Source organism: Prionailurus viverrinus, chromosome A3 (genome assembly GCF_022837055.1).
Source record: "Prionailurus viverrinus isolate Anna chromosome A3, UM_Priviv_1.0, whole genome shotgun sequence".
Taxonomy (NCBI): Eukaryota; Metazoa; Chordata; class Mammalia; order Carnivora; family Felidae; genus Prionailurus; species Prionailurus viverrinus.
Genome location: NC_062563.1, coordinates 54,576,190 through 54,720,368, shown reverse-complemented (window position 1 = coordinate 54,720,368; position 144,179 = coordinate 54,576,190). Strand labels below are relative to the sequence as shown.

The 144,179-nt window shown below is 45.8% G+C and overlaps 2 protein-coding genes across 3 annotated transcripts in view; one reads left to right on the top strand and one right to left on the bottom strand.

Annotated features, from left to right (window-relative positions):
- Window positions 1-11,844, top strand: part of ECRG4 (ECRG4 augurin precursor) — a 12,060-nt gene extending 216 nt beyond the window's left edge. Inside the window, exons 1-4 of the mRNA XM_047853578.1 lie at window positions 1-134; window positions 4,927-4,974; window positions 7,233-7,390; window positions 11,520-11,844. The exon at window positions 1-134 is cut by the window's left edge and continues 216 nt beyond it. Of these exons, the coding sequence (XP_047709534.1) occupies window positions 56-134; window positions 4,927-4,974; window positions 7,233-7,390; window positions 11,520-11,663 (429 nt within the window). The 5' untranslated portion in view covers window positions 1-55 and the 3' untranslated portion in view covers window positions 11,664-11,844. The remainder of the gene's footprint in view (window positions 135-4,926; window positions 4,975-7,232; window positions 7,391-11,519) is intronic.
- A 16,587-nt stretch (window positions 11,845-28,431) lies between these two features.
- UXS1 (UDP-glucuronate decarboxylase 1) lies at window positions 28,432-125,186 on the bottom strand. 2 transcript variants are annotated; one of them, XM_047852846.1, is made up of 15 exons: window positions 124,960-125,186; window positions 95,308-95,335; window positions 93,975-94,038; window positions 92,601-92,644; window positions 87,553-87,613; window positions 76,154-76,334; window positions 62,525-62,629; window positions 59,447-59,506; window positions 56,513-56,634; window positions 45,793-45,912; window positions 38,390-38,433; window positions 34,781-34,841; window positions 31,370-31,427; window positions 29,358-29,461; window positions 28,432-29,000 (listed from the first exon to the last, which is right to left on the bottom strand). In XM_047852846.1, the coding sequence occupies exons 1-15, from the start codon at window positions 125,051-125,053 to the stop codon at window positions 28,869-28,871; spliced, it is 1,278 nt and encodes a 425-aa protein (XP_047708802.1). In that variant the 5' UTR covers window positions 125,054-125,186; the 3' UTR covers window positions 28,432-28,868. The 2 variants fall into 2 exon arrangements, with proteins under 2 accessions (XP_047708802.1, XP_047708803.1); XM_047852847.1 differs by having other exon boundaries at window positions 93,975-94,023.
- Window positions 125,187-144,179: the final 18,993 nt, after the last annotated feature.

The window sequence follows — 144,179 nt, the reverse complement described above, 5'->3', positions numbered from 1 at the left end:
CTCTCGTGCGACGGCTCTCCGGTGCGCGTCTCTCTCTTGCCCTCCCGCCGCAGCCATGGCCGCCTCCTCCGCGCGGCTCACTGTCCTGGCCATGACCGCGCTGGTGCTACTCCTGCTGCTGTGCCTGGGCCCAGGTATGTCGGCAGCGCCAGGGCGCCAGGGAGGGAGATGGGTGATGGGGTGAGGACCGAGGGACCGTGAGTCCCAGCAAGTACCAATGGGTAATAGGGTTTTGCTCTGGCAGAAGTGGGAGTGGCGCGCTTCGGCAGGCGGATGGAGTACCAGGGCCAAGGGCAGGTTTCGGACAAGGGTGGTCACCTTGGGAAAGAGTGAGGGCCAAGGTCCCATGGAGGGGCAAGAAGTGATTTGACCCTAACTTAAGGGGCAGAGGGGTACTGAGAACTTTAAGCAGTGGGGCCTTCTAGGACTGAGGGGAGCCAGAATGCATCATTATGGAGATGCCTTTCCAGGCAATTCCCTAAGGAGGGCGGGGGAGGGGGGGGCACGCTTGGCATCCCAGTGAAGTTTCAGGTCTGCACAACTGCAGGCAGGCCTCACAACCCAGACAGGGAAAATGCTCTTAAAGGAGAAATGCTTAACCTTCTGTGCTTCAGGGAGCCCTTAGGGAATCAGTTGAAAATTCCAGGTTCCTTGCCTATAAAAGGAGCATGTTCATACATACCCCCCAAGATGAAGCAGTTTGGAGGATGTGCAGGCATCTGAACCTTGGGAATCCACAGACCCCACCTTAGGGTTTTGTCCTGACAATACTACCTTCCACGTGAGGATCCTTTATGCATCACTAGGGACCTCGCGCATGCGTGAGCCCTTTTGACACTCACATGTCTGCGAGGCATATTGTGATCCCAGATCTGCTCAGGGTACTGGGGCTGGAAGGCATGAAGTGCTGGCCCAAGACCCTGAGATGGGTGCTCTTCCCACCACAGAGTGGCCGGGCCCTGGCAATGACAATGGAAGACACCCTTGATGGCTCAGCTTCTGTGCTTTGCTTTTTCAGAACAGATGTGGAAAACCAAACTCCTGGTTGGGGGGGGTGGGGCGGGGGAAGGGAAGCCTGCTGCAGGAGCCCTGAGGTCAGACAGAGTCCCTGGTCGCCAGAACAGCAGGGGACCTGTTCAAGTCAGGAGAACTGCTTCTAAGTTACAACCACAGGGGAGGCTCATCAATAATTTCTCATTACATGACTGATCCGCCCCGCCTCCTCTGTGCCTTCCATTTTCAGAAGCACATCTGAATAAAGCAAGTGAGCACCTGCTATAAACCTTCCCTCTTCAGACCTGTATTTTATTTCATTCATACCAAGAACGTAGTGAAAAGTGTCAGTTAAAATATTATCATCATTGAGCTGGAATGTGAAAGTTTTCATGACATAAAATGAAAATCCTCACATACGTCAAGTCCCCAAGGTGGCTCCTTATGACACCCGAAAACGTTAAATGGAGAAAATGATCATTGCTCCTTCTTGAGCAATTTATTAATAGCACCTTCAAAGGGACATCCTGCAATTCTGCATCTGCTGGGAGATCTAATGTCAGGCTGAATAAATTCAGGAGTGCCTATTATCACCATCTAGATACAGTGACTGATGATGTAGGAGTAAAAAAAAAAATTCCATACTATTGGAAAAAATTCACAGCTATTCGGTTATTCTTTATTTTTTTCTTCAAACAAATTTAATGTGGTGTCCAATTATATGTATTAATATTTGTAGTTCAGGGTGTAGTAATTGGCACAGTGGCAACTATTAATAATTCATAATTTAGGATTTTTCCATGCCTTTCTGTTGTAGAGCTGAGGTCTGGTGAGGCTCTCATTTCTGGAACAGTAGTGACACACATTTGCTGCAAGAAATCGCAGCAGCAGGGCAGATGCCAACATCCAATGTCTATTTCAACATCAGGCCACATTTCACTCATTTATTGTCAAGTGCTTTTACAGAAGGCAAACAGATGGAGGGGCGATAATTCTGTGTGTGCCACGCTGTTGTTAGAGATGGACGAATGTTAAGATATTAATGAATGCTAATAATGGTGCCAAGAAACAGACCTGTGTGCTTTGACAAATGTGTTCATAGATTTCTCTATTGACTGTTAAGGTTGGATGATTCTTAAGGTACAGCCTTTAAAAGTAGCCTCATTCCAATCTCATTAAATAATCCCCTCTATAGGAGCACCGTCAAGTGCTCATCTCTGCTTATTTACTCTTGATGGGGAACCTCTTGGGGGCGACTCATCCCATCTCTGGGGGGCTGCCTAGGTATTGGAAACTTTATGACTTAATCTGTGTCCCACAGGTGTTTCTGGAAATCATTTGCTGACTCCTTTTCTCAAATCATATTCCACTGTATCAGTTAACGTACCATATTAAATGTACACATTATAAGGGGTGCTTGGGTGGCTCAGTTGGTTAAGCTTCCGACTTCAGCTCAGGTCATGATCTCCCAGTCCGTGAGTTCAAACCCTGCGTTGGGCTCTGTGCTGATAGCTCAGAGCCCGGAGCCTGCTTTGGATTCTGTGTCTTCCTCTCTCTCTGCCCCTCCCCGACTCATGCTCTGTCTCTCAAAAATGATAAATAAACGTTAAAAAAAGTTATTAAATGTACACATTGTAAATATCTGTAACCAAATCATTTGAAGGTTTGGGAAAATTTTCACAAAGTTTGTATGTTTTTAGTGAAAGTTACCAGTAAGTCTTTATTAAGTAGTGCAACGAATTTTTTAATTTCTTTATTTATTTTGAGAGAGATAGAGGAAGCACACAGGGAGGGGCAGAGAGAAAATACCAAGCAGCCTCCCTGCTGTTAGCGCAGAGAGTGATATGGGGCTCACACCCACAAAACGTGAGATCATGACCTGAGCCAAAATCAAGAGTCGGTCACTTAACTGACAGAACCAGGCAGGTGCTCCTAGCAGTGCAATTAATTTTTATTTTTAATCCCTGTGCCCAATTTTGGAGTCGAGAGGATTGTTGGTGATAAATGTATGATGTAAAAAAAAAAATTCCCTGGTTCCTAGAGATTCTTCCCAACCACGCTCCCTGGCTGGCATACCTATTCTTTTTTAAAAAAAATTTTTTTTCCAAGGTTTCTTTATTTTTTGGGGGACAGAGAGAGACAGAGCATGAACGGGGGAGGGGCAGAGAGAGAGGGAGACACAGAATCGGAAACAGGCTCCAGGCTCTGAGCCATCAGCCCAGAGCCCGACGCGGGGCTCGAACTCACGGACCACGAGATCGTGACCTGAGCTGAAGTCGGACGCTTAACCAACTGTGCCACCCAGGCGCCCCTGGCATACCTATTCTAAGGGCACTTGGGTAGCGCTTAAATTCAGATGCCTACAGAGGGCTAGCTGACAGGTGAAATGGCTCTTTATGGCCATGGGGTGGGCTGAGTGACTTGGGCCCAGAGATGTTCCAATTCAAATTTTGCAAACACTGCGTGCACTCATAAAACACGTCTGCAGGAAAAGCTCAGCTGTGGGCAGCCAATTGGTCACGGATGTGTTTTCTCCGCCCCACCCCCCCCCCCCCCGCCGCCCCGATTACAAAGTAAATACTTTAAGCAGGGGTTCTTAGTCTTATTTGGGTCCCAGACACTTTGGAGAGTCTGGTAAAAGACATCACTCCTATTCCCAGAAAACTGTACCTTCGCAGATGCAAACACGGGCCTTGGGGCCTGTCCATGGATGGGGCGGTTAAGGGCCTGCCTAGAAAGGTGGACATCACCACCTTCATCCTGGGGCCAGATCAGCTCCTTACACCTGAACATGCTATGTTCTGTTCCCTACTTCTGAGGCTGGGTTTTTCTTCCAGGGGCTTTGGATATCCCTTCCAGGGACAAGCTTCGTACCTACGTGTAGCACTTAAAGATCAGAGATGTCTATGGGTCCTCACACCTGCTCACCAAGCAGAGGAGAGTGTCCTACCAGACCAGTCATGTGATTTTCTGTTAGAATGTTTAGGCTGGTTAGAAATACTTTTAGAACTGAATAAAAATGTCAGAAAATGGTATAGATAATGCCTAATTGGAAGAGGGTCCGGGCAACCTTACAAAACTGGGCTGGATTAAAAAAATTTTTTTGTTTAATGTTTATCTTTGAGAGAGAGAGAGACATAGAGTGTGAGCGGATGAGGCTCAGAGGGAGATACAGAATCTGTAGCAGGCTCCGGGCTCTGAGCTGTCAGTACAGAGCCTGGCTCGGGGCTCGAACCCACGAATTGTGAGATCATGACCTGAGCCAATGTCAGACACTTAACTGACTGAGCCACACAGGTGCCCCTGGACTGGATGTTTAAAGAGCTAAAGTGCCTTCCTCGGCTTATGACAGTGAAACTTCATGGTGCTTGCCCGCCTTTGTCCTCACACGGCTGCCTTCTTTGTACCCCCTCCCCCTCCTCCAAAGATTCCAGCCATTGGACTTTAGGTTCCATCCATCCGACATGATATCACCTCCTTCACAGTTAACTGAGATCCTTGATTACATCTGCAAAATGCCCTATTTCCAAATAAGTAAACATTCAGTAGTTCTGGGTGGATATGAATTAGAGGGTGGGAGGCATTATTCCATTTACCATACCATGAAAAGGGAAAGTCTGCAGAAAGGTACATATGACAGACAACCGGCCCTCATAATAAGACGCAAGGAGCTTGAAAGAACGATGTCACTTCTCCTAGGGAATATCTCAAATCGTTATGCCCTCGGTCAGCCATGGTCATTGTCACCAGTTTGAGCCTGAATTGTTTTTCCTTCATGACAGGGAAGGCAGCAAACATCAAATACTGTGATACCTCCAAGTTCCCAAGACAAGATAGGGGCACGCGGTGCTTTATTCCAACTCAGATTTTTGCACTTGAGAATGTAAAGGGTACAGTGCAACTCTAACATGATTTCTGTTTTCATTCCATTAGGTGGCGTAAGTGGGAATAAACTCAAGCTGATGCTTCAAAAGCAGGAAGGTAAGTATACCCCCCATGGATAATGGCTGCCTTCTTAATGGGGTGCAGTGAAAGGCAATGTTGAGTGTGCTCACTGGGGTCTTGTATTTGGAAAATCAGAAGTGTTTACTCCTTAAAAGGTTGGCAGATCTGAAGGTCTTACTGTGTGTGTGTGTGTGTGTGTGTGTGTGTGTGTGTGTGGTATTTCATTGGATAAATATTATTGCCAGTAAATGTTTGAAAATTATTTTTTTTCTGAAAGCTGTCGGTGTGGACTCAAAGATAAAAGAAACAGTGCTACTGTGTTAATTGAATGCTTTTTAGAACCATGATACCCTGTAGAGCACGTATCTAAATTTAGAGCATATCTTTTAGAGCACATAAAACCTCCATTGGTGGAATAGACACAGAATGGTACTGTTGTAGTATTCTATATGCAATCAGCCCCCGGGGGCAGGGTTGAACAGAAAAACTGTTTGTCACTAACACCTGTTGTGAAAAATACTCCTCCAAGGAATGTGATAGATGGCCCCAAAATGTTGTCGAACCACAACAGGTTGGGAGCCATACAATAGGAGTTCCAGGCCCACCATAATCAGGTAGATCAGTTGGACCAATCATGTGGTCTTACGAAGGCCATCTTCCCTTGGAACTGTCATCTTTGCCTGTAAAATGAAGAATTTGTACATCTCTTAGAAATTTAGAAGTGTGATATTTCTTTTTTTTTTTTTTTAAATTTTTTTTTTTTCAACGTTTATTTATTTTTGGGACAGAGAGAGACAGAGAATGAATGGGGGAGGGGCAGAGAGAGAGGGAGACACAGAATTGGAAACAGGCTCCAGCCTCTGAGCCATCAGCCCAGAGCCTGACGCGGGGCTCAAACTCACGGACTGCGAGATCGTGACCTGGCTGAAGTCGGACGCTTAACCGACTGCGCCACCCAGGCGCCCCAGAAGTGTGACATTTCTGATGCGAACCTTTAATCCCTTATATTCCTTCCCCGCCCCAACTCTGCCCCAGCTAACGGGAGAGTCTGGCAGGCTGAGGCCTGCTCCCTGACAATGTGGGGCTCCCTGATGCTATTCATATGCTTCCCAGTCAGCCCCCCAGAGATCCCCTGGATGCTGAGCCCTGGGGGTTCCCCTCAGGGGCAGGGGGCTTCTGAAGGGGCTCCCAGCATCTTCCCCAGCATTTCGAGCTGCTCGTGAGGCCCTGGCCCATCCCCGATCTCTGTGCTGGGCAGCCCGCTCCTCCAGGACACCAGGGGTGACGGAAGCTCTTGAAAGGCCACCCTGTCAGAGGTGGGAGCAAGCAGACCGCTAAGATAATCACGAGTCCTGATGTACATCCTCAGCTTTTATTCAAGTCAAACCTAGAAACACATATTGAGCCCCTGCTGTGTACAAAAGGGTGCAACAGGCCCTGAAGGAAACAGGGATGAGCAGGAAGTTGAGGAAACAAATCCACTGATACTTATCCATGTGACCAAAGAACACATAGAACACTTCACTCCCATTATCCTGTGCAGCCTTCGTAACACCACCAAAATGGGGACTGTCAGCCCAGTTTTGTAGATGAGGGGACAGACAGCAGGGGAAGACCCAGTGGCAGAACTGTGTTCCCTGAGCACGTCCTGCAGAAGGGGAGCCTTCTGAACCATTAAGACCACAATGGGAAGATGTTGGGAGAAGCCACATGCTAAAGCAAGGGCCAGTACCTTTCGAGACTCGGTTGAACCGTCGATGATCTGTGAGGCCCGCAGATGGTGACCCCAGGTGGCCCTGTGTGCTCCAGCTCTCCGGGGTGAGAGCATGCCGTGGTGCCAGGCTGGGCCACTCCGAGCTCATTGTTCTAGTTCTTTTTCTTTCCTGGTCACCTAATCAGGCACAGCGCTCTCTTGTTTGCACGTGCAAGGAACATACACCTTTATGGCCCTAGACATCTACTTGTTTCCTAAATGCCTAAGGGGTGGGCCACCAGCCCCTGCAAGTGGCTGGGGTCTAGGCCCGGTGAGTGGCTGCAGGGAATGGGCTGCATTTCTTCTCTCCCCTGTGTGCCTTTATGTGACTGCACCCAAATGGAGAGCTTACTACCAAGGGGTGTGGAGACAGATGACGGGCAGCTGTATTTCATCACATGTGATGTAAGAATGCAGTTGAAAATCAAAACCATCTAATGCGGGGTGGGCTTGGGGTGTGGGATGTTCATTAGCGATTCACCCACGCTAAGAAGAGAAATCAATTTTTGTACTTTGGGGGGGTGGGGTATTGATATTTCAGCACCTGCTTCACCTAAGACGAAAGTGGCGGTGGACGAGAACAAGGCCAAAGAATTCTTAAACAGCCTGAAACGCCAGAAACGGCAGCTGTGGGACCGGACTCGGCCAGAGGTTCAGCAGTGGTACCAGCAGTTCCTCTATATGGGTTTCGATGAAGCGGTGGGTATTCCCGGCCCCTGGAGGACTGGCTCCCTGCAGAGCAGCACCATGGGGACAGATGCTTGGCTTGGGCAAATGGCACAGAAAAGTAGTCTTCATAGTTCACTCCAAAAAGTAGGAGACCCCATCATCTGTCAAGTGCTACCCAGGCATTGGATAACATTACCATTGAGATGTAGGGACACCAGCTAGAATTTTCCATCACACTACGCCCAAAAGGGAGTCTCTCCCAACATGGTTGGGAAGTGGGGTTCCAGAGAAGCCACTGCCCAAAATGGCTGGGACCTAAATTCATCCAGAATTCGATTTCACTTATCTGTACAGTTTTGCCCGGGAGGTGTTTTTTTTTTTTTAATTTTTTTTTTTTAACATTTATTTACTTTTGAGAGACCCAGCACAAGCAGGGGAGGGGCAGAGAGAGAGGAAGACACAGAATCTGAAGCAGGCTCCAGGCTCTGAGCTGTCAGCACAGAGCCTAATGCAGGGCTCAAACCCATAAGCCATGAGATCGTGATCCAAACCGAAATCGGATGCTTAACCGACTGAGGCACTCAAGTGTTTTTGAGTGCCTGGGTGTTTTTAAGATAATTTACAACCTCCCCAAAACATTTGCAGCTTTACCTCCAAAAAATGTCAGAGACAACAAGATTGATGCAAAGACCCATGAAGATAATGGAAAGAGATGAAAAGTAACTTTTTATTGTATTTTTTATTTTTTAATGTTTATTTATATTTGAGAGAGAGAAAGAGAGAGAGAGCACAAGGAGGGGAGGAGCAGAGAGAGAAGGAAACAGAATCTGAAGGAGGCCCCAGGCTCTGAGCTGTCAGTGCAGAGCCAGACAGGGGGCTCAAACTCACAAACTATGAGATCATGACCTGAGCCAAAGGTGGACACTTAACCGACTGAACCACTCAGGCACCCCAAAAGTGAGTTTTAAAAAAATGTCTATTGGGGCGCCTGGGTGGCGCAGTCGGTTAAGCATCTGACTTCAGCCAGGTCACGATCTCGCAGTCCGTGAGTTCGAGCCCCGCGTCGGGCTCTGGGCTGATGGCTCAGAGCCTGGAGCCTGTTTCAGATTCTGTGTCTCCCTCTCTCTCTGCCCCTCCCCCGTTCATGCTCTGTCTCTCTCTGTCCCAACGTTGAAAAAAAAATTAAAAAAAAATGTCTATTTATTTTGAGGAAGAAAGCATGAGGAGGGGAGGGGCACAGAGAGGGAGAGAGAGAAAGAATCCCTAGCAGGTTCCATGCTCAGCCCAGCTGGGGGCTCGATCCCATGACCGTGAGATCATGACCTGAGCCTAAATCAAGACTCGGACACTTAACCACCCAGGGGCCCCTGAAAAGTGGCTGTTAAAGAGAGGTGGTCTTTGCATGTGCTTTCAGGGAAATTTAGCAATGCATTTGCAGGAAAAGATGGCTCCGTTCCTGCGTCCAGGAGGTAGGTAGGTAAGTGGATGTATTCACAAAATCCAAGGAAAAGAATGTTGACAATCAGAGACTCCCAGAAGGAAACAGGTACAGGTGAGGTGGCAAGGGAGTTAAGGTCACGAATTCCACAGAAGCAAGTGTGCAGAGTGGCCAGCAGGAGCGCTGGACTGGAGGCTCTGCGGCGACATCGAGAACACTCGCCCTGCCCCCCAGCCAGAAAGCGTGCCCAGAAAGATGAAGGGTGATGCCTCCAAGCCGGGGGTGCTGGAAGGGCTTTTCCAAATGGACCCAAGATTCGTACTGTGCACAGAGGGTGTCTGTATACAAAGCACCACAAATTGATGAAAAAAAAATGAAACTCTTTAGAAGCCTTATTTTTAAAGGTTTCTTAAAAGGCAGCCATGTAATTGTATTACAATGTCTTTTCCATTCATATATATATATATATATATGTCCTCCGTGTGCAAAATGCTGAACACATACATCCAGACTCTGTGCCAGGCAGGGGTCTAAGCACTTAATATGAATGAACTTACGATCGCAACAACCCAAAAGACAGGTACTGTTACTTGCGTCCTTGTGTTTGGTTTGTTCCTTCCTTGGTATTCCATTTTCCAGTGGAGTTACTGGGGCTGAAGGCAGAATCAGGTAAGGGTCTGTAAGCACTGTCAAAGTGCACATTCCCGTGAGTCACGTGGGAGAGCACCAGTCTACCCGCATCCTCAGGAACACCTGGAATTTTCACTGAAAATTAAAAAAAAAAAAAAAGTACTTATTTGAACATGAAAATGGCATGCCAGTTGTAGCAACTTGCATTTCTTTGCTGCAGTCCATGAAAAAGGCTACTAAGCGTTTACCATGGAGAGGGGCGCCTTGGTGGCTCAGTTGGTCGAGCGTCCGACTTCGGCTCAGGTCGTGATCTCACAGCTCGTGAGTTCAAGCCCCACGTCGGGCTCTGTGCTGACAGCTCAGAGCCTGGAGCCTGCTTCGGATTCTGTGTCTCCCTCTCTCTCTGCCCCTCCCCTGCTCGTCCTCTGTCTCTCTCTCAAAAATAATAAATATTAAAAAAAAATTAAAAAAAAGAGTTTAACCTGGAGAAATGGCTAAAATAATGACTGATGACAGAACCAGAATAAGGGTGAGGATCCATAAGATTATAACTAGCCACAGAAAAGACTGGAAGGCAATAACGTCAAAATGTCAGCCATGCTTGTCTTTGGCAATGGAGTTGTAATCCCCCTTTTTCTCTGCCCCACTCCCACATACCCATTTGTAAATATGAGTGTGCGTTATTCCTGTATTCATAAAATATTTTTTTTTTTACTTTCTTGAAAACATCTTTTAAGCCAAAACCTTAAAGAAGATTATAAAAACTGGGGAAAAACTGGGGAACAAGATTATTACACTATGGGAAAAGCTGTAGTATTGTACAATTGTCTCAATTGTATTGAGAGCAAATGTTCTCATTCTCATGCTAGAGCCCCCGGGGCTCAGCAAACAGAGGGGCGGAGTGGTGCCCATCAGCGTGGCACAGGCTGACCCACTGCTCACCCCAGTGGGTGGCCACAGAGAACACCATCGTGGCCGAGGCCGGGCCTTCCAGCCTCAGGAGCGCTCAGATACACATGTTCACTGGCAGTCTTATGGAATAGATGCCTGCAACCCAGCCACCGGAAAATTCCACCCATGAGGTGCAGAAGGGTGCCTGAGAACTTGCACTTTATAGCATCCCTAGAGGTTGGGTGCACTGGCCACACTTTGAGAAAAATTGTACCCAAACTTCTGGATAGACTGCAACCTCCCTAGGTCAGCCTTCCCTTGTCCCTGCCTTTTCGATCTCACACCAAGTATCTCTCCGAGTCGTCACCATCCACACCTGTAAGCTTGCATCTACATTCACCTTGTACCTTCATGAGCAACAAAGAATCTCTCTTTCCTCTAAGAGAGGCAATGGTGTCAAAGACCAGCTACCCCAGTTATAAACCTGAAAGTTGTTCTACGCTTCTCAATCACTTCAGTTCTTCTTCCCCTTCTTCCTGCTAATTGCAGCTGCCTATTTTCATGTGTATCTCAGTAACTGTAGGCTTCGTGAAGGCAGGGAATCTGTCCTAACTTGCTTTGGGTGGCTCTCCGGTGCCGTGCATAGGGCTGACAAGCTGCGCCCAGTTAAGAAGTGTTCGTGGAACGAAGAAGGACAGCCGTGCAAGCTCTAACCTACACCACGGGTATAAAACGGTCACCGTTGCTACTGCGCACGGCTATCACATGCCCCGGTGGTGGTTGATTTAATTTACCAAGCGTCTACTCTGTGCACTCGAGTGGGCCAGGCACAGGACAGGACAGGGAGAGGAGGCAGTGTCTGTAAGATGAGTACAATCAGATGTGCACAGTGCCCGCGGGTCAGGCCAAGTTATTGCCGTCTTTGGGAGACGTCCATTTTATCTACTAGAAAAGAGAAAAATGTTTAAGTGTTGGGTACATTTAGAACTCACAGGACGGAGGTTTTCAAGGGCTTGGATCAGTACTCTTTAGCTGGCTGTACTCACCTCTGAGTACAGAGTACGATAATGAAGGGTGATTGTCAGTTGGAGCTGTTAATCATTGAAGAAAAGCCACTACGGAGAAAAGGCAGAGGGAAGATGTGGTCTAGGGGCAGTGGGTGTCCTTCAATCCGTTCTCTGTTGTGCTCTTTTTCTCCAGAAATTTGAAGATGACGTCACCTACTGGCTAAACAGAGGTCGGAATGGGGACGACTACTATGATTCCTACCAGCGTCACTATGACGAGGACTCTGCGATGAGCCCCTACGACTCCAGGCCCATCGGCAACTACCATGACTACTAACACCCCGTGCATGCGAACCGGCGCCGAAAGTGCCCCCCACCCCACCCCCTTCACTGCCTCGCACCACGTGGCTTCTGCTGGGCTTTATTCCAGCAGATCTTTTCTACCCCCTTTCTGCGACCAGGAAGGGTGAATTAAAACAAACAATATTAATGCTTTTTGATATTTCATGCAAGTACCTAACAACGCATTTCATTAAAAAATAGAAATAAAAGCATTTTGTTAAAAATGGAAGTCTCCGAATTCATTCGGGGTGGATTTCAGTCCCTGGATTTTCCCTAAATTGAAGCCTCATCTGAGAGACAGCTCTCTGTTACCATCACCCTGCCAGGAATCCTCGCCACCAGCGGGGCAGACCAGGCCACTGAGCAGGGCGGTCTTCCGTTTGTTAACATTTCTGCCCACGCTAAACCCAAGATATGGAACCAACAAGAAAATTTGGTCGACAATTATTTAAGGCTACAGAACACGGCTTGGACTAATCATTCCACATGTGTGTGAGACCTTTCTGGGCCCCCAGGCCCTGAGCTAGAGCTGGGCCTGTTTAATATCACACAGGAAATGAAGGGTAATAGAAAAAAGGCTGAAGTTTGGGTGAAGTCATGGCCTCATTTCTCTTAAAAGAATTAAAGCTTAGCCAATGAATTCAAGAACTATTTAAGAATATACTTCACTTCATATTTAAGCAACCAGAGTGAATGAGGGGTGCTTGGGTGGCTCAGTCCGTTAAGCCTCCGAGTCAGGCTCAGGTCATGATCTCTTGGTTAGTTGGTTCAAGGCCCCTGCAGGGCTCTGCACTGACAGCTCAGAGCCTGGAGCCTGCTTCAGATTCTGTGTCTCCCTCTCTCTCTCTCTCTCTCTGCCCCTCCCCTGCTTGTGCTCTCTCTCTCTCTCATTAAAAATAAGTAAATAAACAACCAGAGTGTGAATAAAAGAGAAAAGTGCTGTGGAGGTGAGGAGAGGGAAGAAGGAGGGAGATGGGGGCAGGATGGTGAGGTGAGGGGGTGCTGTCTGGAGACATTACTGATGGAGGGAATCTGGTCACAGCCTGTGTGATGACCTCTGTGCTGCGGCGGGCACTCAGAATGGCTCTTAGACTTTTGTGGGTCACAGACCCCTCTGACAGTCTAATGGAAGCTTTTCGTTCTTTCTCAGAAAAATGATAATTTTGTATATAGTCCCTGGACTACATCTCCATTCACAAACCATAACTAAAGATAAACAAACAACGGGCTTCAGGAGAGTGGTATATATGGGCACTCATAACACCCACATATACATTTTGTTTTCATAACTTTATGTCTTCCTTTGGCATCCTTACAATTTTTTAAAAATTTGGTAAACTATTCATAACATAAAATTTACCGTTTTTACCATTTTTAGGTGTATAGCTCAGGGGCATTAAGTGCTTTCACATTATTGGGCAACCATCACCACACCCATCTCCAGAACAGGTCCATCTTCCCGAACTGAAATTCTGTCCCCATTGAGCACTAACTCCCCATCCCCCACTCCACTCCCCCCACCTCCGCCGCCAGCTCCTGGCAACCCCCATTGTCTTTTCTGTCTCCGAATATGGTGACTTTGGTACTTCACTGACATGGAATCATACAGTGTTCTTCTGTGTCTGGCTTATTTCACTTAGCATAATGTCATCAAAATTCATCCATGTTGTATCATGTGTCAGAATTTCCCTCCTATTTAAGGATAAACGATGTTCCAATGTATGTTTGTGCCCCATTTGATTTATCCATTCGTTAGTGGACAGATGCCTGGGTTGCTCCCCTCTTTTGTCCGCTGTGCATGATGCCCATGCACATAGCTCTCGTGTGCCTGCTTTCAATTCTTTTGGGTGTATGCCCGGAAGTGGAATTATTGGATCATATGGTAATTGTTTAATTTTTTGAGGGACTGCCATACATATTTTTCACAGTGGCTGTCCTGTTTTACATTCTCACCCTTTAAGCGTGTTTCTTCTTCTTGTCTACTATTAGGCTGGTTCACACCCAGCACAATTAAAGAGGAGGGAGGGAAGGGTGATGGAGAGGCCATCTCAGCTTCGTTCCTGACCTTGCCACGCTTCTCCATGATGATTTTGGTAGATGTCTATAAAATTAAGGAAATTTAAGGAAATGGAGTTTCCTATTTATCGTGCTGGCTTTAAAAGTATCCTAAGAAAAGTTCTAAATGTCACGAATGGATGTCAAATTCTATTTTCCTTATCTGTTGAGATGATACCACTTTTCCTTTTTAATCTATTAATTAGTGTGGTGCATTCTGTTAACAAAATCTAATATTAATCAATTGAATCCCTGGGGTGAAACCTAACTTAATTGTGATTTCTTTTTACTTATTGTTGAATTCTGGTTGGATATATGTTCAGAATTCTTATATCCATGTTCATGAGGAAGGTTGGCCTTAGTGTTTTCTTCTGGATGTTTTTGTCAGTTTAGGTATCAAGGTTATTCTGCCCTCTTAAAATGAGCTGATTTCTTTCTTATTCTGTGTAGGAATGGAATGATTTGTTTCCTGAATGGTAGCATTCAGATAAAGCCATTTGAATTTGGTGTTTTCTTCATGGCAAAATTGCTTCCTATTGATTGCATTTTTTTTTTCTTTACAGGTAAAACATTATTCTGACTTTATGTTTCTCCTTGGATCTGTTTTGTTAAATTCCATCTTTCTAGGTAGTCACCCATTATATCAAAGTTCTGAAGTATTGAGAGTTGTTCTTAATATCCTTTTACTGCTTTTCTCTGTAGTATCTGTGGTTTTGTTATTTTTTTTTCATTTCCATTCCATTTGTGCCTTTTTAAAAAATGAACCGTCTTTTCAAGCATAAAGATTTTGCTTTGTTGATCTGTTCTTTTGTATGTTTCTCTACTTTGTGAATTTCTGTTCTCTTAATTTCCTTCCTTCTACATCTGTGGGATTTTGATTTATATTAGATCTCAGCTCTATTTTCAGCCTTATTTTTTTTGAAGGCATTTAATAGTTTCCTTCCAAGAACTGTATCCCATGAGTTTGATGTGAAAACTTAAGAAAAGATGACATCATCTCATTTCAATTATATTTTCTCCTTTGACCCTTAAGTTGATTACAAGTGTTATTAAATTTCCAAGTGAATGGATTTTTCTAATTATCGTATTGACTTTGTTTTCTAACTTAATTGCATTGTGGTAAACAATTGGAAAACAAAACAAAACAAAACAAAACAAAACAAAACAACTATGGTCAGATCCTGATCCTTGGAACTATACTGAGGCCAGCTGTATGGTCCAGTGTGTCAACCCCAGCAAGTGTTCTATGTGTGTCTTTTCCAGACATCAGATGAAATCAAGTCCGTTAGCTCAAGCTGGGTAGTTGTACTCTTCACATTTTCTATTTTCTTACTGACTTTTTTTTTTTTTTTTGGTCTGTTTGATCTACTGATTACTGCCAAATGTGTTAATGTGTACTATGATGATGGATTCAAAAGAGTTTTCCTTTAATTCTGTCATTCTGGCTTCATAGGAGGCTATACACAAATTTGCATGGTATCCACACATTTCAATGCATTTTCCTAGTGAATGGAATCATTGCTCATTATGCAGCAAACTTCTTATTTCTAGTAGTGCTTTTTGCCTGAATTCTCCTTTGATATTAGGATAACTATATTTGCCTCCCTTTGGTTACTAACTGCCTGGTATATCCTTTCCATAGTTCAGCCTTTTTGTGTGTGTGCTTTATGTGTGTCTTGTAAAGAATAAATAGCAGCCATTTGTTTTGTTTTTAAAATATGGTGTGACTATTAAGGCCTTAACAGGAGAATGTAGTCCACATACTCTATTTTTAAGTTCATTCATTTATTCTGAGAGGGGGGAGGAGCAGAGTATGAGAGAGGCAGCATTGGGGGGGGGGGGTGCCAGAGAGAGAGAGAGAGTGAGAGAGAATCCCAAGCAGGCTCCAAGCTATCAGAGCAGAGCTTGCTGCAGGGCTCGATCCTACAGACTCTGAGATGATAACCTGAGCTGAGCTAAGAGTCGGACACTTAACCAACTGAATCACCTGGGCGCCCCTATTTCACTTACTCTTAATGTGATGAGCAATTTGGTTTTATTTCTAACATCACAGTTTGGACTTCTGACTCATTCCATTTCATCTGTTCCTGCATTCTTATTCCTCTTTTCTTGCCTTCCTTTGGACTGTTTTGTTTTCCTTGGTAGAGTCTTTTCCTTGTATTTCTTTTGAAGGTATGCACTGGCTCTGTTCTATTCGTGTTTGCTCTATTTAATGCATATTTGACAACACGACAGGCACTCGGTAGCCATATAGCCTTCTCCTGGACAATACAAGGAACTTGCAAAACCTTATTCTCCAATCTCCTCTCCCAACTTCTGAGCGGCTGTGACTTGGCATTTTAAATTTAGCCTTCTTTATTTTCCCCACGGATTATCTTTGTTTCATATGTAGTCATTAATTTGTTTAGACTGTCACATAGTTATCTTGGTTCATTATTTCTCCTTGCAACTCAGACCATGTACCTGAGGTCATTTTCCTTCGATTTGAATTAAATCTTTCAGGATCCATTTAGTGAGGGTCATTGGGTGGTAAACTCTCAAGTTTGGCATTTTCCCCCGTTTCACTTGGTACAGAATTTTTGGTTATTTAATTAGTACTTTGAGATGATTCTTACTGTCTTATGGTTTCTACTGTTGACGTTACAAATTTTGCTACTTACCTATCACTTCTCTCTGAGTGACACTGTCCCTCCAAGGGTCTTTTATAGCTTACTTGTCTGCTATCTCCCACAGCTAGGTCTATATATATTTACACTGCTTAGGATGTGTTGGGTTTTTTAATCTGACGGTCAGCATCTTTAAACAAATATGGAAAATTCTCGCAATACTTCTTTGAATGCCACTTCTTCCCCATTCTATGATTTCTTCCCAAAACGCTACTCAAGTATATAAACTTCACTTACATCTTCCCTTTCTGTTTCAAATATGCTTAGTTATGTCTCTTGTTATCTGCTCAGATTTTCAAGTTTCTCTTTTATTTCCTTAAATGTATGAAACTTCTTTTTATATTGTTTGTTCTCTCCAGTATCTGAAGAAGCCTTTGTGGATCTGTTACGACCCTGCCATCTATCCATTGTTTTTCACCCATAATGTCATCTTGATGCCTAATTCCATGTAATGCCTAATTCCTGCTCATTTTATTTAGAGCTTTGTCTGGTTGGGAAATATTTGATGCCTGATTTAAGCTGAATTCGTCCATGTGGCCCTTGCGTCTCCCTTTACGAGTGGCCTTGGGTGCAGAGGCAGGGACGGGTGGAGTCTTACCAAACAGGGACCACTGTAGATTAAATTCTCCACTTGTGGATTTATAGACCACATGGGGACACCTTGGGGTTAAGATTTTCATGGATGCTCTCTCCCAACCTACCCATCCACCCCTACCCAGCTCTCTGAAAGAAAGTATCTTCACTGCCCGCTTCAGTGTGATGGGTTTATTTGTTTATCCATCCAGGTGGATTCCTTACTATTGTATCATTAGGAGATAACACCTAGAAAGATTGTTTTTTATTATGATATTCAGCACTTTATTTGCCCTTATCGGAGATATATTTAGGTTATCTAATCTGTCATACTACTAGAAACAGAACTCCTATTTGGTCATTCACTTCATTTATATACATATATTACTTTTTAAGTTTTTATTTATATTTGGGGGGGGGAGAGAGAGAGGGGGACAGAGGATCTGAAGCAGGCTTCACACTGACAGCAGAGAGCTGATGTGGGGCTCAAACTCACAAACAGTGAGATCATGACCTGAGCCAAAGGGAGACACTTAACCGACTGAGCCACCCAGGTGTCCCCTATTTGGTCATTTACTTCATATCAGACGTTCCTCACTTTTTTGTGTATGTCTAGGAATCTCTGAAGCATAATGCTTTTAGTAAGTAAAATATATAGGATTAAAAATGAAACCAATGATATTAAAAAAGTTACCAACACTTTAAGTATTTATTTTGGGGAGAAAACACAGCAGGGGAGGGGGACAGAGGACCTGAAGTGGGCCGTACAATGACAGGCTGACAGTAGTGAGTCTGATGTGGGGCTCGAACTCACGAACCATGAGATCATGACCAGAGCTGAAGTCAGATGCTCAACCAACCAAGCCAGCCAGGTGCACCAAAATTTACCAACATTTTAAAAGACAAATTTGTGATATAGTAATAAGGGTGCTTCCTTTTGCTATGAGTAAGAAGATCTGGTGCCAGGTAGACAATCCAATTCCGAGTAGTGAAATTATTCTGAGATATTCATAACTAGTATAATGTGATGCATATCTGACTTGTACACACGACAAAGTCCCAGGTAAGAGCAAAGACTATTGCAGTTTTCTGCCTATACTTATAATTAAAGAAAAGTCTACATTTGAGTTGGGGAGAGTAAAAACAAAGAACGTAAGATCTTCCCCCATTCAAATTCATGAAACTGTTTATTAAAAGGTATTTCCAGGGGTGCCTGGGTTGCTCAGTCGGTTGGGCATCTGACTCTTGATTTCGGCTCAGGTCATGATCCCGGGGTCATGGCATCAAGCCCCACATTGGGGTCCACACTGAGTGTGGGGCCTGCTTAGGATTATCTCTCTCACTCCCTCTGCCCCTCTCCCCTGCTGGCATGTGCTATCTCAAAAAAAAAAAAAAAAATTAAAAAAAGGGGGTTTCCAGTCCAATTCCTGTAGTATATCCAGAGTGAAAGTTCCCAATTGTTCTTAGGTTAAAGGTGAAAATACATGAGTCATCCTAGGAGGTCTGGTCCCCGCCTCTCCCTTTAGCCTCCTCCTGTCACTCCCTCTTGCTCTGATTCAGCCACTCCAGCCTTTCCATCCTTTGAATGTGCCATCGACTCCCTCCTTCTGGAAGGTTCCCTCTCCCTCTTTTGCCTGGGTAACTCCCAGACTTCCTTCAGTGTTCACTGTTGTCCTCTCCCCTCCCCAGTTCTTCCGGGTCAGCTTCCTCTCACAGGCTCTGCTACAGTGCTGAGATATAGCACCTTCCTAGAGAATATTGTCACATGGGACATTATCTGATAAACCTCTTGGTCTCTGCTGGACTGGAAATGCCAGGACACATGGCATAACTATCTCTTGCTCACTCAAAGCCTAGCACAGAGCCCATCAGAGTAACTGTTCTTTAGTATGGGTTGGATTGAGCCTGACTGCATTTGGGAAGGGAAAAGTTGATCTAGTCTCATTTCTACAAATGGGGAAAATGGCCAGAAGGGCTGAAGGACAGACACCTCCTAAGATACAAAGTGAAACAGGAACAGAACAGGAATACAACTCAGATTTGGGGGTCCTTCCCATATCAGATGATCTCTCTCCTTCCTCCTCAGGACATGCACCACCCTACATTTGCTTATCCCCATGTCCCTACCCTCAATTTCCCCCATGGCAATGTCCACCTCCTTTCTCCAAGGTGTGCCTCATGGGCCTTTGGTTTTCTGAACCTGTTCTCAGACCGGAAATGGCGAACTAACTTTTTTCCCACTCGTCCAGTGCCGGCTGCCTTCTGAGCAGAAGCTCACATGATCAAGGATGAGAACTTGAGGGCAGGCTGGGTGGGAAGCTTTTTCAAGCTTGGCCAGAGGCCCTTGGCCATGTGCTTTCCAAATCATACCGCATAATTCTTTTCAAATCAAGAAATACGGTCTTCTTTTATGGATCAGAATTACTCTCCAGGATTTAAAATTTTTTTTTTCAACGTTTTTTATTTATTTTTGGGACAGAGAGAGACAGAGCATGAATGGGGGAGGGGCAGAGAGAGAGGGAGACGCAGAATCGGAAACAGGCTCCAGGCTCCGAGCCATCAGCCCAGAGCCTGACGCGGGGCTCGAACTCACGGACCGCGAGATTGTGACCTGGCTGAAGTCGGACACTTAACCGACTGCGCCACCCAGGCGCCACGAGGATTTTATAAACCAATTATTTTCATATACAGCTTCAACAAAGGGGGATGGGGAATGCCATTGTAAAAAGATACAAAGATTGGAAATGGAAGGATGACACATGCACAGACATTGCTCTCCCCCTCTTCCTCTGCCCCATGTTTTTAAACATTGAGTAGACAGCATCTGGGGGAATATGACCAGATTATCCCAGGAATCTATGCTAGGGATAAAATGCCCGGAGTGACTGGACTGCTCATTTTCAAACATCTGAAGAGCTGTCAAAAGAAACAAGTCTTTGTCTCGTCCTGGGAGAGCCCAAAGGGCACAACCAGAACCCAATTTCAGCTCAAAATTCCAAATGTAGAATGGGATGCTTCACGAGGTTAAGTGCTTCCAGCAGGGTGAGTGAACATTTTGCCAAGATTGTTTACTGCAAATTCTGCGTTCGAAGATTAAATTTCCTTGAAGTCTGAGATCCTGAAATACTCAGTGGTGATTCTCATACAACGGCAACTCACTTCTCCATCCCTGTTGAGCCTCTGTGAAGAGATCTAGCACCTGATTCCTCTGAAACCCTGACTAAACCTTTTTCTCTGATAAAACTAATAGTACATACACCTAAGGCGCATAGGCAAGACTAGATAATGGCAGACATGTTACAGCTCAAAGATTCACTCCATTCAGGCTACAGGCCACTCAATAAAGGCTCTAGTAGTCTGTGATCTACCCTGCCTCTACATCACAGTGTAGCAATGAGGGAAAAACAGGAAGATACCTCCAGGGAATCGGGATTTACAAAGAGCTGCGTCTTTCCCTTGAAAGTTCATTTCTTTTCTTGTAAATAAATACCTAGCTTCGCTAATGTAAGATGGCCTGGGGAGAGGGCAGACAAAAACAACAAGCGGCGCCACTGCTGTGACCACCGGCATTATGAAAAAGCAGAGAAGCAGCCCAAGAGGCAGATGTAGTTGCTCCGGGGGAAAAAAACCGTGTAGAGTGGACTCTGTTATAAAGGATGTGTGGTGGGCGCTGCCTGTAATTCATGGCTAGTTTTTTGTTGCTTTTAATTGAGCTCTTTCTCATCCTATTCCTTTCTGATTTCCAGTTTCTTTTCTCTTTTTGCTGAGAAACAAATCTTGTGAAAACAGACCAGCAAATGTGAAATAGAACATGGTAAGCATCTAACATTAAAGAAGCCCAAATGCTGATAAGAACGCTGATGAGTGGGTCTTTATTGCACTGACGACAGATGAATTTTACCTCCTGCCATTTGACCTGTGGAGTTAGGAATGATGATTTTGACTAATTGTCCATCTATGATCTTTCCAGCTGGCCGCTGACTCAGACACGGTTCTGTTGTGGGAAGTATAAACACAATCATCATCATTTCCTCCTCCCATCTGTATATTACATCACTGCAACCTCACTATCACCTTTAAAGTAGGAAAATCGGGTGTTATCACCTTCACTTATTTTTTTTTAGTATCTTCAACGAGTTTTATTTCATTAATACTTGATTACTGAAATTCCCTTTTTAGCTACTGATTCCTATTTAATCCTTTTCAATGCCTATCACATTTTCCTCCCTTTATTTAAAAGTAATCTTTCAGGGTGCCTGGGTGGCTCAGTCGGTTAAGTGTCTGACTTCAGCTCAGGTCATGATCTCGTGGTTTGAGCCCCGCGTCGGACTCTGGGCTGAGAGCTCGGAGTCTGGAGCCTGCTTTGGATTCTGTCTGTCTGTCACTCTCTCTCTGCCCCTCGCCTGCTCACTCTCTCTCTCTCAAAAATTGGGGCACCTAGGTGGCTCAGTCGGTTGGGCGTCCGACTTCAGCTCAGGTCACGATCTCGCGGTCCGTGAGTTCAAGCCCCGCGTTGGGCTCTGGGCTGATGGCTCAGAGCCTGGAGCCTGCTTCCGATTCTGTGTCTCCCTCTCTCTCTGCCCCTCCCCTGTTCATGCTCTGTCTCTCTCTGTCTCAAAAATAAATAAACGTTAAAAAAAATAAAATAAAAAAAAGATCACTGTCTTCATAAAACAAATTGGGAAGTGTTCCTTCCTCTTCTAGTTGCTGAAAAAGATTGTGTCGAATCGATGTGACTTAAGTATTTGGTAGAATTCTCCAGTGAATCCTTCTGGGCCTGGAGATTTTTCAGGAGGCTAATTATGAATTCTATCTTATACGACTATTCAAGTAACAGATTCCATATTGGGTAAGTTGTGTTAGTTTGTGCTTTTCCAGGAATTGGTCTATTTCATCTAAGTTGTCAAATTTACATACTGAGTTGTACCTAGTATTCCCATATATTCTCTTGATGTCTCCTAATTGGTGTGATTGGCCATTTTCGTTTAATGTAATTATCATATTAAGGCTTAAATCTGCCTTTTTTTGTTTTGTTTTCTACTTGTTTCTTTCCTTTTTCCCATCTTCCTGTGGGTCATTTTTTTTTTTTTTTTTTTTTTTTTACAACTCTGTTTTTTCATTTGAGTATATCTCTTTCAGGAGTTGCTCTAGATATTACATAGTATGTACACACGACTTCCCAAAATCTACTGGCATCAACTTTCACCAGTTTGAGTAAAATATGGAAGCTTTTTACCTTCCAGCATTTATACACAATTGCCTTATTTCCTTTAAATTAATTGAAAACCACAAGAGTGTTATAATTTTTCCTTCAACCATCAAACATAATTTAGAAAACGTTAAGAGAAGGAAAACCTATTACATTTTCTCTTATTTTTGCTCTTTTCATGTTCTTCCCTCCTGCCTGATATCCCAAGTTTCCATCTTTTGTCATTTCCTTTTTGTTTAAAGAATTCTACTTTAGTCATGCTTTTAGGGTGGGTCTGCTGTGAAAACGTCTCATAGTTTTCCTTGAATGTCTTACTTTCCCGTCCATTTCTGGAGGGCATTTTCACTGGATTGACAGATCTTTTCTCCCAACACTTAGAAAATGTGCCACTTATTCATGGGCTCATGGTTTCTGATGAGAAATTCCCCGGTCATCCTGTTTTGCCCCCAGAGGCAATGTGTCTTGTCCCTTTGGCTGCCTTTGAGATTGTTTTACTTTGGCTATAGGTTTTCAGTTTGGCTATTACGTGTCTTGGCATGGACTTCTTTGGGTTTTCTTATTTGGGGTTCGCTTAGCATTTTGAATCTGTTGGCTTATGTTGCTTTGCCAACTTTAGGAAATTGTCAGTTCTTTTTCTTGGAGTATTTTTTTTGGTTCCATCTTCCTCTCCTCTCCTGGGACTCCAATGACATGACCGATTTTTTGTGATACTTCCATACATCTTTTTTTTTTTTTTTTTTTTTGGTCTATTCTCTTTTTCAGACTGGGTAATTTCTACCGTTTCATCTTCAAGTTCATGGCGTCTTCCCTTTGTCCTCTCCACTCTGCTCTTGAATCCATCCACAGAGCTTTTTATTTTCATTATTTTATTTTTCACTTCTACAAGTTCCATTTCATTCTTCATATCTCCTCTTTGCTGAGATTTTCCATTTTTCATGTTCCAAGCATGTTTGTAATTGCTTGCTGAAGTATTTTCTTGATGCCTGCTTTAAAATATTTATCAGATGGGGATGAGAGAGGTACAGCATCAGTAATATAGTCAATGGCATTGAAGTAGTGTCCATTGTACGGTGGCAGATGGTAGCTACACTTGTGAGCATAGTGCGACATACAGAATTGCCAAATCACTATTTTGTACACTTCAAACTATGTGGCATTGTGTCGACTACAATTCAAAATAATTCACAGTAAACAAAAACTAAAGATACATAGAAGTTAAATATTTGTCAGATAACGCTAACATCTGTTGTCTTCTCTTATTCAGTATGATCTTGGTTCTTGGGGTGACATGATTTTCCATGGACACCTGGTCAATATTCTAAGAGAAAACTCTGGGCCTTGGCAGGTTTCCTCTGATACTGCTCCTGTGAGTAAGAGGGAGCACTGCTCTTTACTACCTGGTGGGGGTGGAGGTCCAGGCTCCTCACTGGGTCTCCACGGATGACATTCAGGCCAGAAGGGGAAGGGGCACTTCATTACTGCTGCCCAAGTGGTCCCCACTGGGGTTGCTTTGTAACTACTGATCAAAGAGCTGAAAGTCCTGACTCACCACAAGGCCTCTGATACCACCCCAGTGGCAAATGAAAGGGACACATTAATACTGCTGGGTGGAGGTGGAAGTCCATGACCCCCACGTGGTCTTACATCATACAGATGGGGTCATTACCAGCCATCAGAGATGTGAGTCCCATATCAGGCTGTCTAGTCCCTAGCTCCCACGAGGTCTTCCAGGATACCACCAGGGAGAGGTGTGGGGGTGGGGGACTGGCTGAGGCATCTTGTCACAGCCAGACAAGGGAAACTCCAGGCCCAACTTGGCCTTTAATGGCAGAAACAGGATTGAGCTACAATTTTCTCACGTGGTATTTGGCTGGAGTAGACCTATCATTGTTTGAAAGTTTTCTGCCTTACTAGGCTGCCCCTTTCCTGGTACATTTGTTACAGCGAACAGGTTTGAGGGGCTTTGACTGTGTCCACTGGCATTTCTGGCTTGTGGCTTCTCCGTCCGGGGATGTATGAGGCAAGAAGAAAATCCAGGGAGCTCCCTACTTGTATTAGTTTCCTAGGGTCGCCATAACAAACACTGGACACTGGGGGCTTAAACAGCAGACACTTATTTTCTCACAGTTCTGGAGGCTGCAAGCCCAAGGCTAAGGTGTTAGTAGATTTGGTTTCTCATGAGGCCTCTCTCCTTAGCTTGCAGATGACTGCCTTCTGGCTGTGTCCTCATACGGTCTTTCCTGTGCACGTGCACACGGATGTCTAAATTTCCTCCTCACAAGGTCATCAATCAGACTGGATTAGGGTCCATCCTAGAGATCTCCTTTTTAACATAATAATCTCTTTAAAGACTTTATCTCCTGCATTCTGAGCTCCAGGGGATTAGGGATTCAACATGTAAATTTTTGAAGGGACACAAGTCCACGCATAACACCACTGTGACCTTCCTCAGGTCCTGAGGTATGCAGTTGTCTGCTTTCTTCTATCCATTTCCTAGCCTTCCTATGTTTGATTTATATATAATGTCCAGAATTTTAAATTGTGCTTCCTGGGAAGAAAAGGGAAAGTCTTATCTACTCCATTCTTGGAAACAGAAGTCTCTTCCTTGCATTCTTTATCTTCTTTTCTTTAAAAACTCACCTTCTGTGGCTGGTAAATGGTAAAGCCAGTGAATCTTCCGCCTCCTGCATCCCGGGTCTTTAGATCACATCACATTAGTTTCATTCCAAACGAAATATATCATAACAAACACAGAAACACAAAATTCAAAGTGTACCCAGATAGTAAGACTTTCAAACACCGTTAAAAGTTCTTGCACGCGCCCGCCGTGGAAGGAGCTTGCAAGTCACTCCTCCGTCCCAACTGCTGAGAAGCAAAACTGGAACCACCGCCAATTCTTCTTAACATTCAACAGAGTAGTGAGGTCACAGGGCAAAGTGCTTTCCTCCAAACTGGAGACTGGAGAATATACAGAATCACAACTTTGCAGGAAAGCAAGCTCTGAGCGAACAAGGACCATGGGAGTGAAGTCTGAACTGTGATGCACAAACTACTGGAGGCTCAGTGTGGACAAGGCTTGGTTAAGAAGTCCAGGGGGAGCTGGTCACAGGGGGACCCGCGGTTTTGTGTTTTTTTCTCTAGCTCCACCTGGTTCTCTCGGTGAAGAGCGGAGAAACACTTCATGCTCCTGGTGTGCTCAGGAGAGAGGAAGGAACTGTTTGTGAAGTAGACCAGAGTACCCAGTTGTCCCTAACAAGACCTGCCCTTGAGAGACACTAGTCAACCAGGGTAACCTGCTGGGGTTATCTCAGAGCCTAACTGACCTGGAGAACGGGAAATCATGCCGGCCCCCACTAGACACCTTCCCACCTAAAAGGAGAAAAAAAAAAAAAAGATTTTTGATAGTAAAACCTTCTTTTTTCCTTCCTTCAGCACAGCTGTAGATAAAAAAATGACCCTGATTCCTAATGTGCCTGCCTAAGGTACAAATAGGACACAGTCAAGAATTTTTAAAACAGAGGAAACAGGTGGGTCAATCTTGGTAATTAGAACAAAGCCCTACTAGTCTTTGAAGCAGTGTGCGTCCCTTCCTCCATATAGTAAACAGTTCTCAGGGCGATGCAGTTTTTCAACTCCCTATCAGATATAACGATCAACCACAGAAAGTCTAGGGAATACACAGAAATCACCTGTATATGCAAATTGAAACTCACAGCTCCTCTGCCCCAGGAAATCACTGAAAAGCTCCCAAATCTTCCGTCTCCCTTATGAGGCTAAATGGTAAGTCACTCCATGGCCAGACCAGCATTTCACTCAATACAACTTTGGAATTGAGGATGAAGTCAAGCTCACAGTCCAGCCCAGAACCCTCAGAGAGGCAGCCCATGCAGCACCAATGTCGTGACTGAAGATGCCACCAGGGCTCACGGAGTGGTAACCAGGCTGCTGTGAGAGTCTAACTGGGGACAGTGGGCCAGAATCAGTATCTAAGAGTGTATAGCTGAAAACCAGTAAGTTTTGATTCTGTGATGTGCACCTTGCTTGAGCCCATTGTCACGGAAGGAAGAGGAGTTGTGCCCCAGCACTGATGCCCAGGTCAGGAGCTGATCCTGACACGTAGGGGCATCATCACTACCCCCCCCCCCCCCCCCCCCCCGTCCCTCTCCAGGCTCCCTCAATACCGCTTTCTTCTCTCTCTGGGACCTTCATATGCTCAATCCAAAGCTTACATTATTTCCCTTGACCCTTTTGCTTAGGGAGAATCAGACATGGTCCTTCATCCCCTTCTTTCTCATTTCCTGAAAATTTTTATGAAAATCATGGGGACAGAAATCAAAAGAATTCCAGAATTCTAGACACAAGCAAATAACAAGGTAAGAGAATTGTGCACCCGAGGCTTTTGGCTACCCCAAACTGTACTGCCCAGCTTAGGTCTACAGAAGTTCACTCCAGGTCTCTGTTTGCTCTTCATGTCTGCGATCACCGTTAGCGGCTCTCAAACCTCTCAGCTGTTCACCTCTGCCCAGGAAAAGGCGTATCGCACATTTCAGGCCAAAATAATGACAACTGAAATAAGAAACCTTCCCTGAATCCTCTCTTTCTCCTTGACACAGGGTCCATTCTAGCAATGATCCTCAGCTCCAGGAGTCTTCTGGGGATTAGCATGACAAATGAAACAGAACCACAGCTTCCTTAGCCTGGCCTCCAAGATTCGGTGGGAAAAACATGTCCAATTAAGAAAAAAAAAATCCCTAAGTGCTTTTGAAGGGCAGGAGAGTCTGGCTTTCCAGGGTTAGCTGTGGAAACAAGCATTCTGCCTGCTCATGTAGAGCCACCTGGCTTGGAAAGTGCAGTCGCTCTAACTTCCCGCATTGTTCTTCCATTTGTTTTAAAAGGAATAACAACAAAAAAATCCTAATGCTAAACCTTGAAAGAATTCTTTAAAAAAAAATTTTTTTTATGTTTATTTTTGATAGAGCACAAGTGGGGGAGGGGCGGAGACAGAAGGAGACACAGAATCCAAAGCAGGCTCCAGGCTCTGAGCTGTCAGCACAGAGCCCGACGCGGGGCTTGAACCCACAAACCGCAAGATCATGACCTGAGCAGAAGCCAGATGCCCAAGTGACTGAGCCACTCAGGCACCCCCCACCCCAAATTTTTTTTAACGTTTATTTTTTGAGAGAGTGAGACACAGTGTGAGCAGGGGAGGGGCAGAGAGAGACAGAGACACAGAATCCAAAGCAGGCTCGAGGCTCTGAGCTGTCAGCACAGAGCCTGACGTGGGGATTGAACTCATGAACCGTGAGATCATGACCTGAGCCAAAGTCGGTTGCTTAACCGACTGAGCCACCCAGGTCCCCCAAACCTTGAAAGAATTCTTAACAAAAGCAAAAGCTCTCAAAGTTTTCACTCAATGAGCCTCGCTTGCAGATCATACAACAAAGAGCACTGCTTTTTCTCCATCTGGTCTGTGCTGCCCAGAGAGGGACACGTGCAGACTCAGATCCTGGGTGAACGCTGAGAGATCTCTCCACGCTGCAGTTAGCATGCTACACACATTCAGCCCTGCTAGCTTAGCAGTTCTTAATAGCCACTCATCAAATTACATGTACCAACCTGGTTGTTTTCAGATTTTTCCTCTGAATTCTGCAGTATTTTTCTTCTTCTTTTACTTTGAGAGAGACAGACAGACAGACAGACAGACAGAGAGAGAGAGGAAGGCCGAGTCGGGGAGGGGCATAGAGGGAGAGAGAGAATCCTGAGCAGACTCCTTGCTGTCCGCACCGATCCCAACTTGGGGCTTGAACCCATGAACTGTGAGATCATGACCTGAGCTGAAATCAAGAGTCGGATGCTTAACCGACTGAGCCACCCAGGTGCCCCCCTACAGTATTTTTCTTAGCAATTCAATAATACACATGGAAAGCAGAAAACCAATCTTTAGAACTACAAGTGGGTTTCAATATTTTATTAAAATAGCATATATTTAACCACCGTTAACCAAGAATACGTTAACTTTGTCCCCCCCACCCCCACCCCAAATACGCAGCACAACACAGTAGTGATTTCGAATATCCTTGATCGTGATAACCAACAGAAGTATTTCAAAGTCCAGTTTGCAACTAAAAACGAGACCTTGGAAAAATTCTGAATTAAAAGAAACATAAAGCCCTCAAACAGAAATCTTTTATCTGCCTGAGGAATAAATGCCGGTGTGCCACCCAACTGACAACACTGCTTAAGTTTGCTTTTTTTTTTTCTTTATGCATAGTACAACGTCTCATTTATAAGTACCCACTTTTATAAATAAAATTGGCATTTTCACCCCATTTAATGTTCCTTTTCAGCTTCACAAAGAAACCAGTAAATAAAACTGTCAACGACAGTCACAACATATGCTCTCGTAGCAAGATAAAAAACGTGAAAATACGCAAAGATGCATCTACGCTATTTTACATAAAAAGACAGATTTTAAAAAGTGCAAGGCAAAATTTGCAGTTTTTGGAGGGGAGTTTTTAGGCACATCCATTTCTTTAAAGCAAGCTTCAGAATGAAATTCCAGTTTGTTCTTCATGACACCTGTTTTAAGTCTTTCCTTTAAAAAAAAAAAAAAAAAAAGAAGAAGAAGAAGAAAAGAAAAAAAATACATCCCATCAAGTGTGAAACATGGAGTCTCCCATCCCGAGAAGTGAGGTTTTCAGTTATGGCGTGTCCGTCCTTTTTTTATCCTTGCGGGCTTTGGTTTGGGGATGTATTGATTATTTGCCTGGTACTCAAGTTCTTTGCGGAAGTAGTGGATAGCTTTGTTTAAACCTTCCTCCAGCGGGACCTGTTTAAAGAGAAAGAGAACAGGAGACAAGGTCACTGTCAAGAAACAGCCTACCTTCCTGGGGAAGCAGGAAGGAAGTGCTGACATGGGGTCTGCCCTCTGGAGGCACACTCACAGCACCGTGCCACCACCCCGGATGCTGCTTTCACGGATTCAGCCACGTGCGTGTGCAAGTTTACAAGAGCAGGCTGCATCGTGGGCTCCCATTTCCCCCCGTAACAGAAGACAACATATGAAAGGAGAAGCCATGTAATAGCCTGGAGAAAACTCTACATCTTGTCTGCCCAACCACGCCAGCGCCCAAGAAAACCACCACGGGCCTTTGTCAACAGGGCAGCGTCGGGCCCGTGCACTCACCACGGGCTCCCATGCCAGCATCATCTTCGCTTTTCTGATGTCAGGTTTTCTTTTCTGTGGGTCATCCTGGGCTTCGGAGAGAAACTGAATCTCACTTCCACTTCCTGAATTGTTGCAGAAAAAAGAAAGGTAAGAGAATCACAAACCACTCTGGGTGTGACTTCTGCTATATGCCTCAAAGCAAAATCCCATCTGTGCAGTGAACAAGGGAGCACATCGCAGAACACATTTCTCACGGAGTCACTGAGCCACGTGAGGAACTGTACCTCTGGTCCTATGAGAGCTTGGTGAGAGGTGGTTACTCTGCCTCCACAGGCCTGAGAGGAAGGACAGGGCCTGTTCTAGCTGCCAGATCCAGGGCAGACCAGCCACCATCAGCGAACATAGCAGGCATGCCCACAGGGTCCGACTCCGAAGTAAGTAAAAATGGTGAATGGGGAGTGTGGTCATCTGTGATGCCGATGGCGCCAGTGAGCCACATCTGAGGCGTTCATGTGCCTCAGGAGTGCCTCACTGGAATTGGGCCGGCTGTCAACTCGTTTAACCAAGTAGAGTACAGGAGGAATGACCGTGGGCCAGTCCCGGGCTGATGCCTTATGGAAGACCTGACCATTTATTCACCTGCAGGTGTGAGCTCTGAGCCAACACATAAGCTGTCCAGCTGCCCTGCTGGGGAGATCACATGCAGAAGGACAGAGAACCTGGCTTGTCCCGCATCCTAGCAGGGCCCCTTCCCTGCTGGCCAGCAGAATGAAGCCACACCAGGGGCCATCAGCAAGACCTGCAGAAGAAATCCCCAGCGGAGGCCAGCCCCGATCACAGATTTGTGAACAAATAGGATGGTTGTTGTTTTAAGCCTCTGCAGTTTGGGCTGGTGTACTTACTACTCAGCCTTTCACAGAACCACAGAGGATCTTGTCAAAATGCAGATTCTTATCCAGAAGACATGGGTGGTGTGTGTGATTCTCCACTTCTAACAAGTATCCCATGGGCCCCACTTGGGGTAGAGGTTCTGAATGGTCTAGATCCCAGACAAGCTGTTATCTGAGTACATCCCTTCCCTACTTGGGTAGAGATGGGCAGACCCAGAGTGGGAAGGCAGGGGGAATAGAGCTAGGGGAGGCAACTGGGGCTGTGAGATCCTGCAATTTACGTCTGAGAAAGGTCAGCTCCCGTCCTGTACAACTGTCTGGAGCTGATTAGAACATGCTGGTAGATGACAGCCCCATGCCAGGAAGGACAGCCCTGAAGAATCAGCACACCTAAGTGTGGGGTCTGAACAGGCAAGGCACTTCAGAACATCCTATGTTAGGCTTACCCCAGGTCTAACCACTCCAGTCTAGTTGTGTCTTGACTCAAATTTCTCGATCAACCATGGAAAACAGACACCCCCTACGAGCCAGACTTCCCAGAGCTCCAGTAAGTGTGCCGAAGTGAGGACAGGCTTGCCCAGTGCACACTTGCAGCCCAAGGGCTGGCTGAAGATACACGAGCTTCTTACAGCTTTTAGAGTACGCCCTTGACTGGGGCTACTCCCAGTGTCTACGCTGCCTCCAGTGGGTGATGGCCAAGTTGGCCAGAGCTGTAAAGAGCTTGAAATCGCCAACAGGTTCTGTCAGAAACATGCAAGCTGGTGTCGCTCCCTCTTGGACCTCCAAAATACCCTTCTCATCACTGTCAGTGATGACTGTTTGGACACCAAACAATCGTCACCTGGGCAGCGCTCCACCAGAACCGTGTCTTGAGCCCTGGGAACAAGCGCTTCCTCCTGCTCCACCGCGACCTGCTGACGCAGCTGTGACCACAACCCATCTCCTTTCCCACGCCCCTTCGTCTTTATCTTCCCATTACTTAATTAAAGAATCAGAAAACAATTAAGTGTTCCTGATAAAGTTCTGCTTTTTATCCAATTCAATTAGCTTGTATTAATTACACATTTTTTAGTCAAGGTGTTATTAACTGATAGCGTGAGCGCTGCCAATTTCACTCAGCACGGTGTTTGTCCTACTTACCAACAAGGTTTTTAATTAACTGAGCAAATTCTAGGATTGTGTGTTCTTCTGGGTTCCCCTAAGGAAGAAACGGTTGCTGATTAGAAGTGTAATCCCAACAGCAGAGATCTCTACCACTCAAACTGCATGTAGATCTTCAAAGCATCCACAGGCTAACTCTGGCATCTTAGAAAGTCACCAGGCTCCTGCCTCTTCCTGTTTCATCAGGTGCTTAACTGATCGGGATGCTGACTAATCCCTCCAGCAAAGTACGAAATTGTACCGAGTACTGCTTTTGTCCTCCAGACTTTCTGTTAACAAGAACACCCATCAGCTAGGTCAAGAGCATCTAATAAGGACATGCACGTTACCTGGCCTAGAAGACCAGGACAATTTCCGTATCTAACGTTACTATAACTGCGTTGTCACTTTGCATAAAAGTTTGGTGCTGCAAATTAGCTCTCCTAAGACAATATATTTCCCTCTGGATGCACTGTGTTAACAACTTCAGTAATAATGAATTTGCAAACTTGCACAAGGAAGCTGTAACAGAAATGAAATGCACTCATGGATGAGGGCTCTGGGCAAGCCAGAGGGAAAGACTCGATGTGGTTTATAAAGTGAGCTTGCTTTTGGGGTCTTTAAGGAAAATCATTTTCTCCTTTTTCTTCCCTCACACATGACAGCAGCCACTGTCCTTCTTCCTTTCCTATTCCTGCTACTATCTATCTATCTATCTAGAGTGCACACGCACAAGCAGGGATGGGGGGTGGAGAGAGAGAGAGAGAGAGAGGGAGAGAGGGAGAGAGGGAGAGAGAGAATTCTAAGCAGGCTCTGTGCTGTCAGCGCAGAGTCTGACCCAGGGCTCGAACCCACAAACCATGAAATCATGACCTGAGCTGAAAGAGTTGGACGCTTAACCAACTGAGCCACCCAGGTGCCCCCCAATTCTGCTACTTTTATTTGCCACCTCCTCTCCATCACAAAGAGGCCACCATCAAGTTTGGCAATTTCATATCCTAAATACGCTGCACTCCCAACTTCCTGGTCTGGTCGAAGCTAGAAGGAAAGAGAAGCAGGAAGGGACCCTGGTCTTATATATGAGCACAAAGGAAGGACTAATTAGCAGAGTGGAGTGATAGGAACTTGGGAGGGAGGGGCCCTGTCTATGTCAGGACTACTGGCAGACATTTTTCAGACTTCAGGGAAGACAGGTTTCTATAAGAGATGGGAGTTCCCAAATGGCCCTGTGCAAAGCCACATAACCCCAGAAACAAAGAAGGAAGGAGCCGGGTATCTAAGACAAGATCGGTTACTTTAGGAGGGCGATAACTGACAACATGCACATTTTAAAGGGTCTGGAGCAAAAACCCAGGATGAGGGTGGCATGGCCTTTAAAGTATCAGGTAAGCAAACGCTCAAAAGACACTGAGGCTCACAAGACGTGTCTCATTCTATTTTTAACTTCACGTTTCTTCAAAAGTGCATGAAGGTAGCCCTACGTAGGCCCTTGCAGCAACTGGCCCCCATGATCGGTCAACAGCCAGACAAGGGAGTGATGACTCCATGTCTCCTATTTGGTCAGAATTCCCTCCAAACTCAGGGAGACAGGAAGTCTACAGCTTGACTGCTGGTTACAAAGAAAAGTACAAGGAAAGGTTTTTGAGGGAAGTGGTTTCAAGAAATAAGCAGGCATGACCATTCCTGTGCAGGAAGCAGGAAGAGGTGGTTTGGGAGAAGCACCTGAAACAGACTCCAAGTCTTGTCAAGGTGAGGCCATGGCTCCAAAGAAGCTACTGTCAGGGGCCATAGGCAGAATATCTTGAATGATGGACAGTATACACTGGACAAGATGGAACGAGGGTGCCTGGGGGTGGTCAGTTGGTTAAAGTGTCCAACTTCGGCTCAGGTCATGATTTGACGGTTTATGGGTTCGAGCCCCATGTTGGGCTCTGTGCTGACAGCTCAGAGCCTGGAGCCTGCTTCAGATTTTGTATCTCCCTCTCTGCCCCTCCCCTGTGCGCGCGCTCGCTCTCTCTCTCTCTCTCTCTCAAAAATAAATATTGAAAAAAAATTAAACAAGATGGAATGAAGCCATTCAGAAGACAGTAAGCAAGAGGATAGGGGGACTCCAGACATGAATATGAACTCTGGCTGAGAGCTGGGGAGGAGACTCAGAGGGTCTGACCTTGCCCTCCAAATCCTTGGAAAGCTACCACACTATAGAGCCATTAGACTAGCTGTGAATGGCCCCCATGCTGGGAAGTAAGGCCAGTGGTTAGCTCACAGATACCAAGATTATAGTTCCAAATATAAGGAAACTCTTCCTGCCAGTGAGAACTGGCCAGAGACAGAATGAAGTGCTCTGAAGGGAAGCACGTTCACCAAGCAGAAAACCATGGGGCAAAACCACCTTCTGATCCCTCCAACAGAGAGACTCTGGGACCATGGGAAGCAATGAAGGAAGAAGCAACAAAGGTGCTCGGGGCAGTCAGTTGAACTACAGATGTGATCAGAAACTGGGAAACTTTAACAACTTCTGTGATCTCTCACTTAAAAATGTCTTACAGAGAGTAGATTTATTATGTCAAACAACGGAGAAAGGAATGCACACAAAAAAATGTCCATCTACAGCCACAAAGGCTGTCACACATTTTTATTTTATTTTTATTTATTTATTTATTTAAAAAAAAATTTTTTTTTTCAATGTTTATTTATTTTTGGGACAGAGAGAGACAGAGCATGAATGGGGGAGGGGCAGAGAGAGAGAGGGAGACACAGAATCGGAAACAGGCTCCAGGCTCTGAGCCATCAGCCCAGAGCCTGACGCGGGGCTCGAACTCACGGACCGCGAGATCGTGACCTGGCTGAAGTCGGACGCTTAATCGACTGCGCCACCCAGGCGCCCCTGTCACACATTTTTAGACCCAGGCCATTCAGGATGACAGAGGTGGGTGAGTGTTGTTGTTGTTGTTTTATTAAAAAAAAATTTTTTTTAACATTTATTTTTGAGAAATAGAGTGTGAGCGGGGGAGGAGCAGACAGAGAGGGAGACACAGAATCTGAAGCAGGCTCTAGGCTCTGAGCTGTCATGACAGCACACAGCACGCCTCTGGGCTCGAACCCATAAACTGTCAGATCATGACCTGAGCCGAAGGCAGACGCTTAACTGACTGAGCCACCCAGGCGCCCCACGAAGGTGGGTGAGCGTTTATCATGCCATTCATCCATGCCTTGCAGACATTTTACTCCTTTGCAAACTCTTATTTTGTTTTGTGTTTATTTTTTCCTCTGTTATTCAGCAGGCAATACACACGTATGGCCTACGTGTGCTGCTGGGAAATATAGCACAGCCTGCTGCCCTGCATGGTTTTATAAAAGCACGGAACTCTAACATGACCTGGGGGGCATGGAAGGGGCGGACGTACTCACCAGGTTGACGGGGCTGCTGACGTTGCTGTTCATGAGAGCCACGAGGCCATTCACCAGATCGCTGGAAAAGACGGGAAGGCAGGGTCAGGCGTCACCTGCTATAGTGCCCAGGTGCCCTGCAGACCCACCCCATCTCCCGGAAGAAAACCAAAACCCAAATGGAAAACCAACAGTCAAAAGCAAAATCCTGCAAATCAGCAGCGTTGAGAATGCTGTACTCATGGATGATGACATGATGTCTGGGATTCGCTGTCAGTGTGTGGGGGACAGACGGCTAAACAGGATGGAAGCTGACTGATGGGCCTACGTGCTCTACTTCTGTGTATTTCTGGAACACTTCAATGATTAAGCGATAAAAATAAAATAGGCGTACACCCCAAAAGATGGTGTTTCTACAGCTTCTGATGAAAAGTCCATGTTTAATGTGAACCATGTAGCTGGTCCATGTGAAAAAGCAATGATTCAAAAAAAAAAAAATAAAAGACCCACTGAAATGAGAGCACTCCAGTATGTAATTCTCATACTGGCAAATCACAGATAAAGCCAAACAATGCAGGTTGAAATAAACCGGACCACTGCTGCCGCCCCTCAAACTTCACTTTGCCACCTCCCCCCGCCCCACCCCCCCAGACTCCTCGCATGGAACGGTCAGGGGATCTGGATGTTTCAGATGGATCGTGACCGACTGGGCCATGAAGGTGAAGAGAAGTAAGCAAACTTTCGCTTACCAAGGTTTGGTTCTTATTTTCAGAGGCTTTAAAGTGTGGCTCTGTTAAAAAAAAGTTACTTCGTAAAAATGACACCTCACTGTGGCACACAAGCACTTGTTCTACGTCTATTTTCATCGGCTGTGCTGCTCAGGAGATGTTTAAAGTTCTGCTCTGGTGATCCAAAGGCAGTCTATGTTGAAACCTTCCCCTCCTCCTCTGTCATTACCAGCAAGGAGCAGGTTGCCAGGGTCAATTTCCAAAAGAAAACCTGTTTTTGCTTTCCTTTTCATTGGGGGGAAAAAAAAATCTGGGGGGTGGGATATTTAGCAAACTATTTTCTGAATTTTTGTCTCTGACGATTGAGTATTTTATGTGAACATGCCTCAAGTCCGTTCCGCTCTCATAGGTCAAGCACAAATACAAGTAACTGCTGACTTTGGATGACTTTTCTAGAAACTGACAAAAAGTCACTTCATCACGATGGCAGTAATTATTATATTACATCACAACACGTCTCTCATGGCATCGGCCACTACATAACTCGTAAAAAGACGTTAAAAGCTGCCATTCCGTAGCATCCACAATCATTTTTTGAACTGAAGTGGGGTGGGGGAGGGAGGGCCCGCATTAAACTGGAAGGCAACGGACTCGTGCAGTCATCCTCGTGGCAGGGACACGCATCTTTTATGTAATAAGCTGGCAACTTTTAAGGTCAAAATTGCATAGATCACACTTTTAACCTGAAGCTCTTTGAAAGTGTCATTTTGACAAAGTGACTTAAAAAAAAAAAAAAAAAAAAAGCATGACTTTCTTGTGTGAATGAGGCTGTAACCTGACCGTGAAAACATCAGACCCAGTCATGCCAAGATGTGAATGTGTATGGTATGATCACCTGGACCTCAGAAACCATGAAATGTCGCTTCAGGGCAACTGTGGATTTTGGAAATTTAACTTAGTACAGTAAGCACAGACTCAGACGTTGCACATTTTTAACTGCAAAGTAAACAAATTCTCAGTTTCTAAAAAACAGCTTGGTAAAAATAGCAAAACTGTAAGTTATCTGCCTCAGCGGGGTCTTGAATAACAAAAATTGGAAGTCAGGAGCGCGGTCTGCCCGAGCTTGCTACAGCCATCGGAGCACACACCGTGGGCACGTTTGGTCCTGAGCTGGCATGGTGTCGGTATGTGCACCAATGAATTCTTAAAATATTTTAATCACTGGCAGAAGAAGTATGAGGCTATTTTAAATGAATTTTGTATCTGCTGCCTTTGAAATAATGAGCACGGCGAAAAAGATCCAGTTCTAACTGCTCTGTTACTGCACAGTCTCAATGACAGTTCACGAGCTGTCACAGCTGGAGACGTTTGGGGGCCACCGGTGAGGTGGCTCCAGGAAATGCCAGGAACTGCAGGACTCCCTCACAATGTGCACAGACTGGGGGTGGGCGAAGGCAGGTGGGATGAAAGTGTGTTATTAGGAAAGATGGTGCTCGATACCCAGAGGTCCAATTAAGATGGTCCGGATACAGAAATGTAGCATGATGAATTTTCTCTGAGCGCATGGTTCCTGGGGTAAGTGCTTTGAAATGAAAACAATCCTGAAGGAGTGGCTGCTGCAAATTTCCTGGTTAAATCCCTTCTTAAGAGTATCTGGGCAACAAAATGTACCAGTTATATTTTACTCCCAGGCTTTGTGTCCTGCTCGGCAAGACACTCAAGGCCAGGGAGCTTAAAAAAACAAAACAAAACAAAACAAAAAAAACAACCACTGACCATGATGTATGTTTATTCATAGCTTTCTTTTAGACTAAATGTGAAAATTAACAAATACTTTTGGGGGAAAAAAAAATCTATGGTAGTTGTTTTTATTTTTGTTTAAAAGACTTTTTTTTTTTTCCTAGAAGTTCTATTTTTCAAAGAGACTTCCACCCAGGACTCTCACATAATCAGACAAAAGTCTATGTGGTTGCTCTGGCCAAGATGGCCCAGACCTGTGCCCACCCCCCACCACCCCATCACCGCTGTAGCACCCCTGGGATGGCCTCGGGACACAACAGGAATAGCATTTTCCGAATGACAGGCATCCCAGGGTATTTGCATTGAAAAGTGAAAAATACAGGGTACCCAGATGCAGAGCTGGATTTTACGAGGATTTAGGATATCAGAAACTAATAAAGAACTCATAGTAACCATGTCATGTGGGAAAATATTTTGGTATATCCAACTGTTTATAAAGTACTCTCTTCCCAGAACCCAAGCTGCATTTTAAAATGTCACCAACTGAACTGACAAGAAAACTAGACATATGAGGATTAACAAGAAAACGATAAAAATTACCACGTGAGACTATTCAACAAAGTTCTCAAATGTGTTTTTTTCCGTTCCAGCATAAAATCTGACATGAGGACAGTCTACCTTATCTTTCCCTTAATGAGGACAGTCTCACCCGCCCCAGAAAGCCACATTTCAAATGGGTCTGATTTCAGCACCTGTAGGTTTGCTGGATGATTAAGGCCATCTCTCCAATTGGTGTGAACCGGAAATCAAGTCGCCCTCAGAACTGGGCAAGTTTCCCTATGAAACACTAGGTGGCAGTAAAAGATTAGCACATGAGTCATAAAAGTCTGGGACTTACTTGCAAAAAAAAAATTAAAGATTTTAAACGTGGGGCTTGAACTCGCAACGCCGAGGTCAAGAGTCACATGCTCCACCAACAGAGCCAGGCAGGCGCCCCTAGAATTTTAGCTTTTAAACAGAGAACCCCAAGGGCTTTCCATCTGAAAATTAAAATGGACTTTTAACCGAGCCACGACAGAGATGTGAAAATAATTAATGTATAAAACAGACACAGGCTGTTTGGGCCGCACCACCTCTGCCGGAAGCGGCCCAGCTGCCTTACCTGACGTACTGGAACGCTCTCGTCTGCGACCCGGATCCGTACACCTAGGAGGAAAGCAACAGTCAGGCTGCCCGAGAAAACCACACTGCAATGGGAAAACGGGGTTCCTGAGAACTCCAGGGGCACAGACTGACCTCAGAACTGACAGCGGAGGGGCAGTGATGCAACAACTCACTCTGTACTTCAAAATAATGCCCCAACACGAGAATGTGCACATACACACGTGTCAAGTCTGTCCTCCAGAGTCAGCAGCAGAAGGAGTTGCTTCTACTGCGGTCTTGTGATGGGTCATGGATTACGTTGGGTTCTGGGGCCTCTGCGTCCAGCAGGGTGACGGACACGCATAAGCAGTGAGCAGTACATGTAACAGTCCACCCCGACTGCCCATCAGAACAGCTGGTGCTCAGTCAGACCAGTCACAGAATCTCTGGGGAGGAGGCGGCAGGCACCTCGGTATGTTTACCACCAGTTCCCCAGGCGATCCTAATGTGCAGCCAAGTTTGAGAACCACCCAGGAAACTCTGGATAGGAGACGGAGGTGGAGGGAGAGAGGAAGGGGAGGGCTTTAACGCTCCATTTGTGTCCCCTGCATATCGTCATGTCTCCGGGCCTCCACTCGGTTCCTTTCCTCCACCGCTACAGACCCCCTTGTCTAAACGTCCCCTCCTTGTGACACTTCTCTGGCTCGTTCTCCAGGCCAGAATGAACGACTCTGCCCTTGATGCTCAGCCATTCACACCGTTCCTCTAGACTCTCTCTGCCACTCACACCAGCTTCCTAGGCTGTGGGCTCCTGGGCACAGGCGCCATGTCTGACTCACCCGTTCCCTGCTGTAGCACACACCACCCGTGCTCCACGAACATGTGCTGAACAGTAACCTTGTAATAAGCTCTGCAGTTTACAACCGCTTAGAATGAAGAGATGGACACAGAAGGCTCTTTGAAGCACCCCCTACAGTCACAGAGAAGGAAGGAGCCACAGGGCTTTTGTTTGCCTGCTTGCGGTGGGACGGTGGCAGTGGGGAGGACGAACCGCCTTCTGGGACAGCCTGATTTCCAAGCCGGAACAGAACAACACCGGCGCCTCCTGCCACAGGCCGCCTGATGCCAAAGAGGAACCGGAGGCCAAGAGCCCCACAGTCCACACCAGCCTCCTGGCCTTGCTTCCCAACAGGGCTATGCAGGGCTCGGGCCGCCGGACTGGAGAAGCAAATGGGAAGGGACAGGTAAAGGGAGAAAAGCATGCCTCACAGGCACCTGCCTTTTTCTTTCTTTAAAAGGTTTATAGAAGGCTGCTTGTCTTACCTGAATAAACATTTGCATATACCAACGTCAAAGGGGCATCAGATTGACCTACTGGGGCGAAGGCCCTCCCAGTGAGAAAAGCCCAGGGAACTGATTTAGGGAGCCTTCTGTCTACAAGACACAAAACATCGAAGAAAGAGGAGTGCACCTCTCCGAAGCAGACCCACCCTTTCCGGGCAGTTCTGCCTGAACCCAAAGCCTTGGTCTTGCTGGCCCTTCTGCTACATTTGGGCAAGTCAGAAAGGAAGCCTCGGGCCCAGTAAGTAGGAAGTAGAATTGGGAGTGGGGGAGGGCCATCCACTACTGCAATGCTGGCTCGTCCCCTTGGAAATCCACCTCCATCCGAGGGGTCCTGCAGGTGTGACGCCCATAGTATTTTTCGTACAACCTCATTACAGATGGGGTCATGGAAGCTCAGAGCGCTGCAGTGACCGGGATCCAGGAGAGCAAAGTCTACCCTGACTCCAAGTCCGGGGATCTTTTTCCTGCCCCATCGCATCAGTAATTTCAGAACGGCCTGTAGCTTCAGCTGTCAGCGATGGCCTACCAGTTGGCACTGAGCCATTCTCCCATGTCATTATAATGTGATCCGATTTAGACGACCCCCCTCAACCCGAGTGACCGCATCCTCGATGCATAGGTTTGTGGATGTGAAAGCTGTACTGTTGGTTGTCGGCCATGTACCTGCCGCTCCCGGCTTGCGGAGTCAACACGGAGGGTGCAGACACTCCTCTCTGCCTGCACCTTCCTGCCGCCCCTGGTCAGGTCCCTGCGACAGCGGGTCAGGTGGTCTGCTGCCACGTGCCGGCAACACGCACAGAAGCCCACTGCACGTGCAGAGCGGCAACGGCCTTCAACGTGCCTGGCTGCAGGCGTGGTCTCTACTCCCACGAGCCCTCCGTCCCCGTGACGGGACCCAGTGCCGCGGGCTGGCTAAGCCAGAGCCAGGGGCAGGTTAAGTGGGCTGCCAGCGTTAGGACTCTGAAGAATCACACCACACGCCTTCTCAACAACAGGAGTTAAGAGAATCGTGATGGCGACGCTCACAAAACGTAAACCCAGAGGGAAAACTCAAGCAAGCTGCGTCTGTTGAGTGTTTCGCACAGTGGCCTTGTTCAGAGGGCCCTCTCAGACGGGGCAGGGATGACCAGAGGCCAGGATGTCCTCAGGCACACCTCCCCAGCTGTAGGCACCTGAGTCGGCAGAGGCGGGGCTCAGTCTGTCTCCTTGAGACCCAGAGACTCAGCAGCACCCCCACCGCAGACACCTTCCACTGAGGTCCCACATGATGTCCAAGTGGGGTAGCAACTGGCCCTCGGAAAAGTCCCTGTTACAGAAGGAGGCAATGGGAGGACCCCTATGCCCAGGCTGTGGCAGGAATGCAAGGATCCCGGGGATCCCCCGTGCACAACTCTCCTGGATCCTGTCGATGATCGACTTTGAAGATGTGCTCCAGTGTGTGCACTTAGTTCAACTGCACTGTGAGCGGTGCCCCCGGACCCTTCTTCCCTTGCATCCTTATATAGTCCTATTGGATTTAAGTTTCTGTAGAGTATCGTATCCTTCATCTCTGCTTTGGTTTAAATCCGTCTCCCTATATACATCCCCAGTATTTATTAATACGATGACCTTGAATTCCTGTGTGTACAATTCACTGTGTGCAATGTGAAGAAATAAAGAAAGGGTGCACGTGTGAGAGAGAAGATGCTATGTGCTCCTCTCCCCAGCAAATACACCCACCCTGACCTCAGAGCACCCGGAGCCCTGCACACCCCCCGGCCCAACCATAAGGCACACCAGGGCAGGCACCGAATCTCACCCGCAGTCCTGACAACAAGCAGATAAGCAACAAATGCTACAACATGAACAACCCAGGGCCTGGTGAGTATGGCACAGCTCCCACGTCTGCCTAGTTTTCCTCTACGAGAAGACAGCAGGGCTTTTAGCAGCTCTGGCTTCGTTTCATGGAACGAGAGAAGAGCAAGGAGATTCAGGGTCCTGCTCAGTCTGGTAACGAGGGCTACGTGCAGGTCAAAGCAGAATGGAGATTCAGGAATTCCCAAAAGGGAGAGGTAAGCCAGTGGGCAGGGAGGCAGCCAAGAGCACAAGGAGCAGCACTACCAGGGAGCATCACAGGGGAGGGGGAGGAGCATACTGAACACTGCAGGGGAGCACCACAGGGGAGCACTTTGGGGGAACGCAGCAAACGTGGGGGGCATGAGGAGCACTGTGGGGCGATGGGGGTCATGGGGAGGACAGCCAGGGAGCATGGGGAGCACTAGGTAGCGAGCAAAGAGAGTAGCACAGGAAGCACTGCAGGGGAGCACAGAGAGCATGGGGGGAACACGCGGGAGTATAGCGAGCTCTGCAGGGGAGCACTAGGGGGAGCATGAAGAGCACCACAAGGAGCTTGTCAGAGAGGATAAGGAACACGGGGGGTGGTGGGCGAGGTATGAGGAGCCCTGCGGGGCAGCATGGGGCGCATGCATCAGCCCAAACCCCACTGCTGTGCCTCGTGCCTCTGTCAACGAAGGCCCCAAATCAGAGAGCACTTCCGATACTACACTGTGGATACAAACAGTGTATAAATAAAATGCAGACTTTGGTCTCAGAAGTAGGGTTTCTCCAAAATTTCCCTTAGGAAAACAGCAAGAGTTTTTAAAAGATACAGACTGTGACTCAAACCCCAATTCTTACACATCCAGAAAAAATCAATGTCATCTGCAAGTTGGAATAAATCACAGGAAGGTGGCAAGACAGAATTAAACCCCACTGTGAACGTGTGTATAGGTCACATGTGAGCAAGCAAGTGCTTAAACTGAATGAACTCAAGTCTCTTCAAAATAAACTTAATAAGCTAGCCCTCCTCAAGCCATACTCAACTATTTTCTAAACTTTCTGAACTGGACTGCAGGATTTTCTGAGCTTCTGTGTGCTCAAGCTAGACAGAACAGAGCTTCTGTGCGTGACTCACAGAACTCAGCAAAATATTCCGAGTCACCCTAACAGAGGTCTAGGACTCAAGGCGGGGACAGGTCCAAAGAATGGTATTTGCCCAGAGATAAGATAACAAAAGACTTCAGGGAAATAGCAGCTGGAAGGCGGGTGACCACAGTAACCCAGCTTGGAAAAGGGAAGGCAAGATACTAAGCTGCTACAAATGAGATCTTTAGTCTTACAAAGAACTTGCTGGCAATGAACAGGAAGGGAAAGGATGGTTGTACCTCCTCATCAACCAAAGTGTTCCCCAAGATGGGCTGGACAGAGAGTCATGACACATGACCTCCTCCTCCAAGACTTCTCCACAGAGCCATCTGACGAAAGAAGAGAGGCTATCTCAACGGGGCAGCAAAGGACGAAAAGTTTAGCGACTCCATCAAATCACTAAAGGGAAATAGAATGCTGTGTGACAGGAGGGACCAGACACTTCTGAAAAGCCTCCCTGAGGACTCCTGCCACCAGAGGCGCCTAGAAAAGATGGAACGCGGCGTGTTTTGGACTCGTCGCAGTCCTGCTCGGCACCAGTTGTCCTGCTGCCGGGTCCCTGGCACAGAAGCTCTGGTGGCGAGGAGACAACACATGAGTTACCACCATCTGCCCACAATAGGTGCTTTCTTGGGCAGGCGAGGACTAGCTTCCCACCTGACACTTGGAGCACTGGCTGCAGCCCAGAAGGCAATCAGTCAAGAAGCTGTTTCTCAGAAAGCTTTTAACAGTTTACTCTGCAAACAAAGCAGCTCTGATCTCGGGTGTGAAGATAGTCAGGCAGGGCAGTGGCTAAAAAAGCTCCGGGAGTGTCCCTGAGGGTGAGGAATTCTCAACCAAGCAGCTGGACTTGAGGGGTCCCCGTGCAGGAACCTGGGGGGCCCAAACAGCAGGCAGAAGAAGAACACGGAGGAGAGGCAGCTTAGCTTTCAGTAACACTGAGACCACTACTTCCAGAACAAGCCCCAGAGCCCTTGTGCTCATCACAAAGGCAAGCAGCCACTATAAACCCAATCGTTAGCTTGACCAGCACTCATCACACGCCTCCTGGGCACCAGGCACTCTTCTGGCAGCTGGGGACTCGGCCATGAATGAAACTAGTTCCTGATTCCAGAGCTGACACTCGAGAGGGGATTGGTGGCTGGAAAAATAATACTTCAGTCAGTGACCAGTGCAAGGAAAACAACAGAAAACATGGTTAGGAGGAAAGAGTGGCAGGTGGGTGTCATTCCATATAGAATGGTCCAGATGAGAGGATGATTGAACAGGGAGATGCCTGGAAGGAACATGCTCCCTGGAAAGGTAGAAGCAAAAAGCTGGGGTTGCAGAGCAGCGGGGCAAAAAGCTGGGGTATGCAGGGAGGCCCGTGAATCACGCTCTCAGCAGGTGAAAGCTCTCGAGCTTCTACTTATCTTTAAAGGCTCCCCTGGCTGCTGGGCAGAGAGCCCCCGACAGGGAGAATGAGCGGCTGGAAGGCCAGGGCAATAAACTGGGAGTGTGTGGCATGAGGGCCAGGGGCACTGACAGAAGAGGCAGACGGGGCCGGATTCTGGATCTCTCTAGGGCAAGACCACCAGGCTGTGCCAATGGAGTAAGAAGGAGAGGAGCCAGGGTGTCCGCGGCGTGGCCATCTGCAGGCCCCGAGGCTTGGAGCCAGCAGCTGGTAAGTGGGAGGGGGGAGCAGGTGTGTGGCACCCTGAGAAAGGGTTTGGATTCACCTCTCTCCCGCATATGTGCAGCAAAAGTCACCCACAACATGTGTCTTGCCCTGGATCAGGGGGCACATCATCTTGTAACAGGCTCAGCATTTTGTTCTGAATAGGCAGTGGTGTAGCCAACCTAGCCAAGAAGAAATAGGAGCACCACAGGGAACAGCGATCGAGAGCAGAGGCTCCGGCTCAGACTGGCAGCCGCTGTCCAGCCACATAAGCTTGGGCAATTCCTCTAACCTCCATGCTTCGGTCTTCCCAGCTGGACAGTGGACTAATAGAACCTGCACCCCATACATCTGTCGTGAGCACTGAGTGACTTAATGGAGCTTCAGTCTCCTCATCTGGACAACAGGCTAATAGAATCTGCGTCCCCCACATCTGTCGTGAGCACTGAGTGACTTAATAGATGCAAACGTCACTGAATAGGAGACGGTAAATTTACTCTATTGAGAGACAGATGGATGGATACGTATGTACACAGAGCTGTAACGTTCCCCCCGGAATCCACTCAGCTGATAAGCAAACCATCCTGCAGTTTTCAGAGTAACCAGACCCTTATCTACCCTGGATGTCCACCAAACACTGAGCATGAAAGGACGCAGAGGCTACAGGGCTGGAAGATGTGAGGCAGACAGGAGGAGGAGGAGGAGGAGGAGGAGGAGGAGGAGGAGGAGGAGGAGGGATAAAGGAGGCAGGAGGGCAGAGGAGCAGGAAGAGGAGAGGAAGAGAGAACTGAGGATTGAGCAAAACCAAAGAAAACCATCTGAACTGAATCAGCAAACCCCACATAGAGCAGGCGAGAGCCACTCCTCCCTGAGGTGGTGACAGGGGGTGGTGGAGATTAGCTACCCATCCTGATGCCACAGGGGTGTCAGAGGGCATCAGGCCGCTGGTGCTCACCTGTACTCTACCCTTGAACCACTGACCCCAAACCACCAGGGTCCTGAAGCCTCCCAGGTTGAGTGCAACCAGCAGAGGGAGTATGGGCGTCACCATGACAACTGCCAAGACTTGCCCCAGGCACCTCACTTAGCAACCTGAGGGTCACTGAGGACACACACAGCCCTGGCTACAGCCGGAGGGCCAGAACAATGTCCAGAAAGGTGGTTGCTGGCAGGCTGGTGCGGCCAGACATACCCCAGGGCCCGAGCAGCATGGACCAGGCTGTAGCCCGCACACTAGACTATCTGTGCGCCTGGAGAACAAGCCCACCAGGTTCTGCTGCTCCTCTTCTAGGTTCTAGCTCCGCGCCTTCCCTCCTCTTCACTAAGGGCAGCAGGATGTGCCCCGCGCAAAGGGACAACTGCGGGAAAGTTATTCCCTGAACCAAGAGGCACTGCTCCTTTGTCACTTGCTGGCAGACTGCCAACTTTTTCTGCCCCCACCCGAGGCCCGCACAAACCGTGAGCGGCTCGCCCTGTAGCGCCTGCAGGATGAAGTTGCTGACCACCCGGCCGTCGTTCATGTGCATGCGTGGCCCAAAGGTGTTGAAGATCCTGGCCACCCGCACTTCCACGCCTTCCTGGAACAGCAGAAGAGGACGTGAGATGCAGTTCACTTCGTGCTTCTGGAGCCCAGCCCGTAAAGGAAGTCTGAAAATGTCTGGCTTTTTGCTCCCAGATGAGAGTGGTTTTCTGGTTCGGTCTACAATATGCATTCGTTAACAAATATGAGGACTACACACAGTTATACCAAACTCAAACGTGTCCCCGATCCCACTATCAGGCCACTGGCATCAACCCTCTGCCAGAAAACCTGTGAGGTAGCTGAACAGTACATGGGGAAAACATGTTTGGAGAAAAAATTTTTCCCAGCAAATAAATATCTATTTCCCAAATAGGACCATGCCATGCATAGTCCTTTATAATCTTCATCACACAGTATTTCCAGAAGGTTTACTAGTCAATAGTGATTTAAATGTCAATGAATGTTTAATAGCTGATTTGAAGAAAAACAAGCAAATACTTTATCCTGGAAAAGAAGGGACATACGGGTATTCTTTTGAAGAGCCATGCTGTCTTACACTCCCAATCTGGTCCACTGGAAAACTTGTTTTAGTGAAAACCTAAAGACAATCTGGCACCCCCCGTAGGTTGGTATCTAAAAGACCTGGAAAGATACATGCCAATATTATTTAGAATGGCTGTCTCTACATGGTCGGATTACAGGTGCTCACTTTCCTCTACGTGTTTTTTAAATCTTTCTATTTTTGTTCCAATAAATATGTATTACTTCTTTTTTATAGTAAGAGAAATTTTTTTAATTTTATTTTTTATTTTTTAAAACGTACATCCAAATTAGTTACCATATAGTGAACCAATGATTTCATGAGTAGATTCCTTAGTGCCCCTTACCCATTTAGCCCATCCCCCTCCCACAACCCTTCTCATAACCCTCAGTTTGTTCTCCATATTTATGAGTCTCTTCTGTTTTGTTCCCCTCCCTGTATTTATTATTATTTTTGTTTCCCTTCCCTTACGTTCAACTGTTTTGTCTCTTAAAGTCCTCATATGAGCGAAGTCATATGATTTTTGTCTTTCTCTGATTAATTTCACTTAGCATAATACCCTCCAGTTCCATCCACGTAATTGCAAATGGCAAGATTTCATTCTTTTTGATTGCCGAGTAATACTCCATTGTCTATAACATACCACATTTTTTAAACCATTCATCCATCAACGGACATTTGGGCTCTTTCCATACTTTGGCTATTGTTGATAGTGCTGCTATAATCATGGGAAATATGTAGTACTTTTGTAATCAAGAAAAGTATATTTTCAAATCTATAATCAGGAAAGTTTTTTTTTTAATGTTTTTATTGACTTTTGAGAGAGAGAGAAAGAGAGAGAGACAGAGAGAGAGAGAGAGAGCAAGCGCATGAATGGGGGAGGGGCACAGAGAGAGGGAGACACAGAATCTGAAGCAGGCTCCAGGCTCTGAGCTGTCAGCACAGAGTCTGATGCAGGGCTTGAACTCACAAGCGGTGAGATCATTACCTGAGCCGAAGTCGGATGCTTAACCAACTGAGCCACCCGGGTGCCCCTAGGAAAGTACATTTTTAAACCCCAAAAGGCTTCTCTAAACTATCTCACGCAATTCTTAATTTCACAGGCTACTTTTTCATGAATCAAAAAGTTAAATGTTTTGGGGCACCTGAGGGGCTCAGTTGTTTAAGTGTCTGACTCGATTTCTGCTCAGGTTATGCTCTCATGGTCAGTAGATCGAGCCCCATATCAGGCTCTGCGCTGGATGTACAGCCTGCTTGAGATTTTCCCTCTGGCCCTCCCCTGTGCATGTGCTCATGTGTGCTCTCGCTCTCTCTCAAAAAAAAGTTAAATGTTTGCATTACACCCTGAATTAGTGAACTTCCACAGCATCTGTGTCTCTAATTTGTTTCACCCATTAGACTACAGACACGTATTTTCCAGGCGTCTGACGACAGGCAGGATGGCAGCGTGAGGCCCAGGGGCTCATGTGCCCTCCAACTCCACTTGTTCTCACTGAGCTGCACTATATACTTTGCAGAGAACAGTACGTACCTCACAGGGGGATCATAAAAAGGAAGCCGGTCCTGCATAACCCTTGGCACGGGCCTGGCAGCCAAAAGCAGTAGCTGCTATTGTGTTTACTTGACCAGAAAGTTCTTATCTTTTCTAATTCTACTGCCTCAGATCTGGCACAGGCTAGGAGCCAATGGACCCTCAGCTAACCAGGCTGATTATGCACAGACTTCACCACCACTGGAATGACTGAGAGGTGATGAGCTACAGTGAGCCAAGGGCCCATGAGGTCTCCCTGTGGCTGGAACCACCTGGCTGGCCACCTCTGCTCACAGCAGCCTTATCTCTGTCCCAGTCGCTAGACAAACATTAGCAATTTTATGGTCACCAAGATGTGAAATTGTTGGGAAGCATGGATCCAGCAAACAGCTCACTTCTAGAAACCAGAAGGCTACATTTTTGCTAGGGCCTCCCAGCAATACATTATAATGCTCACATGAGCTACTCAGAGTTTTAGGATTAAGGTATGAGCTCTAATTCTAGGTCCATGAATAAATCATTCTTTTCTGTACTGAACTAACCAGAGAATATTTCCAAAATGGGGTGAGGGGGAGAAAGAAGCAGAGATGTTGACCTCAGTAGAAAAGAACTCAAAAAGTAGCCACTTGCATTTAATTGTTAAGATGAGGAAAGATCAGAAGTGGATGAATATGACATTATTCTAGAAAAAGACTGGAAAAGCCTCAGCAAATTTACAAGAGCCAAACCCACGTGCCCAGCAGGGGGAAGCTCATGGGCTATGTAAGGTTTGCAACAAATCAGATGCTTTCATCCTCTGGACTTTATCCTCTGGAACAACCTTCCAGAACAAGGCCTTATAAAAGCCGCGTTCTGAAGACATGAACTGACCAGGATGTAAAGGAGCCTGTTTTTATGGTTTTCCCATTTGGGTTATAAACTTAGGTGCTACAGGACAATGCCTCTGGATAGGTGTGGTTACCAGGATAGCCACCTCACCTTTCTGAGAATTCCAGCTCTCAAACATGAAATCAATAGCTCTCAAATGAAATCAACATAAACCCAAGGCTCATGCAACATAAGACTCGCTCTCCTCTCATGCAGTGGCTCTGAAGTTTGTGTCCTCAGGACACAAAGGCCACCCCCATTCTGCACGCACAGTCTAACAGCCCTCATCCTCTGCGATCCTGCAGGGCCCTTGCATGACAGGGTGGACAGTCAACAAATACTGACACGGCTGCTTATGGTGGCAGCTTGGTGGGTGGACACGTACGCACCTTGGAGGAAGGTATAATTACTCCCCATCTCACACCTGAGGAAAGGGCCAGTGTCTGACACAAAGCCTACTTCCCTGGGTGAAACCCCAGAAGGTGCCTACAGGCTGCAATGCCTCTTTGGGGAGACCCTCCTCTGAAGGACCAATGAGCAAACGCATGCACAAACTCCTAACTCATATTCAACCTTCCGTCTGCCAGGGACAGAGTCGTGGTGACTACCGTGCTGGTGCGTGACTTTCCACCATGGCATGTTGCAGGATCTCTGCACACGCACACGCGTGCATGCACACACACACCAGGGACCCGGAAAAGGAACTGCCGAGTCTTTCAGAATGGCTGGGTTTCACTGTGTCCGTGGTTTTGTCCTGGGTGGGGATCAGGAGTCATTCACTTAGGACTTCGAGCATCAGGAAGTTTTTATCAAGCATTAGGGTGACTCCTCCAAGTTTGAGACACAGCAACACAAAACCAGTGGAAACCTAAGAGAAGACAATGCTCGGGGTGCCACCCGAGTGAGCATATGTAAGCACACGCAGGTAAAGAACACGTGGCTTGCTTCGATAACTGGGCTTTGGAAACCGTGGCCAGGCTGCAGTAATACACAACCCCAGATGGTAAGCTGGCATCAGAAGGTCTCTTCCCCTATTTCTAGGGCCCAAGAAGGGTGAAGGGTTTGGTAGGCAAGCCTGACTGATCAACCAGTGGTAACTCAAGAGATACAGTGAGGGAACAAAGACTCCTTCCTCCCCAAATATCTCCAGAGGACAGAAATGCTGCCAGCAGGGATTAAATGAGCTCTCCCTCAAACGCTCTCTTTTAAAATGCAATCATTGCTTGGCAACTACTGTCGCCAGCTACTGAACAACACAGCATGATCACAGTCACTGTCTTCGCCGATGGCAGGTGCCGGAGGACAGAACACAGAAGCCCTGCTTCGGGAGAGCAGGTGCCGACCAAGAGCTGACCATCTGCCACCCACTCCGCGGTTGTGGGCAGACTGCTCGGAAGGCAGGGATGGGGACAGAAGAAACAAGAAGTGCTCCTGGGTACGACGGGCCTGACTCTGTGATGCTTCCATAATCCTCCTGACACCGCTGGGAGAAGTGCACTCACATCCCCAAAGCAATAGGATCATGAGGCCCTGAATAGTGACCTGGGTAATTCCCATACGACCTCTCCTAAATGCATCCTGATGAGGTCTGCAGGCTGTTACAAAACACAGAGCAGTCTTGCCGTGCAGGGTTCTCCAAAGTGCTAAAAAGTTCCAATTCGCTCTCAGTGGTGGCGGAGGGAGGAGGACACACAAGGTCAGGGGCCGCTAGCTACGTGTCTGCCTGGCAATCACCCTCAACAGCCCTGCTTTGGTCTTAACAATCAGCCCAGAGTGTTCGCTGTGCAGCGCAAGGTGAAGCCAGGAGGGGTAAGTACTACTCTGCCAGTTTCCGGCTGGGACTTGTGGGGTGTGGAGGGCCAGGTGCTCAGCGAGTAAGCCACGGAGCCAGGAGACAGGACAAGGCTGGCACTAGGCAACTCCAGGCCACGAGTCTTAACCCCTACGGATGAATACTACCTTCAAATATTTGACTTAGAAGCTGCTTGCTGAATATATATTTTTCAAACTAAAACATATATACCAACTATGTAATTTTTAAAATTTTTTTTTTCAACGTTTATTTATTTTTTTGGGGGGACAGAGAGAGACAGAGCATGAACGGGGGAGGGGCAGAGAGAGAGGGAGACACAGAATCGGAAACAGGCTCCAGGCTCTGAGCCATCAGCCCAGAGCCCAACGCGGGGCTCGAACTCACGGGGTGCAAGATCGTGACCTGGCTGAAGTCGGACGCTCAACCGACTGCGCCACCCAGGCGCCCCTGTAACTTTTTAAAAGTACCCTGGGGTGCCTCAGTGGCTCAGTCGGTTAAGTGTCCGGTTTCAGCTCAGGTCATGATCTCACAGTTCACGAGTTCAAGCCCCACGTCAGACTCTGTGCTGACAGCTCAGAGCCTGGAGCCTGCTTCAGATTCTGTGTCTCCCTCTCTTTCTGCCCCTCCCCCGCTCACATTCTGTGTGTGTCTCTCTCTCAAGAATAAATAAATATTAAAAAAAATTAAAACAAAAAGGTACCCTGATGTCAGAAAATAAAACAAAACCCAAAAGGCCACTGGACTAGATGATTTCTGAGTTTTCAGTCTTTCTGCTTGGCCAATCTATGGTTTTATGAATGGTGGCTTGTTTTGCAGACCCAGTCCTGTAGGTGGGCCACAGACCCCAGAGAGTCAGACTCACGTGGGGCCGTGAGCTCAAATGCGCACCAACCACTGACCACAGCGAGTGGACAAATCCCCACATTTGAAGTCCCCAGATTCATCCAAGTGCACAAAGAACACAGACCTTAATTCTTCCCTGACAAGTTCAAAGGACAGGTTTCCCCTGGGATCCAGAAGTAGAGCGTTTCTATGAAACCCTTCATAAGCTTGGATGACATAAAACAAAGAAGCAATTACCATGAATTTATATGGGAAAATTTTTGAGCGTTCCCGGACTCCAAAAGTAACCTCTCTTCGCCTTTTCTGATACCCAAGGACACACCTTGCTAACATGAACAGAATAAACCGAGACAAAGCCCAGATGGTCCCAAACACAGGTCAAGGCTCTGGCACCTGGCGCGATGCTGAGATGCTGTGTGTGGCTTCTGGGTAAGGCGCTCGGGGAGGGTGGGGGGGGGGGTGGGGGGAGGGCTCACAGCCTCTGTAACGGCTCGCTGAAAAACCAACCCTGAATGCTACTTTTGCCTTTCACGTGTTTTTGTAAAGGTGACGATCCTGTTTGGGTTCCATCTCATTCCACCCCCTGGAAGAAGACGCACGGGAGCTTCTCCTTCTGTAAAGGATGTGTTCTGAAACGTGTACGTGCGATAGATTTTTCTGGGAAGTCAGGTTCTATTTAGAATATGTTAGCATATTTCCATACATGAAAACAAACTCAGGATTCTGAGAATCTTTTGGAAAAGGGAAAATCGTCCTTTAGATCTTTAGAAAAAGATCTCTAAAATCTTTAGACCAAGATTATTCATGCCTCTTTTCATCTTGATTATATTCTCCATCCTTATCCATTGGATTTATTCAGAGTAAGATACAACCACATACCATATGGGGTCTTCCCAATGAAGTGACAACTGACACTTCAGAGGAGATGTGTCATGTAAAAAAAAAAAAAAAAAAAAGAGTTTAAGTTATTGAAATAACTAAGTAAAAATATGCCGAAGGATGATGGTTTATCCTTCTCTCTGGTCATTCTTTTTTCATCTGTTTCCAGACAGCGTAAATTGTACACCTGACGCTTTGAATGTATCTTGCTATCTTGAAAGGCTGAATTTATAACTATAAACTGGCACAGTTCCTTGGTGGTTAACCTCACCGCTCTATCAGCAGCTGGTCATTCCAGAGCAATGCCGTGTGGACTGCCGGCCTGGGTGTCCTCACTGAGTGCGTGTGCTTCAGGGCAGCGCCGACGCCCGTGGACTCAGAGCTGCACCTCCTCTCGCCCAGCCAAGCTTCCTCACCCGCAATGCCCCACCGGGACCACCAGGAAAGGGCCAAGGAGCACGCGCTGCCGCCAGTGTGGGTCCTGACTCCACTTACAGGCGGGGGAGCTAAGAACAAGTTTTGTAGCCCACCTTCCCATCTGGAAAATGGGCCACCCACCCCTACCTCCAAGGCGTCATGAGAATGAGGGGATATTAAACAGACTACGCCCTACAGGCAGAGCCCTAACAGAGGCCAGCACACCGCAGGCCCTCACAGCCCACAGGGTCCGGCTGCTCTGCGCCACCCAGAACAGGACTGCAGGGCAGCACCCCCAGAACTGTGGGGCACTGAACTGAGCACTTAGGGTCCACACGGCTACATCCACTAAGGAAGCACAAGCAGCAGCAAAGTCAGAGTTCTGAAAATCAGTCACTTGGGAGTGAGAACCCCAAAGATGGTCTGATTTGCCCCAGACCAGGCCACACCCCAAGGGGCCAACATTGGTTCCCTCAGACCAGGCCACACCCAGAGGAGCCAACCCCATATGGACAGGAAGTGTCCGACCTACTCTTTCTGGGAGCTAATATAATAATGCCGAGTAAAAGATTTTACTTGGGTCCTAAACGTTTACATCCTTCACAGTCTTCACATGGCGGCGTTTATTTTATTTGTTTTGTCCTTATTTTTATCTCTGGATGGGACTACGGGTAACAATTTTTCTTCCTTCCTGCTCATCTGTGTTTTCTTATTTTCTATTCCTGGCCCTGCATCCTGCCAGAGCAGGAACACAAAACACTTTTCGACTGCAGGAAATGCACCAATGTTTCTCTCCTCCTCCTCAGCATGGATTCAGACTAAGGAGGGAGAGAGAAGCCGCAGGGGGCCCAGTTGTGGACCCATGGCTCTCCCTGCAAGGAAGCAGAGTTATTTGTAAGGCAAATAGTAGTGGGGTGAAGGTGGGAAGCCCATGCTGTGCCTTCTTCACAGGCCTCTCAGAACTCGGGCAAGGCCAGTGACCTCCGCCCCAGTGCACGGCCCCTGGCTGTGCTGTCCACACATCAAGAGGCGTGACCTCTACTTGTCTGCTGTGCGGCCACCAGAACCAGACATGACCCTGCCACCCAGAGGCACGGCCACTCCCTGACCTAATGGCTACCCCACAGGAGCAGGAGCAGTGCTACGGAGGAAGGCGGTGGCATCACATCTGCTTACGAGTCCCAACTCGCCACAAGGGGCATGTGCTATTTCCAGATGACAGTGACTGTAACACTCACCCCAACACGAGTCCTTGGACAGGTGTGCCAAACAATGTGATGAGTCTGGACAAGTCTACAGGCCACTAGGTGCTGTCAGCCGAGACCCCAAGCTTCTCAAAAGCACAGAGCCTTTCTTCCACAAGGCATTCTCAGACCTAGTACCAGGACACAGTTCCCACAGGTAGAGCCCCTGGTGTTCCAGTGAGAAGCACATGATTAACTTGACCATGGATGTGACTCTTCCATCCACACAACACTCGTCTGCTGGGGCCTTCGGTGTGTGAAGCACATCCTAGACATTCCACAGTAAAGGCATCATTCAAGTGAGGGACTGTCCTTCACCAGGACAGCCCCTGCAATGCAGGGACACCCTCTTGACAGGGCTCTTATCAGGGACACTTAGGCACAGACCAACTGTACACACAAGGGGCTTCTAATGGGAACATGAGTTTACAGTTTTCAGAGTAATGCTACTTGTGCCATTAACCTCCCAAGACCTCCGTGAGCAGAAACATAAATGCTGACAGATCCAGATTTATCTAGATGCTACATTCCCGATATCATGAGCCAGATGAATCGGATGCAATGGTAGTTTGTGTTTGAAATGAGTACCCTAGCTAGTGTGTGGATGTGTATCACAGTTCCTGTCATACAGTCGGTGCTCAATAAATGCTGGCTATATTATTACTATTACAATTACCATGAGCTCATACCTTGAGGAGATAGCTATTCCCTATAGACACTCCTTAGACTCACTGAATAAAAGTTCAATTAAAATGACCTATTTGCCCACCAGCTTTAACCTATCTAAAAATTCACTAAGAAACACCACAAGAATGAAAGCAAAAGAAAACAGTTGAGAAACACAAGTCTTCAAACTCTTTATACAATAAAATCGCAACACGTGCCCCTTAAGAACACAGGTTAGTTTTCTCAAGTACCAACATATCCAGACATTGTTCTCTGTACCTGGGAGGCCATCTTATGTACATTTTATTTTAATATTTATTTATTTTTGCGAGAGAGAGAGCCAGACTGAGAGCAGGGGAGGGGCAGAGAGAGAGGGAGACACAGAATCTGAAAGACTCCAGGCTCTGAGCTGTCAGCACAGAGCCCGATGTGGGGCTCAAACTCACAGACTGCGAGATCATGACCTGAGCCGAAGTCGGACACTTAACTGACTTAGCCACCCAGATGCCCTGGGAGGCAATCTTAAATTGCGGGGTCAAGGTATTCTGGACTCAAGAATGAGAAAGTTATGCCCTTTCTATAACTGATTAATGCTTCTCCTTTTTTAAAATAATTTTTTTAATGTTTATTTATTTTTGAGAGAGAGAGCATGAGCAGGGGAGGGACAGAGACGGTGGGAGACAGAAGATCTGATAGAACAGAGCCCAGTGCAGGGCTTGAACTCACAAACTGTTGAGATCATGACCTGAGCCAAAGTCTGACGCTTCTGAAGACTGAGCCACCCAGGTGTCCACTGATTAATGTTTCTTAAAATAAATAGATAATACAAGCCGATTGCCCAAAGTAGCTTAGAAAGCAATTAGTTTTGCTTCTGGCTGAGAAAAAAGACAGAATAAATAAGCGCCCACATAGGCAGAGGTTATTTTATGGGTCTTTAATGTTGGTATTTCACTAAAAATATAAGGGAAAAAACCCCTCCTGAGAACTCTCCTCTGAAAAAAAGAAAGATGTCAGGGACACTCAGTGACGGTCACATTGACAACGCCTCTCCCCTCACTGCCATCTGAGGTCGCCTGCTGCTCCCAGGGACAGGCAATCAAGTCTCTAAGTCCTAGGAGTATGGGCCACACCATCTGACTGCAGCCCACAATGATTTATGCCCATATCCCTCCCTCTACTAGAGGGCATGTCTGGGGGGACCTCAGAAAGCTGGTCCAAGCTCAGGGACAGTGACCAAGGAAAGGATGGACTAGCCTGGGTCCTTGCCTGGAGGCAGAGCTGGGGTGGGAACCGAGGCCCTCCACCTCTTGGTCAGTGGGCTCTTTTGGCTACAGCATGTGGGTGACCAGATCTGCCCCATGACACCATCCATGGGAGAAACCTCCAGTACAGCAATGAATAATTAAGAAGGCAGGAAACAGTATGAAATAAATATAAACAACAATTCCTAAGAAAGTTCAAATTAAAGCAATAATGAATTCATTTGTAGACCTATTAAATAACTCAGAAGAAAAGTAAACAACAACAAAAATAAACTTCGCTAATTTGAAGGCTTCGGGAAAAACACGGGCACTTACTAACTGCTGATGGGCAATTAGGCAATAAAGAAATGTACCATTCATAGTCATGTAACAGCATTCCAAACCAAAGAATGTATCTCCAGGAAACTGTTTTTTAAAACGGACATACACAGGAAAAGCTGCTGATAATACTATTAATTTACAGTAGTGGGAAACTAAACTCTCCCAGTAGCCACTTAAACACGGCATTTCATTCCTGTATGGCGCTTTGCATTTGATGGGACAGGTGCTCCATGTGTCTACACCCCAAGCCCCCCAGGATGCGGTTCGATACCTGCTTCATGTAGGCATAGCACATGGTCTCAGCAACGCGCTTCCCTTCATCGTAGCAGGCTCGGGGTCCTATTGGATTCACGTGGCCCCAGTAATCTTCACTCTGAGGGTGGACTTCAGGATCTGTGAGTGCAGGAAAGTGAGACCATGTGTTCATCAAGCTTGTATGCATCGTGAACAATGAATATTTACGATGCAAGAGACTGCTCTAGAAAGACCAGGGTAAACATTTACAAATGGAGAGACCCTGATCAATGCTGCACTGCCCATTCTCTAAGTTCCAGTGGGACAGGCTGGACAGTACTTTTACAGGGGAAGAAATAAAGTAAAAGACCAGGGTTCTCTCAACTGCAAGCCCCTCTCCCGTAAACTGTTCTTAACACTTAATTATACAAGCTATAATTAAATGTAATCTACGTGAAGGGATGTATGTTTCAACTTTATACTTATAAAATATGTAACTACAGCAAAGCCTGTACTTCTTAAAATAACTTCAGGAGCACCTCTGTGGAACACAAGGACTTCCCCACGTGCCAACAACCCTAGAACAAACTCGAGAGCCTCAATGAGACATTAGTACCCTGGTCTGTGTAGGTGGAAGGATGGAGCGTCCCTGAGGCAAATGACCGCTTGTTCCCTTAGCACACATTTTATATTTCCCAACTTTTGTTTTTCTGGTGTGTAAATCAATCACATTTTAAGATGTGCCAAAGGCACAGACCATTTAAAGAAACCTAGTAACAAATTCTTTTTTAACACAAGTGTATTTTGGGAATGTGGATACCTAATTTATATGGCACACTAGGAATTTTATACAGCCATAGCCAAAAAACCTGGACAGTGCACAGGAGCTCTGTGTTATAAATTCATCTCGTGCTTATCTTATAGCCAAAATCTGACTGCAGCTCATGGATACAGAGTCACGAATACACAGGTGCCCGAGTCGGCCGGCCCCCCTCGGAGACTGGTGCCCCCCACCCCTGCAGCGTGGCCGAATCCAGGGGCAGGTTCAGACCTCTCTATCCAGTGCTGTGGTTTAAAGTTCTCGTAAGAAGGGGGCATGTTTCTACTACAGGATGAGAGAAGAGGTCTATGGCAAATACCCCCTGAGAGGAGAAAACCAGCAACTTAATTTCACACAGATGTTAACAGATGATGGACATTAGGCCTTTTCTGGGAATTTCTGACAAGGGCCAGGCAAGCTAGACTCCAAAGAGACCATCATAAATTTGGCAAATGGTAAGAAAGAAGACCAGGCACACGCATGCATCTGTCCCTCAATCGGCACCCCTGGGCTGAAGTGTCCAGGGTGCCCAAGGTTCAAGACACCACTTTAAAAGTGCCCACTCTCTGTGATAAAAGTAAAGGTCTAGAGTCACAATTGATTTCCAATTAGTCTCCCCTTCTCAGCATTTTGTGAGGCTAACACACTAAGCACCCACTCCACAAAATGCCAGTTTCCTGCACTATTCAAACATCAGAGCAGACCAGTTACACCCTGATGTTACTTAAGAACCCTAAAAACTGATGACAAACTGTCATCAAATGTGCAGATAATAAATGAAGTGAGAGGAGGAAGAAGGCTGGACAGGGAAAAGATGTCACTCACTGTGCCCTTTTGGCCAATATGAGGAGTACCTTTATATTTGAGACATTTAAAAAGATTCAGCCCTTTGAGGTGCACCTGGGTGGCTCAGTTGGTTAAGTGTCCTACTCTCGATCTTGCTCAGGTCATGATCTCACGGTTCATGGAATCAAGCCCCGCGTCAGATGCTGCGCTGACAGTGTGGAGCCTCCTTGGGATTCTCTCTCTCCCCCTCTCTCTGACCCTCCCCTGCGTGCTCTCTCTCCAAATTAAAAAAAAAAAAAAAAAAAAAAAAAAATCCAGCCCTCTCAACTGTGATATATAAAGCTCATCAGAGGAAGAGAAGGGGAATCATCCAATGACTTATAAAGGGAAACTGACCCCTTGTGAAGTCTTGCTATGGAAAGAAACAGGGAGGTGGAATGCAAACCTACTCAGCTGTCTGTTCTAAAAGCAATGAGGGGAACAGGTAGGGGGTGGACGCTTTTAACTGCCAAGATTTCATTTTCACAGGGATTACAAAGAATAGAACTGCATTTAGTAGAACTCCTCTTTTTCTAGATTTTTTTTTCACTCAGTTCCCTTATTTAAAGAAAAAAAAAAAAAGCATCTCTTCCTATTTTGCCCCTTCACTTCATTTCTCTGTCCAAAACAGTAATGTGAAGTAGATAAGTTGCACGTCAGGGTCTAGCTTCTGCTGCTTCAACAATGCCATCCTCCACAACCCTGCACCCGTTGGTTTGGGGCTGAACCCGCACCCCTCATTCTGCTCCTATCCCAGGCTGGCTTAATGGGCCTGGAGGGGAGGTAAAGTTCTGCAGGTTGGCAAAACAGGCTCGTGGTTTTCTGGCATTCCCTACTTCAGGTTCTTCCAGATGTCGTTATACAACAGGTGAGGCAATCAGTACATATCTCTTTGCCAAGCAAGCAAAAGCCAACCCCTGAGCTCTCGGTGGGTCAGGCTCACAGCACCCACTGCTCATACTGAAGAATAACGTGCTCCAGCTAACCTGGCCAAAAAATCCCTACTGCATGATTTCTGGGGTCCTTTCAGAGCCGAATGGGAAACACCCCTCTGTGGCTTTGTAAATGGCGGGGCCTCCTGGGCAAGGTGACATGAAGCAGTCGTCCAAGGGTGTTCTTCGGGGGGAGGAAAAGGGGTTCGTGCCTTTTCCGAGAGCAGACCACGGGTGGCTGACAGGTGGCCTCGCTGCTGGCTCGCGCACAAGCAGGGAGAGTGGGCTGGGCCGTCTTACACACGGAATCCTGCACTCATTTTTGATTCCTTCTTCACCTGAGACAGTCCCATGGGCCCAGAGCAAGCACGACTGGGGGAGCCCCACCACTCACCTCCATACACCTCCGAGGTGGAGGCCAGGAGCAGGCGAGCGCCGACTCGTTTTGCCAGCCCTACGGAAAGCAAAGATACGATCAGAGAAGCTGACAACCTCAGGGAAACGAGGAAGTTACAGAAGCGCATGCATGTTTTTGTGGCCAGTTGATGCAGTTTTTTAGTATTAATTGTATCTGATCATCTGTGCCCTGTGCACCATCCACTCATATTGCATCTACCTTGAAGCAAACAAACAAAAAACCAAAATAGAAGAACACAAACGAAACCTCAGAGGCACAGTATTTAGTTGGACACTTGTAGGTGCAGGTGCAGGCAGGGCCAAATGGAGAATCTGTTAGTTTGGTGAGGTGTGGGTTCGGGGTTACCACCAGTAGGCAGAAGGCAAGGCCATTCGCACCTTCCCTTCCACCGTCCCTGTGACGCGGCCCACCTGCCACTTCCTCGACGTGCCCCCTGGCATTCTGACTGTGCCGGAGCCAGCCCCCGCCGGCTGGGCCCCTCCACACCGCACCCCCCCCCCCCCGCCGCCACCTCCTTCAAGGCTCGGCTGCAACAGCCCCTTCTCCAAAACGAGTCATGACATCCCTGTGTCGGGCTCTAAACGCTTTCCTGCACAGACCCCTTGCAGGCAGAATGGACTAGAACACTGTGCTCGGTGGTTGTCAGGTAGGTATGGAAAGTCTCCAGGCACTCACAAAGTCCCAATGTTCATCAGAGGCTCACGGCAGCTGTGTGCCAAAGAGGCCCATCGCCCTTCACTTAACCCAATGGCTCCCGAACGTACTCCCCCTCTGAGCCTTTGTGGACAGATGCCACCAGGTCGACAGGCCGGGGATGCCACACACCCAGTGCTGCACGCATGCCCGCCCACGGGGCAGAGGTCCAGCGAGGTGTCTGTGAAGTGCTAGGGCTGGGAGCTGGGTGTATGCACACAGCCTGCGGGCACTTCTGGAGGTAGCCAGGCGACACAGAAGGGCCCTGGCATGAGGGGCCCTGGGGTGTGGGCGTGGGAGCACCCAGGGGAGGAAAGCAGGGAGCCATGAAGACGCCCAAGAACAAGAGAGCAGGGCTGCCAAATAGGAAGGATCTGGAGATCATCTGTGCAAATGCCACAACGTGCTGGAACAAATAAATGCTAAAAAGGGACGTAGCAGCATCTGGAATTTATAGGCTAAGGCTACCAACACCACAGGTCTGTCTCTTTCACTATTTCAGACCTCGGAAGTCTGCCGAGTGATCACTATACCACATCACTGCATAGACGCAATGGTGGCAGTTTCAAAAGGAAGGACCCCAGGGTGTTGGGTGTTTTTTTTTTGTTTTGTTTTGTTTGTAATACACTTTTGAGGTAACTGTAGAGTCAAATGTGGTCATACAGAGTCAACAGAGAGAGACCCTGCATAGCCTCTACTGAATTCTCCCCAACAGTAAAAGGCTGCAAAACCAGAGTACAATGTCCCAAGCAGGACACTGACATGGATACACTCAGGACCCAGAGCATCTCCATCATCATGAGGACCCTTGGCGGGGAGCCAGGGGAGCCCCACCTGTGTTGTTCTAGTGCCCAGATGTTTATGCAGAGACTGGACAAAGGGGTCTCATCTTGAAGAAACCGAGCACGGGCCCAGAGAAGTGGGGAGCCACAGAGAGGGAAGGGCCCCACCAGGAAGAGGCCGGGGGGGTTCACTGCATCTTGTCTCAAGTGCAAAGTGATTAATGACAGCACCTCTCTCCGTCTGGAATATGAAGCCTTTGTGGCCGAGCGACTGTCCCCCACCTTCAGCTTTTGTCCCTGTCATTCCTGAAAGGAGTTTATCATTCCTTCAGGACTTCCAGGTCTAATCTCACCCATGGCCCACGAGTCCCTTCTGCCTGGAACTCTAACAGCATTTCACTGGCACCTCCCTTTGGGAACATTCCCTACCTCCTTGGTGTCACTGGTGCCTGGGCCCATATATCGCCTTCTCCAGGAAACACCAAGTTCCCTGGCAAAAGACAGGATGGTGCCTGGGCACAGTGACTGCACAATGGATGCTATCTTCTTAAACATCACGTGCTTGGTGGCTCCTCTGTTGTATCTCACTTGGGTAAGAAGGAGGCGGCTGGGGCGGCAGAGGGAGTGTGGGGAGGGGTGGGAGCAGCAGGCAACTCTACCAGTGTCTTACCTCTGAGCAGAAGGGAGACCCTGTTCTGTCTGGTGACCGGGGCAGGGGTTGTAACCAAGGGAACATAGCCCCTTCTACACTAGGAGAATGAATCATCTATTTCTTGCAGAGCTGGACCCCTCAAACTGTTTAGTCTACGAGGACTGAAAACCAGTCTCCGGCATCCCTTTCGGTCCCTTGTCTCCATCCTTCCCTCGAATTACAATTTAGTGCTGCATTTCCCAAACCCATTTATAGAAGCTGTCTTAAATGTTACCATAATTAAATCCATTTTTCACTTGACATTTTAAAAAGTGGTTCCTTTTTCCCCACTTTGCAACTAATCAAAACTCCCAGTTTTTGAAACCTGTGTCAAACTTAAGATGCCTCTGATTTCAAGCATTCATAGGTACGCATTATCCACAGCTACCAATCTACGGCGTGTTGTTTGTAACACGCACCCGTGGCCCCCTTTGGTGAATCCCGCAGTTCAGCCTAGACTTGGGCACTCAGCTTGGACAACCCCACAAGGTCGGCCGGTTTTCTGCTCCTCCCAGGAGCACTCCTGAAACCCCCGTGCGTGCAGTCCGCACCGACCTGGCCTTGGATCAGAGTCGCCAGTGCCTCTTCCAGCTCAGAGGCACACACACCATGTATCACAGGGTAAAGTGAAGGAAGGTGTCACGCAGTCACACACACAGTCACAGTGACAGGTGGTCACTCTCAGGGGATTCAACTGTGGCAGTGCAGACTGGTTACTAGGATGGTGGTGTCCCCCATGACAACTCTGATGGCTCCTAAAGTCACTCCAGGGGTGAGGGAGGGGTCTAAAGTCCAAGACGAAGCTCTAACAGAACGTCGATGGCCTATGCTTGGGATTGCCTACAACATTCCCCAAAACAGCTGCGAAATAAGAGAAGGACAACTTACCTAGCATGTTTAACGTCCCGATCGTATTGGTCTTCAGCGTCTTGATGGGGTTATACATGTAGTTTGGAGGGGAGGCCGGAGAGGCCAGGTGGTATATCTGGTCAACTAAAGAGACAAAAATGGAAGTTTGTGATTTCCATGGAAAACATTAAAAATACTCTGAATTCCCAAGAATCAGACTGTATGATACAGGCATTTCTGTAGCACTGAAATTCTAGTTGTTACTGTTTTACTCTTCATAAAAAGTAATTTGCTTTTGCAATTAGAAGAACTTTAAACAAAAATAGAAAGTCTAATTGTCTGCAACAAAAACACATGGGGGCCCAGTAATCTGGGCCTGTTCTCTAACCAGAGTCAATCTGATTCCAGAGTTGACTGTTTTCTGAGATCTGTCCCAGATACAGCATGCAAATCAGGAGGAAGACCAATTTTTCAGACACTGAATTAAACATGAACATCCAAAGCAAGCAACGTTTTTAATTTGTAAAACCAATCTGACATAAAAGCACTAACGTACGGTAGGAAATAATCTTTTGCTTTGTTTTTGCAAATCTTGTGTACATAAAACCAGACCCTGAGATGACAGTTGGGGGGTAGTTTCTGTTTTTCATTGATTATTTTTTAATTTTTGTTTTCATTGTTTATTTTTGAGACAGAGAAAGACAGCGTGAGCGGGGGAGGGAGAGAAAGAGAGGAAGACACAGAAGCAGAAGCAGGCTCCAGGCTCTGAGCTGTCAGCACAGAGCGTGACGCGGGGCTCAAACTCACCAGCTGTGAGATCATGACCTGAGCTGAAGTTGGACGCCCAACTGACTGAGCCACCCAGGCGCCCCCTCATTGACTGATTATTTATTGAGGATCTGCTTAGTGGCTCCCGAGCAAAAAGACACACTGGAAACTAACGTTAATAATGAGAATTCACTCACTGAATGCCTATTTCGTGAAGGACACAGGACAAGGGTGGGGATACAATGACAAATCACCAGCTCTGGGGGATTCTGGCCTGATGAAGGAGACTGGGCGAGGGGGTCTTGCTTCGAGGCAGGCCTGGCTGTGCAGAGAGATTGGCCAGGAGCTCATTCCCGGCTGGGCTACTTGGGAGTGGGTGTGCTGCGCACCAGGGATGGGAAAGGGTGAGGCTACAAGGCAAGAGTTTCTGCTGCGGCTCTGAAAGGTCTCAGTGAAAATGTGGTCCAGCTACAGCATGTGAGACTTTAAATACCAAGATAGAATCTGGATTTGCACTGACAATGAAGACCACTTAGTTCAGAGCAAGAGACATTCTGAGAACCTGGATTTTGGCACCAATCACTAAGCAGCTGATAACGCATTGTAATAATCACCATAATTTTGAGGGTAAAATACCATTATTCCTGTTTTACATGAGAGATTACGAAGCTTGCAGGTGAAGCAGCTAAATAATGACAACGCCAGGATTTGAACCCAGTTCCATTTTAATCCAAACCCAGAGCTTTTTGAGCATTATACGGTACTGCCATCACTAGAGTTGTAGTCGGAGGGTGGTTTTTACAGCCACAAATGGTGAAATGACTGGGTTCTGCACGACTCCCCTGTGTACAGGCATTCACTGGAACATCCCCATCCCCAACCCTTGCTCTCTGCCACACAGCAGAGAGGCCCTTGGGAAGCAATGTCTCCCTGTCAAATAGCATGTATAGGAAAGCCATCCCTCCAGACAAAGTCTATTCTGTGCCACTGCACTTCAGCTCCAGGTGAAAGAAAATGTCACCACCATCACAGCGAGCCAAGGAATGGGGGATCTGAAACACCACAGCCAAAACGAATCCTCCTTATACATGGCTTCAGCGCCCATTCAAGAGGGCCTGCAGGGACCTCCTTGGCCTCCCATCCTCTTCCTAACCAGGGACCACTGCTCTCTTTTTAGGTAATGGCACATTAGGGGCTAGGTTTTAGAAACCACAGGCAAACCGGCAAACTAGGAAAAACAGTTCCCATGGTGAATTCTCCAATGTAACTTTCTCAGAAAACATCCCCTCCCACCAAAAAATGCCCACCCTCCCCCCCGACACTCACTCACCACCCGTGCCCTCCTGAAAATCTCCTGTCGTGTCCGGATGGCATAGGAATCACCACAGTGCCTTCAGGGGCCGGGGCTATTTCCTAACACTCTTCTCACCCAGGGGTGAGAGCCCGATGACAGTTTATCTTCACACAAGGGGCAGAAATGATGCCTCCACACAAGAGCATAATATTCTAGGCTGTGAGCTTGGTCTCTACTTAATTCACGCTAATTATCACAGTCTTTCAAGCCCAAGCACATCTAGGAGGCTCAGTACACATGAGCCACCAAGACTAGGAGAAAGCGGAAGCCGGATGGTTCTATGAAGATAGTATCTTTGGGAAGGGGTTCTAGGTACTGCACAGGCTCATGGAAAAACCTGGTAAGTATATGTTTTTCCAATACCATGACCATCCCTCAAGAAAGCAAAAACAACATGTAAAAGACTATAGGCCCCATCTTCTGGATTATTTAACAAGGCTTCTTTTTTGCCAAGACTATTCCAGAAAACTTCTGATGTGGTTGCTTTAAAAAGTCTTAATTTTGGGGATGCCTGAGTGGCTCAGTCGCTTAAGTGTCCAACTCATGATTTTGGCTCAGCTCATGATCTCATAGTTCATAAGTTTGAGCCCCGCATTGGGCTCTACGCTAACAGCATGGAGCCTGCTTGGGATTCTGTCTCCCTCCCTCTCTGTCTCTCCCCTGCTTGTTCTCCATCTCTCTCAAAATAAATTAAAAATTTAAAAAGTCTCAATTTTTTTTTTAAAAGAAGATACTTCTGCAACACTATATCAAAATCTCAATAGCGATTTTTGCAGATACAGAAAAAAAAACATTCTGAAATTCATATGGAATTTCAAGGAACACTGACTAGCCAAAACAATTTTGAAAAAGAGGAACAAAATTGGAAGACTTACATTTCCTGATTTCAAAACAGTACAGAACTACACTAATCAAAGCAGTGTGTTACTGGCATAAAGACAGATGTATACACCAATGGAATAGAATACAAAGTCTAGAAATAAAGCCTTGTATACATAGTTCAGTGATCTTTGATAAGAATACCAAGTCACTCAATGAAGAAAGGAGAGTCTCTAACTGTCAGTTGGGAAAACTGAGTATCTACATGCAAAAGAATAAAATTTTATTCTTATCTTACGCTATGTACAAAAGACCTAAATGTAACACCTAAAACAATAAAATTCTTAGAAGAAAACAGGGAGAAAGCTTCATGACATCATGGCAAAGATTTCTTGGATAGGACACAAAAAGCAAAGGCAACAGAAGCAAAAACAGAAAAATAGGAGTACATCAAACTTAAAAACTTTTCTGACAGAATCAAAGGACACAATTAACAGTAAAAAGGCAAACTATACAATGGAAGAAAATATTTACAAGCCATATATATGAAAAGGTGTTAATATCCAGAATATATAAGGAACTCTTAAAAATCAACAGAATCAACTCAAAAAATGGCAAGGTCTTGTATGCCCAAAAATGATATACAAATGCCCAACAAGCATATGATAAGAGACTCAACATCATTAATCATCACAGAAATGTAAATCAAAACTACAACGAGGTATCATTTCACACCCATTAGGATGGCTACTATTTAAAAAAAAAGAAACAAAACAAAAACAAAACAACAAGTGTTGTTGAGGATGTGGAGAGAATGGAACCCTTGTACACTTTGGCGGTGACAGAAAATGGTGCAGCCACTATGGAAAACAGTGTGATGATTCCTCAAAGTCTTAAACAGAAGTAATGTAAGAACAGGAATCCCACTTCTGGGTATATGCTCAAAAGAATTGAAAGCAGGGTCTCTAAGAGAAATTTATAAACCCATGCTCATAGCAGCACTCTTCACAATGGCCCCCAGTAGATGCAACCTAAGTATCCATAGATAGATGAACAGATAAACAGAATATAGTGTTAGCGTGCATGTGCGCACACACACACACTGAAATATTATTCAACCTTAAAATTGAAAAAAATCCTGTCACATACTTACAACATAGATGTACTTTGAGGACATCACCCTAAGTGAAATAATCCGATCATGAAAAACAGGATTCCACTTACACGAGGTACTTAGAGTCGTTAAACTCAGAGACGCAAGGTAGAACAGTGACTACCAGGAGGAGCGTTACTGTTCAGTGGGTCCGGAATTGCAGTTTTGCCAGTGAAAAAGTTCTGGAGAGCTGTCCTAACATAATATGTTTAACACTACAGACTGGTACACTTGAAATCAATGGTTCATATGGTAAAAAACAAAGTAAGATACTGATGAGCCGTAAAAGCAGATGAAAAGAGTATTAGTGGAAAAAGGGTATGACTTACTAAAGCTGAAGTCAAAATGAACAGTTTTTTGTGTACATATGTGTTCTCTTCCCTTTCTCTACTCTGGGAATATAAGAGCTAAAAATAAGGCTCATGAGCCACTGCCAGTCATTCAAGATTCTCAGTCAATCCTTGCTATGTATCTGTCACCCAGTGAAGCTTTCGAGTGAAAGATGCCTAGACCCCTGGCATCCAGGGGCAGACGTCTCAGGCAGGGAGACTCTGGACCTTTATAGACACAGATACTTTTAAAGCCACATTTGAAGACTACTAATTTAAAAGTAGAACCCACACTCTTGAAAGACCAATCTTTCTTTAAGAAAACACAAAACCTTTGAAAATGATTTATAGTCTGTTAATATGCAAGTTTGTTAAGAGTGTCTATCTAAATATGAGGGAAATCCTAGGATTGCTTTCTGATCCTCCCCCCTCCCCCAAGTTACTCAGAGTTGATAAATAGCTGAAAATAAGAAGCAAACAAAGATTTTACTGTGAGACCTGTAAGTTAACAAGACATGTCTCACAAAATGCCATCATTTTAAGGCAGTTTCGTCCTTTCCAGCTTACAGACAGGACCGGTAACAGCAGTCTGTTCGTGCTCACCTGCTTCGAAGCTCAAGAACACAGGTGTATGTAGCTGACCACTAACTCCACATTCAGGTACAGCATTTCCAATTATTTTTTTTTTTAGTTTATTTATTTTGAGAGAGAGGGGGAGAGAGAGTGCAAACATGAGCGGGGGAGGGCAGGGAAAGAGGGAGAGAGAGAGAGAATCCCAAGCACGCTCTGCTCTCTCAGTGTAAAGCCTGGCACAGGGATTATTCCCATGAACCACGAGATTATAACCGGAACCAAAAATCAAGAGTCGGGACACTTAACCGACTGAGCCGCCCAGAAGTCCTTGCATTTTCTCTTTATAAAACATCTCATCACACCCCACTGCCTCTCTCAGGGCAGAAGCAGGCCAGATCCACAATGCAGTAAATCTGGCCAAACCTTCAGAGCTGAGTGCCACCCCAAAGAGCCTACTCGCGCGTGCCTGGAACTGAGCTTGCGACCTCCGGATTTCTGCTCATGCAGGTGCAGCTGCCACGTGCTCCCCAAAGACCATGCAAATCGAGGGTACGGGTTGTGATCTCACAGAAGACATCATTCAGCACTGCTTTTACTCTTGAGGTGACAACCAATGCAGTGAAGAAAGGAAGGTCTCCAAGGCATCAAAGACCGCGGGAGAAAAGGGTGCCCTGAGAGCCCATCCCTCGTGAGTCTGACATCAAATAAAAGGTGCAAGCATTTCTAATCCGCTCCATCTCCTTTGCATATGCAGGATCCATACTTTCTCCTGCAAGGCTCAATTCAGATGTCAGTTTGTGTGGGGAGCCTTCTTGCGGGCCCTGGTCAGAGATCATCACTCTTACCACCGGCTGCCTGTGCCACTGGTTAATTACTGCGTTCTGCCTTGTCAAGTGTTTCCTACACATCCTGTTCACCAGATGAAAAGCTCACTAAGCACACGAAGCAATCCTTTTTCCTCCTTAGATCTCCACACAGCTTTGCTCTCTACAGCAGGGGGGCCGCCCTTGTTACCTATGAGCACACATGAAGGAAGATTCCTGGGCAGACCTATTGCATCAGAATGGCTAGACAGGCCTAGGAATCTGCCACAGAAAATAAATTCCCCTACATGGCGCCTTGGCCGGGGCCAATTTGGGAACGGTGCTCACTAAAAGTTAGCTGAGTGAAGAGACGAGCCATAGACTGGGGCCTTTTCATCCAAAAGACTATTCCATCTGCTCGCTCAGCCTGAGTGCAGCCTCTGTTACCCCTTGGAAAGGCTAGTAAGGTATGCCCTATAAAAACTATGTCACGACGCCTAAGTAGCAACACTGATGCACTGAAGAAGAACCTGAAATCCTATGAAAATTATTTCCAACAGCCCCTCCTTCCCATGAGAACGTGTTCTGCCTATAGCATTAATGACAGTAACTCTGGTTCCGGTCCTAAAAAGGACCACATGATGGAGGCTGTTGACTAATTATCCGGGTAAGGAATTATGAAGAGGAGAGCAAGGGGGGGGGGGGGGGGGGGGACTTTAGAACACGCATAACATAAATAATTGGAATGAGAGGTGCTATGAAAGTACTAAGTAATATTAATAATAACAGAACAGTAAAGTTAACCCTCACATCCCAGAGGGGGAGAAAAGCCCTCAAAAAAAATGTCAACTGCCTTATCAAAAAGTACACCAAAAATGAGCATGGCATTCAAAAATCTAAGTTCAGGGGAGGGAGAGGAAGAAACAAGTAGAAAGGCATGCCCTCTCATTTGCTGGAGCTGTGCCTCTGGACTTGACCACCACGTGACCGTCCTGCGACCCTGTCACGTTTTCCAGGGCCATGTGCTGTAATCATGGAGAGAAAAATAGGAGCCTGAGAAATGAGCCCTAAAAGATTAGCTCAAATTAATGATCAAGGAAGGGAAACAGTACAGCAAGCCAGTATTTTCCTTTTTCACAGAATTTCCTTAAATAGGTCCAAAACAGTATGCCTGCCAAAACACAGGACATTATTTTCATGCTGGGAAGAGGATGGGCCAGGGGAGGGTACGGCAGAGGCTCGTTCGGCCCTACCATGGATTCTGAAAATAATACTGCAACTACACGCACCACAAACGAACGTTTTATATGTTTTCAAGATGAATTTCACTGTGTCTGCAGTCCACGCAGATGATATATAAATATAGAAGGAATAAGGTGTAGAAATTGAACGACTCCTGAGAAACCCCAAATTGCTCAGGTTCCATGAAAAAAAAAAAAAAAACGAGTGTGCTCTCCTACCAAAGGGGAAATCCACATAAAAGCCTACTGAATGTTTACATCTCCTGGTGATTTATTTATTATTTATTTATTTATTTTTGGCACAACTTCCCAGCATAGCCCAGTCCAACCGCCTCCCTGTGCCAGAGCCACACCTTACCTAACTGGTAAGGAGTTGCACCCTGCAGCTTTGGAAAAACTACAAAATAAAACAAAAGGTTGATTCTTGCTGTGAACTTGTGGGATTATTTAGCATACAGCAGAACCTCATCGTAAAGATACTCCTTACACGTTTTCTTTCCCTGCAGTCCAGGCTGGAGCCCTGCCACAAATACTACACAAGGTGTCCCTCTCTGCAACATGGAACAACGCGAGGCCTAACCCTTGTCCCCCAACACCAGTATTTACGATGGAAAACAGGATTTAAGAAGATACATAACGTTTCAGTGTAAAGACCAAATTTCTCTTGGCACAAAGAACTCAAACAGTGGGATTTTGCCTTCATTTCACATCAAATAATATTGACTTAATAGGAAGGGAAGACTGTGTATGCCAGAGGTCTGGCTCAGCCCCAGGACCCAAAGTTATGGTCAGTGCTGCTGCCTGTCAATTTCCTGCAGCTGGCAGCCACCCGCACCTCCCCTGGAATCTCCTCCAAGTGCCAGGGGATCACTGTGATAACACCATGGTGAGAAAGCACCTATGATGCCAGAGATTCACTGCAGGATTTCCCCATGGCTCCAAGCTGAACAAAGCGGGGGATCTCGGATCTGCAGCCTCTACATTTTATGTTTACATTTGCAACAAACACTGAAAGAGAGAAAAAATTTTCTAAATTATAATTCAACAAAAATATTCTAATCAGAACAGCACTCCTCAAACACCTACGTCAACATGGACCCAGTGTCCTTGGCAAACACAGTTTCCATCCACCTTTCTTGAACAATTCTGGGGGATCTGGGTGTGACAGTCCAGCCTCTCCTCCTGTCTTCCCTGTCTTGGTGCCCACCTCTCCTGGCCCTGCACAGGATCTCCACACCTGGGTACAAGGTGGGTAATAGGGCTCCACGCACTGGTTCCCTCACCTGCACATGAGGATAATAAATGCCTACCTCACCCGTATGTTGAAAGAATGAAATCTGTTAATTATACACAGTGATTAGAATAGTGCCTGGAACACAGTGAGTATTCATTAAGTGTTTGCAATTGTTATTTTCTGCTTTCATTGTTCTGGACCTCTTACTCACAGGTACTGCATGTTCCAGGACTGGGCTTCCCATGACGCAATGGACGTCTCTGTCGTTTTCTGTCCTCTACAGAAATGTTGGTTTCAAGGTTGCTGCTTGTACAGATGGCGGACAAGTAAACTGGAACAGCTTTTGGGAGGGGCCCAGGCTATATACATCAGGAGCCTGGACATGAGTCTAAGACAGTGACAACAGTGACTTCGATGTGTATACGGGGCGGCTTTCTCAAGCAAGGTTCACAATGGCCCCATACTTGCAAACTTGCAGACACCCGAAACAACACCAATAAAACTATGTGAAATTTGCATGATGGGGAAGTGCTAATAAAATAACCTCCTGAACACACAGTTTAGTCTAGCCTGCCGCACACATGCTTAGAACGCTTACATTAGCCCACAGCTGGGCAAAGCCTACTTTGTAAAGAGCGTTGAATATTTCCTGTACCTTGTCGAATACCGTACTGAAAGCAAAAGCAGAGAGTGGTTGTCAGTGTACCAGTTGCTGACTCTCGTTATCACTGGCTGACTAGGAGCTGTGGCCACTGCCACTGCCCGGCATCACAAGAAGACAGGACTGCATGTCCTCAGCCCGGGAAAAGATCCAGATTAAAACTCTGAGGCATGGTTTCCACTGGATGTGTACTGTTGACCACACCGTCATAGAGATGGAAAATCATTAAGTCGACCATCATTAAATCGGGGACCGTCTATACCTCCATCCTCCTTCAGCAGTGTCTGCTCCATTCTGAAAACCCTCTGGGGGTCAGTGCTCAGTTTCCTATGTGTCTTTAATCCTTGCCTGAACGGTCACAACGTTCTTTCTCTAGACATCCTCCCTTTTCACTGAGCCCACCCGTGGCCAACATCCGCCCAGCAGGCCTCCAGGCTGGAACAAGGGGGCTGTCCCAACACTGCACCTCATTTTCACCATCTCCATGGCCTGGCATCTCCCTCGCAAAACCCAAACACAACCTGCTACCCACCAACTCTCGCTTCTCCGAAACTTCCCCATGTCCTAAATAGATGGCTGGAAGAAGAATTAACTTTGCTCCTTCCAGAGCTCAATACAGATTCACCTTCTGCAACTTAAATGGTAGCATCTGGTAAAATCCAGAGTTCTTTTAAAGCAATATAAAACCAGATCAAGTTATTTCAGTGAGTATTACAATTCCTTCCAAAGAAGCTCTATCTCTTTACAGTGCAGTCCAGACAATGCAGAGGCCTCTAACATAACCCCTGTGACAACAGCACCTCTGGTCTAAGTCAGTTTTACGGTTAATGACCACATAGCAGTCCCCAGATTCCGCGGTACCCCATTCCCAGCCCTGACGTGCACACCCCGCGTGTGTAGCAATCATTTTCTTCCCAATTCCACCACCACAATCTGAGTCCAGATGACAGTTACTTTCCCACAACAGTTACATGGCTAATGCCCCGGCTTCTGAAACATAATGGTTATACTTTGAAAATAACAAGAGGAGGAAAGCTGTGCCGAAGGGAAACTAATGAAGCTCCTCTAGGACACTGCCAAATTAAGTGACACCTCTGTGTGACACCCATTACAGTCCAAAATTTTGCCAGCTCCAGAGAAACAAACCAAAACAAATCCCATGTAATACTTTTGGAAGCTGAAGAGCGTTACTGCTATGGTGTAAATTTCAGATCAACTGGAATTTCTTTTATTAGAAAAAGGTATGAAAAAATAGTTACGTATTAAATGCTGGGTGTACATACTTTGTAATACACTCTACCGCGCAAAGGAGGAGAATAATTTATGACATCAGCAGGACATATTAACTCGTTCATCACTGCTAAAAGAACAGCGTACATTGGGGCACCTGGGTGGTTCAGTCAGTTAAGCATCTGACTCTTGGTTTTGGCTCAGGTCATGATTTCATGATCTCTCTTGGTTTCCTGAGTTCAAGCCCCCAATCAGGCTCTGCGTTGCCAGCTTGGGATTCTCTCCCTCACTTTCTGCCCCTCTCTCACTAGTGCTATCTCTGTCTCTCTCAAAATAAATAAATAAATTAAAAAAAAAATAAATTCAGAGGGAAGGATTATTCCCTCTGAAACACACAACTGTACCCACACGCAGGATTGAACAATGCCCATCTTCCCATAAGAGGCTTGGATTCAGGTGGGCAGGCACTGTGGGGGTAGAAGCAGTGAGATGGGGTGATCGGGGCCGGGGTGGGCAGACTGTCACGGGCATGAAGACTCACGCTAAAGCTGGAGAAAGTGAAACACGGGCTTGGACTACGGAGGTGGAGAAACGTCTTCTGTTCTGCCACACTGGTGCCACTCCCACTGCCAGCAAAGGACAGAAAATGTCAACCCTTCTCGTGAGACCACGTCGTGAGTTCACGTGTGTGTTCTCCACACAGAGTCTACTTCCAGAAACAGAAGTGGCCTCGAATAGTTTTGGTGTCAAAGCCCAGAGGCAAAGCAAGTAATTTACTTACCAACATACCATTTTTACTAAGTTTTGGTTTCTCCGTAGTACTCAAATTATGTAATCAGTAGTTACATTTCACAAATGTTTACTCGCGTGTGCAAAAAGGGAAAAGTAATAATAATAATAATAGCAGCTGCTATTTGGGGAGCACTTACTGTGGGCCAGACCTTGTGCCAAGCCCTGTGGTTTTCTACTGATGCCCTAACAGGCTTAGAGGCTACAAAAATATCCATTTATCATCTACTGGGTCTGCAGGTCAGAAGCCAGGCACTGTGTGGCTCAGCTGGTTCTCTGCTCTGCCCTCACAGGCTGAAATCAGGGTATTAGCAGGGAGGGCTGCATTCCTGCCATCAGAGGGTGATTCAAGGTGTTGGCAAAACTCAGTTCCACGAGGCTGCAGCACTGAGGGCCCCATCTCCCTGATGGCTGTTGACTGGGAGCTCCCAGAGACTGCCCGTGGGCCCTGGCTCACAACGGCCGCTTTCGAAGCCAGAAGCGGTGGGTCAAGTCCTCCTCATACCTCGAATCTTCCGGATTTCTCTACTGCCTGTCTCTCTGAGGCATCCTTCTACCAGATCTCCCTAGCTGGCTTCTCCGCCTGCTGCTGCTGCTGCTTTTAAGAACTCGTGTGATTATGTGGGTCCACCCACATAATCCCAGGTAATCTCACTATCTTACAGCCAGCTGATTCATGGCCTCAATGCCAAGAGCAGGGCCTTTCACTGCAGCGTGTTGACTCCTGCATTTGGCAATTCTGCCTATCACATGCATGACCTCAGTTAACCCTCAGAGCACACCCATGATCAAGTCCAGGGGGAAAGTCAGCCAACTTATCTGTTACCTAAATCATCTGGTTCGCTTTACAAATTATAGCCTAACCCCCAAATAATCCCAGATAGATTAAATAATTAAATGTTTAAAAAGAAACAAAAATATCACACAAACCAAAAACGCCATGGCTAAATATTTCTCTATTCTTGGGACTCTTATAAGCATAAAATAAATAGAATAGCAAAGAGGAAAATAAACAGATGAGCCTAGAATTACAAAAATTAAAGGCAAAAGTCAGATTTGGGAAGAAGGGCAGGTGTTAAGTATATACCAGATGATTAACATCCCTATTATGAACTCACATAAAAAACAAACATTTTTTAAAAAAGCAAAATAAACTGTTTAGATTTCTTTTCTGAATTAACATGTTAGAAAATCTAACTTTTTTTTCTTCTGTCACCAGGAAGTCGTGGGTTTTCTACCAAATTAGCAAACCATCTTGTTAGCAGTTTTGGAAGCTAATGCTGAACGCCACTCATGCGTTAGTGACACAGACCCCAACAAACAATGAAGGAAACGGATCAGCATTTGGCGTAATTCATATTTGAACACTTGATTAAGGAAATAAAGTTCAGACAAACACAGTTATAATGAAATCCTGGAGAACTTTAAGGGCAGGAGTGAATAAAGCACGGTGTCCCCATACAATGATACTGCACAGCAATTAAACTGGCTCTCCAAGATACTTTGCATTATGCAGACACGGGAAAATGTCCCCGACATGGTAATACTGAAAAGTAGAACGCTACACTACCCACAGGAGGAGGAGGAGGGGTGGGTGACAAACGAGCTTTGGAGCCTGAAACCCAAGGCTGAATTCTGGCTCTACCACTAATAGCCCTATGGCTTTGGGCAGGCCACGACCCGATTCTGGTTTTCCATAAATAATCAAAACGGGATGACACCATTTACTTCTCAGGGCTCCGGTCAGATTTAAATGAGAATTAACAGCAGGTCTGCTGATCCTAGTAGGCCTGCTAGCCAAGCACCTGCTGGAGGTTCTCTTCAGTACACCTCAGACAATCTCGAGAAATGTCTACCGGAGGCCCCCCATATCAGCCTCCTGTGGCCGTTGTTGTAACTGAAGTACCATGCACCAGGTGAACCGAAACACCAGAAATTTCTTTTCCCACAGATCTAGAAAACAAGGTGTTGGCAAGGCCACACTTCCCCCAAAGGTTCTAGGAGAGAATCCCTCCTTGCCTTTGAGGTGGTCCTCAGCCTGGGGCTGCATGGCTTCAATCTCTGCCTTGGTCTTCATGGACCTGCTCTTCTCCCCATGCGTCTGTGTCTTGTCCATTCTGTCTCCTATAAAGGCACTTGCCATTTTCCAATGGCACTTCCACATGTATATTTCCATATGGCCCACCCGGGTAATCCAGGCTGAGCTCATCTTGAGATCCTTAACTTGATTATGTCACCAAACATCTTTCCCCGACATAAGACCACACTCACAGGTTCCAGGGGTTAAGCCATATGTTTGGGGGGATCCATCCGGCCCACTGCCCCGCAAAGTTTGTGGAGTGGCAAAGTTAGATGTGGAATTTCACTACTAGTGCCACATTCCACACCAGCCAGCGCCCCGCATGAAGCTACAAGTACTGTCACACGAGTGACAGCCACCGGACCTGCCATGCAGTGGGGAGGACTGTGCATTACACAAGCCCTCCTTGAAAGGGCCACTATACCCAAAGCCAGGGGTGCTCGGAACGGCGAAGTCAAATATCCACGCTGCCGTAACTGTTCTCTCATCGCAGAAACTAGGATAGTGCCTTGTACCTGGTGAGACTACTTCAGAAAGAAGGCAGAGCCCAAACTCACTGTGGCCAGGCCGGTTGGCTGCTCTGGGGAGCAGCCCCACCACGCTCACCGCGCTGTCGACGTGCGCTTTCGCTCACCTTCGATGTAGAGTGGCTCCACCACGTCGTGGTTAATCAGCTCGAAGTTCTCGTGGCCGATCCAGTGCTCCACATTCCTCTTCCTGCCGGTGAAGAAGTTGTCCACCACAGTCACCTCGTGGCCATCCATCATGAGCTTGTCCGTGAGGTGGGAGCCCACGAACCCCGCTCCTCCGGTTATCTGCACCAGGACGGGGTGCCCAAGGTCCCCAGAGAAAGCACAAGAGGACACGGTGACAACCAGCTTCAAGGGGATATGCCTTTGGTGCAGCCACAACTTAAAACATGGGAGGAGAGCAAGGAAGGAGGACACTAATGGTTTCAGGGCAGCGTCCTCTCTCTTCCTCCAGAACAAGTCGTCATACTACTGTCGATTTCTAAGCAGCCTAAAAACTTAAGCTACCACCCAGTAAATATCAGTACAGAAAGGCAGCTACAAGTTTCCAAATGTCCCCTCTGACAGAGAATTTCACATTAAAAGGTTCTTATTTTATGCCGATGGGACACTGAACATCACTTGTGTAATTCTAACACTCCTGCAGAGTTTCAGAATGTTTTAAAAAGTGATTAGAACATGCAGAGATTTGGTGAGCTACCAAATGATATATGTTTTTTTTTTTTTTAAATGTTTATTTATTTTGAGAGAGAGAGAGTGAGGAGAGGGGCACAGAGAGAGGGAGGGAGAGAGAATATCCCAAGCAGGGTCTGCACTGTCAGCACAGAGCCCAACACGGGGCTTGATTTCACGAACCATGAGATCATGACCTGAGCTAAAATCAAGAGTTATCCGATGCTTAACTGACTGAATCACCCAGGCACCTTTGTGGCTTTTAAACTGGACACAAAAAACTCATTAAAAAAAAAACTATTTTCTTCCCAACTGCTTATGAGAACAAATGAATAAGCAACAGCTACTGTCTTCAGACCTAAACCCTAAGTGATTGAGGTCCACTGTTCGGTCAATGTCTGAGCGGGAGCACAAACACTGCGTGGGGTCCACCAACAGGCCTACAGGGACACGATGCAGCTGTGGGGGGCAGGGGGCCAGCAATGCCATCCTGCCAAAACCGGAAGAGGCAATCGCGATTGAAAAACACAGCTTGAGGTCATAGATACTTTATTCAAATTCAATGGTGTAAGTGGAGGAGCCAGATAGAGCATGTACTGTATTTTGAGGAAAGAGTAGAAAGAACAAACTCAGAAAGCAGACTCGTGAAGTCAAACTATCTTCTCTGCCCTGTTCTGTTCTCTGCCCTGCCTTCTCTGTTCCCAACTGAAAGAATTAACAGAAGGAAAAAACCCACCAATTCTCTCACTGAAAAAAGCACAAAAGCCCCCAGGCCTATGGTTTTAAACCATTTAGTTTGCAACAAAGCCCTCTGTGATCGGACACGTAATTCCAATGTTGACCACGGGTGAGGGCAAAGCTTCCTGGGGTGAAGAAGGTAGATTTGGGAGACGGTGCAGGGGAGAAATGCCAGCCACCAGCACCAACCAGACATTTACACTTGCTCTGATGAAAATCACAGACACAGCTGACCCTTGAACAACTAGGGTGTGAAGTGCACGGGTCCACTTGTATACAAATTTGTTTGATAAATACAGTACAGTACTATGAGTGTATTTTCTCTTCCTTATGGTGTTCTTAATAACATTCTGTTTTCCCTAGTTTAAGAACAAAATACATAATACACATAACACGCAGGATAAGTGTTAATCGACTGTTTACGTTATGGAAAGGCGTCCAGTCAACAGCAAGCAAAAGGAGTCAAAAGTCACATGTGGATTTTCGACAGCCTGTGGGGGTGTCGGGGGTGGATGGTCGGTGCCTCTCGGCCCTGAGTTGCTCAAGGGTCAGCTGTATGATGGTTGAGAATGTGGATGGTTGAAAAATCCTGATGCTGAATAGCTTTCAATCAGTTGCATTAATTAAAAAAAAAAAAATTATGTTTATTTACTTTTGAGAGAGAGAGACAGAGAGACAGAGCACAAGCAGGGGAGGGGCAGAGAGAGAGAGGGAGACACAGAATCCGAAACAGGCTCCAGGCTCTGAGCTGTCAGTACAGAGCCCAATGTGGGACTCAAACCCATGGACTGCAAGATCCTGACCTGAGCCGAAGTTGGACATTTCACTGACTGAGCCACCCAGACGCCCTACAGCTGCATTCACATTCTTAATGGAGAGCACCACTTCCTAAATCCTTTCTGCTTCTGAGGTAGGAAACAAACACCCAGAGGAACTGAATTTCTGACCAAGGTCCCCAGGTCATCAGTAATGACAGAATAAGCCCAGCCTTCCTAATTTCATATTCTCTCCACTACCTGTAGATTTGTCTGGTTCATGTTTTATCTTCAGCACCCCTGTATTTCACCTGTATACCTGAACAATGATTTGAAAAGAGAATTTTGGGGAAAGATAACTAAATTCCAAATCTCGCTCACTATATGTGCTTAACTCAGGGGATGAAAATCCATTTTATTTTGCCTTCATTTCATTGCATTTTCCCAAGGTTCCCACTTAAGTTCATAAATCAGAAAAATTACATCTTTTTAAAAAGAAATTTAACCTCTTTTAATGTAACTCTATATCCATACACAAATGTTTCTTAAACTAAGACGTTCTGTAGCATGCTAACTTTACCTCTGCACCTAAAATGACCTAGCGACGACTCAGCTAAGCAGAAATGCGGTGTACTAAATTATACACAATTGCCTCCAACATTTTACTAGTTTTAGTGGTGGCATAAAATTGCTGGAAGCACCTTAGCCCTCCTTAAAATGCCAACTGAACTGTTTTTTCTTGAAGAATTCCTTTCTATAGAAAATACTTAAAGATTTATGTAACATAGCTGGCTCTCCCTAATCAATTTCAGTCCATTAGGCAAGCATTTCAAACAGAAACAAGACTGGCAGAGGCCCATCACTTACAAGCTTCCTCAGGAAAACTACCTACCAAACCCGGGCCTACCCTCCCAATAACTAGGAGGTAACATTGAAGAAGATAGTAGGAAGAAAGGACAGGAGACCTCTTATGCTGAAATTGACTGTGCTCCACGCAGCTTTGCAGGGCTCTGCAGTTAGCAGCTCATCTCCACTGCTTGTACTTCTGCTCTGGTGGGAGCTCACAGGCAGTGAAAAGTGGTCCTGTTCAAGGGTGGCATTCAAACTCATGCTGCTCAGTAAGTCAGCAAGAAGAATGCCTTTCTGAACAAACCTCTTCTCTGTGCTAAGGCTTCAACCATCACTGAAAAGGCTTTGGGTTTTAGCAACAACATGGCACCAGATGACTCTGAAATGTGGCTTAACCTATGAGCCAGCAGATGAGTGAGGAACACTCAGTCCATTTATTGTGGCTACATGTAAAGTGGCTCTCGGCATCAGCAGGGAGATCATCTCACGTGGAAATAATAATAACCCTTGCAAGGCTGTGTAGGGTTCATATACTAGTGTATGGTAATAAACATTCTGATCGCTCTGACATGTGGTAGCAGAGAGATCAGAAAAATTAACTTTTCTCTGCTGCTGAAGACATGGATGTATTTCTCAAGTCATGCTTAAATGCCTACACGTTTTTGATACGATAGAAATAACCCAAAAAGATGGGTGTACAAGTATAATAGACTTTAGAGTCTGCTCACGGTGAGATTTATGTAAACCATCTAAAAAGGCACGAGGTCTTCTATAACTTCCAGAAGAGAAAGGCGATTATGTGGTATAAGTAGTTTAACAATGATTTAGGAGTATTACTTGGCTGTTTGGGACAAGAAGTCCTACAGCCTAAACAACGGGTAAAAGAACAGAAAAGCTTGTGCACCAACCACTTATATATCAAGGTCACAGATAAAGCATTTCCTACAGAATGGCACTGTGAGGTGCTCTACAGACCTGTCCCTCAGCAAAACCCTAACTGGGGAGGATCAATTCAAAAACCTAACCAGTTAAAGTATTTGGAAATTGTCCTAAGGGTATACATACAGCAGATGAAGAAACGCTTATTCAAGAAAATCTACAAAAATTCAGTAAGAACAGTGAGAATCTGTGACACTTGAGCCATGGACCACTCCCTCCTTCTACCCTACAAGCCCAGAGTTCAGAGTGGGTGAGTGTTAGGTGTGGCCAAAACAACGGAGCTGGCAGTCAAAAGATCATGGTATCTCACCTGGAAGGGCAGGGCTCAGGCCTTTCTGATTCCCTCCAGCTGTGAGCTGCACAGGCTAAATTCCTAAGGTGTGAGCCAAGTGGTTAAGACCTTCCTCCTCCAGCTCCCACTCACAGGGCAGAAGCTCTACCTACCCCAGGCAGGGCAGGCGGTGAACGCATGAATAATGGGACCATGGTCACCCTTACCCAAGCACAGTCAAGGAGTGGATTCCATGTCCAGAGAGGCCAGGCGAGAAGACCAGGGGTACTGCTCCTGTCTGCCCCCTGCTTGTAAGCAAGAATGTCACTCCCTCCTCCAGTTCCACAGCAGTGACTCAGAGATTTTCCCCTGGGGACAGAGGCAGTCACTAAAAACACAGAGCTCCAAAGCTCCCACAGAGGTATAAACTAAGTTTGAAAGACAACGTGGGAAAGTTCAAGCATAAAGGTGATCTCAAGCATAATGAATGGAGATTTGAAGTGGTAAGCAACAGAAAGGAGCCTGGTAGCTCTCTGAGAACAACAAGCTTGAGCACAGGCTGGCCAGTTTAGTACAGAGAACCAGGGAAAGACACACCTAAGAGCCCTCCTGGGCTTAACAATTGGCCTAAAAATCTACCTCTGCAAAGGGGCCAGAATTTAACTGGATCCGACTGAGGAACGATTTATAACACAAAGCACTGATTAAAGCATAGTTCGCTCAACTAGAGATTACTGGAGCCTAAAAGTTGGTGTGGATACCACACAAGGCAGACAGCTTAACAGAGAAATCAAGCTAAAAGATGGTCACCAAGAGCCCTGCTAGAACCACTGCCATCCCAGGGTGAGTGTGTCCATCCCCAAGCCTGCAGCCTCTGAGCAGTGACCGTCAGAGCTTCACCCTCCAGGGAACGCACGTCACTGAAAGAGACCAGCCAAGATACTCAACAGATAAACAAACAGGCAAAAATGAAACAAGGCTTAGGGAAAGGGGAGAACAGTATCCAGAGTTGCTACAATATACTACCTAAAATACCCAGGTTTCTATAGAAAATGTTGAGACTGGCAAAGAAACAGGAATGTGTGACCCGGACACAGGGAACACCACCAGGCCCATCCATGCGCGGGCCCAGCTACCACGTTTACCAGAATCTTCAAATCAGCCATTATAAATAAGTTCACAGAATGGGAGGAAACCATGCTTTAAGAAGTAAATAAAGACTCGGGGCGCCTGGGTGGCGCAGTCGGTTAAGCGTCCGACTTCAGCCAGGTCACGATCTCGTGGTCCGTGAGTTCGAGCCCCGCGTCGGGCTCTGGGCTGATGGCTCAGAGCCTGGAGCCTGTTTCTGATTCTGTGTCTCCCTCTCTCTCTGCCCCTCCTCCGTTCATGCTCTGTCTCTCTCTGTCCCAAAAATAAATAAACGTTGAAAAAAAAAAAAGTAAATAAAGACTAAAAAGGGAAAAATTATAAAATAGAAACAAATGGAAATTTGGGGGTTGACAAATATAGGAAAATTCACTAGAGATTCAACAACTGACTGGATCTGGCAGAAGAAAGAATCAGCAAACCTGAAGATACATCAAGAGAGTTTATGCAACCTGAAGAGCAGAGAGAAAAACGAAAGGAAAGTGAATAGCCTCATCCCAGTCTGAGACGCCAATAAACTCACCAACAGGCATGTAAGGGGAGCACCAGAAAGGAAGAAAGAGAGGAACCGAAAAATTATTTGAAGAAATAATGGCTGAAAACTTCCCCAATCCCATGAAACACATGAATCTATACATTCAAGAAGCCGAACAAACTCCAAGTAGGATAAATGCAAATATGAAGCATGAACCCATATCACACTAAAAACGCTGAAAATCAGAGACAAAGATAAAGTTTTGGAAGCAGTTGTACTGGGTTAAAATACTGTCCCACAAAAGTTATATCCTTCTTGGAATCTCAGCACAGGACCTTATTTGGAAGTTGGGTGATCACAGGTGTCATCAGTTTGAGATAAAGTCATACTGGAGTAGAATAAACCTTGAATCCAGTATGAGACACACAGGGAGAGCACCATGTGATGATGGAGGCCAAGACTGGGGAGATGTATCTACAAATCAAGGAATCAAGGACGGTAGCAACATCAGAAGCTAAGAGAAAGGCATAAAACAGATTTCCTCCTAGAAACTTCCGAGATAGCACGGCCCTGCCAATACCCTCACATTAGAATTCTAGCTTCCACTACTGGGAGAGATTCAATTTTGCTTGTTTTAAGCTACTGAGCTTGTAACTGTGACAGCAGCCTTTGGAAAGTAAACAGGAGACAAAGGAAAGGACTCAAGTACAAGGAAACCCCCAACATGATTAACAGCTGACTCTCCATCACAAATAATAGAGGAAGCAGTAGGGTCACCAACATATTCAATGTGCAGAGAGGAAACTGCCCGCCAAGAATTTTATGTACTACCAAAACTTCTAAAAATAAAAATAAATAAATAAACAAAAAATGAGAGTATTCATTGCTAGCAGCCCTGCCATTCAAGAAATACTAAAGGATGTTCTTCAGGCTGAAAGCAAATGATCCCAGAGAGCATTTCCCACAGAGGAAACAAAAGGGGAAGGAACAAAATAATTAGTAATTATAAAAGACAATGTAATTGCACTTTTTCCTTTCCACTCTTAATTGATTTAAAGACTAAATTGTACAGCACAACAATGTGAATGTACTTAAAGCCACAGAACTATATGCTTAAAATGGCTAAAATGTGGGGCCCCTTGGGTGGCTCAGTAGGTTAAGCAACTGACTCTTTGATTTCAGCTTGGGTCATGATCGCAGGCCCATGGGATCAAGCCCCGCAACAGGCTCTGTTCCAGTTGTGGAGCCTGCTTAAGATTCTCTCTCTCCCTCTCTCTGTGCCCCTCCCCCGCCCCCACTTGCAAGCATGCTTTCTCTCTCAAAAAAAAAAAAATGGTGAAAATGAAAAAACGTGTTATGTATATTTTACCACCACCACAGCAAAACAATTGTAAAAAATAATAACGTGAATTACTGTATTACTTGCCCTGTAAAATATAGAAATCTATCTGACAACAGAATGAAGAGGGTAGGTGGGAGCCAAGTTGTATTGCAGTAAGGCAATGACACCAAAAGTTTACTCAAACCCACAGGAACAAATGAAGGAAACCAGACAAGGTAATTAAAAGGTTAATGTAGGGGCTCCTGGGTGGCGCAGTCGGTTGAGCGTCCGACTTCAGCCAGGTCACGATCTCGCGGTCCGTGAGTTCGAGCCCCGCGTCGGGCTCTGGGCTGATGGCTCGGAGCCTGGAGCCTGTTTCCGATTCTGTGTCTCCCTCTCTCTCTGCCCCTCCCCTGTTCATGCTCTGTCTCTCTCTGTCCCAAAAATAAATAAACGTTGAAAAAAAAAAAAGAAAAATAAATAAATAAATAAAAGGTTAATGTAACAAATTCTGCAAATGTCTCTTTACTCTCCTTCATTCACTCAGCTTATTTAAAAGATATAAAATTATATAAATATAAAATAATTATAACAATGTATTATGGGGTTTGTAACATGAACTGAAGTAATACATAAAATGGATAGAAATCACAAGGAGGGGTAAAGGTAGTAAACTATGTAGGAGTGGCAGGTCGACATCTCACTGGATCTGAAGTCTACATCTCAGGGTAAATCTGAAGTAGAGTATCATAAGATGTACATGGTAAGCACTAGAGTAAGTAGTAACAGAATGAATTTTTAAAGTACATAAAAAATAATTAAAGAAATTCAAATTACACATAAGAAAACATTTACTTAATGCAAAAGAAAAGAATAATGGAAAATGAGAGAAACACAAAGGAAAATGTGTTGTAACTCCAACCATGTCAGTAATAACATTAAGTGTGAATGGATTCAGCAAACACCCAAAAGGCAGAGATTGTCAAATGGGAGAAAAACAAAACAAAACAGGATCCAACTATATGAAGTCTTAAGGGAATACACTGAAGACCCAAAGATACAATGTGCTGAATGTAAAAAGATACAAAACACAGCATAGAAAAATAATAAGAATGTTGGTGTGGCTTTGATGGTTATCAGACAAAATAAACTTTAAAACAAAAAATGTTAAGAGATACAGAGGGGCATTCTATAATGATAAAATCCATCAAGTGAATGTAATAATTATAAACACTTATGTACCTAACAACAAAGACTCAGAATATACAAAGCAAAAGTTGAAAGAATTAAAGGAAGAAATAGAGATTTTAACAACAATAATTGGAGGCATCAACACCTCACTCCCAATAATAAACAGAACTACGCAGAAGATTAGCAAGGAAATAAAAAGACTTGAAAAACACTGAAAACCTGCTAGACTTAGACCTAATAGATATCTTTATCCATCAAACACTCAACAACAGTCCTTTTAAGAGTATATGAGGGACGCTGGGCTGGCTCAGTGGGCGAAGCATGTAACTCTTGATCTCTGGATTGTGAGTTTTAGCCCCCACGTTGGGTGTAGAGATTACTTAAAAATAAAATCTTAAAAAGAAAAAAGAGTACATGAAATATTCTCCAGGACAGACCATATTCTAGGCCATAACACAAGCCTCAATAAATTTAAAAGGAAAGGATTTGAATCATACAAAGTAAGTTCTCTGACTCTAATGGAGTGAAATTAGATCTCAAAAACAAAGAAATCTGAGAAATGCACAAGTACACACAATTTAAACAGCACACTCCTAGATAACTAATGGATCAAAGAATAAGTTACAAGGAAAATTAGAAAGTATTTTGAAATCGGTGCAACAAAGAAACAGCACTTAGGGTAGGCAGCTAAAGCAATGAAATTTCTAAAGAGATACAAACAACCACAACTAACTCAAGAAAAAATGGAAAATCTGAACAGGTCTATAGAAAGAGATTGAATTAAAAATGTTAAAAAAAAAAAAATTAACAACAAAAAAGCCTAGATAACTTCTGTGGTGAAATTCACCAAACACTTCAATGAGAATTAATACCAAATATTCACAAAAGCATCTCAAAAAACAGAAGAGAAGGGAACATTTCTCTACCTATCCTATGAGGTCAGTATTACCCTAGTACCAAAACCAGCTAAAGACATCATAAAAAAAAGGAAAATTACAGACCAAAATGTGTTACAAATACAGGCATAAAAATCCTCAACAAAATGCTAGCAAATGAAATCTACCAATATATAAAAAGGATCATACAGGGGCACCTGGGTTGCTTAGTTAGGTAAGTGACCGACTTCAGCTCAGGTCATGGTCTCACCATTCGTGAGTTCGAGCCCTGCATCGGGCTCTTGTGCTGACAGCTCGGAGCCTGGAGCCTGCTTCGGATTCTGTGTTTCCCTCTCTCTCTGCCCCTTCCCAACTCATGCTCTGTCTCTCTCAGTCTCTCAAAAATAAAAAATAGATGTTAAATATTAAAAAAAAAAAGGATCAATACTCTGGTTTCTCTTCAGATCGAATAAAAAAAAAGGATCATACATTAACCAATTGAGATTTATCCCAGATATGCAAGATCAATTGCAAAATGAACAAACTAGGGGCAGAAGGGAATCTGGTCAACTTGATAAAAGACATCTATGACAAGCCCTCAGCTAACACCATATTTAATGGTGAAAGACAAAACTTCCCTAAGATGAGGAATAAAACAAGGATGTCTGCTCTTCCCACTTCTGTTCAACACTGTATTAAGGATTCTGGCCAAGACAATTAGGCAAGGAAGTGAAACAAAAAGTATTCATACTGATAAGGCAGAAGTTAAACCACCTATAACTGCAGACGGTAGGATCTTATACAATATATTGAAAAGTCCTCAGGAACCTGAAACTATTAGAATCCAATGATTTCAGCAATTTGCAGGATATGAGAAAATTCAAAAGTCTACTGTAGTTCTATTTACTTGCAATAAATACAAATTAGAAAAATGGAAAAAACAATTCCATTTATGCCAACATCACAAAGTATAAAACACTTCATTCAGAATAAATTTAACATAAGAAGTGTGAAACTTATACTGTGAAAACTATAAACAAAAAGTATGTTAAAAGAAATTAATGAAGATGTGAATAAATAGAAAGCCTTCCCTCCCCACCGTTCTCAAGGATCCGGAAGACAATATTGTTAAGACAGCAATAATGCCCAAATTCATCTATAGATTCGATGCAGTCTGTATCAAAATCTCAGGTGGTTTCTTTGAAGAAACTGATGAGTTAATTCTAAAATTCACCAGGCCTGTAAGGGATCCAAAGTGGGCAAAACTACCTTAAAAAAGAAGACAAAGTGGGGGGATTCACACTTCCCAATTTCAAAACTTAGTATAAACATACAGTAACCAAGACAGTAATACTGGCCTAAGGACAGACAGGATCAATGGAACGGAACTAAGAGTCCGGAAATAAATATTTTCACTATGGTCAGTTGGTTTTTGACAAGGGTACCAAGACAATTCAATGGGAGACGATTAGTCTCGTCAGCCAATGGCGTTAGGTATATACCCAAGAAAAAGGAAAAGCTAGGTCTTCACAAAAACTTAAATACACCTTTGGTTCACAGCAGCTTTATTCACAATGGCCTAAAGTAGAAACAACCCCAACTGTCCATCAATTGATAAATGGATAAACAAAATGTGGTACACCCATAATATGGAATGTTATCCAGCCACAGAAAGAAATGAAGTACTGATTTGTGCTGCAGCGTGGCTGAACCTTAGAAACATTACTCTAAGAAGTCAGTAAAGACCACATAGTCTATCATTTCATTCACAGGAAACGTCCAAAACAAGCAAATCTATAGAGACAGAAAGTAGTTTCAGTGCTTGCCAGGAGCTGGGAGGAGGATGGCCGGCAATGGGGGTGGGGCTTCTTTCTGAAGTGATGAAAACATTCTAGAAATACAATATGATGCTGTTGTGACTTTGTGAACACACTATACATCATACTCGGTATGGATGACCTACGGTATGTGAATTATACCTCTTTTTAAAAAAGCAAGTTTTGGGGCGCCTGGGTGGCTCAGTCGGTTAAGCGTCCAACTCTTGATCTCAGCTCAGGTCATGATCTCACGGTTCATGGGATTGAGCCCCGTGTCAGACTCTGCGCTGACAGCATGGAGCCTGCTTGGGATTCTCTCTCTCCCTCTCTCCCTGCCCTTCCCCCCTTCTCTGTCTCCCTCTCTCTCTCAAAATAAATGAATAAACATTAACAACAACAACAAAAAAAGCAAGTGTCTGGATATTACAAATATTAATCAGATGTGCAAACTTACCAAAATTCTTTTACGGTCCTTTTCGGATAAAAATTTTACTGGCGGGTATTTCTGGGTGAAGCTGTAGAACGTGAAGAGATTAGAAAAGTCAAACATCTCCTGTGAAGATTTTCTCTAGTCCCAACAAAACGAAGGCTAGATTGTGGAATTATCACTGTCAGCCCTTCTAGCCATTCCAAAGAGGCTACAGGAACCAAGCAACTCCCGGCTCGTTCGAATTCAAGAAATATGCAACCCGCTCCTTGGGCAGAATCAAGCTGAGGATCGCGAGTCCGTGCTTGAGAAGGGAACATTTGTCACTGCACAGGCTGTGAAGAGCCAGAGCTAAACACAAAACACGGGAGGTGGCAGCATCCTCACAATGCTGTCTGGGGGTCCAGAAGGAAGAAAGCAGCCTCATGAAGTCACAGATCCAAAGCAGGAGATTGTGCCTTGCAAGGGTAAGAAACGAAAAAACGAAGCCTGTTCCCTTATTCTGGCCGATTTCACAATTGCATCACCCGTTTCTACACCAGTACCCCCGGACAAGATGACTGGGCATCAGCACTTTCTGTCTCCCACAGTCCGCTCTGAACCCATCTTAAGTGTCACTTTACCCTTCCAATGCCTCTTGCGCCTGGTAAAGGTTCCATTGTCCCCAACCCACACTGATGTTTCGGGGCAGGGCAACGCAAGTAGCAGATAAAACATCAACCGAGAGTTGATAAATGCAGATTTGAAACATCCATTCCTGAAGTGGCTCAGTTAGGAACAAAAGTGCTTTAAGTAAGTTCAGAGAAATCAACTTTGCAGTCATTATTTTAATTGGAGAGGTGCCAGGGGCACTGTCTCATGCCCTCCACATCCCCAGCTGGGATACAGAATGCATTTCCTTAATGGTCGCTGAACTGAATATGACAGGTCATTAGACAGAAGACCTTGAAGCAAGTGTTTCTCATCTCTTGGAAGAGTGGAAACATGCTTAAATTGGAGCTTGGGGCAGGAGGGCTTTCTCTTACAATGCAGATGAATTCCCCTATTAAGAGCTTCCAGATTCTCAAAAGGTCAAGTTCCCCTTGCAGACTACAAAACCAGACACAGGCAGGTGGGAGCATCTGAGGGAACTGGTGACAATCTTGGGCTTCTCCCTTACTAGTTCTGTGACCCAGAGCAAGACCCCCAAGAGCTCTGTGCACATCAGGGCCTTCTGCTCCGTCAATGGTAACCACAGCACCTCCCCGAGAGGGCTGCCCTGGAACGGACTGTCTTTACCACAGGCCGCCACGGTGAGGGCCGAGTGAATGTTCTCACGGCGGCCGTGGAACAGGGCAAGCTCCGCCTGCTAGAACACTGGCAGCCTTCAGGGAGACTGACAGATGTCTTGTTGGCAAAGTGACACTTCTTGTCATTCCAAGTACTTTCTCTATCAGTCAGCTGGAGGGGGGCCAAGCAAACGACAGCACTGCCTGCGTGCACCCCTCACATGGGCCTGATGTCCCCTCTCTTCTCTGAGCGCCCCACATCCACCGTTCAGCCTCAGTCCCAAATTCTGCAACCAGCCACATGGTGCATCTGCAATGTCTCTCTCCTTCCAGGCCGACCCTCTGCCTACCTGCCCACTGTGGCCCACTTGTACTGGAAAGAAAACAGCAAACAGTTTTCTTACAGGAAATATACTTAAAAAATAAAACTGAAGCAAAAACATTAACTGCCTGACACAAGGTCACACGTGAAGTACAGACTGATAAACCTACTTCAAACAGTGTGTGCTAAAACTTAAAAAAAAAAAAAAAAAGACATTGGCTGGGCTTCTTGCTGTTTTTCTTCAACATGTAGCAACCAAGTTTCAGATTTCATATGTATGATCAAGTGATTAAAGTGTTGGAAAAATTCTCACAACCCTCATTTCTTCCTTTTAGAAGCCAGGCACACAAAGCCAGAAGCAAGAGCAGGGGGAAAGCTCCTTCGGGGTCCTCCTCAGTCGGCACTTCACCCTGTTTGCCTTCCTGCAGCCACAGGTGACAGAGTTATGGGACTGCATGAGGGGACTGAGCGGCAACCCTGAGGTGGTCGTGTGAGGTGACTGCATGGCAACTCTGAGGTGACTGTGTGAGGTGACCCCATGGTAACTCTGTGACAGCATGAGGTGACTGTGTGGGAACTCTGAGGCAGTGACTCCGGGGGTGACCACATGGTAACCTGTGACTGCGTGAGGTGACTGCTTGGGAACTCTGAGGTCACCGCTTGAGGTGACTGCGTGGTAACTCTGTGGTGACAGTGTGAGGTGGTTCTGATGTGGTGCTAGCTGGGCCACTCCTTCAGCACATCATTCAGCCCTCCCCTGCTGCACTTGCCAAGCACTGAACAAAGTGGGCAAGGAAGAGGCATAGGCTTCTTTAAAGGCATGAAGTAGGTTAAAACCCTATGTAGTAGCATACTGGCTCATCCATACATTCATTTGGGAACTTTTTAATGAGCACCGATTTTGTGCCACATGCTGAGGATACAGAAGCAAACAACATATAGGGTCAAGGCCCTGCCCACATGAAGCCTGCAGTCGGCATTTGAGTGAGAGAGACAAGCAAGCAAGGGAGGCAGAATGTAGCACGAATTGAATAATGGAACTTTTCTTACCCCCCAAAATTAATCCTTTAGTAATTATTCTATGCCATTCCAGACTCTACCCTTACTGTTCATTAAAGTAGCAATAGTAAGAAGTGTTTTTACTTAGAATTTAAATTCTCATCATGACTTGCTATCTATTCACAGAAAATATAAAGATATGGAGATGAAATTAAACAATTGGCAGGCAATCAAACTCTTAAGAAATGGGAGGGGGGTGCTGTAAAGAAGAGAAAAAACTCACACAACCCACTTACTCAGGCTTCTCAAAGGGCACTGTCCCCATTTCTTTCCTTGTATGAATATAATCTTTACCTTTCAAAAATATCCTTAAATATCTTGGGGGCCACTTTGCCCCCAGGTGACAAGCACATCAACACAATGTAGTCCAGTTATATTCTTATCTTGCTCACGTCAAGATGGGTGTTTGATCATTCTTACCATATAAATCAGTCAAGAAAAATAAAACCTGACAGAGCTCCATTGATTTCTACCACAAAGTCTTGTCCATACTTGACTTTCTAACACACACAACAACTGGGGCTTATCTGTCGCCTGACTTGATCACCAAACTGGAGAACAGAACCAGTTGAGGATGAATAACTAGTAAAGCAGCCCCAAGAGGCAAATGCTTGACCTCTACACCCATCCTAAAGGGAGCTCTCACAGCTTGACAAGAATGAGTTACTGGTACTTTCTTCAAAATTACATTCATACTTGTGCTTCTCTTTCCTGTTTAAAAAGCACAAATATTGTCACAAAAGTATCAAAAGGAATCATAAAATTCTATTTCAAGAGATCTTGTGTGTAAGCCATTGCTTTAGGGAAGTGTTATACAATTGATTCACTTTTCATAAATGAATATTACTCTCTAAAGAAAATGATCACTGGCGGGCCTTTTTTTTTTGGCCAACATAAAACCTGGTTGGTTATTTCTTACCATAAGCAATTTTTTTTTAAGTTTCAACTAAAATCTCTCAAATTCTACCAGTCTTATTAAAGGTGGAATTTCTGGCTCCCATCCAGTGAAATGTTACCAGCAGCATAATTTCAGCCCAAATCACGGCAAGAAAAATTTAAAGAACAAATAACAACTTTATATTACTCACTCAATCTTCTAAAAAATAACAACTTTTAGTACAGCAAGAATTGAAATTAATAGTTTGTATGACTGCATATAAACTATCAATTGAGGACAAAGAAGAAAATGATGAACATATTTAGTTTGATGATTCTTCACCCTTATTTCTCTGCGATCATTTATCGCAGACACCGAAATCAAAGAAAAAATTGCTCTCCATTTCTTCTTTTATGAATCTGGGCTTGATAAAGGCTCATACAATACTGATACACATCATCCAAACCCATGCCAAGGTAAGGAAAAAAAAATAATGTCAACTTTAATGAGGGTTTTCATTTTTCTGTTTTAAACCTCTAAAAACCCAACTGTTATGCTGGATGCACAGTTTTCCAGATAAACTCAAGGGAAAAGTTCCAGTGCCCCGAGCTCCCATGTTTTGGAGAGAGAGGGAATGTGGGTACAACAGAACTACACACAGCAGGAGGAGAGTCGGGGAAAACACCAAGACAAAGGGTGAGGAGCAACTTGCTCTGGAATCTGATTCAAGTAAGTTCCCACCATATTATACAATTCTTCCCTCCCAGCCACTTCACCTGGACTCAATTCTGGAAGCTTCCTGAGGTATGGTGACAAGCAAATAAGTGACCCCTAATTTCTTACAGTACTTACATATAGTACTGGGTTTTAGACCCTCCAGTTTTTTGTTTTTTTCTTCTTTTGGAATTCCCTCAGATTAATCAGTATATGCTAGAAACCATCTGATCGCCTTGCATAACTTAAAAGAAGGTAAGGCCTAGCCTCAACTTGTATGCCACGAATTTTCAGGAACTGAGAAATTCACGGGGTTCAGAAAAGGAAGATTTCAACACACCTAGATCCTATCTTCTTCAAATGTTTGGAATATTTGAGTATTATATTCAAATCGGGATTAAAAACCAAAACCAAAACATTTATGTGGTTATTTGTTTAGATATGAGAGTTTGTAGAAATCAAACTGACGGGATAACAGAGGAACGACTTTTAGTGTAGGATCTGTGTGGCTGAGCTTCAGGAAGACTCCTGAAACAATTAACTTTATTGAAATAAATAAGTTTTTTTCCTAGAGAGAATCCATAGCTTTGATCAGAAATAGTTTGTAAAAAGCAAAATAAAGGAAGATAAAGCTTTAAAAACACTGCATCAAATTTGACAGTAAACATCTACCTTCTCACAGAAAAAAGTTCTTATGTTGAAAGCACCTAACACCTCTCATATTATAGAATTACATGATTAAAAAAATAATGACAGAGGTGAGATGAGCTTATATCAGATGCTGACCTTCTAAAGTCAGTAAATAGAAGGATTTTCCTTAAAAACGTGCACATACCTTTTCTCCAAATCTCTGATTTTCTCTCTTAGTGGTTCAACAATCTAAAACAAAAATAACCAAAATTACTTTTGAAGCAGAGAGTTCTCCACCATCCCTCTTTGATGTTCCACACAGACATGATGTAACACAAATCAGATTTTAATTTCTTCTACTATCCACTTCCAGTTTGAAATTAAGTTAGATCACTTGAATCACATGTTAAGAATCGAGATGATAAACTGTATGTTGGAACTCTTACTCCAGAGACACTTAAGTCTCTCTCAGAAAATTAACATTTTACTTTCCTTACTAATGAACAAAGTGGTTGAGGCTCACAAAAAACAGACAGATCACCACCACCCGTTCTTTTTAGGAACTAAAGAATCCCCTAAACGTTGCCCTCCCCTAAAAGCTTAACCTCTTGTTTCTGCACATAATCGCCATGTCATCTGCTCAGCACATGAATGAATGGCAGGCTGTGAGCCGACCCACAATGCTGTGTTTTTTTTTGTTGTTGTTGTTGTTTTTTTTTTTTCAACGTTTATTTATTTTTGGGACAGAGAGAGACAGAGCATGAACGGGGGAGGGGCAGAGAGAGAGGGAGACACAGAATCGGAAACAGGCTCCAGGCTCTGAGCCATCAGCCCAGAGCCTGACGCGGGGCTCGAACTCATGGACCGCAAGATCGTGAGATCGTGACCTGGCTGAAGTCGGACGCTTAACCGACTGCGCCACCCAGGCGCCCCACAATGCTGTGTTTTAACACAGGGAGCTCAATCCAAGGGCTTCTCCAGGACTGTGACATTTGGCTTCGAACCAAAATGAGGGACTCTCCATCCCCTCCCACAGCCCACGTCACACTAGCATACCTATATCTACAATTATTTGACTAAAAGCATAAGCGATTATTTTCAAACAGAAGGTGTATAAGTCCACCAGAGGAGCTAGCTTCTCAGAGGTGGGTGTGTAACTTCCCCCATCTGTGCATGTGGGCACCCTCTGTGTTCCCGGAGTCCCAGCATCTGAGTTGGGCTGGTTTTCCTTTCAACATCTGCTCTGGCACTTGCCTGCACCCCTGGTACTCACCTCCCCCTCTCTAAGAAATTCTCGAAGGTCACTTGAGAAGTCGTAACAAACTTTTAAACCCATTTTGCCTCTGAGTAGGAATTCAGTACATCACACCTTGATAAAACAGACAAACGCTAACACAGGGATGCATCCAGAGCATAAGAGACAGAAAGGCTCCTCTAAATAAGGGTAAATTTTGGAGATGTTTTCCAGATCACGTATTAGCAGCAAGCCGCCACACTAAAGACAGCAGCACCAGCGAAGGAGCTGAAATTGACAAACATAACGAAAAAACCAGAAACAAATTACGGGAAAGGAACTAACCTCTTCAATCTTGCTCTCGATTTTGAGTTCACCGTTTTCCTGCATAGACCTGTTGAGTAGAAAGCTACAAAACTGAGATCCACTGAAAGGCATGGCGACCTCAAGATTTATTTGTGAACAAAGTACAACATACACCAACGCCTGCAGACCACCTCGCCGCTCCCCTTCCCAAACATGGGTCCCGGGCTCCAGTTCCCTCCAGAAGGGGGTACACCAGAGGAACAGAAGACAGAGGAGGAGAGGAAACCTCAAGTTCATCTCACCCCCTCACCTCTACCACAGAAGGGTTATTTCTATTCAACTAAAATAATCTCACTTGCATGTTACACCCAACGTGGGATTATAAATTAGAGGCAGGAAGCGTGTCTATAGGAGTCCAAGTCTCTCGGCTGGGTTTTCCTGGGGCTTTAATGCAAAATGGAGCTTTTCCAAGTGAAAAAACAGAGTTCCTTTAAATGGGATCTGAGCACCCCTCCTAGTCACACACAGAAAGAAGCCTTTGTCAGGAGATACTCATGACCTAGCGGTGGGAATCAGATCAACACGGCCCCACCGGCCTTGCAAAATCTACTCAATATGAAAAGCCTGGTGGGGACACAGCAACCCTTTACCCTAGTGGCCTCCTGCAGGGACATTCAACTTCCAAACTCACCACGAGCACCACAACCGTGGCTGCGGCTCTTTTATTTTCACCACCAAGAAGTAGAGAGTGGAGCAAGTTTTGCTTCAAACGTAAAACTGTACTAGCAGTGCCAAATTTGTTTTTATGATGAACGCCTGTTATTATTATTATTTTTTAGAACATAAACACAAAGATTTTACTCTTCTGAGTGCCCCTCCCGCATTTATCATGAAGAACAAATAATGCACACTCAGTCGGAAGCCTCCCTGGGCCTAATCCTGAGGTAAACAGATGACCTCAGCCTTCACGGTCTGCTCCCAGGGCCAGGGGCCAGCCGTGGTTTCCCTAAGACAGCCTGTTTTTCAAAAGGCTTTGGAAAAGCGCGCCCCCTGTGTGCCTGCTTGAGCCACCCTGAAACACACCTTACATTTCAGCCGTGTAAAAGCTAGGGTCAGCCCCTTACTGCATACCAAAGGAGGGAAGGGACCCTGAGGTGGGCAATGCAAGGGAGCCAACCAGTAAAAATGGGTAAGTAGCAAAATCAGATGTATTCCTCGAGAACGTAAGGAGAAAGACAAAGCTCAGGTGTGTGGATAGCAAAAAGACCCAGTTTCGTTCTTTAAATATTCTTCAATTAACCCATGACATGTAATGACTGAAATGCATCTACAAAACCCCACCAACAGCATCCAAGTTATTAAAAAGAGTTACCTCATGTTAACGAAGTTGCCCCAAACAGCTGTAAGGGAAAGAAGAAGAAAATAGGTCAATATTTAACTTCATGACATTCAAGGATTCCAACGACTACAATTTTAATATTTAACCAGTATTTTCAAGTACACTAAGAAATCTGAATTATAGCTCACGAAGACAACAAAATGCACACTTTTAAAGGATTAAGTCCTACTAAAACGTAAGTGAAAAAGGATCCTATGCCTCTCTTTAATTCTGGAATACCTCTTGTGGGGTCTGGAGTTCAACTATGCTTGTGTTTGGATAAACAGTATGTCCTCAACCTTTGTTTGAGGAAAAGCCAGGCAGGAGAATCAAAGAACTGCAGGCCTGAAAGAGATCCCAGGGCTCGGTGCAACCTCTTTCTTTAAATCTCTATGAAACCAAAACCCAGAGAAGTTAAATAACGGGCCGAAGCCATGGCTTAACCTCACCTGGAAGTCCATCATCTCTCAGCACTTACCACGTCTCTCTCATATTCCAGTTTCCGGTCGGCTGGCCTGCCTCCTTGATGATAGACACCCAGAGGGTGGGTCATCATGTGTACACAGCTGGTGCCCAGTAAATGTGCACAAGTCAGCCCCAGCTGCAACAGTGAAGTCCTGCCATGGCTGACTTTGAAACATACTACCAGACCATGAGCGCTCACGTGACATCACGGAACAGAGGATTACTTCATAAGGAAACCTTCTGCGTGAATGAGTGGTTCTAATATTGTGTACGCATTCCTGCTTGTTTGTTTTATATTGTTATTTTATTTTTGAGACAGAGAGAGAGCATGAACGGGGAAGGGTCAGAGACAGAGGGAGACACAGAATCTGAAACAGGCTCCAGGCTCTGAGCTGTCAGCACAGAGCCCAACGCAGGGCTCAAACTCACGGAGCGCGAGATCATGACCTGAGCTGAAGTCGGCCGCTCAACCGACTGAGCCACCCAGGCGCCCCTACGCATTCCTGTTTGGCTCTTATGTAGTCACTCCCCAAATGGTGAACACCTCCTCAGGGCCAGGTGCTCTTACATGCTGGGGAAAGAGAGAGAGCAAAGACAAAGACCCTCCCCATTCCGGGGATGGTGATTCTGTGAGCTGGGAAAGGCATTAAGGTTAGTACCTACTCTGAGGCACCTTCTTATGGTCATCCTCCGGTACGTAGTAGGGTTTAACAAATATTTACAGAACAGGACTTAACTTCCCAAAATCACATTTCGCTGATTCCATAAGAGCACATTCTCCTCCGAAAGGAGGAAGCAACTAATACATAAGACAGCAATAAATAACTAAAAGTGGCAAAAATGCAAGAAATGGGAGAAATTAAAATAAGTCCATACTACATTCCTTATTCATTAAAAAAAATAATGTTTTTTACCTTTGGACCATGTGATCTTACTTTTGAGTATTATCCTCAGGATACACATTTATACGCAGGAAAGTTGCCTTCACAAATCATGGCTTTATTTATACTAAAAAGGGGGGAGGGAAAAATCAAAATATCCTATAATGGGGGAACTGTTATGTAAATTATGATACAGCCATTCAATGAAATCGCAAAGCCATTAAATATCACTGTGACTTTTATCAAACAGAGAAGAAAATAAGAAGTGTCGGCAAGCATGGGGAGAAAAGGGAACCATCATGTACTGTTGGTGGGAATGTAAACTGGTGCAGCCACTACGGAAACCAGTAAGAGGTTCCTCAAAAAACTAAAAATAGAAATACCATATGATCTAGCAACTCCATTTCTGGGTATTTACCTCAAGGAAACAAAAACGCTAACTGGAAGAGATCCGCATTCTCAGGTTCACTGCAGCATTACTGACAATAGCCAGGACACAGACACAACTCAAGTGTCCATCACTGGATGCGTGGAATATTATTCAGCCATAAAAAGACACACACACACACACACAAAAGGAAATCCTGTCACTTGAGGTAACATGCATGGACTCTGAGGGCATTATGCTAAGTGAAATAAGTCAAAGACAAACACCGCATGATCTCACTTATACGTGGAATGTTAGAACAAAACAAGAAACCAAAGTTGATAGATACAGAGAATACATTACTGGTTGCCAGAGGTGAACATGTAGGTATTGGTGAAATGGGTGAAGGGGGGCGCCTGGGTGGCGCAGTCGGTTAAGCGGCCGGCTTCAGCCAGGTCACGATCTCGCGGTCCGTGAGTTCGAGCCCCGCGTCAGGCTCTGGGCTGATGGCTCGGAGCCTGGAGCCTGTTTCCGATTCTGTGTCTCCCTCTCTCTCTGCCCCTCCCCCGTTCATGCTCTGTCTCTCTCTGTCCCAAAAATAAATAAATGTTGAAAAAAAAAAAAAAAAAAAGAAATGGGTGAAGGTAGTCAAAATAAAAAAGTCCTGGGGATGTCATTTAGAGCATGGTGACTACAGTTAATAATATAACATTGCATAAGTGAAAGTTGCTAAGAGTGAATCTTCAAAGTTCTCATCATACACACAGTGTAAGTATGTGATGTAATGGATGGTAACCAGAGTTACATAACATATATTATATATTATGGGTATTTATATATAGTATATATATAGTGTATATAGTGTATTTATATATAGTATATATATATAAATACATATTATGTAATATGTACTAACACATTATATATTGCTATGTTACTAAATAATACTGTTACATGTCAATTATATCTCAATTAAAAATATAACTATGAAAAAACATTGTAACATGGTAATGCAATTATGACCATTTCAGATGAGAAAATACACATGCAGTATGACTTCCACTACTAAGAACCACGTAGAATAAAAAGACAGTCCGAAGATGCCAAAATATTGTTCAAATGGTGACATAATCGTTTATTTTTCCATGCATCTATGTTCCTTCCTACCTTGTTTTCTAAAAAAGGAGGGAAAAGATTTCCAAACCTTTGCTGAACTCTTTGCCCCCCACACCATGTGCCCCCCTTTCATGTGCCCCCCCACTACCATGAGGTGGCCGCCACCCAGAAGACCCAGGAACATCTGGGTCAGTGGTCAGCTTGGACACCCAGCATTGTGGACCAACCAGCAGTTGCCAAACCCCATGGATCCTGTTCTCCACTATGTATCTCAAATAAACACATCGTCTCATTTTGGCTTAGGATTCTGCTGCCTGTCAGAATATGCCAGGAAGCAGTCCCTCTCTGGCTGTGGAACCTCAGGAGGAGGGAAATTAATTATCCATTCCTTAAGATGTCTTCAGGATAGATAACGCCTTTGACAGCCTTTTCAAATCATTCCATGGTTACTAGTTTATTCGGTTTCTTTTCAACCTTTTCTTGAGTGGGTTTAAAATGTCTCAGAGACATTTCTCAATCCTTCCATCATCCTTAGACTACCTCAGAGCACATAAGGCTGCCCCCTCTCCTAGACATCTTCTCCCTACTTGAAGTACAGACACCAGGGCTCTGAGGGCTCTCCCCTTCCCTACTGGTCCTGTATAAACACTCCTCCCCTGGGTGGCAGGTGAGGACCCTGGGATCTGTCCTGAGGAATAATGCTCATGACCACATCGTCGCCACCCTTAATGAGGGGATAATAATGGCCATCATGGCTAATGCCCAAACCTATTCTTGTGGCTCAGACTTCTTCCATTGGCTCCCTGCACTTGGACAAACCTCCTGCACTTCCCAGTTCACCCCCTGGAGCTTCATGAACCCCATCTCCCCTCCTCACCAATCAGACCTCCACGCCCACCCCCCCAAGCCCCGCCCGCCACTTGCAGCTTCCACCCTCCCTAAAGCAGCTCCACCTGTGGTGGTCCCCTTGGCCAGAACGCCTCACCTGAGCATTCCGTTGTTGGGAAAGCTTCTTCAACCTCCCTCCCTGCTCCAGGGGACAGGAGGAGACCCTCCATGTTGTCACAGCACCCACACTACACACCTCTTTTTAATAGGCGGTTTACAGGTGGGTTTCCCTGAACACCAAACACATGCAGTCAGCCACCAAATTAGTGGAATGGAGGAGGTAAGGAATGTTTTCACTTTATTACACTTATCCCTCGCTTAGTACTTTTATCTTCAGAAGTGTTATTACTAATTAATCTTTAAGATGTTTTTATGTCAAGTGTTTTTGGCCTCCTTTTAAATTCTCAACAGCTACACCGCCTGCTTTGTTTTGAAGAACAAAAAGGACTCAGCACCCAGCTCAGACAAAAAACACACACAGCAGGCAGGGAAAGCTCCTGAATTACTGCAGACTCATTTCAAGGGGGGAAAACACAAGCAATTTCCAACAATTACAGAGCCTTGTTCCTGGTGTTCAGTGTAGACTAGCCTAGAACCTTGCACAGCATGGAGTTTAAAAGTTAAACATTGCTAAAAATTAATGTTGCTCTTAGAATTTTGCAACCTGCTTAAGTTAATCTGACCCACCTTACAGTGTCTCAAAAGGATCTCTGAGAATTACGAATAACCGTATTCTATTGATGTTTGGACTAAATGGAACTAAATTAAGTCAATTACATATCATATAAGGACTCAATATTAAAATATCTTTTTTAAAAAAGATAATTATGGGGCACCTGGGTGGCTCAGTTGGTTAAGCGTCCAACTCCTGATTTCAGCTCAGGTCATGATCCAGTCAGGGTTGGGCTCTGCGTTGATAGCCTGGAGCCTGCTTGGGATTCTCTCTCTCCCCCTCTGCCCCTCCCCCAGTACTCTCGCTCTCTCACTCTCTCTCTCAATAAATAAATAAACTTAAAAGGAAAAAAAGATAATCATTTGCCATCACTAACAAATGGCTTAACACCAAATTCCCTTACGTTGCTTTCAAGATATTTTAATTTATTCTAATTTTTACTGCAAAAAATACTTTGCATGCAAACTGAGGCACACTGGTTTCACGATTCTTTTACTGTCTGTATCCAAAGTTCATGCTATGCAAGGAAACCCTGTTCAAGACAATCGATCACATAGAAATTTTCATTTAGGGCAAAAAAAATTGAGTGATTTTTAAGGGTATGATTAAAAATGAGTGTCCTTCTCCACCAAAGAAAAAATTAAAATGCTAAGTCAATCCTTCTGTGGTCTCTATTAATCTAAGATGGTTTCTTAAACATTAATCAGGTATCACTTTTATTTATTTATTTATTTTATTTCTTTAACATTTATTTATTCTTGAGACAGAGAGAGACAGAACATGAACACGGGAGGGGCAGAGAGAGAGGGAGACACAGAATCTGAAATAGGCTCCGAGCTGTCAGCACAGAGCCCGACGCGGGGTTCAAACTCATGGACTGCAAGATCACGACCTGAGCTGAAGTCAGACACCCAACCGACCGAGCCCCCCAGGCGCCCCAAGTATCACTTTTAGAATGTAATTTCTCAATCTGCAATCTGTGGGTCTCCACTGAATTCCTGAATGAGTTTCAGGAAGTCTTGGGAAAATCCTAGAAAGTCCACACAAAACCACACATACAAAGCTTTCAAAACTCCCCAATAAAAGTTTGAAATTTCAGAGGTGCACTGGTTTTAGAATGTTTTAGAATGAGGATAGATTCTGAGTTCTTGAATGCCAGACTTTAGTGAAGGCACGGATTCTGCACCAGCAACCCTATTCCCCTGTTTTAAGTACCGTTGTAACACTGGATCAAACGAAACTACCATTTCTGTTTCACACCTGTACATTTTCAATGGTTGAAATCGGCTTCTCAATGTTTTGTTGGGCATTCTGATCACCATTTTCACCTAGAAAGCACGTGTATTTTTGCCCGAAGTCAGAGGCAGAAGAATGAATTAGGAAAGCTGCTCTCTGGCCCAGCTAATGGGCACAAACCTGTATGACACACAGTATACCCCATGTGCCGGCAGGCGAGGACAGCCAGACACGCTATAAACCAGCATGCCAGGGGCTCACCGACTCAGCTTGGTGATGTTAGGACAGTACAACCACACGGAGAACCCATGCAAGATTTGCCCTCTGTCTTCAGTGTTTGCTAAAATCCTTTCTGGCTCATTCACCAGCCAGCCAGCCAACAAAACTGGTGCCCGCAGATGCGGAGGGCTAAGACCCTGTGCATAACTTCACCTGTATGGTAGGCAACATACACATGATGGTCAGCGAGGACCAGAGGAGGAGGTGAGGCTCAGCTGGCAAGAAGCAGTAGGGTCCACCTGGAACCACAAGGGGAAACAGCTTGACCCCATTCATGCAGGAAAAGGTGGAGCACCAGCCACCCACAAAATGATGGGGAACCCAGATCATAAATAGTCCTTCAAAGATGGGGCAGTGGGGAGAAATGGCATGCCCACAAACTGCAGTAGAAGAGGACAGTCATCAGCATAAATGTAGGTCTCTTTTTAAAAATGCAAACATTTAGGGGCGCCTGGGTGGCTCCGTCAGCTAAGTGTCCAACTCTTGATTTTGGTTCAGGTCACGATCTCACGATTTGTGAGATTGAGTCCCAAGTTGGGCTCTGCACTGACAGCACGGAGCCTGCTTGAAATTTTCTTTCTCCCTCTCTCTCAGCCCCTACCCTGCTTACACTCTCTCTCAAAACAAATAAACATTTTTTAAACATGCAAACATTTACATATTGAGCCCCTGCTAGAAGCCAAGCACTGTATGAGGTCTTGCAGCAAATGCTCCTAATCCATGTTCCCTTTGGACTGAAAAGGTTCTGTGAGACCTAACAATGGCTAAGAATTAGCAGGGGGGCAGGAAGAGAGTGGAGTGAGGGTCTGTGTTCTCTAGTCTCAAGGGATCAAATCTGGCTTCCCAGAGCCAAGTGCCCGCTGGGGAAGGTAGAGAGAGCCCGGCCCTAAGGGATCTGGTGACCTGCCATAGCCACACCTCACCTTTGCCCACCTATCTGCTTATACAGTCCAGCCTCAAAACACTCTGGTCCCTCATAATTTCTCCAACATGCCAAGGCTGTTCCTCCTGCCTCAGGGCCTTTGCACTTACTCTTGTCCCAAATGCCTCTTTAACTTGCCTCCTTCAGTTCATCTAGGTATTGGGTCAAGTTACCTCATCAGTGAGGTCTTCCTGACCAGCCTATTAATAGTGTCCCCCTTCTCTCCTCCCTCCCCATACTCAACCTGCTTTCTTTTTCTTCACTGCACTTATCATCAGACAATATACCCAATGTATCTATCTATCTGTGCTTGTATGTTTCCAGCCCAGAAAATGGAAGTTCCGGGGCGCCTGGGTGGCGCAGTCGGTTAAGCGTCCGACTTCAGCCAGGTCACGATCTCGCAGTCCGTGAGTTCGAGCCCCACGTCAGGCTATGGGCTGATGGCTCAGAGCCTGGACCCTGTTTCCGATTCTGTGTCTCCCTCTCTCTCTGCCCCTCCCCCGTTCATGCTCTGTCTCTCTCTGTCCCAAAAATAAAAAATAAAAAACGTTGAAAAAAAAAAAAAAAAAAAAAAAAAAGAAAATGGAAGTTCCGAGACAGCAAAGACTGTTTCACTCACTACTGTTCTGAATATTTCAGGCTTTGTGGGCCATAGGATCTCTGAAGCCACTACTCAACTCTGCCACTGTAGTGTGGGCAGAGTCATAGATAATTCACAAAAGCGTGACTGTGCTCCCACACGACTTCATTCAAGGACACGGAAATGTGAATTTCGTGTGTGATGAAATAGGATTCCTTTTTTTTTTCCTTTTCTTCAACCGTGTAAAAATTGTTGAAACTTTCTCAGCTCAAGGGTGGGCTAGATTTGGCTCACGGTGCATAGTTTATCGTTCTGTGCTCTACGAGAAGTAGAGGCTGCCATCGACCCAGTCCTGGGGAGCAGACAGGGGACGAGAGGTCACCGAACTCTGAAGATGCGGGCTGCATACAGGCAGGGACATCTACTGGCCTGTGCAGGGGATGCCCTCGGAGGGGTGGGAGGAGGGCAATGCTAGCAGAAATACCCTGGGGAGGGAAAGATGAAGGTGTAGGGTCACGTGGGCCATGAGGGCTTTCCTGACAAGCTCCCCATGGGGATTTTCTGTTAATGAACCAAATGTGGGCACCCCTGGTTCCCCTTCCTAGCATTCCCAGACAGCGGGGCTCTGGTTAGTGGGCGACTAGCTCAGAGTGTGATGCAGGGCAGCTGTGTTCTGGCCTAACAGGAAGTAAGGGTGTGAGGGACAGATGGGTCGAGAATGGAGAGGACAGGAGGGGACAGGCGGTGTATCAGGGTGGGGGTGGTGAATGGGTGTTATCAGGAGACGGCTGGGGGAGGGGACCATGCTCTGGGATTAGCACATATTCCCTTGGATGCATCCTGTAGTGATCCAGGCTAAAGATGTCTACTAGGCAAGTAGAAACAGAGGCCTGGAGCTGGGAAGGCCAGCGGCAGCCAGAGGTGCAGGTAGGACACCTGCTTGTGACTCATATGTCAGAGGTTCAAGAGAACGTGGCACGGACTGCTCCATACAGCCAGGTGATGGCCACAGCCCTGGGGAATCTCGTGACAAGGCCAAGGCCTGTGACCAAGAAGCACAGCGATGCCAGTGTCACCGCCAGTGGCCCCCCACGGGCCTTTCTTGCTGTTTCTAGTCACAAGGTCATGCTATTATCTCCATTTCACAGCTGAAGATAGGAGCCATGAGGAGTCTCATGGGACTTGCTCAAGGTCACAAGGCCAGTGACAGCCCTCACTCCCCCAACACTTCCAAGTGTGAGGCCTCATTCCCAGGCCCCAGAGTCACCCCCATCTCTGGTGAAAAAAGACATCTTGATTTTGTTTTTTTCTTGTCCTGTCCTCCAAGCTAATCCCCCAGCCTCAGCGGCCCTGCGTGTGGCGTGTGCTCCAACTAAAACTGAGTGACGCTGAGGTCATGAGTCCTAAGGAGGGCAACAAGCCCATGAGTGCTGAAGACGCTCCCTATTTCAGCAGAGTGTGCAGCTATTCCCATCCCCGCTTGCTCAGGTCAAGGAAACTCTAATATAGAGAAGCATTCAAATCAGAAGCCCTGTACAATACCAGGCACCTGGAGCTCATGGAAAGTGAGTCTTACTGGCAGAGGAAGTTCCAGCCATGCTGAAGTACATCAACACGGCTGCACGCATTCTGTGACTCTGTTTACTGTTCCTCTCAAGGTTTTCTGAGCGTGTTAACTACAACAGAACGCCTCGTCTGGGCTATGACTCACTTTGTGCCAAGTGCTCACTGCAAAGCTGTATGGTGTCATTGTGTTTTGTACACAGTGCCTCCCTGGTGGCACTGAAGACCTGTCCGAAAATTCCTGGACACGCCTCCTGTCAGCAGGTGGGGCGTGTGCATCCTCCCCTTGAATCTGGTGGACTTGTGACCCTCTCCAGCACAGGGGAGGGCAGAGGTGATGCCATGTGGCTCTTGGACTGGTCGCAAACAGCGTGCCCTTCCGCTAAGTTTGCTGGCACGCCGGCTCTGGGGGCCCTGGGCCGCTGTGGAAGAGGCCTGATCACCCCGCTGGCAGACAGGTCACCTGCCGGGGCTAACAGCCAGTCCTAGCTGAGCCGATCCTCAGAGGCAAAGATGTGGCAGCAAAGAAACCTCCAGGAAGTAGATTCTCCAGCCCCAGCCGTTTGAGCCATTCCAGCTGAAGTTCCGGAGAACTTCTGCATTTCCAGAAAACTTGTGCAGAGAACATCTGCATTTCAAATTCCTGACCCACTGCTTTATTACATAGCATACAAAACAGCTGCTATTTTATACCACTAAGTTTTGAAGTAACTGGTAAAGCAGTACAACATAAGTAGAAACGAAACAGACAGGTATGTCCCCAGCCCTTTCGTCTACCGATGAGGCAGACCTCGACTCAACCCAGGGTACAGGATTTAATTCCTCCCCACTCGACGTATCCCTTACCAAGTGCATGTGTACCCTTCACCGCGTCCAAGCACAGCTTTGCACAGACTCGTCGCCTTGGTAAAACCCTGGGTCAGGGCTACAGTCGTGGGGAATCCCTCCCTCCCCAACCACCCGGGCTGCCTGCCTCCGCCTGAACAAAACTTTAATGTACTGAGGAAAGATGCATCCTTGCTCCCAGCCATGAGCCTCAACAATCCTAGTACCAGGAGACAGCAAATATCTGACTCCCCTTGGGTAGCCTTTGAAGCTTTTCAAACAAGAATACACATTACTTTTTCTTTCATGCATTACTCTCGTAAGAAGAAAAGTATTAAAAGTGTTTAAATGGATTGGAAGGTTCAAATTAGGAGATCTTCTTCTGTTTTTAATTCTTCAAACAAGAAGCCACTGAATGGGGATCCTTGCTTTCTGCCTGACCTGAAGGAGCCTAGCTCCAAAGCCTGAACGCTGGGCAGCCAGCCAGGTCTGTCACTGTCCTAAGCAGTTACACAGGATGAAAACTGCCCCACAGGAAAAGGATACTTGGGGTGGCCGAGCAGACCCCAGTAACTGGCAGGCCTCACGGACAGCACCTGCTTATCGGACCTCCTTGCGACACCAGCTCTCTTCTGGGCCCTCCCGGAGGCCAGGCTGCAGGGACAGCACCTTCTAGAGCCTGCCCTGTGTTCCCTGCATTCGAGGCTGGCAGGTCCCGAACTTGAGCTGTAAAACACTTGAAATGATTCTGACCTCCTCACAGGCTTACCTAATAAAAGCGTACCAACATTCCCATGGGAAAAAATTTTGTCCCAAGAAGTTCCTTTTTTTTACAAAGTGGTTAAAAAGGCAAGAAAGCATGGGCTTTACACAGGACATCTGGTCTTCCAAAGAGTATTTACATGTTAAAAATGTTGATATTAAGTGAGAACAGAAACTTAGTAGAACCAATATTTTTTGCCTTTTAAAACTATACACACGTTTAAAACTACCCACAAGTGTATTCACAGAATACGTTTCTATACTTTTCTATTAATTTCTACATCTTGCAAGAAGAAAGTGTGAAATATGGTTTTTTTTGGTCTGGAGAGGACATTGAGTTCCTTCTGTCCCTTCCAGGTAGGGCAGCATCACAGCCTGCAAAGCACAGGGTGACCTATTAAATTCTCCCAAACTGGTGAGAAAAACTTGAAATCCGAAACGATTAATTCAATTATCATCTCAAGAAACTACTATTCGGTTTTAAAAGCCCGGATAAGGGGCACCTGGGTGGCTCAATCAGTTAAGCCTCTATCGGTCTGACTTCAGCTCAGGTCATGATCTCGCAGTTCATGGGTTCCAGCCCCATGTTGGGCTGTGTGCTGTCAGCTCAGAGCCCAGAGCCTGTTTCAGATTCTGTGTCTCCCTCTCTCTCTCTGCCCCTGCCCCACTTGTGCTCGGTCTCTGTCTCTCAAAAATAAAATAAATGTAAAAAAAGAAAAAAAAAAAATTTAAAGCCCGGATGAGAGAAACACTCTTCCGTGGGGACTCTCCATAGGTGCGCAGGACAAATGGTTGTTTAGAACAGAGCTACACGAAGTGTGTCCCTGAGCAGTGGCAGGAGCATCATGTGGGGACTTGTCTGAAATGCTTAAGGCCCAATGAGGGCTTCAGATCAGAAACTCTGGGGTGGGGCACAGCCACTGGGTTTTAACAAGGGCTCCAAGTGATGCCAGTTGCCCTACAATCTGAGCACCTCTGCAGGAAACGGCCTCCCTTTGATCTTGTCCCATGTTCACATTCTCAGACACCCCATGTTTTGTTAAGAGGACAACAGAGTTGGGGCGCCTGGGTGGCTCAGTCGGTTAAGCATCCAACTTCAGCTCAGGTGACAATCTCACGGTTCACGAGTTCGAGCCGTGCATTGGGCTCTGTGCTGACAGCTCGGAGCCTGGAGCCTGCTTCGGATTCTGTGTCTCCCTCTCTCTGTCCCTCCCCTGTGCTTGCTGTCTCTCTCAAAAATAAATAAACATTAAAAAAAAAGAAGTCCTGAGCATGCGCTCCCTATATATGTACATGCACACTGTAAAGGATGAAAAAGAAGTACATACACACACACACGCACATAGATGTTCCAGAATTTCGGGGCACCTGGGTGGCTCAGTCAGTTAAGTGCCCAATTACTGATTTCAGCTCAGGTCATGATCTTGACATTCGTGAGTTCGACCCCCACGTTAAGCTCCATGCGAGTAGAGTAGAGCCTGCTTGAGATTCTCTCTTTCTCTCTGCCCCACCCCTGATCTCTCTCTCAAAGTAAACAAACATACCTTAGAAAAGTTCCAGAATTTTTCACTGCCGCCCACCATGTGAAGGAGGGTTCCAGAGCGCACACCCTCCCCCACCCTAATGCCAGCCACGCAGGATGCACGGCTCATCCCCAGTATCCTGGTCTCCACTCCTCCACCTGTTGTGAATAGGCCAGCACGGTTCCGAACATACTCAAACCTCCCTAGGCTTCCTACCCCACCGAATGTCTTAGGGATTCTTACATCATATTTCCACTTCCCACTTAGGAAATAATCAGTGCCTTATAGATGGTCTGACGTCTCTGATAGAAACCAAGTTGTTAAGATAAAGTTTGTTTAGGAATGGGTCGCTATGAGCTTGACCCAGCACACTTAGGGACAGAGCCTCTGTGTTACATTCACTGCACAGCCAAGTCCTGACATAATCACAGCATTTGACTTTCTCCCCAAAGGGGTTATTGCTTCCTCCCTTTGGTTCCCCCATGCCCAGGAGGAGTGCCCTCACCAAATGCAAGCCAATCCCTGGGTTCTCTCTGCCTGTCCTCCTGGGCAGGACACCTGAGGGACCCTTCTGCAGCCCCCTCCAGCTTTACTCACTGCCCTTTCACGCTCTCCCCCGGCACAGTAACACTGAACCTTGATGTCTGAGTGCACTGTGCTTGCACTGACTTCAAATCCTGGCCCTGTTCTTCCCCTTTTCACAGAGGCCCTCCCAACCCTCCACTTCTCTGGGTCAGGTGACTCTCTTCTGTCGTCTTTCTAAGCCCTATGTGGGCCTTACCATCCCTCAGATGCCCTCTCTGACCCTTTCTTGGTACCACTGCAGAGCTTTACCTGCTTCTGTCTCTACCTCCTCACCAAGGTCACCGAGGTCAAGGCCCCTGTCCTGTCCATCCTATCACTCTGCGACATAAACAATGTAGCAGAATGAAAATTACAATCGAACTTCCACACACTGACCTTGAAAACCCAAGACAGTCTTTAAAGTAAAGCTTTAGGGGCGCCTGGGTGGCGCAGTCGGTTAAGCGTCCGACTTCAGCCAGGTCACGATCTCGCGGTCCGGGAGTTCGAGCCCCGCGTCAGGCTCTGGGCTGATGGCTCAGAGCCTGGAGCCTGTTTCCGATTCTGTGTCTCCCTCTCTCTCTGCCCCTCACCCGTTCATGCTCTGTCTCTCTCTGTCCCAAAAATAAATAAACGTTGAAAAAAAAATTTTTTTTAAATAAAAAATAAAAAAATAAAGTAAAGCTTTAAGGGGCGCCTGGGTGGCTCAGTCGGTTGAGCGTCCAACTTCGGCTTAGGTCATGATCTCACACTTGGTGAGTTGGAGCTCTGTGTTGGGCTCTGGCCTGGAACCTGTTTCATATTCTGTGTCTCCCTCTCTCTCTGCCCATCCCTCACTAGCACTGTGTCTCTTTCTCTCTCTCAAAAATAAATAAAAACATTAAAAAAAAATAAAGCTTTAAAATTCCAAATATTGAGTTATCTGTAACAGGTGTCAGTCTTATTCAAGAAAGCTATAAGAACAAGAGTTTGAAAGGAAAGAACTCTCCCATTGAAAACTTCAGCCATGCAAAACCTTCCTTTAAATGAGGACAGCCTATGATACATACATCTATCACTGAGATCTAGGCAACCATTTAGATTTTTGAATGAAATCTGTGTTAAAAGATTTTTTCCATATATTAAATACAAAAGCAAATCACAGAAAATCTATAGTATAAAAACATTTACATTTCAAAAACACCTAAATATATTTTATGAACACAATGCACAGGAAACTATCTAGGTGATTCATACACACATCTAAATTGTCAACAAGTAACAGACAGGAAGGGAAACAGGGTTAGCTAGAAGGGGGAGGAGCAGGGAAAGGATCTTCCAAGTGCTTCCACACTTTTAGGATGTTAAAATTATGAATTAAAAATAGACCCCCAAAGACACATATCAATGCCCTCTGCACCTTACTATCCAAACGGTAAGTTACCCTTCACCACTGAAAACCTTTCTTTCCTCCAGGTTCAATTCAGCTGGGTACTCAGAGGCAACAACCTATCGACAGAAAGATAACATGGTATTTACCATGATACTTGTAACAACTATGTGTCTACTTCTTACAGCTGGAATTAAAATACATTCTGTTCCCAAATCTTCACCTGAGAAAACCACTACTGCCTCTTCAGGAAAGGAGGCAATAAATTTGTAAACTCGTTCCACTCAAACATATTCTCAAGGTTCTACTGCATGGTATTACATTCAATTAAGTAAACATTCAAAAACTGCTTAATCTGCACAAGACAGTAACATAAAATCTGGAGACACAGGTGCGAATAAGATAGAAAAATGCCAGACCACCCCAGAAAGCAAACATGCACTTGGATTCTTCAATCTTCCCCTAAGGCTACCAAATAAAGGCATCTCCTTAGTTTTCTGACAAAAAGAAGAAACAGATTAACTAAAGAAAAAGGAGAGCAACAAAGGGTGAATCCTTCCCAGTCCAGCCCAGCATCACTGCTATGGGCAGGAGAGATGAAAGCATGCCTTTACCATCCCTGTAACAGATCACAAAGCCTAAATCACAATCGCAGACCTCACTTCTCAGGATTCACCCTGAAACTGACCCAGAGTTCTTGCCCTCTGATCAATTACTACCCAGTGGGAACAGAAGTCCATAGAAAGCCTGCATTTCCAGACCCTAGCACAGAGCAGGCCACTCAATAAACATTTGCTGCCCAAGTAAATGATGAATCTGCTGAAAACTAACAAGCAACAGCTCGGCTTCCTTTTCAACTAACTTCCAATGAGCATCACTGATTAGGTCTGATAGTAAGCTTGGTTGGATCTATTTTTAGATTGCCGAAGGCAAAGAGAGCAGGAAGAAAAGGTTTGTTTTGTTTTGTTTTGTTTTGTTTTGTTTTAAGTAGGTAGGAAGGAAAGGACAGTTCAGACTCTTCACCACACCTTCCAGATGGAGGAAGGAGCCTTCATGTGACCAAACCCAGAATGTGAAACTATGACAGAACACATAAAGGTGTAGTAACCGTTTTTAGAAAGTAGAACACTATGATTGAGAACAAGATGGAAAAAGAAAATGTGTATATGTAAGGATCAGTACAAAGCATGAAGGAGAAACTCTTTAAAAATGGAATATAACTTTGGGGGAAATTCTGCAGCTTGCTGTTAAAAGTTGCTGTGTCGAGGGGTGCCTGGGTGGCTCAGTAGGTTAAGCATCCGACTTTGGCTCAAGGTCATGATCTCACGGTTCGTGAGTTCAAGCCCCGCATGGGGCTCTGTGCTGACAGCTTAGAGCCTGGAGCCTGCTTCAAATTCTGTGTCTCCCTCCCTCTCTGCCCCTCCCCCACTAGTGCTCTGTCTCTCTCTCAAAAATAAACATTAAAAAAAAAAAAGCTGGTATGTTGGGGCACCTGGGTAGCTCAGTCAGTTAAGCATTCGACTCAGTTTCGGCTCAGGTCAAGATCTCACGGTTTGTGGGTTCAAGCCCCATGTTGGACTCTGTGCTGATAGCACGGAGCCTGCTTGGGATTCATATTCTCTCTCTCTCTCTCTCTCTCTCTCTCTCTCTCTCTCTGCTCCTTCCTGGCTCATGCGTGCTCTCTCTCAAAATAAATAAACATGTTTGTTTTTTTTTTTAAAGTTGCTGTCAATAATATGTGTGCTACTGGATCTTTATGTAAAATACTAAAGAGAAACTTGATAGACATAAATTCCACAAAAATAAAACCTACATGAAAAAAATTACAAAACTTTACTGAGGGCCAAAAAGAAAGATCTCATTGAAAATGAAGAGGCATCACTCACTACCTGTATGTAGGAAGACATTTTACTATCCTCAAATTTGAAAGACTGATTTTATCATTGTACTTCATTCTGTTTTTCCACACTGAGTAAAGTACATTATTTTCCTATTTACGAATTATCTACTCTTATTTGTTTATTTATTTAGGTTGGGGGCAGAGGGCAGGGGCAGAGAATCCCAAGCAGGCCTCACGCTGTCAGCACAGAGACCAATTCGGGGCTCTGGGGCTCGATCTCACAAACCGTGAGATCACGACCTGAGCAGAGACCAAGCGTCTGACGCCTAAGCGACCGAGCCACCCTGACGCCCCTTGAGGATGGTTTTAAGTTGGCCTTTTCATTTTGTATTTGAAGAGGTGGAGAAGGAAAGAAGGTGCGGGAAGGACTCAGGAGGGACATTTCAGACCACGGTGCCCACTGGAGTCATCTAGACCACATCTAGACCACAGCCACGTGTGCCACGCCCATGACCAATGCAATGATTCCCCACTGGTAGGTGGCCATCCACAGGGACAGAAGCCCATGGAATGGCTGTGTCCATAGGTCACCCGAACAGGCCTGGAAAATGCCAGCCTTCTACCCACAGCGTTAGTCAGGAATAGCACAGCCCCGGAGAACATGAGGAAAGCCCTTGACTAACATGAGGAAAGAGGTATATGGGAGAAGCCAGATGAGGGGGTGAGTGTGGCGGGGGTGTCTGTGTGGGGCTGGGGGTGAGAGCTGGGAGAGAGGGAAAGAGACATGAGTAGGACAGGACAGACTGGGTGGGCGACTGGGGAGGAGGGTGGGAGAAGGGGTGAGGGGACAGGTGGGGAATGAGGAAGGGGGAGATGGAGAGGGAGAGAGGAAGCAGAAGGGAGTGGGCAGTGCAGGGAGTAGCAGGGACTGTAGGTGAGGTGGGTGTGTGAGAAAGGGGAGGTGGGAGTGTGGAAGGGGGGAGGGGAAGAATGGATAGGCAGACGGGGGCAAGGGTGTTGGAGCCCAAGGCGTGAGGTGGGCAGGTGCCTTAGAGGCCTCAGGAAGGTCCCGGTGCTCAGTGGTGGGGGACAGGGTAGGTGAGCCAGGCAGATGCAGGTACAAGACCCGCCACTCTGGCTCAGAAGGGCTGCGGGCCCTACAAACTCAGCACCCTGTCCTGGACAGGACGCTGCTGCTGGGACAGAGGAACAGGCCTTCCAACCACCCAAGCTGCATGGGCTTCAACGCAGACCAGCTGCCCAGCAGCCACCTGGACCCACAATGCTCATCAGCCAGGTTACAGTCGCAAAGAAGAGGGGGTGCTCCCACTGCAGGGCCAAACGGAGGACCAGAAGCCAGCCGATCACCCACCAGCAAGGACCAATGCCCAGGCATAGGGTCCTCTACAAAACCTCCTGGCCCCTCCGCCTTGTAGGCACCCCACTGGGGCTGCTTCAGAGTAAAACATTGTTTCAGCACAAGTGTCTGTAAAAGTCTACACTGAAGCTAAGAAATGGGGTTCCTTCAGGTCCCTCTACACCATGATGGAGTATCAGGCTAAGTGCCGGGGCAGGTCATATAATCACCCTATGTCTCATTTTCCCCATCTATAAAATGGGGAGATTATCCCCGCCTCCCTGCCAGACAGTAGCATTATCAAAGCAGGCCACTCCTCATGCTGCATCATAGCATGTGCACCAGGGGTGGGAGCAGGAAGGGGAGGGGGGGGCTTTCATTACTTTGAGAGCCTGGGACAAGAATTATGTCTTTTAAATAATTAAGATGCACTGGGAATAAGGAGATCAAGGAATTAGAATAAGATTCTATCCAAAAACAAAACAAAACAAAAAAACTAAAAGGAAGAACAGACCTAAGATCCTTATGTGGAGAACCACTGTTCGTGGCCCTTATCATTCACAGCTAGTAACCATTTTCCAAGGATTGTCACTGCCCCTGACAGTGTCAGATTAATGGTATTCTTTCATTTGACTCCAATGGAGCCATCCTAACCCTCAGTCTTCTGTTGCTGGTATAACATGGCCGTCTGCTCACATCTTTCAAAATAAATAAACGAAACTCAGATCACTTACATTACATATGTCAACAGAATTCTAAATTAGAAACAGCATGTCTGTTTTCAGAAAAACTATAAAAATGTTCAAAGATACTAACAATAAAATTCCAAGGTCTCACCACCCTAACAAAATTGTTTTCACTTTCCAAGACGTTCAGACCCTTTCTGAAAAAGACTATGATAAAGCAGTCCAAGCATTTGCTACTGATACTTTACAGCACGTAACTTATTTTGGTTAGAAACATAGAAAGCTTAACCAGAAACTCAAAGAAACTAATGGATTAACTTGATGTTCACCCTTGCTCTTCAAAGGGGTTCCTCAGTCCACCCCCTGGGGAGCACCCGCTTGCCCGCTGTCACTGCCCTTCCTGAGCAAGGACAGTCCCTCCCCACAGGTCACTTTCTCACACCTACACCTGGAGACATCTTTTCTCCCAGGTGGCTCATCAACTGAAGCTATCATCTCTTTAAAGAAATTCTTTCAATTCCTCATAATGCTTTTAAAAAGTACTACTACCTGGGGCGTCTGGGTGGCTCGATCGGTTGAGCATCAGACTTCTGCTCAGGTCATGATCTCGCAGCTCGTGAGTTCGAGCCCCGCGTCAGGCTTTGTGCTGACAGCTCGGAGCCTGGAGCCTGCTTTGGATTCTGTGCCTCCCTCTCTCTCTGCCCCTCCCCCACTCAAGCTTTGTCTCTGTCTCTCTCAAAAATAAATAAATATTAAAAAGTACTACTACCGGCAAGGTAGTAAGAGAACATAGCATTCCAATTTTATAAGTGCATAAAAATGGAACAACAGGGTTAGGTGACTGTCTCCAAGCCAAACTATGAGCCTAACAAGAGCAAGTGAAACTACCCTTCTCTGTGAGAGGAATCACTCCTCCCACATGGATCTTTCAGGAACTCCTAAGACCCAAGACATCTGTAGAACATACAGCAAGGGGGGGAAAAAGTGAAGCAGGCATTAATGTGGATTCAAGGCACATGGAGAATCTGGTAACAGGCCCTGCCTGTTAAACATCCATTCGTCAAAGCTCTTCGACATCACAACAACCACGCTCTGGGTTTCCTGGCTTACACAGCAGTACCACATAGCAGGCCTACAACCCACCAGCACATCTACACAAGGTCCGGGATGCACACAGCAGACTGCGACATCCCGGCTAGACAGGCTGCCCCCGAACGCAAAACTGATTCCATGTGACACTGCCCTAATGCTTGAAAATTCAGGGTATGTCCACCAAAATCTCTTATCTTCTTGCGCCGTATGAATTTTGATCAAATGTTAACTCGTCTCACTGAATAAAGATTATGCTGGGGACAGACTTCAAATGCTGCCTTTAAGGGCCTGAAGGACTCCTGCTCCTTGCACCCTATCTCCTCCAACGCCATGGTCATGCTGGCATCTTTGCCTTCAACCCTACCGTCCAAATCTTATCCCTCCTCTAAGTAGCAACCCCTGGGCCTTGAGGGCATCTCCATTCCTTCATAGTCCCTGGTCTCATTTCTCTCAAGGAATACCTTGGCCAGTTTCTTAAGAACAATGTAGGGAAAATAGAACGGTTGGAAACAAAGATTCCCAGGTCCAATCTGTTTCTGCCGTCAGAACACCTCCGACACCAAATGTGTGGATTTTTTTTTCCTCCACACTAACAACCTATTCTCCAACTCTCTGGACACTAACTGTATGGGTGTCCAACAATTCCAATTCGTTCTGACACTAACAATCTAGAATTAGGACAGACCCCAGTTAGGGTCTCAATCCCACAAGACTGCCCCCACTTCAGATGGCAATCACAAGTCCCTATCCTGATGAAGTGGCTGTAAAGCAAGGGCTCCTATGACCCCATACCTGGGTTTGATCATTTGCTAGAATGGCTCCCAGAATTCAGGAAAACAGTTTACTTACGTGCACTGGTTCATTATAAAGGATACAACCCAGAAACAGCCACATGAAACAGATGTACACGGCAAGGCAGGGTGATGGGACTGGAGCTCCCACAGCCTTCCAGTACCTCCTTGCATTCAACAACCGGGGAGTTCAACAAATCCCACTGTTCAAGTTTTTGTAGCGCTCTATCTCCAGCACCCCATTCTCTTCCTGGAGGATGCTGGGTGGGGCCGGAGTGCCAACCCTCTAAGCACATGGCCGGTCCTTCTCATGACTGGCCCACCATGGCTATCTAGGGACCACCCTAAGTCATCTCGTTGGCATCAACTCAGGTGTGATCAAAGAGAGGCTCTCATGAATAACAAAAGACACTCCCATCGCTCAGGAAATCCCAAGGGTTTTAGGCGCTTTGTGCCAAGAATAGGAGACAAAGACCAAATATACTTTCCTCCCTACCACACCAGGCATGAGAAAATAGTCGCCATTCACTTCACAGAGGACAGTTAACATATATAGAGAGAGATCTTGAGAGATCAGTGGAAAAGAAGGATGCCTGGCTGGCTCAGTCGGGGGAGGATGAGACTCTTGATCTCAGGGTCATGAGTTCAAGCCCCATGTTGGGTGTGAAGCCTACATAAATAAATAAGTGCAAAAGAGAACCAACAACTCAATAGAAAAATGAGCAAACCCATAAACAGTTCTCAGAAATAAATATATATATATATATATATACACATATATATATAAATAGTCCTTAAACATTTCAAAACCAGCTTCATGACACAATAAAAGAAATGCAAATTAAAACAAGGAGATGCCATTTTCAGGCTGGTGACAAGTCAAACGTTTGCCAGCAGGCCTCGGCTAGGGAGGCTGAGAGGAGACGGCTGCTCACAACCCCTGGTGACAGCATGCACACATGTCTATGCGACAGCAGTATTTGCGACAGCAGCATTTTGGAAATAAACGCCTTCCATAGGAGACTGGTGCGTGCACACAGGAGTACTACGCAGCTGCACAACAGCACAGGGGGCGGCTGTGTGCCCCCACACGGAGCCCTCGCTCTCCAGGAAAGGGAGGCAAACAGTCTACACAGGATGCTACCCGCTCAGTAAAAACGGATAGCAAGGGCATGCATACACGTGGACTAAATGCTGACGTTTGTAATAAGACAGGTAAAACAAACCAGAAGTGTGCAGAAGGCTCGAGATTGCCCCCAAATCATCCAATGTTTCATGTAGTTCAACTCAGAACCATGTACATGGCTGAAACACTTTAGTAAAAAGAAGAAAGTTGGTCGCAAACCAAAGCATGACCCTAACTTGTTTCAGCATTTAAAAAACAATGATCACAAGTAGCTTCTGAACACAATACTCTAACTGCACATCCTCAGTAGGACATATTCTGAGGACAAAAAGAACTCCAAAGAAATCCTGAATTTCGCCAAGTTTGTTACTGGTAGTGGTACTGACGTAGCAATTCTGAAACTGTTCTGTCTGTATGGTAGTAGAGAGCTGATGACTTTTTTACTGATGCTAGAAATGAGATTTTCACAGTGGGAAAAAGGAGACAGCAATATGGAATGGGGGAAGGTAAAGAAGATAAAGTGTGCATGCTTCCCGGCTCCGTTCCCTACAAGCCCTGGGAGCAAGGACACCTCAATGGCAATGTGCACAACCAAGGCCCAGGCTCTGATTCCTAAACCACATTCTCCAGTGAGAGAAAGCAGGGATCCTTGGAGAAATGGCTAATTCCAGGACTGGGGCAGGGAAAGATGAGCCCAGAACATCTGGAGATCAAGGTAGTGCTCAAAGACTCTGAGTCCACAGTGGTATTTTTTTTAAACAGGAGCGGTGAACTGATTGGTGACCCCCCAAAATATGTCCACATTCTAATCCCTAGAACCTTGACTATGACCTTACTTGGAAAAGGATGCTTTGCAGGTGTAATTAAGGATCTTGAGACCAAAAGATGACCCTAGATTATTCAGTTGGGCCCTAAATCCAGCACCATGTGTCCTCATAGGGGACCCAGGGGAGATGTGACAGCAAGAGGCGGCAACGTGACCACCCACAGAGGAAGATGGGAGGGATGCATCCACACGCCAAAACATCTGGAGCCTCAACGGAGACTTCGGAGGGAGAGGAGCCTTGTCAGCACCTCGATTTCAGACGTCTGGCCTCTGAACGGTAAGAGAATAAATTTCTCTTGTTTGAAAACCACCTTGTTTGTGGCAACATTACAACAGGCACAGGAAATTACTACAGAAAGTGAGAGAAGATAGAGGGAGGCAAGTTCTTTTCAGAAGATGCAAGTTAATAAACTCAAGAAAAGCAGGGGCGCCTGGGTGGCTCAGTCAGTTAAGCATCCGACTCTGGCTCAGGTCAGATCTAACGGTTCGTGGATTAGAGCCTTGCGTCGAGCCTCGCATGGGGCTCCTGCTCGGAGCCTGGAGCCTGCTTCAGATTCTGTGTATGTCTCTCTTTCTGTGCCCCTCCCCCGCTTGCGCGCGTGCGCTCTCTCTCTCTCTCTCTCTCTCAAAAATAAATAAACATTAAAAAATAAAATAAAAATAAACTCAAGAAAAGCAGCATTTTGGATTTCCCAGTGTGAAAACTGATCTAGGCGAGGACTGCCAATGGGCACTGAATGCACTCGCTGGACGAGAAGCCACTCCGTCTCTGAGAACCACCTCTGGGACTTTGTACCAGGAAAAGGCACTTGCACCTTTAATATGAAGTGCGGCGATGGCCAACTCTTCCAGGCATCAAACGTGTCATCAACAGTGGGGCAACCCTGATAGAAGGCAAATCATCAAGCACGATTATAAAAATGTTCAGCTGACTTTAATTATAAGGAAGCAATCAGACAAATCACATCGCAGAATGTGAGATGTTTTACAGGACAACTGGCCTGGGCTTTTTTTTAAAGGTACATGTTATTAAAAAAAAAAAAAAAATTAGAGACGTAACAGCCAAATGCAACATATAAACCTTAACTGATCCTAGAGTTTAAAAAAAAAAAAAAGGTGGGGGAGGGTGGGGAGCACCTGGGTGGCTCAGTCTGTTAAGCATCCGACTTCAGCTCAGGTCATGACCTCATGGTTCGTGAGTTCGAGCCCCACATTGGGCTCTGTGCTGACAGCTCAGAGCCTGGAGCCTGCTTCCGATTCTGTGTCTCCCTCTCTCTCTGCCTCCCCCCATCAAAAATGAATAAACATTAAAATTTTTTTTTTAAAGGCTATCAAAGACATTGATGGTACAACTGGGGGAAACTCAAACATGGACTGTCCACTAGACAGTATTATTTATGTTAATTTTTAGAGCGTGTAATGGTGATGACATTATACAGAAGATGCCTTTAGTCCTAGGAGATCTACGTGAAAGTATTTAAAGGTGGGGTAACTTTCAAATATTTCAACACAAAGATGTACACGTTAAAACAGAGAAAAAGAACAAATGTGGAAACAAAGAACAGCTGGTAAATCTAGGCAGAGGAGTATTTGCCTGTTTGCTGAATTAGTGTTTCATTAGGAATAAGAGAAAACAGGTGTGTAAATTATTAAACTAAAATGCTGAGGGCTCAAAACAACTTTGAGGTGCCCCTCCCAACCCCCAAGGAATGGATTCCCAGGGTCTCAAGGATCCTGGGAACCTGCACTTCACAAGTGCTGGCTGATCCTCATGCTCAGGTAAGTCTGGAACCAGCACCTGTACTATTTGCTTTGTCTTTTCCCCCCCTTTCCTCCCTGGAGGCAGCTGGCATCAGGATGCTGTCTAACTCCCCGTGTCTCCCTGGCAGCAGGCCGGTGGATGTTTACCGAATGAATTCGAGGGACAGTCCCTAGTCACGAGGGGGCTGATCAGATTAAGGGCAAAGCTGTTCTAACGAAAGCCCGAATCCGACAAGTTTGCAGTCTGTTTCCATAAATGCAAAGCAAACACACATAAACCGCGCTTTTAAATGGTTTTCAGTGTTTCATTTCATAGCATTTCTCTTCAGTGGGGTGCAAGCGACAGGACTGAAGGGTGCCATGGCTGCAGTGTCATTACCACAAGATCCCTGATATGCCAAAACTTAAATGAGGATGACAGGGTATCACAACTCTAGCTTTCAAGAGCTGAGGGTGAAAGTAATGGCTCCTGAAATCACTACAGCAGAAAGGAGACTTCTTTTTCATTCTTGTTTAAGGTCTGGGCCTGGGGGGGTGGGAAAAGGGGAACACAATGCAGCTAGAAGGCATGAGGAGGATGAGGCAAAGTCAAGAGAACACCTGGGACAGACAGTGGGGAGGCCGAGCCGCACCCGGCAGAGTCAGGAATGGTCTTGCCTTGTGCCTCTGGAAATGGGGTGACAAGTCGACCGAGACAGGGGTTCTGGCTTTCAAATGTGTGCAAACAGCAGCATGACTGGCAGCTGTACTCCCCGCCCAGCAGCAGATGGGCAGTCCATTCTCTGGAAGGGGGTCTCAGACTGGGGAGCCCCAGGTCCACCTGGGACGATGATCACGGTACCGCTCAGACCTGAACTCCTGTCCCCACGGGGGCTCCAGGATGTGGGCAGCCAGGCTTCCTCGTCCAGCAGACAGCTGGCAGAGCCTGGGCACCAGGGCTCAGAGGACAGACCTACAGCACTCTCTCAAATAGGAGTGGACAACCTAGGGCCATCAGAAGGCCAACGAAAGCCTCCAAGAAGAAAAGTGGGAAGGGACCAGGAGGGAAGAGATTCTTTAGTGAGAATGAAAAATAAACAAAACTACCATGAAAAGAATACAGCCATGAAATAAAGGCCACTGCTTTTGTTTGTTTCTGGTTTTTTTTAATCCAGAGAAAAAAGAACTCATATTAATGAAAAATGATAGCAAAAATAAATTTTTAAAAAAATCATTAGAAGCTTTAAAATGTAAAGTAGGGGCACCTGGGTGGCTCAGTCGATTAAGCAACCAACCGTGGCTCAGGTCATGATCTCGTCGTCAGTGAGTTCGAGCGCTGTGTCTGTGCTGACAGCTTGGAGCCTGGAGTCTGCTTTGGATCCTGTGTCTCCCTCTCTCTGCCCTTCCCCCACTCATGCTCGCTCTCTCAAAAATAAATATTCAAAAAAAATTTTTTTAAATATATAAAGCAGAAGTTTCTAGAAAGTAGAGCAAAACTTTTAAAGAATGGACAGGCCGCCTGGGTGGCTCAGTTGGTTAAGTATCCGACTCTTGGTTTCAGTCATGATCTCACAGTTCGTGAGTTGCAGCCCTGCATCAGGCTCTGCACTGTCAATGCAGAGCCTGCTTGGGATTCTCTCTCTCCCTCTCTCTCTGACCCTCCTCCACTTGTACTCTCTCTCTCTCAAAATAAGTAAACTTAAAAAAAAAATTTTTTTTTAAGGGGAGACAATAGGAAATAAAAGGACTAGAGCAGGTAATACTACATCAGCATTAAGATTCAGAGAGAGAAAACAGAGAACGAGGAGGTGAAACAAAGAATAATTTAAGAAAATCCCAGAACTGAAAAGTAAGAGTTTCTTGGGTTGCAAGGACACAGAGGACCCAGTGCATGGGGCACAGGTGCTATGTGCACCTCCCACATCAGGGGATAGGTGCGTCAGGGCAGGCTCTGCTGAGCTGCAGCAATGAGCGAGCCCAGACCCTATGAGGCTTAAAAACGAAGATGTATTATTCAAGTTTGTGTCACTCTAAGGAAGGGGTGGGGGTAGGAGGGTGGGGGTAGGCTCTTCACTGAGCACCATCACCTTGAATGATGTCAGTTATCAACCCAGAGGGGAGGAAACATGTTTACAACTAATCGCTGGGCCCAGAACTGAAGCAGGGCACCCCCCTCGGCTCCTGGGCATGCTGACTGCATGAGGCCACCAAGCTCTGGGAGAGAGGAAAGGCCAGGCAGCAGAGAGCTGGAAACGTGTGGTTTACAATGACCCTTGTGAGCAAAAAGAAGATCCTGACACCTTCCAGAAAGAAAACACAAGCCCCACAAAAGGCACTGACCTGACACAACTGGTCTACGGTAGAAGCCAGAAAGTAATGCAATAATCCCTGAAGAGTTCTGAGGGAATCTTCGTCTAGAATTCTACATCATCAATCTACCAATTAAACATGAAGACAAGACATTTATTACATGTCTCAAAATTCTCCTCCAATGCACATTCAAGTGAAATAAGTGTGAAGTAAGCAAGAGGAAGTCAGGGAATAAGACATCTGTAATGGGCAGAGCAGGTCTGAAGGCTGTGGGGGCCATTCTTCAGGAAGGTGCCCCATCAAGAGGTCCTGATGCTTCTGAACATCTTAGGGCAACTGACAAAACATGTGGAATTGAATCAGAAATAGTAGACAGAGAGGGGAAAAAAAAAAAGAAAGAAAGAAAAAGAAAAAGCCATTTATTAGCTCCAGCGAAAACAAAAGTCATGCACAACACAGCTCACTAACAAGAAGAACAGCATTTAGTCATACACATATACACTAAATGCTGATCTCAAAATTACACCACATCTACATGGGGGATGGTGAACACAGGGGAAGCAGGGAGGTAAGAAAATAATCATCTTGCAAAGGATAAAGTCACTAGGTAATACCTACAAATGAAAAATCAACAAGCATATGATTCTATGGCACAAAGATAAACACCAAAAACAATCAGCTAAGGGAAGTGCTTGCCTCCCGGCAGGGGAAAATAGTGGCAGGGACTCTGTTTTGCCTAACAAACCCTGAAGACTCTATTTGACTTTTCAAACTATGTGCATGTTAAAGAAACACTAAAGGTAATTCCAGCTGAGCCTCTACCTGGGGAGCTACCTACCTAGTAGGTTGGCAAGATTTTCAATCAGACCTCTGAGCTCTTCAGTACTCCATGGGCTGAAACACTGAAGATAGAAGCCCTGTTCTCAAGGACTGGGAATTTTACTGAGAAGAAAACACACGCATGGGAAAGACCTTTAGTGCAGTGCAAGGTGCCATGGGCTGACTCCCCTAGGCATGGTCCAGAAGAGTTCAGATGCACGAAGGGAGACTCCGGCCCAAGTAGGCAAAAAAAACAGCCCTTTGAGAAAGATCCAAGTGCAATGAGAAAGACTGGCAGAACTTGAGAGAGGAGCAGACAGTGCACTTCCAGAAAGGGAACTGGCTAGCTGTGAGGCTGTGTTAAGTGGGAGTATGGACAGTTTTTTCAAAGAGATTTCACTCTTAACAGGGAGGGCAAGATTGTCGGTAAGACTCCCTGCTGACTTACATTCTCAGTATCCTTGGACACCACCTATCAGGAACCCCGTGACGTTTTTCCAGCAGTGTCTCAGATGTACCATCCCTGCTCATTAGTAACACTGCTCCACCCTGTTCTTGAGCCCCTCATAACTAAAATCAGATTTTATAAGCTGGCACCAGGCCTCTCCCAAGCCGGCCAGCTCTTGGCCCCTGTCTGGTCAGCCTCATCACTGTACCATTTTCACGCTCCAAAAACACTATCTTTCTTTGCATTCCTACAGCCCTTGGCTGCCACAGGACCTCTGCACATGCTGGTCCTCCTGGAACACATTCCCCCCTAAGCCTCCCTATTCTACACATCATTCAATTCTCAGCTCAAGCCTCAATTCTCACAGAAACAAATGTCCCTGATCACCCTAATTCAGGAGTCCCATGCATGATCTCTCATGCATTCCTTTCCTTTATACCAGTTTGTAATTCAGCCCTCATCGAGGTGGTTATCTCATTCTTGGCCACCTTACCTTCTAGACCAGTGGTCCCCTGACCATAGCAACAACTTCCCAGGTGATGCTATTACAAATACACAACCCAGACCTACTCAATCAAAACCCTGAGGTGGGAGGCAAAAATCTGTGTTTTGAAAACCCTCCAGGTGATTCTGATATACTCCCCAGTTTGAGAACCACTGCTCTAGGCACCAAGATGGCACTTCCTCAGTGTCCCCCAGCACCATTCACAGTAACAGACAAGGGAAAAGACTTGGCAGGATTTCCTGGTTGAATGAATGCTGAAAAACTTCCCAGGGCTCCCTAAATCTCCCTTTATTAATTCTAATCACGATGGAGCACCTGGGTGCCTCAGTTGGTTGAGCGTCTGACTTCAGCTCAGGTCATGATCTAATGGTTCATGAGGTCGAGCCCTGCATGGGGCTCTGTGCTGACAGCTCCAGCTCAGAGCCTGGACCCTGCTTCAGATTCTGTCTCTCCTTCTCTCTCTGCCCCTCCCCCACTCACATTCTGTCTCTCTCTCAAAAATAAAACATCAAAAAAAATTTAATTCTAAACACCTCTGTCCAACCTAGATCAACACTGAACCGTCTGCAGACCTGGGTTCTACCCCCAGCTCCCTGGCCTTTCTAGGTTCAAAACTTGGCTCTCTATAGCTTGTCATCTGTATAATCATCCATAAATGTTCCTAATTCCTCTTGGTCTAAATTTTCCCACCTCTAAAATGGGAATGACCATAGTATTTCCCAAGATTGTTGAGATAATTAAATAAGCCAATGAGACTCATGCCTGCACACATATGTAAACACTCAGCAAATTTAGGTGCTATTATTATTTCATAACAATAATTATGCAATTTTAAGTGATCTTTCCCCTGGGTCTCAGCTTTCTTGCTCAAGATTGACCACATTCACTTAAGAGCTCTTTCTCCCTTTCAAACTACTCCCATCTAACACCCAACCCGGCATGAAACTCTGCCTAGGATCCAAAAGCCCTGCTTGAGGTTTCTCTGCTCCACCTCCTGGAACAGCTGGGCTATGCTGGACAATCTGGGTCTTAATAACACATGTCCTCCTAGAGCTCAACTGAAGTCACTTTCCCAAGTCCCCTCTCATCTCGGGAACCAGATCTTGGTAATTCAACCAGTTAGCAGGTTGTTTCATTTAAGAGCATGTCTGTGCGGTGCCTAGGATTCAAAGGGAGCTTACACTGTAAGCTATTTCTAGTCCAACTGTGGTCTTTGGTAAAGTATTAATAGCAACAATTATAATATATGCTCATCGAAAAGATCTTAACATAAAAGGGGGGGGGGGTTCTGCCTCTTAGAAAACACAGGGTCCACCACCTGCCTGCAAAGTGCCCCTCCTGCCCGGTCTCAGGCAGAGGCCGGGAGTCAGGATAGACACGAGGACCTTACATAGCAAAGCACCGCCCCGGGTCTCCGGGAGCTGCGCCTCCCCACTGGGCCGATCCGCCGCGCCCCGGGGACCCTGCGCGCCCGGACATCTGGGCGCGGCCGAGGGCCGGCGGGGATCAGCAACACTTGGCTCCCCAATAGTTAAATGCTGAGTAATTTTCCTGCGGAGCAAACGGTCGGAGCGGGGGCTCTGCCAACGGCAACAGTATTTTTATCCTACTTAACCAACACGGCGGCGCGGCCACGACTGTCCCCAGGGTGTCCCCGCGCGGCACGCTCGGGAATCGCCTGCCGGACCCTCGCCGGCTGTCGGGACGACGTGGACGGGAGTCCCACGCGTCGGGGCGGGGGGACTGGGACACCGGGCTGGGGCCTCGGCTGGCGCCTCGGCCGTGCCGGGCCCGGCAGTCCCAGAGCTCCGGGGCAAGGACCCTCCGCCGGACCGCCAGGTCTCCGCGCCGGGGCCTAAGCGCTCGAGGGTTTGCGCCCAAGTTGGCCAGCTGCTTTGCCGCAAGAGCGGAGAAGGGGAAACGGGTCCTCGCAGCCCCCGAAAAGGAGTGAAAGCAGGGAGCTTAGGTCCCGCCCGGTACGCGGCGGGAGACCGGGCAGCAGGGCCACCCTGCCCACAGCCCCCCGACCCCCGACCCCGCTGCCGCGGCGTCCGGGAATGAATGGGGCTCCCCGCCGGCCGCGGGCGCGAACTCACAGGCTACGTAGGCGAGCAGCGCGATGCCCAACAGCAGCTTCATCCTCCTGCGGTTGACGGCAGACACGAGGCGCAACAGCGCCTTGCTCACCATACCCGGGAGCCACGCCGGTCCAGGGCCCTTGCCGCGCGGGGGCCCGGCTGCTGCACAATGCGCGGCGGCGGGGACGGCGGCGGCGGCGGCGGCAGCAGCGGCAGCGGCGGCGGCCGGGGAGAGCCCCGCCTCCTGCCTCCGGCCCGCGCGGTCCCGCCCCCGCGTGCCGGGTTTCCTGCTGGCGGGGCCACCGCGCATGCGCCACTCCGCCCTCGCCCCGCCTCCTCCCTCGCCCTCCCAACACGCAGCCCCTCCGCCTGCTCTCCCCGCAGGCGCAATTGCGCCTCTGCTCAGTTTTCGAAGAATGTGGCCGCGAGCCGAAGGCGGGGCGGGCGCGGCGCATGCGTAAACCGGCGTGTTTTCCCCCTGCCGGAGTGCTGCTGGCGCGCTGTACCGAAGAGGTACGTCCCCGACCCGAGGGCGGGACCGCGGTCGCCAGTTTCCGAACCCGGCCCAGGGGGTGGCACGCTGTGGGCATTCATATGTGGCGATCAAAAGAAATATTTATGCTAAATTTGGCCATGTCTTTGAAGTTCTTTGAACGCCTCTTTCAGAAAGTTGACTAATTCTGTGGACTGTTGTGTTGACTTCGTTAGAAGCAGCAGCGAAAATTATTAATCCTCTAAACATTGCTAAAGTGAAAACCCGATGCCTTTTTTCTCTGCTGTGATCGACTGGGATGTCTTTCTTCTTAAAATATTTTGTTATTATTGTGAAAACGTAATGCTGGTGATATAGAATTAGGACAAACCGGGAAAAGGAAAGGGTGAAGCCGCGCTTTGTCTCTGCCTAGAGAAAAACGTGTCATCACATGTGTTTCATTCCAAGCTTTTTGTTGAGTGCATATACTGTAAAGTATAAGTGAATTGCAGTGGTGTACCGATTGCGTGTGTGGTGGCTGAATGTATTTATTCCGTAGGCATTTATTGAATGCCTGCTGCAAACAAGGAGGTGTGTCAGAGGATACATGGACACCAGAAGCTCGTCATCGGAGCCACAGAAAGCTGGTCCCAGTAGAAAAGAAAAGATGGTACACATAGGTCTGTGATGCCTAGTCAAGTGAGACCCCAGAAAATGTTGGGGTACTGGCTAAAAGTGCTGATCAGCCACAGAGAGAAGTCAGAGGAGCCAGCAGCATCCCTGGAGTGCCAGGCCATTTTGCCAAAATCAAACACTTTGTGTTAGCTTTATTAGAAACCTCCAAGAAAAATAAACAAGTAGCAATAAATCAAAGCAGCAATATGTTACAGCCTTAAACTACACAGCCCAAATGCTGTGATTGTATGATTCTAAATACAACCTCCCCCCAAACCTGGTCTCCCCAGTAACTTGCTGAGAATCACTGAATGGGAGGAAACATGCTGAGGGGTTTTGCCCTAGGAAGAGCCACCCTCCAATCATGCCGCCCACAAACGGAGTGGCCTACTTTCAAGAAGCCCCATCCCAGTCTCTGAAGTATCAAAGGAGGCTGCCAAGTGACATTTCCTTCGCTTCCTTTGGGGGCAGAGACAGCCCTGCCTTGGGAGCCAGAAGCCTAGGTTCCCACAGTGGCAGGACTTCCAGAGCCCAGCTGTGAGCCTGAAACAAACCACTTTTTGCCTGTGAGGCTTAGTTTACCTCTCATTAACATTTTGGGTTTGGGTTAGTTCTATACTTGTTGCACAAAAGTGCCTAGAGCAGGTAGAGCTTTGGGCTTTTCTGATTCTAATATTTTTAGATTAAAGGTGAGGAGCAGAGATGTGAGAAAAGATTTTTGTTGACACTTGTCCTACTGGGAAAATCAGATTGAAGCTGTAAGCAGATTTCAAGCATATTCGGTTATCGGCAGGATGTCGTTGATAGGTATCTATCAATTCAGACGGGACAGAAATTGTGAAACACATGCTATTTCTGTACAACCGTGTGTAATTGCATTCCTAGTCGAGCGTCTCTTCTGCCACCACGCACCAATGCCAGTGCTCCATTGCTCCTGCCCCACTGGAGTAAATACATGGAAATGCCATCAGCAGCTGTAGGTAAAATTCTGCTGCTGTCGTTATTACCACCAAGAAGGCTGTTAGTGGCCCAGGATCCCGATTTCCAGCTCCACCAAAGCCAGAATTGGGGCGTAGGCAGTAGTACACGTTGTGCCCAGTGGAGGTGGGAAGGCACAGGGGGAAGGGGATGCCAAAGAGGCCCTCCAAGCTCATCAGGGAAACTGCGGGCTCAGGTCTGTCCTTCCCTGTGCTCCTCTTCTCTGTTTTCTCTGGTCTTTTTCCAACTGGCTCACCTCCACTTCCTCCAACAGGTCCGGGCTCACGTCCCCAACCCCTACCCCGTCCTTGCTATCAGTTACTTCATTCTTTCAATGGATATGTTAACAAGAATATTTTTGAGCAATTACTAGTTACAAGGGGTGATTAAAAAACTGAATCATAATATGGCTCTTCTCCTAGAGTGCTAAAAATCCTAAGAAGGGTAGGAAACTGCACTTATTAAAGCTTCTACCACGTGCCAGGGACTGTTACGCGGTATGTTTTGACATGTTGCCTCATGTAATTTTTTTTTAAGTGTCTGTTTATTTTTGAGAGAGAGAGAGAAACAGTGTGTGCATGCACCACTGGTGGAAGAGCAGAGAGAGAGAGACAGAGAGAGAGAGAGAGAGAGAGAGAGAGAGCGAATTCCAAGCAGGCTCTGTGCTGTCAGCACAGAGCCCGCCGTGGGGCTTGAACTCATGAACTCTGAGATCATGACCTGAGCTGAAATCAAGAGTCAGAGACTCAACCGGCTGAGCCAACCAGGCACTCTGCTTCTTTTAACAGCTCTGTGGTATAGGGTCGCTGCTGCTGCTGCTGCTGCTGTGTTTAACAGAGGAGGGGCTGAAACCCCCAGGGCTGGGATTTTAGCTCATGCCTTTGCGCTACTTAAGGATGCTTTTCTGCAGGAGGGTGAAGAGGTGTGCAGAAACAACTGTAATTCATGGTAGAAAGCGGTGAGTGCTGTGGGACAGACTCCATGGATGGCTAAGGAATTTCACAAGACAGAGACACTGCTTCCGGGTACTGTGGTACACGCTCACCAAAGCGGAGTGGCCACACCTCCAGTGGGAGCGTTTATACCATGGAAATGAGCAGTTGCTCTGAATCAGGGCTTCTTCTTTTTCTTTTTCTTTTTTTTTTTTCCTTTTAACCCACACACTTCGGCTTCCAGGTGAGAATAGTGAGAGGAACATTTGGCAGAGCAGGAGCTATGTGAGCAGAATTTGAAAGCATGGGGAAGATTTTTACTCACACACGTTGGGCAGGGGTTTCCCTCAGGAAATAGCCAGGGCGGGGACACTGGGGAAGGAAAGGATACCATAGGGCGTAGTGGGGATGCTTGTTTGGCTGGAGGAGCAGGGATGGCGAGGAGAAGGTATACATGTTGGAAAGGAAAGATTCTGGAAGGCCTTGAGGGTTGGTACAAACCAAGAGTCAGTCCGGTCCTGGTCAAGGGTCACTTTCTTTGCTAGCTACTTACCAGTTGCCTCCGTCTCCATCTGTACTTGTTCTGCTGGGGCTGGGAGTCCATACACTGCATAATCCAGCTGCTGGTAGGTCCTGCCAGTGGGAGGCCCCGGTGGGAGACCAGCAGGACAAAGAGACATCTGCTTCTGGCTCTTCCAATGTGGCCATGGCTAGCGGTTGCCGGACGTTGCTAGCATTTGCTAGCGAAGGTGGGTGATTCCGGACCCCAGCTGTCCCGAGCCAGGCAACATCTTGTCAGAGAATCAAGGCCTCTCTTCTGGGCTGCTCCAGGGCTGACCACCCGTGGGTATTCACTGCTTCTCATCTCTGGGTATCACTCCATTCTTTGTTGTTCTTTCAGAATTCCTCTCCTTTGTCTTCTTAGGCCTTCCAACAGCTTTGTAACCGATCTCCTGCATTAAAGTCTGTATGTTTGAAATACTTACAGTAGTTTTCCTGACTAGACCTTGGCTGATACATCTTCTGGTAAGATATTTGAGAAAGAAGAGTCTCAGCTTTACTCTGGAGTTGCCTGTCATGAAGCCTCTCCTCCATGCCACTCCAGCTGTGTCACAGGTCACTGCTGTTTTCCTTCACTGGAGTCCCTCCGTAAAGGACATTACGTCCATGGGTCTCAGAAGAGGGACAAATGGGAGGTAGGTCTCTGTACTCAATCTCTGTTTCCTGCCCCAATGTCACATCAGAATGAATGAGCATACTGTACCTTCCATCAGGCGTGGGGACACAGGAGGGTTTAATATGCCAGCCACCTAAATAGTTTGAAATTGTATACCTAACATTCCCATTCCTATGAGTCTTTAAAAAACTTTTTTTAATGTTTATTCATTTTTGAGAGGCGGAGAGAGAGTGTGAGCTGGGGAGGGATAGAGAGAGAGGGAGACACAGAATCTGAAGCAGGCTCCAGGCTCTGAGCTGTCAGCACAGAGCCCAACGCGGGGCTCGAACCCATGAACCATAAGATCATGACCTGAGCCGAAGTCAGCTGCTCAACCAACTAAGCCACCCAGGCCCCCCCACCCCCCGCCAATGAGTCTTTTTTTTTTTTTTTTAAAGTGTATTTATTTATTTTGAGAGAGAGAGAGAGCAAAGGCAGGGGAGGTCCAGAGAGAAGGAGAGACAGAATCCCAAGCAGGCTCTGCACCATCAGCACAGAGCCCAATGCGGGGCTCAAACTCACGAACTGTGAGATCACCACCTGAGCCAATATCAAGAGTCAGATGCCTAATCGACTGTGCCACTCAGGCACCACCCACCATGAGTCTTGTTCTTTTTTTTTTTTCATGAGTCTTCTTTAAAAAATAGACTCTATTTTTTAGAACAGCTTTAGACTTAAAAAAAAAAAAGAATAGCTCTAGACTTGCAGAAAAATTGAGAAGATAATACAGAAAGTCCCCATGCACCCATTTCCCCCTGTTGTTGGTATCTTGAATTCCCATAGGATTTACGTCCCTTCACATCAGGGTTTCATACTGTCAACATGATTTGGGACTGCTGATGTTGGCCTTGACCTCCAGGCTTAGGTGTGTTTTTCTGGTTTCTCTACTCTGTAGCTACTCTTTGTCCCCTTTCCATTCTGTCCTCTTTGCAAGAAAGCCATTCTGCACAGCTCGCACATACGAAGCGGGGAGTCACAAGTCACCTCCTTGAGGGTGTAGTATGTATATGAATTATCTGGAACTCTTCCTGAAGGGACTTTTGTCTCTTCTACCCCATTCATAGACATCCAGTCATTTAATTATCCAATCCATCCTCCATGGGACTCGTGGCTGTTGATTTTGTACTTGGAGTTATAATGCCATACTGCTTTGTTTGTTTCATTGCTCAAATTGTCCCAGCTTGGGTCACTAGAAGCTCTTTGAATTGGCTCGTCTGCACCTTTGATATACTCTCTTCATTGTAGTTAACTTTGCGTTTGTTGGTTTAGTTTCCTGGGGCTACAAGTGCTCCAGGTTCATCTTGTATACTTCCTGCCCCAGCCCCAGAATCAGCTATTTCTCCAAAGAGTCCTCGTTCCTTTTATTGGAGAATGATACTGGAAACCACCATCTGGGTGCTGGATGTGCTAGTACAGGAGTGTTGTTGTTTCCGGGTTTTCCTAGATGACAAAGCAAAGAACTGTGTGTGTGTTCACATACACGTGGCGGTAAGCACTTCTGCAGGTAACAGTGTGTGTCAAGCTGAGCATGCGTTCATCCTGATGTCCCCAACTCCGATCCATTGCCGCGTAGATCCTTCTACCCTCCTCCCTTACTTGGCTGCAGCTTCCCACTCCATCAGTGAGAAACCTGGCCCCTGCCATCCACCATCCATTCGCTTCATTGTCTGATTCCAGTGCTCACGTACAGCAGCGTCACCCAAGAGTTCTTTGACTACTGCATCCCTGGGGATGGCCGTCTGCAGTCCTCCACCCCGTTCTCCCTACACACACACACACACACACACACACACACACACACACACACCGGCGCACGCATGTGCCCCTTTCACCTCCTCTCTCCTCTGCCCACTGCCACCCCCAGGCCCCCTGTCCCACCCCAACCCTGGAATTTCTATGCTGGGTGGTTTGTTTCCCCTGGGTTAGTCCATACCCTGCTGGCCTCCCCTTTTTATCTTTCTAAGCAAACACAGTTCCCTTTCGAAGAAATACTTTGGTGTCACCCTTAAAATACCTTCTTTTTTTTTTTTAATTTATTTATTTTGAGAGAGGGTGTGTGTGAGCAGGGGAGGGGCAGAGAGAGAGGGAGAGAGAATCCTAAGCAGGCCCCACACTGTCAGCATGGAGCCTGATGTAGGACTCGAACTCACAAACTGAGATCATGACCTGAGCCAAAATCAAGACTCAGACACTTAACCGACTGCGCCACCCAGGTGCCATGAAAATATCTTCTTAAGCTCGATCAGACTCCGGGTCTGGTCTGTGGCCTATAGACAGTGAGTGTGCTGGGCTGGCCCTGAGCAGCAGCTCCCGTCGTCAGGCTGGTCTCCTGGTGTCACGGGAGAGGCACCTGGCGTGGACGGCTGACACGACAGCCCAGGTGGACAGGAGCAGGAACACACTAGCAGTCATGGTGGAAAGGGCATGGGGTCAAATTTGAGGGTTATTTCGAAAGTAGAACAGTGGAAGTTCTAGTTGATTGCAGAGGTCAAAGGGGAGAAAAATTAATCACATAAGACTCTTATGTCACATGCTGGGGTGACAGGTCTTCCTGAGGTGTTACTCAATGAAGACTGAAAGCATTTTTCCTCCAGGGGTTTGCATTTTAATGAGACTCCTGGTCTTGAATTCAGAATTGGCAAAGAGGTTTCAAATGCATACCAATTGCAGCAGCAATGTTAGGAGTTAGGAAGGGCTCCTGCATCCAGACATGGCAGGAAATGTGCTGTGATGTTAGTGACGCCTGCGTGGCTGGGGAAGAGTGGGGCAGGGTCTCCCAGGCCTTTTTTGGTTGTTGTGGTTCTATCTGCGAGCTTCCTTCTAGTTCAGGGATTTTGTGGTTAATTTTACATACTACAAACTACCATTGGAGGAGATCATTTTGAGCAAAGCCTCTGTATCGTATCCTGTAGGCATCATCCTTCCTTGTCTAGTCTAAAGACAGTCCTGTATTCCAGACTAAAATAACCAAGGAGCTGGAAGAGAGCCTGGTAACAACGAGTGCCTTAAAACTGACCTAGGACTTTGGTCAGAGCATTGTGTTCAAGGCAACAGTGAAGTAATCAGTTACCTTAGTGGGTTAGGTATTGGACAGTAAACCATGCTTTTCAGACCTTGTGATACTTTACATATTAAGGAAGAAAGCTTAAAATGAGAATTTTGAGGCACAAACGGTGGTCAGGAGAGAAAATTCTGTGTGTGCGTGTGTGCATGTGTACATGTGCACACGTGTAAGCAAACATCTGCATGGGATCTTCAGAAGCAGAGAATGCAAAATACAGCATTCTCATAGGAAGCAGAAAAAGGCTCTTCTTTCTCAATATGCCTTCCTCCTATCTGGCAGGAAGTTGTCACAGTAAATACATAAATCTATGTTTTCTATGATAGTATGCCTTTAATCAGTGTACAACCTGCACAACTGTATGTGGTATACATGGCCAGGAGTGGGGTGAGATGTAGTAGTGACACTGCAAGAAGGGGAGAAGATAGTAAGAAAATGGCTTCCCCGTAAGCATAAGAAGCCATGGAGTTATAACAATGAGACCTGCTCTGATGGGTTTTCTGGTGCACAACTAATGATAACTTAGTAAAGCACATCAAGCAAGCAAGCACCCGAGTCATGAAAAAACATACATGAAATAGTCTGCATCTTCACATCCTCCACGTCCACTTCACTGTCTGGGCCCACAGTCACTGACAGCAGCAGGGTAAGTTGGGATGCGATGGAATGGAATTAAGTCAAGTAGGGAGGAGGTAATCAACCATGACAGCACCCTGTGCCTGTAAAGTAATAAAACCCATAACACAGATGTGAAGATAATTCCACAGACATTTTGAGGAGGTGATAATTTTGAAGGACAACATGTATTTAGACATACATTTAAAAAATCAGTTACTTTATGTTTCACCTCATATGCAGCTTCCTAATTGCTTTTAAATTACCGACATCAGGGAAAAGCAGAGACCTTGTGCAGGTAGCAGATCTCTGTCATCAGGGAGTGTCAGAACCAAGGTTGAGATGGGGGGATTTTCCAGGGTTAATGGGATAACAGTGAAGTGTTTGGGCAGAACAAAACCCAGAGTGGGAAGGCAGAAAAGGCAGAAGATTCAGTACAAGTAGATATCAGTTTATTCGTTTTAAAGATAGGTAAGCCTCCTTTCATATACAGGTTCAAGGTGACCTGTGAAGCAGTGATAAAATAGCAGCTCAAGAATTGCCAAAGGACTCCCTCCCTTCATATGCTGGAAGCAACTTGTCCTGAATGCTGGGTTGGCTTAAGGGAGATTTTCACTGGAACAGAAGAACCTCGAAAGAGATATCCCCAGGTGAATTTCTAAATAAAATTAACACTACCCAGGTGTTCAACAGCAGATGAATGGGTAAACAAAATGTGATGTATACACACAGTGGAATATTATTCAGCCTTGACAAGGGAGGAAATTCTGACCCGTGCTACAACTTGGGGGAAGCTTGAGGACACTGTGCTAAGTAGTAAGTAAGCCAGACACAACAGGGCAAACACTAGGATTCCCCTAGTATGAGGAACCTGGAGTAGACACATTCATAGAGACGGAAGGTAGAATAGTGGTTGCCGGAAAGCAAAGGAGAGAACAGACAGTTACACTGAATGGGCACAGGGTCTTTAGGACAGATGGAAAGTTCTGAGAATGGATGGTGGTCATGTTTGCACAATAGGAATACGCTTAATGCCACCCAACTGTATGCTTACAAATGGTTAAACTGGTAAATTTCATGTGATGTGTGTTTTGCACAACAAAAAAAGAGGAACACTGCTACTTTCACTGATAAAGTGATAAAGTGATTCTAACTTGATAAGAATCTGAACTTCATCAACTTGGAATTATGTAACAGATGTGTCACTCTTCTGGTTTGGTATTCTCTCCCGGAACTGTAAATGTATTCTTAACAATGAAAAAAAAATGACATTAAAATACCCACCGAAGCCCTTTCAAAGATGTCCGTCAAAACCTCCCAAAGGAAATTCTTCTGAATTATTTCATCAAATAGAAGGGGTCGTTTACTTTGTGATTTGCTGAAATTAAAGCAATGCCATCCTACAAAGCAGCAAGGGCCTCGTAGAGTAGACTATAACATTTCGTATGCAATTTGCATGAACTCTCACTTAGAAGTTCAATTTCTTTGCCTCGATAACCTTTCTGAAGCTTTATAGAACTTTATAAAGGTACATGTGTCTGATTGCATTGTGGCCACTGTTGTGAGTAGTTCCCCGTCAGACCCTTCTTTGACCCTCACTACAACATCCTTTCTTTGAAAAAAAAAAAAAAAAGAGGACATCTTCCTTTGACTTACGCATGTTGTCCAAAAATAGTATGAGTCCTAGGCATTGGTGACAGCTTGTCACTCTCGAGGATTTTTTCTGATCCCCATACTCTTATGTCCCTCCTGCTGAGAAGAGGTATGTATTTGTGCATGTTAGCGTGAGAAAGCATGGTAGCCTTCTTTGGCAATTTAGACTAACGTTTCATCGAACAGAGACCCCTGCATCACCCTGCCACAGGATGGCTAGTAGCCACACTGTGGGCGAGGATGGGAGGGCACAGTATTTAACATTTAAAGTCAAGTCATGATTTCAGATTCCAGTTCTGGCCCCATAACCCGAACTGGCTCTGGATATGGTACTTAGCCTCGGAGCCTCCATCTGTAAAATGGGTTGAATAACACCTTTCAGGGTTGCTCTGAGGATCGGAGACCATGTATGTAAAGCCATACAGTGCCTGGCAGGGAATGGACACTCCATTAACACTGGTCACTGTTGCTTTTATCATTGCTGTCCTTGTTAGAGTGTTTGCTCCCAACGGCGGACTCTTAAAATAATAAATATGCTTTGGCAAAAAGTGTGCTTTTTCAAAACTTTGATATTAATGCTGAATTTAGAGCGTCCATAATGAGCAATAGCATTATTGGTTGATTTCAGTAAAATCCTTCACACCTGGATTTGTTAACTCTTTGAACTTTTCTGGTAATTTTCTGGAGAGAAACTTCACATTCGCAGGGACAGAAATACCATACGGAAAATGTCGTATTAAGGCCTGCTGACAATTGCCTTCACTAAGTGAAGAAAAAGGAAATGTCTATTTTTAAATGTGTTGCATCACCTTATCAGGATGACCACACACAGCAGATGTTGAAAACTACAGGTCTTGGACTTAGCAGTAGGTGCCATAAGGAAGTCAGTCACCAGGAGAAACGTCCCACGAACCCTCCTCATCCCTGCAGCAGTTTTCGTCAGATTAGTGAAATGGAGCCTTCAAGTGTGGTGTTATTACTCTTACAGCTATGTCTCTCTTAGCATTTGAGAAGCAAATGTTTTTGCCCAATCTGAGGTTGCTGGCAAGTGACTGTTAGGACAGTTACAAGTGCAAATGACCAAATTCATCCTAGTCTTTCCCCTGAAGAAGGAGGCTGGAATTATTCACACAATCAAGGGAAGGACAATAGGAACTGGGGCCTTAGGGCCTAGAACTGGGAGCCCAATAAGTGTCTAACACACACACACACACACACACACACACACACACACACACACACACAAGGGCACACGGACATATGCACGCATGCTCAAATTCTCTTACCCTGGATAAGACTGCCTCTAAAGACAGGAAACATGGTCCCCAGGAGTTCTAGGATTACTGTACAGAATCAACAAGCTACTGCCTACTGACTACCTGCTTTTGGGTAGCCTACACGTCAAGAATGGTTTTACTTTTAAATGGTTAAAAACAATCAAACAGAGAATGCTGTTTTGTGACGTGAAAATTGTATCAAATGTACACTTCCATGTCCATCAAGTTTTATTGGAGTGTTGGAACATAAACACACTCATTCATTTGGTTGCACTGGCACCACAAGGGCAGAGTTGAGTAAACACAAGACACCATGTATGACACTTGTCACTGTAAACACTACACATGGCAGTGACACTGAAACGTGACGGCGTTTCACTGCCGTAGATACCGGTAGATTACAGGGTCTTAAGTTTTATCACCAATGAGTACTCATTATGCCAAAATACAAAAGCGAAGAGAAAACTGGGCTTTGAATATCTGCCTTTAAGGCACAGGAGAATGTAGATTACTTTATTGGATTAGATGGCAAAGCATTTTTTTGTCATGCAATGACACTACAGCATGCTAACTGAATATGACATAGATTAGTGTTATCAGACTTAATGCTCACAGCAATATTCCCAATTCACAGGAAAGCAACAGTCAGAAAATTTAGAACATTTATTTTTCTCTCTTTCTTTTTTTTTTTTTTTTTATGTTTTACTATTTACTTTAGAGAGACAGAGACAGAGTGCGAGCAGGGAAGGGGCAGAGAGAGAGGGAGACACAGAATCGGAGGCAGGCTCCAGGCGCTGAGCTGTCAGCACAGAGCGGCTCGAACTCACAAACTGCGAGACTGTAACCTGAACTGAAGTCAGATGCTTAACAGACTGAGCACCCAGGCGCCCCTAGAAAAATTAGAACCTTTAAAATAAGAAGTGTCATTACGCAGATTCCTGCACAAAAATGAAACGGGAAAATAAGGCTACAAAGTAAGTTTCCTAATAATTCATTTGTTAGCTAAGCGAGGACAGCTATTTACCAATGGTGAGTAAATTAAACCATATTTTATTGCAGCAGCCAAGGAAATGTGTCCAGAAAAAATAAACTTATTTAAATATATTATCTTTTGGTGAGAAATAGTTCCTCTCAGATTTGAGCACTTTTTTTTAAAGGTAAATGATTTCAAGTGGTTTTCGTTTGTCCTTGATGAATTAGCAAATGTTACTGAATGTGTTCAGCTGTCCTTGTTTGCTTAAGAAATCAACGGTGAACTTGAAGTAACCCAAGAATTAGCTCCTCTAGTGTGTGTGGAAGAGCTGAAGGTAAGAATATTTCCAAAGAGGCTGAGAACATGTGAATTGAGTACAACTTGAAGTGGAATCTCCTAAGATGTGTTACTCTGATGGTGATATAAATGTGTATAAAGTAGAAAAACAGCTTAGTTGGAGAGATTTACAAAATTTGTGAAAACCTAAGGTGTTTAAATTAGCCTGTAGTTACTCATTGTATTATTTATCAGTAGGCACTTGGTAGAAAATATTTAAACATAGTATGTGCTACTGAACAAATAGCTCAACAGTGGACTTCATTCACTCTAATGGGCTTACCCATTGTCAGTTTCATGCATTTGTTTCCTTTTCTTTTTCTTTTTCTTTTTTTACCAAATAGAAGCTGCATATCCTGAATTGACCAACCACACAGCAGTTCAGTGGCTTGGCAATGGCAACGTTTTATTGCAATAGTCTCAGCTCAGGGCTTAGATTGAATTTCTGAACAAAAAGAACTGCACTTAACCCCGATTATCACACATCGAATAGCTCTCGAAATTAACTTCTGCTGCAGGCTTCATAATGTTTCTTAATGAATTCATCCTAAAACTAGAAGGCAAAACAACACCGTACGTGTTGTTTTAAACTGTGGTAAAGCCATTTCAATAGCAACTAACGTTTAAATCACATATAGCATCAAGCAGCTTTATACACTTCTCATGCTGTCAAAAGTTAAAATAAGAAATGATATCTCCATTCCCACACAAATTTGCAGACGATATATATATATATATCCTTAGCTCAAACTGCAGTTCTAGTAGTGTTTATCAAATCTTGAGGCAAGCCAAAAGGAAAAGGAAATTTCCATATTGCAAAATCTATTGAACTGTGCGATTCAGGAGCTTCCCCTAACCTTCCATTGGGAGTGGTTCCTTTTATTTATTTATTTTTAAAATGTTTATTTATTTCTTTGAGAGAGAGAGAGAGAGAGCACAAGCAGAGGACGGGCAGAGAACGGGAGACAGAGGACCCGAAGAAGGCTCTGCGCTGACAGCAGAGAGCCCAACACAGGGCTCAAACCCACAGACCTTGAGATCATGACCTGAGCTGAAGTCAGATGCTTAACTGAGCCACCCAGGCACCCTGGTAGTGGTCCATTTTAAATGCAATGGCATGCTAAATACAATTATCAAAAGAATCACAGAATTGTAGCAGTGCTTTCCAAGGAATGAATATTCTCGGGGCGCCTGGGTGGCTCAGTCGGTTGAGCGTCCGACTTCAGCTCGGGTCCTGATCTCACGGTCTGTGAGTTCAAGCCCCGCGTCAGGCTCTGTGCTGACAGCTCGGAGCCTGGAGCCTGCTTCGGATTCTGTGTCTCCCTCTCTCTCTGCCCCTCCCCTGCTCTCGCTCTTCTTTCTCTCTCTCAAAAATAAACATTAAAAAAATTAAAAAAAAAAGAGGAATGAATATTCTCAACAAAATCATAGGCTCATGGGTTTATACCAGTATTTGGCCATACTTACCTGTATGGAAAGACATTTTCAATGATGAAATATATACTGTCTCAGTATTAGCATATGAACATTCGTAAGTGATTATAATAAGAACACTAACATTGAACACCAAATTAGCAAAATCGTATCTCACAAAAAAGAATTCTATTATTCTCATTAATAAACTTATTATGCAAAAGAGCACTCAATTATTACATTTTGAATTTTGTCAGTAAAATTCTTATAGAAATGTGTTTTCTCTCTTACCATATAAGTACTTACACCATATCCTTATTTTGCCTCTTGTTTTGCAAAGTCTAAAATATTTGCTAGGTGGCTCCTTAAAGAAAAAGTCTGCCAACACTTGCCCAAGAAGAAAAGAGACTTTTACCTCTGATTCCACTTAGAAAAGTGAAGAATTAGGGGCGCTTGGGTGGCTCAGTCAGTTAAGCATCGGCTTTGGCTCAGGTCGTGATCTCATGGTTCATGGATTCGAGCCCCGCATCGGGATCTGTGCTGATTGCTCAGAGCCTGGACTCTTCTTGGGATTCTGTGTCTCCCTCTCCCTCTGCCCCACCTTCACTTACATTTTGCCTCTCAAAAATGAATAAACATTTAAAAAAATATGAAAGAAGGAAAGAGGAAGAATGAGCCAAACTCTCATCATGATCCTATCCCTGAATCAAAAACTGTGGCCAATAAGATTATGATCTATGATTGGATGGGCCTGGGCCACCGGCCGGTCCCTGCAGCCAGAGGGATGACATAGAGCCCGAGCAGGGCCCATGTAACTGCAAGGTGGAATGACAAAAGAGAATGAGAAAAAGTCAGGAAAAATTGTCACTGGGTGATCTGAAAAGCAGTATGTTAGTTGAAAAGAGATAAAAAAGCAGACTAAGACCACATTACAAGTGGTGACATATATATTTTAGAAAAAAAAAAAGTTAGACATTGCAAGTTTTTAAAAATGTTTTAAGTTTACTTATTTATTTTGAAAGAGATGGAGACAGCATGTGGGGCAGGGGCAGAGAGAGAGGGAGAGACAGAATCCCAAGCAGGCTCCGCGCTGCCAGCACAGAGCCTGACGCGGGGCTCTAACTCACGAAATTGTGAGATCATGACCTGAGCCTAAATCAAGAGTCAGATGCTTACCTGACTGAGCCACCCAGATGCCCCTAGACATTGCAATTTTTTAAAAACTTCATTGGATTTTGATCTGATGAGAGCTAGAGTTGACACCATGAGGAATGTAACACAGAGGTGTGGAAAATACCGGATGAGAGATAAAACATGTGGAATCAAAATTAAAAAAACCCAAAAACAAAACAAAACAAAACAACCCACGGAATCAAGAATGAGAGATCCAACATGTGACTAAGAATCCAGAAAGAGACAATAGAGAGAAAGGGGTAGAAGCAGTGCTTGAAGAAATCGTGTCTTAAAATTTTTCAGAATGGAAAGAAATAAGTCCTCATATATTAACAAACAAACAAACCCATACAAAGACCCTCCCACCAGAGAAACTGCAAATACTCAAATTCAAAGAGAAACTTCTAGAAGCTAACAGAGGGGAAAGACCTATCAACAGTTTAAAAGACTAACAATTACGTTATGAGTAAGCATCTCAGTTACCAAAAATGGAAGCCAAAAGATAATGGGACAACTTAAAGTACTAAGGGAAAAGTAATGGTCAACTGTGAAGTCCCTACACAGTTAAAACATCATTCAAGAAGGAAGGTGAAATGAAGACATTTCTAACATCAAATACTGAGTTTCCTACTTACAGAAGGACACCAAGACTAGTCGAGAAAGAAGGATAAACAGCTGGGGTGGGAGGAAAGAACTCCTTTTATTTTGGACACTTTGAGATGTATACCCCCCCCACCCCCCAGAAAATATCCAGTAGACAGATACGAATTTGAACTTGAGGCTCAGAAGAACTGAATAGAATGATGTCAAAACATTAACTTGCTCAGGGAGACAGACTGCAGTGAGAATAAAGGAAGGCTAATGACAGAGGAGTAGAGAAAGCAGAGAGTGGAAGTGCAAAAACCCAGAGAAGAGTGAGTGGTGAGGCAGCAATGTGGGATGCTACGTAAAAGACAAGAAGCATCAGGAGAAGATTTGGATTCAAAGCATTAAGTCTGTACTGGTAGGGTTATTCTTTAAGCCAGAGTCCCATGCAATCTTCCTGTTCGTAGAGACCTCATGGGATTTTTTTTTTTTTCCTGCTAAATGATCATTTGATTAAGTCAGGATCCAACCAGAAAAACAGCAACTACTCAAAATCTTTTCTTTTTTTCATTTTTTTATTTTTTTTTAAGAGAGCACAAGCCTGGGAGGGGCAGCAGGACAGGGAGAGAGAGGCAATCCCAAGCCGACTCCATGCCCAGAGGGAAGCTACACATGGGGCTCTATCTCACAACTGTGAGATCATGACCTGAACTGAAATCAAGAGTTGGATGCCTAACCGACTGAGCCACCCAGGTGCCCCACCGCTCGAAATACGTTAAATGCAGAGAATGCCAAGGAACATAATACAGGGAATTTGTTACAATGGTGACAGCTGGGATGGTGAAGCACTCCAGCGACCGGCACGGGCAAAAAATTACTGCCACCCTGCCTTCCCACAAAGGACTGAATGTTTGCGACCCAGTCTAAGGTACTTTAGCATATAGCAGCCCAGACTGAGTAAGACACCCCCACTGTCTAGAGGGACAAAGGTGGGTTGCCAGTGTTTCCAGAGCACAGAAGCCAGGGTCCCCAGCAGGTGCTATAAGCACCATGAGCCTGTCCAGTAGGAGCTGGAGCCGCGGAGAAAACAGGTACCGCAGGAGCTGGTTCTGAGGTTTGAGCAGGAAAAGGGCTGAACACACACCCAGCTTCTCTCTTCTTGTTGCCTCTAGCCATCTGGCCGTGCCTCCTGGCTAACCAAGCTGGAGGCCGGCTGGTTGGGGCTCTGGGAAGTGCAGCCTGAGCCCCTGCGAGATACGGAACACAGCAGAGGAATGGCAAGAAATGGATCTGAGAGCAAAGAGGCCGGGTCTTGAACCTTGGGGCACTTTATCTGTTTTTCTTCCTTCTTCTCCCATTAACCTAATGCTGGTGGAACTGAACTCAGGCGATTGCACTGACTCACGTGATTCTCTGAGTTTAATCTTATGCTCTTTGCTTTGTTCTTTAAAACCCCTCACTATCCACAATGTCCAGCTGAAATGGCACTTCCACCATGAAGTTTTCTTGATCCCCTGGTTAGCAGTCATCCCTTTCTGCACTGGATTTTCTCAGCATTTTATTATCTCTTCCGGTAGACAGAGCTTCTTGAGGGTGGGGACCACATCTTACCCATTTTCCTGTTTTTGCGTGGTGTTTTGTTCATTATAGGCATTCAATGCAACCTCCTGTGGTGGTAGAATAAATGTAGGTAAGAAGCAATCACTTGTATGGATTGAAATGACCCCATGGTCATGATCTCACGGTCCATGAGTTCAAGCCCCGTGTTGGGCTCTGTGCTGACAGCTCAGAGCCTGAAGCCTTCTTCGGATTCTGTGTCTCCCTCTCTCTCTCTCTCTGCCCCTCATCTGCTCACACTCTGTCTCTCTCTCAAAAATAAATAAACATTTAAAAAAATGACCCCATGATTCAAAAATGAAACCAATGTGTGTTATAAGGGGGAGAGGGTATATACATGGAGACACCCTGATTATACTATGGCAGAGGAGAGACCATAATCTCTGTTGTTCCTGAGGACAATGGCTTCAGCCATTGGTGTCTTTATTTCTATTATTACTCTCTCCATTGCTTGGTCTGTACTTTGCTACTTACTTCAATTTAAAGAGAAACTAATTGTGGTGATGATGGCCATGGTGATGTGGTAACAGTGTATTAAGATCTTATTTAGATTCTCAAGAACCACGGATCTAGCCAGAGGTTCTCAATTTGGTGGCACATCAGAATCCCCTGGGGCACTTACAAAAAATAGCACCCCTAGGGGCACCTGGATGGCTCAATTGGTTAAGCATCTGACTTGGGCTCAGATCACGATCTCACAGTTTGGGAGTTTGAGCCCCGCATCAGACTCTCGGCTGTCAGCATGGAGCTTGCTTTGGGTCCTCTGTCCCCTCTCTATCTACCCCTTCCAGGCTTGCATTCTCTCTCCCAAAAAAGTAAAGAAACATTAAAACATTAAAAAAGAAAAAAAGCACCCCTACCTAGCCCCACAGAGATTTGGCCTGAGCTGATCTGGGTTAGGGCCTGATCATCACTTGCTGGTTCTAATGTGCACATCAAGCACTGAAATTTTGGACTCTTTTAAGAAGGAACAAAATATATGTTCTCAAGCAGTTGTCTCGCTTTTTATGAGCAAGAGGTATGAGATCAAGGACTTTAGACAAATTACCTAGTGCTTGGTTTCCTCTTATTTTAAGTGGAATCAAGAATAGTACCTGCCACATAGTGTTGTTTTATGGATTAAATGAATTAACACGTGGAAAACACTTAGGAAAGTAGCGTATTATAAATGCTCAATTAATATTGGATATTATTCCAAATCTTTGGTCTTTAAGAAAGCCATCAATTCCTACTGGTGAGCAGGGTTTATTCTATTCTGTCATAAAATTGTTTCCACTTTTATACTCTTAAGTGTGTCATTGTGATGACCAAACAAGTTCATGTACCATCTATTCCCTAACATGCAGCAAAGGGTCTCTCCTTCCTCTAAAGCTTGTTCCTCATTAAAAAAAAGTCACCTTATACTTGCATTACGAAGATTCAGAAAATGAGATGCAATCTCAATTACTTTATTTTGAGCATGTAAGCTCGAAAGGGGCTTAAAAAATGCTAGTTTTGGACGTTTCCAGAGGTTACCTAAGGAATCATTTATTGAAAAAAAAAAAAAAAAAGGAAGACATCTGGCAGAAGTTTAATAATGAGCCTGAGGGTATGACCTCAGCTTTCAACTACTGAATGTCATAGCACACAGGCTTTATAAAGATCAGTTAAGAAAGGAATCGAGTAATTATTCAAATTACGGAGATCGTGAACAGGATAAACGAAAAATCAACTATCTAAGGACTCTAAGCCTGGAACTTACACGCAGCAGGCTTTTACGGTGTAGCAACGAGCCTAGCAACTGTCTGTATATAGCCTTTCCCCCCTTGAATGGCCAGCACGCTCCAAGGAGATCAAGGCCCGCCACCCAGACATTCTTTGTCACAAAGGAGACACTCTGGGGCGACCACGCCTTGAGCCCCTGACCTTGAGTGTCCAACAACAGGTTCTTCTACATGTTCTGCTTGATGGAATGTAGAGGAGCACAGGATCTGTACATTCTCAAATCGTGATTAGCGGGGGCAATCAGGGTGTGCCTGCACAAACCAGCCTTTCAGCACGTACTATGAGAATGGGTATTTGTGATTCGGGCGGAACTTTCCATTGGCCGCGTAATACACTGTTCAAAAAGTTCTATATCTCAACTTAGTCAAGGGCTAAACGTTGTGGGCTCTAGAAAATGGTTTTAGAGCCTCAAAGTTGGCTCTGATAATGAGAGAGATGCTTATGTCAACACCACATAGTTTGAATAAAACTGAAGAAATAAGAGTGTGAAAATTAATA

Bases quoted from the DNA above. Each gene is read 5' to 3' on its own strand.
- UXS1 (XM_047852846.1), bottom strand. From the start codon at position 125,053: ATGGTGAGCAAGGCGCTGTTGCGCCTCGTGTCTGCCGTCAACCGCAGG. The intron at 59,507-62,524 runs GTAAGTTGTCCT...TGCTTTCCGTAG, and splicing joins CGGGACGTTAAACATGCTAG to GGCTGGCAAAACGAGTCGGC. The intron at 56,635-59,446 runs GTGAGTGGTGGG...CTGCACTCACAG, and splicing joins CACCTCGGAGGTGTATGGAG to ATCCTGAAGTCCACCCTCAG.